At 40.6% G+C, this 117,223-nt stretch overlaps 10 protein-coding genes and 1 pseudogene across 29 annotated transcripts; 5 read left to right on the forward strand and 6 right to left on the reverse strand.

Moving 5' to 3' along the window:
• Window positions 1–4,296: 4,296 nt before the first annotated feature.
• Window positions 4,297–9,469, forward strand: LOC115686961 (U-box domain-containing protein 33-like). Of its 4 annotated transcripts, XM_056304391.1 has the most exons (8): window positions 4,298–4,779; window positions 5,076–5,203; window positions 6,167–6,288; window positions 6,697–6,801; window positions 7,177–7,298; window positions 7,401–7,555; window positions 7,934–8,353; window positions 8,563–9,469. In XM_056304391.1, the coding sequence occupies exons 1-8, from the start codon at window positions 4,539–4,541 to the stop codon at window positions 9,253–9,255; spliced, it is 1,986 nt and encodes a 661-aa protein (XP_056160366.1). In that variant the 5' UTR covers window positions 4,298–4,538; the 3' UTR covers window positions 9,256–9,469. The 4 variants fall into 4 exon arrangements, with proteins under 4 accessions (XP_056160367.1, XP_056160366.1, XP_056160364.1 ...); XM_056304389.1 differs by having other exon boundaries at window positions 4,299–4,779; window positions 7,177–7,555; XM_056304390.1 differs by having other exon boundaries at window positions 4,299–4,779; window positions 7,177–7,555; window positions 7,937–8,353.
• A 19,660-nt stretch (window positions 9,470–29,129) lies between these two features.
• Window positions 29,130–39,240, forward strand: LOC115687010 (U-box domain-containing protein 33-like; annotated as a pseudogene).
• Window positions 39,241–54,473: 15,233 nt separating this feature from the next.
• Window positions 54,474–61,587, forward strand: LOC115687035 (U-box domain-containing protein 33). 2 transcript variants are annotated; one of them, XM_056304490.1, is made up of 10 exons: window positions 54,474–55,359; window positions 55,913–56,040; window positions 56,165–56,286; window positions 57,114–57,218; window positions 57,508–57,967; window positions 58,087–58,224; window positions 58,733–59,260; window positions 60,091–60,855; window positions 61,141–61,370; window positions 61,486–61,587. In XM_056304490.1, exons 1-9 carry the CDS (start codon window positions 55,095–55,097, stop codon window positions 61,321–61,323), a joined length of 2,694 nt encoding a protein of 897 aa, XP_056160465.1. In that variant the 5' UTR covers window positions 54,474–55,094; the 3' UTR covers window positions 61,324–61,370; window positions 61,486–61,587. The 2 variants fall into 2 exon arrangements, with proteins under 2 accessions (XP_056160465.1, XP_030468363.2); XM_030612503.2 differs by having other exon boundaries at window positions 54,475–55,359; window positions 61,141–61,587.
• Window positions 61,588–64,796: 3,209 nt separating this feature from the next.
• Window positions 64,797–69,391, forward strand: LOC115687036 (probable glycerol-3-phosphate acyltransferase 8). The gene is made up of 3 exons (XM_030612504.2): window positions 64,797–65,180; window positions 65,638–65,950; window positions 68,286–69,391. The coding sequence occupies exons 1-3, from the start codon at window positions 64,867–64,869 to the stop codon at window positions 69,165–69,167; spliced, it is 1,509 nt and encodes a 502-aa protein (XP_030468364.2). The 5' UTR covers window positions 64,797–64,866; the 3' UTR covers window positions 69,168–69,391.
• A 305-nt stretch (window positions 69,392–69,696) lies between these two features.
• Window positions 69,697–70,308, reverse strand: LOC130135388 (uncharacterized). The gene has a single exon (XM_056304385.1). It carries the CDS (start codon window positions 70,306–70,308, stop codon window positions 69,697–69,699), a length of 612 nt encoding a protein of 203 aa, XP_056160360.1.
• Window positions 70,309–71,521: 1,213 nt separating this feature from the next.
• On the reverse strand, window positions 71,522–74,489 carry LOC115687037 (ATG8-interacting protein 2-like). Of its 7 annotated transcripts, none has more exons than XR_004006414.2 (4): window positions 74,186–74,487; window positions 72,266–73,101; window positions 71,854–71,949; window positions 71,522–71,767 (listed from the first exon to the last, which is right to left on the reverse strand). XR_004006414.2 is itself a non-coding variant. In XM_056304610.1 (4 exons), the coding sequence occupies exons 3-4, from the start codon at window positions 73,088–73,090 to the stop codon at window positions 71,714–71,716; spliced, it is 879 nt and encodes a 292-aa protein (XP_056160585.1). In that variant the 5' UTR covers window positions 73,091–73,101; window positions 73,205–73,265; window positions 74,186–74,489; the 3' UTR covers window positions 71,522–71,713. The 7 variants fall into 7 exon arrangements, 6 of the variants coding, with proteins under 6 accessions (XP_056160585.1, XP_030468366.1, XP_030468367.1 ...); XM_056304610.1 differs by lacking the exon at window positions 71,854–71,949 and adding an exon at window positions 73,205–73,265 and having other exon boundaries at window positions 74,186–74,489; XM_030612506.2 differs by lacking the exon at window positions 71,854–71,949 and adding an exon at window positions 73,205–73,349 and having other exon boundaries at window positions 74,186–74,489.
• Window positions 74,490–75,253: 764 nt separating this feature from the next.
• Window positions 75,254–77,999, reverse strand: LOC115687039 (uncharacterized). Of its 3 annotated transcripts, none has more exons than XR_008814803.1 (4): window positions 77,618–77,998; window positions 76,450–76,578; window positions 75,776–76,072; window positions 75,254–75,606 (listed from the first exon to the last, which is right to left on the reverse strand). XR_008814803.1 is itself a non-coding variant. In XM_056304539.1 (4 exons), exons 1-3 carry the CDS (start codon window positions 77,954–77,956, stop codon window positions 75,899–75,901), a joined length of 642 nt encoding a protein of 213 aa, XP_056160514.1. In that variant the 5' UTR covers window positions 77,957–77,999; the 3' UTR covers window positions 75,254–75,606; window positions 75,896–75,898. The 3 variants fall into 3 exon arrangements, 2 of the variants coding, with proteins under 2 accessions (XP_056160514.1, XP_030468368.1); XM_056304539.1 differs by having other exon boundaries at window positions 75,896–76,072; window positions 77,618–77,999; XM_030612508.2 differs by lacking the exon at window positions 75,254–75,606 and having other exon boundaries at window positions 75,655–76,072.
• Window positions 78,000–83,410: 5,411 nt separating this feature from the next.
• Window positions 83,411–86,495, forward strand: LOC115687061 (bifunctional L-3-cyanoalanine synthase/cysteine synthase 1, mitochondrial). Its single transcript, XM_030612533.2, has 10 exons — window positions 83,411–83,733; window positions 84,331–84,440; window positions 84,576–84,633; window positions 84,723–84,986; window positions 85,079–85,216; window positions 85,320–85,371; window positions 85,543–85,622; window positions 85,718–85,777; window positions 85,899–85,979; window positions 86,188–86,495. Exons 1-10 carry the CDS (start codon window positions 83,548–83,550, stop codon window positions 86,284–86,286), a joined length of 1,128 nt encoding a protein of 375 aa, XP_030468393.2. The 5' UTR covers window positions 83,411–83,547; the 3' UTR covers window positions 86,287–86,495.
• A 2,842-nt stretch (window positions 86,496–89,337) lies between these two features.
• LOC115687040 (AT-rich interactive domain-containing protein 1) lies at window positions 89,338–95,209 on the reverse strand. Of its 2 annotated transcripts, none has more exons than XM_056304548.1 (2): window positions 94,244–95,209; window positions 89,338–90,868 (listed from the first exon to the last, which is right to left on the reverse strand). In XM_056304548.1, exons 1-2 carry the CDS (start codon window positions 94,859–94,861, stop codon window positions 89,981–89,983), a joined length of 1,506 nt encoding a protein of 501 aa, XP_056160523.1. In that variant the 5' UTR covers window positions 94,862–95,209; the 3' UTR covers window positions 89,338–89,980. The 2 variants fall into 2 exon arrangements, with proteins under 2 accessions (XP_056160523.1, XP_030468371.1); XM_030612511.2 differs by having other exon boundaries at window positions 94,292–95,206.
• A 9,847-nt stretch (window positions 95,210–105,056) lies between these two features.
• LOC115687062 (protein DETOXIFICATION 34) lies at window positions 105,057–108,295 on the reverse strand. The gene is made up of 7 exons (XM_030612534.2): window positions 107,484–108,295; window positions 106,577–107,202; window positions 106,177–106,233; window positions 105,821–106,059; window positions 105,559–105,677; window positions 105,361–105,447; window positions 105,057–105,278 (listed from the first exon to the last, which is right to left on the reverse strand). The coding sequence occupies exons 1-7, from the start codon at window positions 107,859–107,861 to the stop codon at window positions 105,210–105,212; spliced, it is 1,575 nt and encodes a 524-aa protein (XP_030468394.1). The 5' UTR covers window positions 107,862–108,295; the 3' UTR covers window positions 105,057–105,209.
• Window positions 108,296–108,434: 139 nt separating this feature from the next.
• On the reverse strand, window positions 108,435–112,287 carry LOC115686960 (probable E3 ubiquitin-protein ligase RHB1A). 7 transcript variants are annotated; one of them, XR_008814823.1, is made up of 6 exons: window positions 111,457–111,907; window positions 110,901–110,976; window positions 109,854–110,193; window positions 109,601–109,710; window positions 108,910–109,004; window positions 108,435–108,824 (listed from the first exon to the last, which is right to left on the reverse strand). XR_008814823.1 is itself a non-coding variant. In XM_056304663.1 (6 exons), the coding sequence occupies exons 1-5, from the start codon at window positions 111,561–111,563 to the stop codon at window positions 108,972–108,974; spliced, it is 666 nt and encodes a 221-aa protein (XP_056160638.1). In that variant the 5' UTR covers window positions 111,564–111,908; the 3' UTR covers window positions 108,435–108,824; window positions 108,933–108,971. The 7 variants fall into 7 exon arrangements, 6 of the variants coding, with proteins under 6 accessions (XP_056160638.1, XP_056160637.1, XP_030468258.1 ...); XM_056304663.1 differs by having other exon boundaries at window positions 108,933–109,004; window positions 111,457–111,908; XM_056304662.1 differs by having other exon boundaries at window positions 108,435–108,833; window positions 108,933–109,004; window positions 111,457–111,908.
• Between the last annotated feature and the right edge of the window lie 4,936 nt (window positions 112,288–117,223).

Consider the following 117,223-nt stretch of genomic DNA (forward strand, 5'->3'; position numbering starts at 1 on the left):
TCGCCTCGCCCGGGCAAGGGCGTGCCCGGGCGAGGCGAGGTCGGCCTCGCCGGATCCCGACAGGGCCGACCCTCGCCCAGCCACACGGCAGCCTCGCCGAGCGTCACCGGGAAGGCGACCCTGGCAAGGCCGCCGTGGCTCGGACGAGGGCCGGCCTCGCCTCCCGGGCAAGGGCGAGCCCCGGGAGGCGTGGCCGGCCTCGCCCGGGCCACGGTGGCCTCACCGGGCGTCACCCGGGGAAGGCGACCCCAACGCGGGCCGGCCTCGCCTCCCCCGGGCTCGCCCTTGCCCAGCGAGGCGAGGCCGCCGTGGCCTAGGCGAGGGCCGGCCTCGCCTCGCCGAGGCTCGCCCTTGCCCAGGCGAGGCGAGGCCGACCCTCGAAAGGGCTTGCCCGCCCTCGCCCAATCGAAGGTCAGCCAGGTCTCGCCCGTGGCAGGCAACGGCGGCCTCATCCAAGCGAGGCCAGGCGGCTGGCCATGGCCGGTGGCCGGTGTCTAGTCACCGGCCAAACGAAGAAAAAGAAGAAAAAAAGAAAAGAAGGAAAAAACAGAAAAAAATAATTAAAAATTCGAAATTTACACATGAAAATGCCACGTAGGACTGAGAAATTCGAAATATACACTTGAAATGCCACGTAAATTAAAATTTTAATTAAAAAAGTCACGTATTTATTTGGCCAGAATTTTTCGTCGTTGGCACTTAAGTGATCCGAAACAAACTTTTGATACTAAAGTGAGCGCCGTACACAAATTTTGGCACTTCTAGTGTTCTTCACCCTTCAATTCTCCTTGATTGCACCAATTTGATTGAAAGAAGAAGATGATCAGTTCCACGACAAAGGATGAACGATTTGACTTGCACCTCCTTTCAGCCACGGCTGAAAGAAGAAAATGAACCGCGGAAATAAAGAAGAATTTGAACAGTTAAAGGGAAAATGCTCACTAATTGTTTTTCTTTTTTTTTTAAAGCTTTTTGAAACTTTTATTTTAAAATTTTAATTTATTCTAATGTGGCGCTTGGTTGGCGCCACTTGTCTTAAGAAAGTAATAAAAAAAAAAGGCCACACCGGCATTTTTCGTTAGCCAAATTAGACGAAGTTAACAGAATTACTTGATCGCACTAATTTGACAAATTTTAGTACTTAATTGCACTTTTAAAAAAAAATGGGACCCAACTGCACTTTCGCTACCGATGCATTTATCCCTACTATTTATGATATAAATATCCCTGTGTAGATATGGGTTATCATTATCCATTATTATTTAAATATCTCCAACTGTAAATTTTTGTAATAAGAAAGTAGAATTTATTTAATCCCGAAGCTATAAGCCTTCTCACCTTTTTGTTGTTGAGAAAATCTCATAATATATTTTGAAGTTGACAAAACAATCAATGGTTTATCTTGAATCTGATAAATGCACATAAGTGTTTTCTTTCAGAAATACTCATGAAGAGAAGTTCATATCAATCTTGATTATACTCGAACTTTATCTACTATTGTTTAAATACTGCGGCGGCAGCTTAAGACAATTACTTTGTGGATATCATCAATATTATTGCATGGAAATCATCAGAGCAACAGTGTTCATATCAGCAAAGCTTATACGCGGATCTTATTAAATCATTTGATTCAAATTCTATGCTAAAGTTAAATATCATTAGATTACGAAATTTACTTATGTCCATATATATATTTAGACACAAACTCTTTTACTTATATCGTCACAGCTAGTGATATGGCTTAGATTTCCAAAAGAAAAGGCATTGATTGATCTTCAATCTTAAAAATTGTTCTGCAACGAAATTTTTTCACACAAGGCATCTTGATTGATTGGCAATCACTCCAAGGGCAAGCTACCTTCCTTAATGGAAGAACTCTACCTATGGAAACCAACATTTGTTTGTATAGGTGACCAAATCCACGGAGATTTATATCTTATCTTTCAACAGCTACTCAATCTTCTATGTACATTTTTGTCCAACGGGTTGTTTGGAGATTCTCTAAAGACTGTCCAATGGATAGATAGGAAGTTTAGGAGTATAAAAGGAGACCAAAGTGCCAAAGAGCAAAGAGAGATTGAGAATAAAAAGTTTCAAAGTTTAAGAGAACTTCAATCTTACATACTTGTATTTTGTGAGCTATGAACTGTAATCCTTTAAGAGGCATTGAAAGAGTAATTGCATGACATAGTGAGACCTGTAACAAATAAGAGAATTATCACTCACTTGTGTAACCTCTTATTGATTGACTAGTGAAATTTAGCCAGTAGGTTGTCAGTGTAGAAAAGTGAACGTGGGCTTGCTCTAAGCCGAATCATTATAAATTGGGTTAATACCACGAAAAACTCCAAACTCGTATACCTGTGACAATTTTATCTCAAACTATTTTTTTGACCACAAAAAACTCAAAACTAGTATACTTGTGATAAATTTGCCCCAAACTAATATTTTGACCACTAAAAACTCCAAACTGGTGCATTTGTAACAAATTTACCCTCTGTTAGTTTCCGTTAAATTGAATTAATACTACAAAAATCACAAACCGGTATATCTGTGACAAATAAAGGGTAAAACATAAAACTGATACATCAGTTAACTGTCGCGTGTAATTTAACAAAGTAATTTCACAGTAAAATTTAACGGAAACAAACTGAGAGTAAATTTGTCATAAGTGTACCAGTTTGGGATTTTTTATGGTCAAAAAATTAGTTTGAGGTAAAATTATCACAGATGTACCAGTTTGGGATTTTTCGTGGCATTAACCCTTATAAATTATGTGTGCAATTTCTTCTATCTCTCAACTCTTGTTCATTATTTTTAATAGAATTTTGCGCACTGATGAATATCATCATATCACTGTTAGTATTCAAACTCTGACTTCACTCGAATTTGATAATACTCAACTTGACTGTTTACCTTCTGCATTAAATTGTCAAGAGTTCTTACAATTATCCAATTACCCCCTTTAGGTGATATTGGTAGCTATGACATTTGTCCCCTTCCAAATTGAGCTGTTTCGCAGAAGCAAAAAGGCAAGAAGATGAGGCCAACTTCCTTGACTGGAGTAGGAAATTGGTAAGAAAAGAGGGATCAGACATTGGACGACGATCCAACGCCACATGACAATAAGATCTTTCTCTTGTCACGTCAATCAAGTTTCATCTACGGGTGTCAATTACCTAAGACTTGTCTGTTTCGGAAAATTTTATAATTGCTTTCTCTTCTTCGTAAAAACCTAAATGAATGGATCCCACAACATTAATTGATTGATGGATGGATGGATGGAGACACAGAGATCTCTCATTAGCTGTACCCAGAATCGACGAGTACTTTGAAAAGTCCAATATGGCAAACCCTAGCAGCAGCAGTTTGCAAGAAGCTCCTCACTTGAAGCAATTCGGGGTAAACGAATGTGCTCAAGATAACCACCAAAAAGTTTTGGAAAAGCTAAGCATTTGTGATCACTAAAAGCAGAACCAGGCGCAAGCTTATCCGGAGGATGCTAGACCTCATTAGAATCTCATGTGATTCTAATTGACTCATAACTCGTTAGTTTAAGTTTTTAAATGAATGTGGATCTAACTGGAGCAGTTAATATATCCTAGTTGACTCATAATTCATTGGTTTAAGTTTTTGAATGAATGTGGATCTAACTGGATATGTCAACTCGGACTTAGGCTTCCTCTTGACGGTCTCTCCAAGTGAATGTATCAAGCTTCTGTTATGCACTCCCAACAAATGGTATCAAAGCCATGTTGTAGATTGGTGGGCCGAAATCCCAAATCTAAAAATTTATATTAAACTCATAAGACTAACTACAACAAAACGTAATCAGCAAATTCACGGCTTTTGTTGGTCTTGACAAATCAGCTTGATCTACAGTGAAATTCATTGCTGCTCTTCCCGTGAACGTAGGTCACCCAACCAAACCACATAAATCTGGCGTCCGAATTATTTTTCTTGTTCTGTCTATTTTACTGTTTGATCGATTGCTTCCGCAACAATTAGTATTAAAGCTATAGACTGTGTGAGTTATTGAATACAATTGGAAGTTGGGAAACACTAAGAGCGTTTGAGTACTCGTGTGTGATTGTAATCTCCGTTATATTGCTCAATTTATAGTGGAATTCGTTACTACTCTCTTGGAGATATAGGTCACCCAATCAAACCACGAAAATCTGCGATGGTGTAGCAAGCCATCAAACAATGCTAAGAAGGAGCCCACCGAGAAAGTGCTCACTCATTACCCGTGAAAAGAGAGTCCGCGTTGGTCTCATGGTATGTAAGCATTAGGAAAAGCGATCTCTTTATAACCCAGCCATACCCTCCTCAACTGCGACCTCAACACATGACCTCGTTTGAGGGACTCCCCACTTTACTTAGTTTCCGTTTCTTAGAGAGTTCCCATGTATCGCTTTCTGTTCCTCTCTCTCTTGTCTTCTCTCACTAGCGAGCTACCTCCATTGGAGACACTCCTGAGATTGTGCGCTTTCTTTTCTTGTTAAGAGTCGTCATCGTCGTACTTGACTCGTGCCGATATGGCCGTGGTTAATCACATACCCACACTTCCTGGGTTCAGAATCCCAGCGATCATGCCGTGCTTTCACGGGGTCGCACCTGAATTGACAACGCCAGCGTTCGAAGACAAGATTTATGTCGCGCCTGGGAAGGATGTGAAAGAGGGCAAAGTGAAGCTTGTTTGGACAGTGCATCGATCAGGAGGCCACGTCAAGATCTGTATCATTCATGTTCTAGTTCCTTCACAGACGATCCCCATGAGTAAGTCAAACGTTTTTCTCTTTCTTTGCATATTACCAGCCATTGATTGTGGCTATCGTTTTCTTTGTTGTACGAGTTTTTTATTAATAGTGAAAATAAGAGCTTATCAAGCTCTCATGGATATAGTACACGGATCTTCCATGATGGACAATCGTTATGCAATTAGTCAAAATTCCCTTTTGAGGGTTTTGCGATGTTGCACCATATTGGATATCCTATTGCTTTTACCTGTTCTATTATTGTCGATTTTCGTTCTTTTAACATTTTTGTGCTGTTAATTTGCCTTTGGTTTGCAGGAGGCCTGGGTGCCCAAATCCCCGCGAGCTCGGCGAACGAGATAATGTTGAAAGAACACAGAGAAAAAGAGAGGATAAACATGCATAAACTCTTGGATACCTACGTGCGCGTTTGTGAAAAAATGGGGGTAATTTACCTCCTCCTCCTCCTTTTTCTTCTAGATGATTAATTGTCCTGGTCAGTGCTTCTTGAAGTGTCAGCGAATCACACAAATACTAAACCTATTGTACAATGGCCAATTCAGTTATAAACTTTTCAATTGTGCCAATTTAGTCCTAAACCTTTTAACAACTTGACAATTTAGTCTTTAAACTTCTGATGATTTGCTAATTTAGTCCTAAACCTTTTAATGATTGCTAATTTAATCGTTCCTGCTAATTTTGGCCGAAAATCGCTGAATTGAACAATTTTTTTCATTTTTTTCCTTTCCTTTTTTTTCTTTTTCTTTTTTCCTCCGCCGACCATCATCTGGCCTCGTGGATGGCCGCTGGAGAGCCTTAGGAGAGGGCCGTTCTCACCTAGGCTGCGAGGGTCACCCTCACCGGCCTAGGGTGAGGGCCCTCACCGGATCTGGCACAGCGCTAACCCTCGCCCTCGCTCGATTTGGCAAGGGATGCCCTCGCCAACCCAAGCGAGGGTGCCCTTGGCCTTCACCCGAGGCCAGCGACCTCCGCCAACCATTGACGAGGCTTGGCGATGGCCGACGGAGGGAAAAAGAAAAAAGAAAAAGAAAAAGAAAAGGAAAGGAAAGGAAAGGAAAAAACAGAAAAAATTCATAAAATTTTAAAAAAAAAATTGCAAAAAATTGTCGACGTTAACATTGGTCGTGCCGTGTAAGACGACTGACGTTGACTAGACCGCCACGCTAGCAATTTCCAGCCAAATGACTAAATTGGCAAATTGTTAAAAAGTTTAAGACTAAATTGGCAAATCATTAAAAAAAATTTAGAACTAAATTGACACAATTGAAAGATTTATGACTGAATTTGCTTTCGTACAATAGGTTTATGACATTTTGGATAATTTTTCCTATATATACTTCTTCATTTAGACACGATGATAATAATGAAGTAACTTTATTGATTTATAGGTACAGGCAGAGAAAGAGTACATAGAGTCAAAAAGTGTTGAAACGGGCATTGTAGAGCTCATTCGTTTGCATGGGATAAAAAAGCTTGTAATGGGTGCAGCAGCAGACAAGCGCTATTTCAGGTACGTACAAGAACAAAAAGCCACGCCCATATGGTCGGGGACTTATCCATCCAACTCTATCCTCCTCATAACTAAACGGACAGGTTTGTTTGGATCCTAGAATACAACAATAAACCATACACTTATATCTTTATCAATCCTTAAAACGTGTTGTACATGTCCGATATTTGAGGAAACTTGTCGGTGCTTCTCAAACGCGATGTTTCAGTTCGCCCCAAGTCCACTACTCTATTTCACGTAATATGAATCATCTTATTTTCCTATTGAGTGAAAACATAAAATAAAAATCAGTTACATATCGTCCCGGGAATCTAAAAGTCTCTTGTGTTGTGCCTGCAAGTTTATGTTTCGTAGTATCTGCATGTACACCAAATTAATTCACTATCTTCTTTGGTTTCAAATTGTCAGTAAGATGACAGAAATCAAGTCCAAGAAAGCCATCTTCGTTCACAATGAAGCACACATCTCTTGCCAAATTCGGTTTATCTGCAATGGGCACCTCATTCACACAAGGTCCTCCAGCTTGTTTACTTTTAAATTTGTCTCCTTCGAAATTATCAAATGTGATATGAGGGTGATAGTGAAAACAAATTCTACATCAAATAATCGATGTGAAAAAAAATGAGCTGATAGATCTTGTTGAAATAGTTGAATGCCATAGGAAACTTAGAATATTAGGTTGGGAAGAGGCGGGGACATAATTTTATTCATGTTCTCCATTATATCTTCTTCCTTTGGATAATAGGGCTAAAATCAAATTTTCGATTGAAATTCAGTACAAATAGGAACGTTTATAGGCTTGGAGTCTTAGTACAGACGGCTAATTTATAGAGTGATGTGACAAATTTGGCTCCACCATAAAGTGGCTTTGATTCCTTGTCAAAACAGGGAAGCTAGGACGGTTCAAGCTGTTGCAGAAGTTCCTACTGGTGCGCCATTGCCAACGACTCGAACCCATGGAACCGAAAGGTCGATTCTCTCGCAATCACGATCCAACGCACTCCAGAGTGGTACGGCAAATTTGAGCAATCCAATACAAGACTTTTTCAGAAGACCATTCTCTTCCAACGTGGACCGACGTGCAGTGATGCCAACAACTTCTCCTTGCCCAGATAGCACTCCTTCAGTGCAGCCTAATGTGGTGAGCATGCTGGAGAGGCCAGACAATTTCCAGGAACCTGAACCGGTTTCAACGAGTCTTTCCCATCGGCCACAGTTGATTCAGTCAGTCTATCATACCGGCGAGTCATCACTTTCCAACACTCTGGTATGTGCAAAATATGACAACGGATAGTCATTTTCATGTTCTCTAGCCAGGAGGCCATTTCTCTAGCTTTGGTTGTCTTGTTTCATAGCTAAGAAGAAAGTCCTTCAAAGGAATATTGCAAAGTTTAGCACTCCCCAAGGCGAGGCCGCCCTGGCTTGGACAAGGGTTGGCCTCGCCAAATCTGGCATGGGAGCCTCGCCAGCGAGGCTGACCCTCGCCTATGGCCGGTGGCTGGTGACCGATCAAAGCAAAAAGGTTTAGTACTATATTGATCAAATTAAAAGTTTTCGGACTGAATTGATACCAATACAATAAGTCAAGGACTTTTTTTTGTACTTTTCCCATTGATTGAGTGTAGTAATATGGGTAAATTTTCAGCAGAAGTATCCATTATGTGCTGAGAAATTGGAGGAAGAACTTGAGAAGATGAAGGATCAGCTATACAAAGTGATGGAAGAACCTCACACAGCCCAGGAGCAGAAATTGCGACTCGATAGCCAATTCGCAGAGACCTACCAGAGCAGAAAGGAATCGGAGCTATTGCAGACAGACCACGACAAAGCGCGCCAAAAGACCAAGGAAATGAGCAGAAGACAAGGAGATTTCTCGGGCACAAAGTACTTTTCCGAGTTCTCTATGACCGAAATCAAGGAGGCTGCACAAAACTTCGACCCGTCCATGAAAATCGGAGAAGGCAGTTGCGGGAGCGTGTATAAAGGTTTCCTTCGACATACGCCGGTGGCTATAAAGAAGATGAAGTTTTGTAGCTTGCAAGGTGCACAACAATTTCAACAGGAAGTAAGAATTCTTGAGCATCCTCTACTTGTTTTCATGTTTTTTCTGAAACCAAAAGTAGGAATAATAAGAAAATATAAAGACTCGGTTTATCACAATGTCAATTTGTTTTTCTCAATAATATCACTATGGCATCACGAATTCACAATAATAGTACATCAGTCGCATAATATTGTAGTTGATCATCAAATATTTAATTGAATGCATCCCAGGTGGATGTGTTGAGCAGGGTGAGGCATCCTAATCTCATCACGCTCATCGGCGCTTGTCCCGAGCCCTGGACTCTTGTTTATGAGTATTTCCCGAACGGAAGCCTCGAAGACTGGCTCAACAGCAGTAACAGAGCAGAGCAGCTGTCGTGGCGAGCCCGGATACGCATTGCCACGGAGCTGTGTTCCGTCCTGGCCTTCCTCCACTCTTGGAAGCCTTACAGCATCATCCACGGGGATGTCAAACCGGGGAACATTCTTCTGGACACGCACCTCGGGAGCAAGCTCAGCGATTTTGGCATCTGCCGATTTCTGTCCAGTGGTGAGCGGTCAAGCAACAACACCACAGTCCTGTACACAACCGACCTGAGTGGGACGCCCGGGTACATGGACCCCGAGTTCCTCGTCACACAAGAGCTCACAACAAAGTTCGATGTCTACTCTTTCGGAATTATACTGCTGCAGTTGTTGACAAGGAGGCCCGCCTTCAGAATAGCGAAGGAAGTGCAAAGGGCAATTAGCGCAGGGACTTTGGAGGCCATCTTGGATCCATTGGCTGGAGAGTGGCCCTATATGCTGGCCAAGGAATTGACTCATTTGGGTTTGAGGTGCTGCGAGATGAGCAGGAGAAATAGGCCTGATCTCCGGTCAGACGTTTGGATGGTGCTCCAATCTATCGGAGCTTCCTGTCGATAAACCTAGACTTCCAAATACATGTTGTCTATGTGTGCTTTGAACTTCAATTAAAGTTGACTTCACCGGTCATGCCTGGCAGTCGTCGGCGAGTACTGGCCAGTTTGTGTATATGAACATAGATTTTTTGCTACATCATGTGTTAAGCTATCTTGTTGAAAGTTTTTCCTGCGTGTACCCACCATTGCTCTTATGAATAGATCTCCTTTTGCATTAAGTACTTGGACAGTGAGATGGGATTGGTTAGATATCTGCAGAATCAGATCAGCAAATGCAATGCCTTCTTATGCTGTTCAGTCCTATCAAATTCACTTTACTTCCATGAACAATTCTCATGGAATAAATTGGCGGATTATGCAGCATATTTTCCGACACGCCAGTCGCCGCCTCTTTACTCTGAAAGTTTGATAAGTTCCAATTTTCGCTATTCATGTCGGCCACTTTATTGCAAGCACCAGCAGCATGTGAACTTAAAGTATGAAACCCGGGCAAGATCGATCAAATTTACAGATCTCCATATGTTCTTATGGTGACGCAAGAATTTTCGATATTTTTGGAACTGGGAAGCAATGATTGTAGTCTTCATAAGGCCTTGAGCTTCGTATTTTCACCTGTTTCTCATCACTCTTCCTTTCTAAGTAACATCATAAGGTATCAGCACAACCCGAATTTTAGAAAAAGAAAATGTCGAGGTTTGGTATTTGACTCCATCACTGATCGAACTATTAGTCTTTCTTAATCCCCTCCCCTAGCTGTTTAGCCTAACTTATTGACCAATGCCCACAAGCAACCGTCACCCATAATTTTCATTTTTTTCTTAATTCCTTGAGTTACAAATAAACATCACTATGTTTGTTGCCAACTACTTGGCTTTCTTGCTGAAATTGTGTTGGTCGTATATCATACTGTTGACACAAAAAATTATGTCCTTGACCGTCGACTCGGGCTAAATAAGACCAAGCAAGACATGATTGAGGTGAAATCTGCTAAGTCCTTTTGGGCGGCAACTATAGGTAATCAACAAAGGCAATGAAAAATTGCTGATAGGTGATACAAGGGAAAAGTACTAAGTATTGAGCAACAAGTGTCGGTAGATGAGACCTAGTTCAGTCGACTGGTGAACCGAAATCGAAGTGGAGATCGATGGATCAAGAACATGACAAGCATTCAAGTCACGAAGCCAACAATATCGACCGCAATTGTAACAACCCATTTAATCGTGAAGCTAGCACGATCACCAGTTTGAGGATCCGTAAATCTCAAAAGCCACAAATGATAATTGCCGAGAAACATAGGCTATTATATCCGCTAGGAAGAGGAGTTGCAAGCTATGGAAGAAACTGTTGACATGGGGCAAGTGACGAGGCCATAATCGTTAACATGGGGCAAGTGACGAGGTCATAATCGATGAGTAGTGGGTCTTTTGGTAATTGTTTGTAAATACGTGTGAGAAAATTATCCACAAAGTCCTAACCTAGAGTATGGCAATCAACTTGGTCTTAAACTTTTTAATTTAGCAAATTTAGTCATAAACCTTCTGATGATTTGCCAATATAGTCATCTTAGTCAATTTTGGTCGAAGTCACTAATGTAGACAATTTTTGCAATTTTTCTTTAAATTTTCTGAATTTTTTATTTCCGTTTCATTTCTTTTCTTTTTCTCTTTTCTTTTTTCCCCATTTCCCTCCACTAGTCACCGAGCCTCGATGATGGTCAGCAGAGGTTGTCGGCCATAAGCGAGGGCCGGACGAGGGCGTCCTGGAGACCAGCATAGGGAAATAGAAAAAAGAACAAAAGGAAAAAGAAAGAGGAAAGGAAAGGAAAGGAAAAAATGAAAAATGAAAAAAATTATCCTTAAAAAAATTGCAAAAATCGCCCACGTCAGTACGGGTCGTTTCACGTAAGATGGTCGGCATCCACGTTAGTGATTTTTGACCAAAAGGACTATATTGGCAAATCGTCAAAATATTTAGAACTAAATTTGCTAAATTGAAAATTTTAGAAATGAATTAGCTGCCGTATAATAGGTTTATGACTTTTCGGACAATTATTTCACATATTGTTGAATTCTAGGAGTCACATAAAATGTTTTTTGATTTCTTTATAACTATTGTTAACCGTCGCTAGTACCTATAAATATTAGAATTGTAATTCGAGCTAAATGACCGTCGATCAATCAATGAACATCAGCTATTCAATTATATCTTACTGTTATTTTTACATTTCAATACCCTTTTATATGGTTGGCCACGATTGGCTTCAGTCATCGTATCTTTAATTTTCTCATTAATCCCAGTTCATGTCCAAAAATCAACAAAGGACCAATCACATCCTTTGTTGATTTTTATATCGATTTTTATATCGATCCACATTTTGGAAGGTGATTTGTCGATACTTTTTTATGAAACACGATACATCAAAAGTTATTGTACGCACTTTGAGAAAAAAGAGAAAAAAAGAGTGGGCATGTTTGCATCAGTTATCACTGGTCATGACCAGTTACACCATAATATTAATAGGTCGAATCTGTTAATATTAACGTTTGATGACGAAAGGAAAGGGACGTGAACCAAGTGCCTATGACTGTATTCAGTGACTGCGAAAAATTTCCTGACTTAGCCAAGTAAATCCAATTATATACCTATCGAAGAGATTAGAATGGCTATGTTTGATTTAAGGATCTAATTAAGCTCAATGATCACTACGATCTCATCTCCTATTCATGGAGGCTTCATGAAGTAATCTTGATGTTTCTTAGGATGGATGACAATGGTAACAGTGATGTTAAAACTAGAGGCTAATTCCTTAAGCAAATATTTGAATGTACGACTACGTGTGAATTTCGTTGGGAATCATCAGTAACGGGATCATCCATAGAGAATTTTTTCCCAACACAACACCGATTGATCACGTACCATATAAGGTAATTTTTCCTGCGAAGTATGTGCACAGCTTTGTAGTGTTGAGTTTGATGAAACGACCTTATAGTTTCAAGGATTAGCAAGGAATGAGGTGAGAAACATGATTATTGAGGCCTTAAGGGCTGGGGTGGCAATAAATGTTTGTGGGACACGTTCGTGTCGTGTTGACATAAGAGTATATCTTAAAACAGGTCAACTCAAACATGACGCAATCGACATAAGAATATATCCTAAAATTTGTCAAGTTTGTGTAATCAAGTCCTAAAACTTATTAGCATATCCCATTTGTCAAGTTGAACGGAGTTAATGGAAGAACTTGATTATACCAGGTTGACAAGTTTTATGACTTAATTGCATTTTTTGAAAATCTTAGAACTCAATTGCACTTTCGTGACAAGTTTAAAGACTTCCAGTATACTCATCCCGAGATAAAATACTACTAGTGAAAAAAGGGGATCTCTCTTCCATGGATGTTAATTGTCGCGACCGTCTTAGGTGTTAACATTAATAAACCTCTCCTACCTAGCAGTACCAGTGATGGTGTAGCCCTGAGTGAAGCGTCCGCCATAAATGCTTTCAATGTTTGAAGCTCCCTTGCCTTTCACATAAAGGCTGTGTCCGCTAAAATGAAAGGATATGGCGAGCAAACCAATGATGATCGCAAAAGAAAGGCATTAAACAGGTGATTTTGGATGGAAATCATATGACAAACTGCAAGTTCTCTCACAAGTGGTTTTGATCTGATAGAAAATAAGTTTTTACGCAAACAAACCCTGTAGGAACAGGTCAGTAAGCGTGAAAAATCTTTCGATGCATGCCAATGTTGTTAGAACAAAAGGCAGAGGCGGCGGAATATTCCCCACATGGGAAAAACCCCGGCGCTACAATCTGTCTATACAGATTAACCAACCGAGCTGGAAGTCATGGTGGGACCTGCAACTGCAACATAGGCCTGATGTAGCTAGCAAGAATTACCTAGAGGGGGATGAATAGGTGATTTAAACAATTTTGATCAATTTATAGCGGAAATGATTGATCACAGTAGAGTCTGAATAAAATTCAGATTCAAAATAGTTTATATAGACAGTGCTCTTAATGTGCAGTATGTAAAGCAAGAAATAAGGGATAGAAAAATTGCACACAAATTTATAGTGGTTCGGCTTCTAGCAAGCCTACGTCCACTCTTCCACGCTGACAGCCTACTGGCTGGATTTCACTATGTAATCAAGAAGAATTATAGATTCTGAGTGACATCACTCTTGTGTATGATAGAACTCTCTATCTCACACAATCACTCTTACAAAGTATCCATCAAGATCTTAGTGTTTAGCTCAAGAAAGACAAGAGAAAGGATCGGAGTATGCTCAGACTTTGGACTTGTTGATTCTCGATTTCGTTCTGCACCTTCTGCTCCTCGTAGATCTCCTTTTATACTCCTCCACTTCCAAACTAGCCGTTGGACAGTCTTCAGAGGATCATCTTCTAATCTTCATCTTAGACAGATTTGTATAAAACGGATTGAGTAGCCGTTGGTTGACAAAATCTAAATCCCGCTGATTCTGGTCGCCCATACAATCAGAATCTTGGTTTCCATAAGTAGAGTTTTATCCGTTGTAATGCATACTTGTCATAATGTTGGGTTGTCAATCAATTATAACCTTAGATTGAGACAATCAAAACTTTCCTTCTGTGAAATCCATGCCAGATCACTAGCTGTAATGTTTCGTTCTGAAAGAGTTTTGCTTTTGCGTCTGCAAAACTTCTGCGTCTGCATCTGCATAACTTCTGCGTCTACGTTTCTTTCAGAACTAAGATTAGTGGGGTTCTTTTAATGAACCTATTTCTCATAGGGTCTAAAGTTCTTTGAAGACTTAAAATAGAGTCTGAATGACTTTTATGGTAAAGTCTGAACTTTTCATTCTGAGTTTGAACTTTTAGTTCTGAGAACTTGTAAAGTCTGATATTTCCTTCTAAACTTCCAGAATATATTAACTTGAAATAGAATGCATGTCAGATTCACAAGATAAACATAGAAAGTTTTGTCAACTTCAAAATTCATTAGGAGTTTTCCTCAACAGGGCCCACTTCTTCATCAGACGGCGGTGACGACAAAGCAAACGGCCAAAGGCAAAGGTAAGAGTCTAGGACGTCTGGGATTTGCATTTTGAGATTTGACCCGTTGGGGCGACTAGGCGTTTGCTTGTTTAACTGCACTTGGCGTCGAATTCTGTTTGATTAGATTCAGTAGTGGCATGTAGTAGTTCGATCCCGCGAGATTTTTCAATTGATTGATGGGTGGAGATAGAGATCTCTCATTGGCTATGTTTAGAATCTAAGTGTATATTGAAAAGTAGAAAATGGCAAACCCTAGTAGCAATTTTCAAGAAGTTCAAAATAACCACCAAAAGCTTCGCACAAGCCAAGGCATTACCTATATATGAAATCGACACAGGTGGGTAGGTAGAAAATATCTATAGGATGCGAGACGACTCTCTCCAAAGATCTTGCGTCATCGTTGATGGAGGCTCCCTAAAGTTGATCACTAAAAACAGAACAACGGACAGGCTTATTCGGACAAGCTATTAGAGTAACATCACTATTTCTGGTTTCTTCCCCTACTTGGGTTTTTCTTTCTTTCTTTCTTTCAAAAATACTATCTTACTTAATTTTTGTATAACTAATGCGATGAAGTTAGTCAACCATTTTGAATAAGAATGATCAAGTATTAAGGTAAATAAGTGTTGAGGAAAACTCCTAATGAATTTTGAAGCTGACAAAACTTTATATGTGAATCTGACATGCATTCCATTCCAGGTTAATACATTCTGAAAGTTCAGAAGGAAATATCAGACTTTACAAATTTTCAGAAGTAAAAGTTCAGACTCAGATATAAGTTATTCAGACATTACCATTAAAGTCATTCAGACTCTAATTTTGAAAGACTCAGATTTTACTGAAGACCTACGCTGACTCAGGTTCTGAATGTAAAGCAAGAATCAGAAATTCTTCAGACGCAGAAATTATGCAGATGCAGACGCTGAAGTTTTTCAGACGCAGAAGCAAAACTCATTCAGAACGAATTACAACAGCTAGTGATCTGGCATGGATTTCACAAAAGGAAAGTTTTGATTGACTCAATCTTAACCAAATTGATTGACAATCAAATATTATAACAAGTATGCACTACAACGGATAAAGCTCTACTTATGAAAATCAAGATTCTGATTGTATGAGCGACTAGAATTAGCGGGATTCAGATTTTATTAACCAACGGCTACTCAATCCATTTTATACAAATCTGTCCAAGATGAAGATTGGAAGATGATCCTCTGAAGACTGTCCAATGGCTAGTTTGGTGGTGGAGGAGTATAAAAGGAGACCTACGAAGAGCAGAAGAAAATGAACGAAATCGAGAATCAACAAGTCCAAAGTCTGAGCATACTCCGATCCTTTCTCTTGTCTTTCTTGAGCTAAATACTAAGATCTTGAGGGATACTTTGTAAGAGTGATTGTGTGAGATAGACAGTCCTATCATGCACAAGAGTGCTGTCACTCAGAATCTGTAATTCCTCTTGATTACATAGTGAAATCCAGCCAGTAGGCTGTCAGCGTGAGAGAGTGGACATAGGTTTGCTATAAGCCGAACCACTATAAACTTGTGTGCAGTTTTTCTATACCTTATCTCTTACTTTACATATTGCACATCAAGAGCACTGTCTGTATAAACTATTTTGAATCTGAATTTTATTCAGACTCAACTGTGGTCAATCATTTCCACTTAAATTGATCAAAATTGTTTAAGATCACCTATTCACCCCCCCTCTAGGTGATCATTGCTAGCTACATCAATTGGTATCAGAGCAGGTTGCTCGTTTATTGAAGTGTATTACTTCTGAGCTAACGATCTATATGGCTAGCTTGAGTGCCACAGGTCTCATTGAAGGACAAAGCAACAACAAACCACCATATTTCGATGACAAGGAATATAATGTCTGGAAGAATAAGATGAAGGCATTTATAAAGTCAATTGATCACATGCAATGGGATGTCATCATCAGAGGAGTTAAACCAAGACCTTCTGATTCAAAAGAAAAGACAGAAGGAAGCATACCAGCAGATCCTCCATTATCTCAAACTGAGATATCAAAAAGAGAAGCTTTAGATTCCAAAGTAATTTATTCTTTCTATTGTGCCTTAGCACCTATTGAATATGAAAAAATTGCTTCTTGTGAATCAGCTAAGGATATCTGGGATACTCTCTACACTACTTATGAAGGAACTGATCGAGCCAAGGAAACTCAAATCAATCTACTGCTTGGTCAATATGAATCCTTCAAAATGAAGTCTGGAGAATCAGTTGCTGATATGTATGACAGATTTGCTAACATAGTAAACGGTCTTGCATATCAAGGACAACCAGTCTCAGATGCGATGAAAGTCAACAAACTTTTGAGAGGACTGTCAAAACAGTGGGATAATATCAAAACATCTCTTCGAGAGACTCAAAGGATCATGCCTCTATCAGTGAATGAGCTAATCGGAACTCTTCAATCATATGAGACTTAACAACTGAATGAGAAGAATGAATCCAGAGGTAAAAAGTCAATTGCATTAAAGTCTAATATTGATTCTGATGATGCAGATTCTGAAGATGAAGATGTTGACGATGAAGAACTGGCTCTCTTCATAAAGAAGTACAAGAAGATGAAAATCAAAGGAAGAAATCTCAAGGGGAAGAAGCCTTTTGAGAAGAAGAAGGCTCTGGATGAAACAGAAAAATCAAAGGAAGTAATCTGCTTTCATTGTAGGAAACGTGGACATATCAAGCCAAATTGTCCATTTCTGAAAAAGAAGACCAAATTTGAGAAAGCAAAGAAAGCCTTAAAAGCAGAAACCTGGAGTGATACAGAGTGTGAAGACAATGATGAAGATATCTCAAACTTCTGTCTGATGGTCAAGTCAGACTCAGATTCAGATTCTGATACTAAAGTTGAGATTGACGTAAAGTATCCTGAAATGCCAATTGAAGTGTCAAATTATATTGATGAATTATGCTTTGAATTTAATGCCGCTCTTAAAAGAATATCTTCTTTAAAAAAGGAAAATTCATCACTGAGGCAACAGGATGTTTCACAAAAAGAAAAAATCGATTTCCTTCAAAAAGAATTTCATCAAGTCAAGGAAAATCGAGATTTTCTTTCCAAAGAAAATGTTGTTTTGAAAAAGGAATTTTCAGAAATTACTTCCAAGTTTTCAAAAGGTTCAGAAACCTTGAAGCATATTCTTTCTATACAAATTCCTTACTACAACAAATCTGGTCTCGGATTTGTGAAGGAAAGTGACAATTTAATTGATTTTCCAAAAGTCAAGGAGAGATTAAAGCAAAGACCTCCTCGACAAGTTTATAAAAAACATTTTAAAAGGAATTTTGTCAAACCTGTTGGCCGAAGAGCACTCAAGTGCTCAAAATGTGGAGATCCACAGCACTTTGAGAATGAATGTCCTAAGGTCTGGAGACCAATTCAAAGAGACTTTGTTAAGACAGCCTATACTAATTCTCAAGGACCCAAACAAATTTGGGTACCAAAGAAAACTTGAGTTGTTGCGATTTTTGCAGGTTACCACAAAGAGAAAAAGAAAGTGGTACCTAGACAGTGGATGTTCTAGACACATGACAGGAGATCCAAGCATATTTGTTAAACTACAAAGCCTGAATGGTGGAAAAGTTTCATTTAGAGGACACAACAAAGGAAAGATAGTTGGCAAAGGAACAATTGAAATTGGAGGACTCACAATCAATGATGTGTCATTGGTAAAAGGACTCAACTACAACTTGATAAGCATAAGCCAACTATGTGATACAGGTTTCATAATCAACTTTCAAGAAAACACATGCTCAGGAACGAGCAAAGATTCTTCTCAAACATTCACAGGAAGAAGACATGGCAATATTTATCTTCTAGATGTCAATCCAAACTCCACTCATTGCTTGATCTCAATAAAAGATGATGAAGATCTATGGCACAGAAGATTGGGGCATATCAATATAAAACAAATCTCAAAAATCTCATACAAGAAATTGGTTCGAGGTCTGCCAGATTTGAAGTACGAGAAAACAGAATTATGCAATGCATGCACTCTAGGAAAACAAGTAAGAAGTTCTTTTAAGTCTATACATCATGTTTCCACTAATCGTGCTTTGCAGCTTCTTCATATGGATCTATTTGGACCAACCAAAACATAAAGTATTGATGGTAAGAAATATTGTTTAGTTATTGTTGATGACTTCACAAGATTTACTTGGGTGTTCTTCCTTGCTCATAAAAATGAAGCATTTTCATATTTTTCAAGATTTGCAAGAAGAGTTCAGAATGAAAAGGGTTATACCATTTCTTGCATTAAAACTGATCATGGGAGAGAATTTGAAAATCAAAGTTTTTTCAGATTTCTGTGAGGAGAATGGCTTTCAACACAATTTTTCTACTCCTTATACACCAGAACAAAATGGTGTTGTGGAAAGGAAAAATCGTTCTTTGCAAGAAATGGCAAAAACTCTTTCGATTGAAAGCAAGATTCCTTTTCATTTTTGGGCAGATGCAGTTTTTACAGCTTGTTATATCATTAACAGAGCTTTTCTCAGACCCATTCTTGAGAAAACCCCCTTATGAGCTGTACAAAGGTAAAAAACCCAATATTTCATATTTTCGTGTATTTGGTTGTAAATGCTTTATACTCAAAAATCCAAATGACCGCTCTGGTAAGTTTGATGAGAAAGCAGATGAATGATTTTTACTTGGATATTCTACTACAAGTAAAGCATACAGAGTCTTCAACAAGAATTCTCAGATTGTGGAAGAAATAATGAATGTGAGGTTTGATGAAAATATTTAGACTCACAAAGATGAATCTGAACCATCTTCCAATATTCAAGAGTTATCTGTAGCTCAACAAGAATCTCCACAGATCATTGAATCTGTAGAAGAAGGAAAAGAAGGCTCAATCCAAACTCAATCAGAACCTTCAGAATCTAATGATATTCAGAAGGAGAGATTCGACAGAAACTGGAAGCATAAATCCAGTCATCTGAAGAACCTCATTATTGGAGAGATAGAAGATGGCATCAAGACTAGATCTAAACACAAGGAAAATATCAGCAACTTGGCGTTGATATCAGAAATAGAACCAAAAGAAGTTGGTGAAGCATTATCAAATGAAAGCTGAATCGAAGCTATGCAGGAGGAACTTCAGCAATTCAGAATCAATAAAGTATGGGAACTTGTGCGAAGACCCAAAAATCATCCAGTAATTGGAACAAAATGGGTATTCAGAAACAAACTGGATGACAAAGGGAAAGTCACAAGAAACAAAGCAAAACTTATAGCAAAAGGCTATTCACAAGAAGAAGGCATAGATTATGATGAAACCTATGCACCAGTTGCCAGGTTAGAAGCCATCAGGCTACTATTAGCATATGCTTGTTTCCATGACTTTAAATTGTTTCAGATGGACGTGAAAAGTGCTTTCCTGAATGGCTATATCAAAGAAGAAGTATATGTGGAACAACCACCTGGTTTTGAAGAACCAAGGAAGACTGACTATGTCTATAAACTCAAAAAGGCCCTTTATGGTCTAAAACAAGCACCTCGTGCTTGGTATGAGAGGTTAAGTAACTTCCTTCTGCAAAATAACTTCACAAAAGGTAAGGTTGATACAACCTTGTTCATTAAGAGAAAAGGTAAGGATTTTTTACTGATTCAAATTTATGTTGATGATATCATTTTTGGATCTTCTAACGAACTACTTTGCAAAGAATTTTCTAAGAATATGCAGAATGAGTTCGAGATGAGTATGATGGGTGAATTGACATTCTTTCTTGGACTACAAGTCAAACAAACCAAGGGTGGAACCTTCATTTGTCAAGAAAAATATGCAAAGGAGATTGTCAAGAAGTTTGGATTGCAGAACTGCAAGAAAACAGACAATTCTATGTCTCATTCATCCAAACTGGACAAAGATGAAAATGGTAAAAAGTTTGATCATAAGGTATATAGAAGCATGATAGGATCATTGTTATATCTTACTGCATCTAGACCTGACATATTGTTTAGTGTTTGTATGTGTGCAAGATTTCAATCTGACCAAAAAGAATCACATCTCTCTGCAGTTAAAAGAATAATCAAATACATTGGAACCTATCCAATGTTAGGTGTCACATCCCGATTTTTAGGCCTGGGAAGCCGCAGGTAAGTGGTAATGGATTGGGTGAGTGATACGACCTGAGGGTCGGTAATGGGATGGACGGTAAAGTCGGAACATGACAACCGAGAGTCGACCATGAGTTGATCCCGGGGTACCGGACTTTATAAGGCTACATGACAACCGAGAGTCGACCATGAGTCATTGATACTCGAATGTGGACCGGTAGAGAATTGGCCACGGATTGTTGCGTTAAGTCGGGTAGGCCATGTGCCAGGCCACAAGCCTAATGGCTAGGCCGCGGATCGGCCATTGTACCAGCCGCGCCGGCCAGGCCGTGTGTCCGGACATGACCGGCCCTTGTGCTAATCAGCTAGGCCACGGACCGGATACGTGCTCGGCCGTGTGCCGGCCATTGTGCCTGACCTTCGTGCCAAGTGTTGTGCCCATAAGATCCGACTCCGACCAAGTCCCGTGCCCGAGAAACTTGGCCATGAATCGTGCCTTGTGCCCATCCATGAGCCGCGGCATGTGTTAAGCCCATGACCCGACCCCTCGCTCGTGTGGCCCAATGTGATGCTCGGCATGTTGCCCGTGTAGCCGACGTAGTGCCCGGCGCACCGCTCGTGCGACTCGGCCCGGCGGGGCGCTCGTGCGGCCCGGCGCGGCGCCCGTGCGGCCCGCCGTGCGCTCGGCCACGTGTCCTGCCATGTGCCCGGCCGTGTGCCCGTGTGGCCCTGTAGCGTGCTAGGCCATGCGCCTGGTCAGACCAGGCCACGCGCCCAGTTAGCCGGTTGGCTTGAGCTTATCCCATTCAACTTGAATCTTGTCTTGGTCATGTTTGGTGATATTTGAGGACGTTCTCGCGCCGAACCTCGAATTGAATGGGATTATTATGCTTGTTTTACCACGGGAAAACCCTCGGAAAATAGAGGAAATAAGTATGATGCGGGGTTGCGATTTTGGCATCGATTAGTCAATTTTGTGCACCCCGGTTGACCCGAGTTAATTTTAGGTGGAACCAGTATTTTCTGAGGACTTAGATCGGTTTCACGGTTTGGAAAATTGTAGAATGAACTAGAAGATAAGGTTGGACCAAGTCAAATCTTCTTCTCCAAGCCATATTAATTAGCTTGGACTTTGAGGTCTCCCATCATGATGATATGCAATAAATGAATAAAGACTTTGAGGCCCCCTTCATCATGACAAACATTTATTGGCTTAGACTTTGGAGGCCTTGTCATGATGGCCATGTATCTTCTTGAGCAAGTTGGAGAGCAACTTGGTGAGCAAGTTTGGCTTGCCTATAAATAGGCTTGGCCACCCTTAAGCTCTCTCACGCCACTCTCTCCATTCTCACGCCAACACCATCCACCATCTTCCTCTCCCTTTTATTTCTTGTTTTTTCTCACGTTTTGGCCCGAGAAGCCCACGCCCAAGAAGTCCCGAACCGGCCCATGTTTCTTCTCGTTTCTACCCAAGAGCCCATGGTTTGGCCTTTGTGTGCCTAGTATCGGTCGGCCAAGCAAGGAGAAAGCAAGAAGAAAGCCCGAAAATCACACCCGAGTCTCGCCCGAGGCCCCGTTTCTCCCGAAATCAAGCTTGTTCCGTGTTCAAGCCAAGCCACCAGCCACTTCTTCTTCTAGTCTTTCGTGTTCTAGTGGTTTGATGTCTAAGTAAACTTCCTAATATCGGGAAAGGAAGTTGTGATACGTTGTGACACGGTTTGCTTGGACCGTTTCTCGGTCGTTTGGTTGGCTGTAGTTGGTTCATTTCTCGATTTAATCATGTTTCGTGTTTGACGTTTGTTTTGGAGATAGAATCGAGACTTGAATGGCAAGGTGCACATGTTATAGCCATGCTTGATGTTCTCTTGTATGAACTTTACTATTGATCTGCCATCTGTAAGGACCCGGGGTCTACACTGTGTAATATTGTCCGCTTTGGGCCCACTGACCCTCACGGCTTTAAAACAAGTTACACATAGTAGAGAACCCAAGCCTTATAAACTAGCCCAAGACTCCCCCCCTAAGCGATGTGGGACAAGAGACACGCCCCCCTTGCCATCCTAGAAGCCTGCTAGGAGCCGCTCCTTGTCCAGGCCCTCTGGCCCCGGCGACCACTCCCCGCCCTTGTCGGACCGGGTCGTTACATTCTCCCCTCCTTCGAGCACAGCGTCCTCGCTGTGGCCCCACACGCGGTCGGGAGTCGGCTCTGATACCATTTGTAAGGACCCGGGGTCTACACTGTGTAATATTGTCCGCTTTGGGCCCACTGACCCTCACGGCTTTAAAACGCGTTACAAAGAGTAGAGAACCCAAGCCTTATAAACTAGCCCGGGACTCCCCCCTAAGCGATATGGGACAAGAGACATGCCCCCCTTGCCATCCTAGAAGCCTGCCAGGAGCCGCTCCTTGTCCAAGCCCTCTGGCCCCGGCGACCACTCCCCGCCCTCGTCGGACCGGGTCGTTACACCATCGATGCGGGTGCGGTAAGGGCCGACTTGTGCTAACGGCGATCCCCTCGTTCTCGCTTGATATTAGTAGGTTTACTTGCTGAGTCTCTCCGACTCATCCCCCGTTATCTCCCTTTTTCAGGTCCGAAGAATGGCATCTCCCCCGACCCGCGTTGGCAATCCCGTGGAGATGAGAGCCGAAGTGCTCACCGTGATAGATGTTTGAGAAGACTGCGCCTACCGCCGAATCACGACGCTTGTGATGTTCGATGAGGGCCTAATGGACTTGGTGCCTCATCCGTACGTGGTGTGGTATCATTACGCGAACGGAGAATGGGTTGATCCCTATGTGGGTTCAACGATGCTTTGGCGGTGCGGGCGAGCCGGCTCCGGGACAAGGCCACGAGTGGGATGTGAGATGGCCAGGCGGACGAGACCGGGGTGGAGATGAAGAAGCGAGGAGCGAGAAGCCATAGTGGGTATAGGATAACCCAGGTCAAGTTTTGCTATCCTTAGTTGGCCTGTATTTAATATGTTTGCATGCGTTGTAAACATAAGGTTTGCTCATGATGCTGCTTATCTAAATTTCGCTGTGTATATTTATTGTGATTGTCCCGAAATTATGCTTCCGCTTGTGTATAAAGAAAGATAACAATGAACGGGACGTCACATGAATAACCCCGAGGTGGGGGTGTTACATTAGGTCTTTGGTATTCCAAAAAATTAGATTTTACTCTTACTGGTTATTCTAATGCTGATTTAGCTGGATGTAAAGTGGACAGGAAAAGTACTACAGGAACATGTCAACTACTTGGAAATATGTTGGTGTCTTGGTACTCAAAGAAGCAAAACACAGTTGCACTTTCTACAGCAGAAGCAGAATATGTGGCCTTGGGAAGTTGTTGTGCACAGATTTTGTGGATGAAGCAACAGTTGCGAGACTTTGCTATTGAAGATTCAAGTGTTGTAATCAAATGTGACAACACAAGTGCTATCAATTTAACCAAGAACCCAATTCTTCATTCACGAGCTAAGCACATTGAAATCAAGCATCACTTTATTAGAGACCATGTTTATAATGGTGATGTGAATATTCAATTTATTGATTCTAAGAATCAATTAGCTAATATATTCACAAAACCTCTTGATAAGTCTTTATTTGAGTATATTAGAAATAAACTATGCATTACTTATCCATTTTCTTGAAGTATTTGTAAGAGAGGAATTTTTCAGACTCAAATATTCTCCGTCTGAATGTCCATTTCAGACTCAAAAGAAAGGTACGTCTTTAATTCAAATTTTGGCGGGTATATTTTTGGCATTTCTGGCAGGATATTTTCGTACATGTTACCTTTGGAAGCAAATCAGGTATGTATTCTAATTTATCTGATTGATTGTTTGTGCTTAAAATATTTTTTTACCACTCCTATAAAATAGGATCACTTCTTATAACTTCTAAAAGCGGTTTTTTATTTCCAAAAACTGTCCTCTTCTTTTTATAAAACCCTAACAGTACAAGCCCTTTTCACTCCTGGTCATCACGAAACTCAGAGTCTGCTTTTCCTCCTTCTCCAAGATCAAATCTTTTTGTCTCTGTGAATCACAATGCCTTTCAAAAGACGATCTTCGCGTATTCTCAACAAAGATTCAAAGTGTTCAGCACCAGCAGAATTCATGGAGATATCAGACACAGAATCGGACCACCACCAAGATACTTCAGAAGCGACACCACAAGAACCACAACCATCGTCTCCACCAAAAACCACGGGTAAAACTGACTTTCGTTTCAGTAATATCAAACTTGTGTGGAAAGCATACGAAAGGTTGAAACGCAGCAATGCTTCTACATTGGTTCTTTGTCAGTGTCTGAAAGATAACGGCTTTCACACTGAAGACAGTCTTGTGCGAAGTTATTCTCAATTTTCCTCCAGAACTGATCATGATCAGGTTAGTTCTACTCCAAAGGAGACTACATCCAGAAAGGGAAAAGAGAAAGTCGGGGAACCATCCACTCCCTCTAACAAGAAATCCGTTCGCATAAGCCCTAAGTCTACCAGTACATCTAAATTTACGATTCATGATGATGATGCTAGATTTTTTCATAATTTTGAGATGAAGGTTGGAATTGCGTCTGGTGTGCAAGGTAAAGGCGGTTTATTCAGAAATATAGAGCACAATGTATACTATCAGTTGCTACTTGCTAGAAGAATTATGAATCATCGTAGTGTGGATTTCGACTATCTGGAAAAGGCTGGCATTTCTGTGAAACATCTTTTTGAAAGATTGGGCATTTATGAATTCTGTCTGCAATCTGCACATGTATATGCAAAACTGACTGCTTATTTTTACTCAAATCTTTCCATTCTATCACCAAATTGGCTTCAATTCACTGTTGGTGATAAAAAGTATGATTTGAAAGTGGAAGATCTGGCTCTGATTATTGGAGCGAAAAATTACAAGTTTACTCCATTGGAAGTGAGCCTAGAAGATGCTTCCAAAGCGGCTTCAGAGAATCAGAATTTTGCTAAAGGCTCTAAATGCCATATTTCATATTCTGATCTGACCAGAAGAACTGTGATCTTGCATAAGATCATTATCAATTGCTTGAGGCCTAAAGCTGCTTCCAAAACTGACTTGTCCAAGTCTGAAATCAAGCTTATTTGGGCCATTCTGAATGGAAAGTCTTTCTCTCTTTCACACATCATCATCTTCCACATGTACAGAACTCTCCAAAAGGACAAGGGACAACTTCCTTATGGTGCACTCATCTCTAGAATCTTTATCTTTTTAAACATAACTATTCCTGATGACTTGTGCAAAACCTTTATTCCTTTGATGTTTATTAGAGAAAAGATGCTTACCAAGATGAATCTTAAGCATTTCAATGATAAAAAGGAAAGAGCAAGTACAGCCAGAGGAAAGGATGCTCAGCAGTCAGAAGCAAAATCCGTTGGCAGGAAAGATGACAAAGACAAAGAAGAAATAAAAAGCATAGGAAAAGAAAGAAAGCAGACCGTCTCTTCAAGTCCATTCAGGGTGAACAGGAAGAAAAGAAGAATTCTTCTCCGAGATGAAGATGATGAATCAGAACACCTTGAAACAGGATAAAATGTTGGTCCAAAACATATTTCAGAACCTACTAAAAAAGTTTCCGAACCAGCATCTGGGGACTCACATCTGCATCAACAGGATGATATTCCACAGGGGACAGATGTAAGTCAATCTCCAATTAAACCTGAAGAGACTTTGAATGAAAATACTACTGCAGGACATGCAGATTTTCAGGGGGAGATTCCAACAGAAACAGGGGATAAGTTCGAACAGCATGCACTGGAAAATGTTCAGGGACAGACTTCAGAAAATATGGCCATTCTGACCCTTCTGCTAGAAATCAAAGAAAAATAAGCTGCACTTAAAGAGGACGTGAAGAATCTTCATAAAATTGTTGAGGAAAACAATCAGACTCAACGTCTTCAGGCAGAAAAAGATAAAGCAAAAATTGGGGAAGCTATTGCTCTATGTTCAACAAATATGGAGAAAGCTATGGGTCAATGTTCTACCAAGATTGAGGAAGCTGTTTCTATCCTGGAGAACTTTCAACTTGTTCGAACCCCATCAAAGAAATAACCTGCTTTTCATAACCTCTTTTTAAACCATTCTTATTTCAAACTGGTTCTATATTCTTAACATTTGCCTTTATTAGACTATTTGGATGATTTATTATTCTGCTTATTAATTATTCCTTTTGCTGGTGACAAAAAGGGGGGGAGATTATGCAAATATTACCGTACTAACATTCCAATATGCAGGTTATACAAGTTATACTCAAAGGAAGAGAATACACAGATCTTACGAGTTTGCACGTTTATTGTTATATCTGTGTTTTATGCGCTTAATATGATTATTTTCTTCAAATTTATTTAACATTGATTGAATCTGCATGGAAGTTTTGTCACCATCAAAAAGGGGGAGATTGTTGAGGAAAACTCCTAATGAATTTTGAAGCTGACAAAACTTTATATGTGAATCTGACATGCATTCCATTTCAGGTTAATACATTCTGGAAGTTCAGAAAGAAATATCAGACTTTATAAATTTTCAGAAGTAAAAGTTCAGACTCAGAACTAAAAGTTCAGACTCAGATATAAGATATTCAGACTTTACCATTAAAGTCATTCAGACTCTAATTTTGAAAGACTCAAATTTTATTGAAGACCTACGCTGACTCGAGTTCTGAATATAAAGCAAGAATCAGAAATTCTTCAAACGCAGAAATTATGCAGACGCTGAAGTTTTTCAAACGCAAAAGCAAAACTCATTCAGAACGAATTACAACAACTAGTGATCTGGCATGGATTTCATAAAAGGAAAGTTTTGATTGACTCAATATTAACCAAATTGATTGACAATCAAATATTATGATAAGTATGCACTACAACGGATAAAGCTCTACTTATGGAAACTAAGATTCTAATTGTATGGCGACCAGAATCAGCGGAATTCAGATTTTGTCAGCTAACGGCTACTCAATCTATTTTATACAAATCTGTCCAAGATGAAGATTGGAAGATGATCCTCTGAAGACTGTCCAACGGCTAGTTTGGTGGTGGAGGAGTATAAAAGGAGACCTACGAGGAGCAGAAGAAAATGAACGAAATCGAGAATCAACAAGTCCAAAGTCTGAGCATACTCCGATCCTTTCTCTTGTCTTTCTTGAGCTAAATACTAAGATCTTGAGGGATACTTTGTAAAAGTGATTGTGTGAGATAGAGAGTCCTATCATGCACAAGAGTGTTGTCACTCAGAATCTGTAATTCCTCTTGATTATATAGTGAAATCCAGCTAGTAGGCTGTCAGCGTGGGAGAGTGGACGTAGACTTGCTATAAGCCGAACCACTATAAACTTGTTTGCAGTTTTTCTATCCATTATCTCTTACTTTACATACTGCACATCAAGAGCACTATCTATATAAACTGTTTTGAATCTGAATTTTATTCAGACTCAACTGTGGTCAATCATTTCTGCTTAAATTGATCAAAATTGTTTAAGATTACCTATTCACCCCCCTCTAGGTGATCCTTGCTAGCTACATCAATAAGAAAATCGATACTAGAACTTTCAAATTTTGAAACCCTTATTGATGACACATGATGTAACTATTTGATAAAATATTTTTTGATTCTCTTTTTGTCATTATTACAATTTTGACACTCCTCTTCTTTTTCCTTTATTCTCCAGCACGTGCATGTCCCTTCAATTTGGCAAGATCATCATTGTGCATCCACATTCTACAATATTTCTATTCTTATTGTTCATACTATTTCATTATGGCTGAAACTTTTTCCACCACACTTTTGGCTTCTGACACCTCCCTTATCACCTGGATTCACCATATTATCATTGTGAATCCCTTTTTTTTTGTTTGGTTTTAATTCCTTCCTCTTTCCTTCTTCTTACTCAAACTCAAACATTCGCTTAAAAATTTCATTGAACACCCATGCTAGCTAAATAAACAGATAATGATTGAACACTACTCAACTATGAGCAATATTTGTAATTTAAATTTTGAACATAATTATCATGTTATCCTTGTTCCATTCATTGCCTAACTAGCCCCATTTGCATTGTTTGAAATCAAAAGCTTCAATATTTCAAGGTGATAATGGTTCAAGAATTGGTTTAATCCGTTGCTAATGAAATTGAGGCACTTGAAAAGGAGTGCATATTTCCACTTATGCCTTTTATATGACGAATTGTTTTCCTATTATTTTCAATTATCACTAGCGGTGGATGCAGAAATTAAATTAGGGAGATAAGACAACATTTTCTGTAAAACCTCAGTTCCAGGAAAGAGGGTGAGAATGAAATCTGAATAACAACAAATCTATAATAATTCAAATAATTAATAAAATAAAAAAAGAAATATATTATATGGGACCTAACTTTAGTAAGATGGAGCCCACCAAGAAATTGCTCCCTCTTTATGTAAGCATTAGGACAAGCGACCTCTTTATAACCCTACCATATCCCCCTCAACTGCGACCTCAACACAAGACCTCGTTTGAGAGACTCCCCACTGTACTTCCTTTTCGTTTCTCAGAGAGTTCCCATGTCTCACTTTCTGTTACTCTCTCTCTCTCTTGTCTTATCTCACTAGCTAGCTACCTCCATCATAGACTCTCCAAGAGCTTGTTCGCTTTCATTATTTGTTTACAGTCCTCAACGTTGCACTTAATACATGTCGTGGTTGATCGTATAATTACACTTGCTGATTTTGTTCGCATGGTCGAATCTAAAATGGCTGACACCGGTGTTCGAAGACACGATCTATGTTGCGGTCGGGAAGGATGTGAAGGAGAGCATAGCGAAGCTTGTTTGGACGGTGCATCAATCAGGAGGCAACTTCAAGATCTGCATCATTCATGTTCTAGTTCCTTCACTGAGCATCCCCATCAGGAAGTCAACGATTTCTCTTTTTTATTTTATTTGTATATCACCATCCATCGGTTTTCGCTATCATTCTTTTTTGTACAAGTTTTTCTTAATAGTAAACGTAAGAGCTTATCAAGTTCTCATGGATAAAGTACACGGATCTTCCACCATAGACAATCGTTATGCATATGATTAATTATAACCTTAATGACTCGCCATGTTGGGAAAATTATCAAAATAGTTCTAATTCTATTATTGCGACAATTCGATCCTAAAACCTTTAATTTGGCAAATTTAATTCTAAACCTTTTAAAGATTTGTCAATTTTGGCCGGAAATTATTAACGTAGGCAGTGATTGTCTCACATGGCACAGCCAGTTCGCTGCCTCGGCATGGCTGGAGCCCTCATCGAATCTAGGCAAGGGCCGCCATGCGCCACACCCTAATCATGTGAGGCTCGCAGCACCCTCACCTGGGGTGGGCTAGTGTTGCAACGCCCTCACCTGGCCTAGATCTAGCAAGGGCAACGAGCCCTCGCTGAGTCCGGCGACCAAAAATAAAAGTAAAGAACAAAAGAAAAAAAATTCACAAATAATATTAAAAAATTGAAAAAATTATCCACGTCAATACCAGCTGTCCATGCCACGTAGGACACCGGCGTTCATATTAGCAATTTCTGGCCAAAAATAATCAAATTAACTAAATTGGCAAATTGTAAATGGTTTAGGACTAAATTGGCACAAATTACAAGGTTTATGATTGAATTGATACAAATACACTAGGTTAAGGACTTTTTTTATAGTCATCCATGATGTTAGGCCTTATTGAATAACCTATTGCTTGTACTTGTTCTATAATTGTCGATTTTAGTTCTTTTTGCGGCGTTCTTTCTTGCAACGAATTAAAATAATTGTGCTGTTAATTTGCTTTTGGTTTGCAGGAGGCCTAGGTGCTGGAATTCCTGCCCGCTCCGCGAACGAGATAGTGTTGAGAGAACACAGAGAAAACGAGACGATAAACATGCATAAACTCTTGGATAACTATCTACGTGTTTTTGCAGAAATGGGGGGTATATTTGCTTTCTTCTTCTTCTTTCAGGTGATTAGTTGTCCTTGTCAATGACTTCATCACAAAGCGCCGGAAAATTATCCAATAAATCATAAACTTATTGCACTTTTATTGATTCAGTCATAAACCTTTCAATTTTGCCAATCAAGTCTTTAACTTTTTCACATTTTACAAATTGAGTCCTGTAACATCCTGAATTCGACCCACTTTTGTGATCAATGAAATAGATGTGTATTTTTCATTTCGTTTTAGTAAGTCTCGCCCGGAACGGATCCTTCTCGGGATACTGACCATTAGGGAAAGGCTAATTAGGAAAACGGTACGTGGACCCAAGAACTCGACCGCGAATCGAGTCCGATTCCGAGAAACGACGAGGAAATATTTTGGGCCAATGTGGGCCGATCCAAGGAGGGCGACGGAGTTGGTTTAGCCAACGACGTACGATCGGGACGTGGGTGATTCCGCACGACCGAGAGTGCGTGTGGCAAACAATCCCAAACTTATTCCGAACGATCGCGACCCCCGGAACTAGCGATAATCCTCGCGTTCTCTTGTAAATCGAGACCGTCACGACTTGAGTAATCCTAAGTCGATACGCGTAACCCCTAAACAGCCGCCCGTTAGTAAGAGACGCTAAAATCGCATTTGAGCGAAATTGATCGTGGAATTGAGTCTGGACTTGAGTGTCGAATTTCATGGACGTACGCGACTATTTTGCAAGGACAACGTCGTATTAGTGTGGCCAATTATATTTGGGATCGGTATAGTCGAAAAATGGAATTTCGGGCCGGAAATGGAAAATTACCGTTTTGCCCCTAAGCCTATGAATGGGTTCCGAATTTTAGAGGTGTTAATTGGTTTTATTTAGTCTATTAGTGGCTGAAAGTAATGGTCATGAATGCCCCCACTACTCTTGCTCAATTCCCTAAGTGCCCCTAGATATTTTGTGTAAGAATGAATCATGGCCATTGATCTTGATTGGATGTGATTGGCCTTTGAACATTGGCCATTAGATTAAGTCATGAGTGGAGTGGATATCATGGTACTTGCTAGGGTAGTTCACCAACTCCCACCAACCCACTCTTGGATAAAATCTCTCTCTCTCTCCTCTCACTTTCACTCTCACCATCACCAACCGGTCACTCCCTCCTCCTCACGCCTCACTTCTTCCTTCCTTTGGCCGTGAGGAACCGCCGGAGCAGCCCCCAAGCCGCCGCCATCCGCCGGTGCCGAGCGCCGCCGCCGCCGCTCGCCAAGGACGCTCGCCCTTCCCGTCCGCCGACCAGTTCACCCTCACCATCCGACCGTCTCTCTCTCTCTCTTATTCCGTCCCACCACAAGCACCATCTTCCCCATTCACTGCCCAGCTCAGCCGGAGCACCACCGCCCGCCGTTCACCGTCGAGCGCCGCCGCTGAACCGGTTTGATCCAGCTACTGTTCGGCCCGTTTCTCTCCTTGTGCAGCCCACATTTGAAGCTTGAAACCTAGGTAGTTGAAACCATAACCCTTAATTAGGCTTATGTGTACTTTAGACAAGTTTTAGGGGTTATTAGGATATTTTAGGGGTTAATTAGTGTGGGCTGATTAGGGCTGATTTTGTGGCTGTTTTGATGGATTAGTGTGATGATTTAAATGTGTTTTGGTGGCCTAGAAAGGGCTAGTTGATGGCTGTTCAATGTGGACTTAGTTTGGGCTAATATGTGGATTATTGTGAATGCAATTTGTGGGCTGAGTAGTGGCTGATTTGTGGTGATTTTAATAGCCTAATGTGATGATTTGGAGATGGATTAGTGGCCTAGGGTGGACTGATTAAGTGGCTGTCCTTTGGGGTTTTAATTGGGCCTTGTACGGCTAATATGTGGTTTGTTCGTGAATTGCCTTGTGTGATTGGTTGGGCCATGTGGTGACTGATTTGGGTGTGAATTATGCTTGATTATGCAATGTCATGTTGAGTGCTAGTGTGACCGAAAATTGAGGGGCATGGCAAGCCTTGAGTGTGCTCAATTATATTGATTAATCGCATGAATTCGAGTGCCAAGAATGTGTTATGGCTGTTTTGAATTCATTGATTCGTGGGCATGCTAAGAGGTGAATTAAGCATGTCGTGGCATAAATTGAGTTTGTGGCTAATTTAAATTGAGTGCCTGAGTGTGATTGTTATGGCCATGAGTGTGCATATTGAGCATTGGCATAACATGTGCATTATGTAAGTCTGCACTATTGGCATGAGCATGTGATCGCCTAAATCGCCCTGAGGCGTCGTTTACGCGGGGTTCAGATAATAATTGGTGGATTACGCTCGTGTGATCACATAAACCCTGAGGCATCGTTTTCGCGGGGTAATGAACCCGTCCTGAGGCGTTTAACGCGGGACGATGCCCGGATTATCGGAAGATGGCCAACCTGAGGCGTCCCACACGCGAGTTGTGTCATGAGCCTGATGCGTTTACGCGGGCCGGAGATTGATCGAAAAGTGATGGACCTGATGCGTTTTACGTGGGTCGGACCTGATGCGTTTTACGCGAGTCGGTGATAAAATGGAAAGTTGGCATGTGTGCACGTGTGCAGGTGTGCATTGAATTGTGCAAGCATAAGCATGACATTGGCAAGTGTACGAAGAGTGCATGAACGAGTGCAGGCATGTGCGTGGCATGTGATCGTGGCCAATTGATATGTGTATGTGCATTGCTGGACATAGTATTATTATTATTATGTGCCTAACCTGCAGGGTCACTATATGCTTGATTTGGGCCCGAGGGCCTAAGTCGTGTGATTGATCAACTGTGTGTTTAGTTGATGCTTGTCCGGGAGGTGCATGTTAGCCTAGTTTCGGTTTAGGGGGCCTACTCGCTGAGATTTATTCTCATTGTTGTTTAAACCCCACTTTTCAGACCCCCGACCTTGAGATGGTGGATGCGCCACTCCATTTTGGGATCCCGTATCGCATAGAGCGATCGGTGATGGTACACCCCGTAGGGAACGGAGAGTCGTATGTTAGGTACTACAATATAGTATGGGTCGATGAGGGCGGGCCACATTTCCGGGCCCATCCCTATCTTGCGTGGTGTTTTCGGGACGAGTTCGACACCCGTGGACCTCTTAGGACCTTCGACGTCCCATTCGATATATTAGGACAGCCGGATCCGCAGGCCGCCGATGGAGAAGTCGTGAGCCCCGCTGCCACGTCCGAGGAGGATTCCGGCGCCCGGCCAGTCATCATCGAGATGGATACCGAGTCCGAGGGAGAGGAGCCGATGGACTGGGAGTCCGACATTGAGCCGGAGCCCATGGAGCAGGAGCTAGAGCCGGAGGATGATTCCGAGAAGGAGTCAGTGGACACCGAGTCCAAGCCTGATTCGATAGATTCTGAGTCCTCAGGATCCGACTCGGACTGGATGCCCTAGGGTTTATCCCCAACCTTATTAGAGTAGGGCCGACACTTTTTGGATAGGTGCCCTTCTTAGGTTTTGTACCTTGACCCTCAAGCCACATACCCTTTTTTTATGTTAGCGGCTGTTGACCCATTTTGGTTTATTTGTGTAGTCCTTTTGCAATGGATATTGTAAATCCCTGTTGTTAATGCAAGTATATATTTTTTTATGGTTGTTGTTCGATGGCTATCCTTGGTCACGTGTTTTATTGTTCGGGTGTTGTGTTACTTCCGCTGTGCATTGTTCTTTGATTTGGGTTTTGGGTCGGCGACGCGTCCTGGGACGTCGCACTGAATCGACCTCGGTAGGGTTGTCGCGTGCCGTAGGGTTCGGGGCGTGACAAGTCCATTTGACCAATTTTGGCCGGCGCTAACGTGAATAATTTTTAATAGTATTTAAATATTTTCTAAATTTTTATTAATATTTGTATTCTTTTTATTCTTTTTCCTGTTTCCTTCCTTTTTCTCAATAGTGGCCGGCAAGGGTTAGATCAAGGCAAGGCCATCGCAGCCATGGGCGACGCCAGCCTCGCCATGGCCTCACCAGTCAAGGGCGAAGGTGGCCTTCGCCCGCAGCCAACGAGACTGCCTCGCCCACGGTACTCGCTGACCACTGTTGAAAAAAAAGGAAGGAAAATAGGAAAAAAAAGAAAAAAATTCATACAAAATTCGAAAAATATTAAAATATTATTAAAAATTGTCTATGTCAGCGCCGGTTGTGCCACGTTGGATGATCGGTGTCCATGTCAACAATTTTGGGCCAAAATTGGCTGGATGGACTTATTTGACGAAAAGTGAAAAATTTCAGAACTCCATTAGCAAAATTGAAAGGTTTACGACTAAATTGCCAAAAGTACAATAGATTTAAAACTTTTTGGACAATTTTCTCAACAAAGTGCTAGTGAATGACAAAAATATTAATCATTGTTGACCCTCGATGTATATAATTCTCGTGTGGCACAAGTTTACGTTATTATATATGCACTTCTTCATTTAGAGACAAAATAATAAATAAAGCAAATTAATCAATTTATTGGTTATTAGATACAGGCAGAGAAAGCGTACATAGAATGGGACAGTGTCGAAAAGGGAATTGTGGAGCTCATAAATTTACATGGGATAACAAAGCTTGTAATGGGTGCAGCAGCAGACAAGCGCTATTTTTGGTATGTCCAAGAATAAGAAGACATGCCCACATGGGCCGGACTTCTCCGTCCCAAATTATCCTCTTCATTTGTTGGGATCCTTAATCGCAACATTAAACCAAATACTTATTTCTCTATTAATCCTTAAAATGGTGTTGTACACGTCCAATCTTTGAGGGAAACTTGGTAGCGCTTCTCGAACGTGATATCCTTGTTCGCCCTGAGTCCATCACTATACATCATGTATTATGAATCGTCTTATTTTCCTACATAGTGAAAGGAAATAATGATAAAAATTGGTGACATGTCATTCTAAGAATCTCAAAGTCTCTTTTGTTATGTCTACAAGTTTTGCTATTATCTGCATTTACACCAGATTAATTAACTGTCTTCTCTGGTTTCGAATTGGCAGGACGATGACAGAAATCAAGTCTAGGAAAGCCATTTTCGTTTGCAATGAAGCGCACGTTTCTTGTCAAATTAGGTTTATCTACGACGGGCAGCTCATTCACACAAGGTTATAATCCAACTATTTTACTTTTAAATTGGTCTCCTTTGAATCGAATGCGCACGTGAGGGTGTCAGTGAAAACAAATTCTACATCAAAAAATCAATTAAATATAAAAAAGTCAGCTGATAAATCTTGTTGCTATAGTTGAATGCCATGGTAACTACCAGTGTCCCCAGATCCGCTAATGTCTGATTGACTCATAACACAGTAAATTAAATTTTCGGATTAAACTGAGTACAAGTAGGAATGCATATAGGGGCGGAGTCCTAGTACGGACGATTAACTTATGAAGTGACGCCAAAACTTTGGCTTCACCGAGAAGTTGTTTTGATTCCTTGTCAAAATAGGGAAGCCCGGACGGTTCAAGCCGTTGCAGAAGCTCCTACTGCTGCACTACCATCCCCGACGACTCCGACCACACTGCAGAGGAGTGGCATGGCGAAGTTGAGCAATCCAGTTCAAGACATTCTGAGAAGAGCGTTCCCCGCAAGCAACCGTCGCTCGTAATTTTCATTTGCTTGTTTTATCTTGAGTTACAAGTAAACATCACCATGTTTGTTGCCAGCTACTTGCCTTTCTTGCTGAAACTGTCAACCATAACAACCTTATCCAACGTTTTCTTGATTCCTGTATTTGTTGGATGACTGCGATAGCGATTTGAAAATGATTGAATGCGATATCAAATTGAATATCATATATCAAAACTTATGGTATGCACTATGAGAAAAAAGAACAGAAAAAAAAAAGGAGAGGGTATACTTGCATCATCTGTCACTGGTTGACCAGTGACGCCTTAATCTTAATTACGTCGAATCTACTCGTTCTTATTTTCATTAAAGTCGTGATATTAACTTTTTGAGAGTTATCATCTGGTGATGAGGGAAGGAAAGGGACGTGAGCCCAGCACCTAATGACTCTATTCAATGACTGAAATACATTTCCCGACATAACCAAGTAAAACCCAATTATATATCTCTCGCTATGTTTAATTTAAGGTTTTGATTAAGCTCAACGATCACTACGATCTCATCTCATATTCGTGGGGGCTTCATGTTGATGTTTTTAGGATGGATGACGATGGCAAAAGTGATGTTAAAACTAGTGGCTAACTCCTTAAGCAAATATTTGAATGTACAATTGCGTGCAAAGTATGTGCGTTGATTGTAGCGAGTATGATGAATCGACCTTATTGTTTTTTGGGTTAGCAAGGAATTATGGTGAGAAACATGATGATTGAGTCCTCATGAGCACGGGTGGCAATTGATGTTGACGGATCGTATATGTGTTACATGGTACTGTGGCGATATAAGGGTATCCTATAAATCAATATCTGAACAAGACACAATTAATTAATTAACCATGTCAATCCATTTGTTTTCGGAGCGTGTTTTTGTCAAGTAGGTCGACGCAAACACATCCCGAAAATTAATAATTGATATGACACGACTCATGTAACATGATTAAATAACAAGTTGATGAGTCAACATGATTGTATAAACCGCTATTATGTGAAATCTAACCTCCTACATGAACTTGACACAAATATCCTCAATTTTTCATAGAATCTATTTACAAATTGTAATTATCTGTCAAGAAATACCATCAAATCCAATTTAAAAAAGATGTTATTGTATGGCAAATATGGTCTTTCACTAATAGTATCTAAACGGATCACACAAGATTGTCTCAGCATTAACCCATTAATTTATACAGGTTAATATTGTGTCCGGCAGGCTAGACACAAATACGACACAATCATTATTCATGTCTCGCAGTTCACATGAAATTGGCCCGAACACGGTTAGTCTCAACTCTACTCAAGGGTATCATAATTATCTTATGATTGAAGGTTGACAGAGAGGTGCTTCATTTTTCACTATTTTCATTGCTTACAAAAGCTAACAAAATTTCAAATGTTCAAAATCATGCGAAAATAGGTATTGATAAAACGCTATTGGTATGTGTTGACACCCAAAAATGACAAACTTTTTGTTGTTATCAACATTATTATTGACAAGTAGCAAACTCAGTCGGTAACAAGATTTTGGTCAGAGTAGCCGATAACCTGAAGAATTGACAGCCCACCAATGAAGTCATCGACAAAGTAAAAGTTATGCATGAATGCCTTCAGCACTCAACAAGGCTATTACAGATTTTATTAAGTGCTGGAACTCAAAGGTACTAATGATGAATCAACACAAGAACAGAACTACTAGGTATTTATGTCCGTAGGATCTTTATAGGGAAAATTATCCAACAACTAGTAAACCAATTGTGCGAATGCTAATTTACTCCTACACTTTCCAATTTTGCCAATTTAATTTTAAACCTTTGCGCCAAAGTCCAATGTAGTCCGGAGCAGAAAGGATTTGGAGCTGAAAATCATCTCATACGATTAAAATTGCGAACTTATTATATACAAGAGCGAGAGCTGTTGCAGATCAACCTCGACAACGCGCTCCAAAAGGCTGAGGAGGTGAGCAGAAGACAAGGAGATTCCCTGGGTACAAAATACTTCTCCAAGTTCCCCATGACTGAAATGAAGGAAGCTGCATGGAACTTCGACCCATCCTTGAAGATTGGAGAAGGTGGTTGCGGGAGCGTGTATAGAGGTTTCCTTCGTCATACGCTGGCTGCTATAAACATGATGAAATTTCGTAGCTTGCAAGGTTCACAAGAATTTCAACAGGAGGTAAGAGTTCTTGAGTGTCCCCTGCTAGTTTTCATTTTGTCTCTGAAACCAAAACTAAGAATGGTAAGAAGGTATGAAGACTCGGTTCATCGCAACGCAAATTTGTTTTTCACAATAATGTCGCTATGACATCGGGAATTCACAGTAAGAGTACATTAGTCGAAGCGATGGAGAATATCTTTGCTGATCGTCGAATTCTTGATTGAATGTGTCGCAGGTGGAAGTGTTGAGCAAGGTGAAGCATCCTAATCTCATCGGCACTTGTCCTGAGCCCTTGACTCTTGTTGAGCAAGGTGAGGCATTCTAACGGAAGCCTTGAAGACTGCCTCGGCAGCAGCAACAGAGCAAAGCAGCTATCATGGCGAGCCCGGATACGCATCGCCACAGAACTCTGCTCGGTCCTGGCCTTCCTCCACTCTTGCAAGCCTCATAGCATTGTCCATGGGGACGTCAAACCGGGGAACATCCTACTGGTCGCGCACCTTGCGAGCTAGCTGAGCAATTTGCGCATCTGCCGAATGCTGTACTCATGCGGTGAGCGGTCGAGCGACAACGCCACCGTCGTGTACGAGACCAACGTCCCCATGTACCTTTCGGGTACATGGACCGGGAGTTCATCGTCACACGAGAGCTCACAACGAAGTGCGACGTTTATCCTTTCGGTATCGTACTGCTGCAGTTATTAACGAGGAGGTCCGCCTTAGGAATAGCCAAGGTGGTGAGAAAGGCAATTAGTGAAGGGACTTTGAGAGCCATTTTGGATCCTTTGGCTGGAGAGTGGCCCTATATGCTGGCCGAGGAGTTGACTCATTTGGCTTTGACGTGCTGCGAGATGAACAGAATGAATAGGCCGGATCTCCGGTCAGACGAGTGGATGGTGCTCCAGTCCATCGGAGCTTCCGGTGGATAAACCTAGACTTCTGAATACTCGGGAATTCAGAGATATACATGCTGTGAATGTGTACTTTGAACTTCGAGTAGATTGACTTTCCCGGCCATGCGTGGCAATCGTCGGTGAGTGCCGGCCAGTTTGTGTGTGTATATACATAGATCTTTCAGCACTACATCATTTACTAAGCTATCTGTTTTATAGTTCTTCCTGCATGTACCCAGCCAACCGTTGTTCTTATGAATAGATTTTCTTCCGCATTAAGTTCCTGAGAGATTGGTGTAGAAGCTAATCGGAGAGGAAAAAAAAAACTTGTATTTATACAAGTCACTCATCAATCATTGAATAAAGTAGATAGTTCATCATGAAAAACTATAAACTAAGGATCCTAACGTTGATGCAGGTGGCTGTAATTTGCTTTGTCTGCGTGCCATGATGAATCGAGTACATGAAATGTAGTAGCTAGGCGCTTATTCGCCCCGTGTAGTGGGCTTCTATATACCCAAAAAGAAGATTATAGTGGGCTTCTCTTTTAACTCTTTGTTTATCACCTCCACCTTGTGTCTTTCTTCTCTTGACAATAAAAAACAACTGTCTAATTAGTCTTTCGAATTAGCCTAATTTGTTTACCAATGCCCGCAAGCAACCGTCGCTCGTAAGTTTCATTTTCTTATATTATCTCGAGTTACATATAAACATCAGGATGTTTGTTGCCAGCTACTTTGCCTTCCTTGCTGAAACTGTAAACCATTATTAACCTTGTCCAAAAAAAGAACAGAAAAATAATCGACTGATAAGGATTGGACGTGACCATTCGCGTCCCCTCTCTCTCTCTCTCTCTCTCTCTCAACGTTTTCTTGGTTCCTGTGTTTGTTTGGATGACTTGGATAGCGATTTGAAAACGATAGGATGCGATATCAAATTGCGTCGATCTCATATCACACATCAAAACTTATGGTATGAACCATGAGATTAAAAAAAAAGACAAAAGAAAGGATAGGGTATGCTTGCATCATCCATCACTGATGACCGGTGACGCCTTCGTCTTAATTAGGTCAAATCTATTCATTCTTATTTTCACTAAAATCGTTAATAACAGGATCATCGTCCATAGAGGATTTTTTTTCCAACACAACACTGATTGATCTCGTACCATGTCAGATGATTTTTCGTGCAAAGTATGGTGAGAAACATGATTATTGAGCCCTTAAAAGCAAGGGTCGCAATTAATGTTCACGGATCATATATGTGTCATGTGGTGTTGTGCTGATATAAGGGTATCCTATAAAACAACGTTTGAACACGACACAATTAATTAGTTGTGTCAATCCATTTGTTTTCGGGGTTTGTTCTTGTCGAGTAGGTCGATATGAACATGTCCCAAAAATTAATAAATTGACACAACAGGGCCAATATAACATGATTAAATAACAGGTTGACGAATCAACACGACTTCATAAACGGCTATTACATGAAATCGACCCACCAATGAGAACTTGACACAAATATCCTCAATTTTTCATAAAATTTATTTACAAATTTTAATAATATGTCAAGAAAATATCATCAAATCCAATTAAAAAAATGTGACCGTATGGAAAGAATAGTCTTTAGCTAATTGTGTCTAAACGGATCACACAGAGTGTCCCAGCATTAACCCTTTAATTTATACGGGTTAATATTATGTATGGCGGGCTAGACACAAACACGATGCTATCTTTATTCGTGTCTCGCGATTCACCTAAAATTGACCCGATCACGGTCATTCTTTAACTCTACTCAGAGGTGTCATGATAATCTTCTGATTAAAGGTTGATAGAGAGGTGCTTCATTTTACACTATTTTCATTGCTTACAAAAGCTAATGAATTTCAAGTGTTTAAAATCATGTGAAAATAAGTATTGATAAAACGCCATTGGCATGTGTTGATACCAAAAAATGACCAACATTTAATTATTATCGACAGATGGTAAACTCAGTTGATAACAACAGTTTGATCATAATAGTTGACAACTTAAAGAATTAACAACCCACCAATGAAGTCATCAACAAAGTAAAAGTTATCCATGAAAGCCTTCACTAATTGACAAGGCAATTGCAGATCTTATTGAGCGTTGGGACTTGAAGGCACTGATGATGAATCAACATAAGAACATAACTGCTAGGTAGTTATGTCTTTAGGATCTTTATAGGGAAAATTGTCCGACCGCTCCTAAACCAATTGTGCAGGTTCCAATTTAGTCCTAGACTTTTCAATTTTGCTAATTTAGTCCTAATTATTTGCGTCAAAGTCTAATGCAGTCCTTCCGATCAATTTTCGCAACAAAATTGTGACGTGGCGACGTGCCACATAAGACGGCTAGCGATAACTAGACTATCGCGTCAGCAATTTTCGGCGAAAAGTAACTGAAAGAACTCCATTAGAATTTTGTACAAAGATTTAGGACTAAATTGGTAAAATTAAAAAATTTAAACTAAATTGGCATCCATACAATAGACTCAGGATTGAATGGGTACTTTTGTCAATTTTTATAACTTCTTATAGACAAGTGTTGCTAGATATTTGGAAATTGTGTGACCTCTTATAACCACCGGTAGGATTAAGAAGTTATTTCTGGATTCAAATTCAATAACCATTGTATGTAACCATCATATGTAACCGTATGTAGAGGGTTATAAATATCCTAAGTGTGTTCATGGTAAAAGGACCTATAATCAATCAAGAACTTTATGTTCTCGTAAATTTATCTCTTACCTTCATCACTAGCATTGATTGTTCTTGGTGTCATACTTTTGAATTCCTTGTCATTTACTTCCTATCCAAAATCAACAAAAGACCCTTCACAACTTTTGTCCATTCACATCGATCCGTCCACATCTTTTAAGGATATTTCATTATTTTTTTGTAAAACATCTTTGTGGCGCGGCCGGTGGGACACATTTCGTTGATTTAAGGAGACTACGATGGCAAGAATCAGAAATCAACAAGAATCCGACAATATTACTAATAACAGTAATCTAGTATCACAAACTGGAAACGATGTTGCTACACATTCAAAATCCTCTGCCGCTGGAAGGGTAGTAGAAAAAAATCAACATGATGGGGGCAATCTTTCAAGGCATCTTATTCAAGAGCAGTTAAGGGATGTTGCTCCATATTCCAACATGGTGTCTACCATGAGAAGATTGCTCGAAGAACAACAAAATGATATGGCAAAGTACATCGCGAGTCACATGTTGGATGTGATCAAGCCAATTGTCATTAATGATGCTCTATCAAGGCCAAAATCGTCCAATCTACCACCACCATTCCAAGTCAATCCAGTAGTAGCAGGGTATGTTCCTAGTCCATCTCTATATATTGATGCTAATAATGTTGGTCAAAGTAGACAAGCTCCTATAATAATTGTGAAAAGGCCTGAATCTTCTAATTAAGATGATAATCGGGCTAATGTTGGTCGAAGTAATTAAATTGATAACAATGATTTGGCAAATCAAACAGGCTGACAAACCGATCAACTGCCAAATGTTGATAATGTAAGACAGTGGCTCCATTGGTACCACCCAATGTGAATATTCTTATTGGGCCTAACATGCCAATTAACGTAAATCATTCTACAATACTAGCATCATATGTAACCATCTATAGAGAATTATCAATACTTCTGGGTGTTCATTGTAAAAGGATCCATAATCAATCATAAAACTCAACGTTCTCGCAAAATTTATCATTTATCTTTACTTTCATGAACTTTACATCGTTGGCCCACGACTGTTCCAGAGTTCTATTTTTAAATTTTTTGTTATTTACTTTTCTATCCATAGTCAACAAATGACTATTCACAACCTTTGTCGAGTTACAACATTCCATCCATGTTTTTTAAGGGCATTTCATTATTTTTGGGTGAAACATCACAATGCTAACATCATGGTAGACGTAAAATTAGGAGAAGTGTGCAAATTATCTCTTGTTCCCAAGAAGTTCGGTGCTACTGCCCACTTTTTCTTCCTTTTGTTTGGTATGAATACATATTCCTCTTTGACGAGTCGAAAAAGTCTCATGAATTTGGTTCGTACGAATTCGGATATCACTTGACCTTGACCAATGCAATTCAAAAAACAAAAAACGAAAAGAGAGAAAAAGAAGAAGAAGAAGAAGAGAAAGTACAAGCTGTTATGCTGGTATGACAAATTGAATGAGCAATCGAAGTCAGTCAATCCTAAGGTCCGCCGTATGCAACCGAAAAAATCACTTCATCTGAAAGCTATCCTGTGTTCCTCGTTACTAATTCTTTCCTTTTTTTCTTATTTTAAGTTATTTTTTTCTCAGTGCCGATTCACAAAGTCAAAATTGACAGCGCAGAGCATGTTAATATGATAATATCTACTGCATTAAAGAAAGAGCGTGCTGCTATAAATATCTTAATAGAAAATGAAAGGAGATCATTTAAAAATATGCAATACAAAGGAATTGTATAAATATATATATGGAAAGAGAAAAATATCAAAAATATTTCGAGATTTGAATTCTTTTCAGAAAGGTTGTTGTAGGATAAAAAAAACATCAATTTTTTTTTAATATTGAATAAGGTGATAAATAAAATAAGATTGTGAATTTACACATTCGTCTATGGACCCGATATTTACGAAATAAATAATTAAGTCAAAAAGTAGACCTGAATCACACCACAAAGTTGAACAATAGAAACGTTGGCATCTGCGGAGTTTGACTTGACCGTGTGTGGATAGATATTCCCTCTCGTCGGTGCAAATTTTTCTAAACCGGGAACTCGGGTTCGAAATCGATTTGAGTGTAGAATTTGGTCAAATAATGCCTGTTTTTCTTTCTCTTATTTATCAGACTCATGAAACATCTCATTGATATATATTCTTTTTAAAATGCAAGACAGGGTAGAATATGAAATTTATATAAACAAAATGTACCACAAGAAGGGAAAAAAACAAGTTTCTTCCTTTGATTTAAGAGAAATTACCTTCCACGTTATTTAGACAAATGTATCGCACCAAATCTTATGAGAGTACGTAAAAATTCGTTGAGACTTCTAAGCATTCAATGCATGTCTCAGGCAAAATTATGGGAATAACGGGATACGAGTCGTGGAATTTACTAAAATCAAATGAATGAAAAAAGGAAGAGTTCACTCCCAATGAACCCTTTTTGGACAAGCTGTGTTCCTATGTGTTTCTATGAAAATTCAATTTAGAAACAACGAAGGAAGCTGTCAAACTTTCTCCAAACGAATTTGAGAATACAGTCTCTAACCACAAAGGAGGAGAAGAGAAACCCGTGTCTGAATTAGCGTAAAATCTTAAATTTTACCACATATGTCATGGTTGTTGTTAAAGATTTCACGCTTTATAAAATATAAATATCTAGCCGTTGTACCGTAAATTTGAATGATATGCCAATTCTTAACATTTTAAGCGATATAAATATATGGTATGATTTCATTTTCAAAATCCATTCATTTGAAATACTTGAGGAGATCATATGTGTAAGTCATTTTAAGCGATTCTTAATCTTTAAGTGATTCTTAACATTTTAACCTCAAAGGCGTGTTTCATTTTTAAGTGATTCTTTAACATTTTAGGCGTGTTTGATACTTGAGGAGATGTGTACAAATTATCTCTTGTTCCCATGTGGTCGGGCGCCTACTCTCTCCACCTTTTCTTCCTTTTCATTTGGAATAATTACATACTAATTTGGATGAGCACTCGAAGTCAATCATCAGCTCGCCTTTCTGAACCTATCGTGCGTTCCTCGTTACTGATTTCTTTCCTTTTTCCTTATTTTAATCCTAAATATCTGTGGAAAGACAAAAGTATTTCCATATTTGAAATCTTTTTAGGAAAGTTGGTGCAGGAAAAAAAAAGAATATGATTCTTAATATTGAAAAATGTGAGAAATATAATAACATTATGAATCTATGCATTCGTCCATGAACTCAATATTTGCGAAATAAGTAACAAATAATATTTGGAGGAAGAACAAAATTAATTGAGATCCCTTAAAATTGAGATGCTTCCTTTGCGTTATATAATATAACAATCAAAACACAGTTATGTGATAGTTTGGCTTAACCGCGTGGATAGATATTTTCTCCTGTCAGTGCGTCTTTTCCTACGCAGGAACTTAGCTTCGAGATTGATTTGAGTGAAGAATGTGGCCAAATAATGTTTGTTTTTCCTCTTTTTTCAATTCAAACTCTTGAAACTTGTCATGGACATTACGTTTCAGAAGAATGCAAGCCATAATAGAATATGATATTTAGCTACACAAAATCTACCACAAGAAGGGGAAAAACACAAGTTTCCTCCTTTGACTTAAGAGAAATAAAATTCCATGTTTTTTGACCATATAATTGTCCCGCAATCGAAGTACAACCCAATAAGGTTTCCTCACATCAAACCAAACAACCCCTCTTTGAACAAGCTGTGTTTCTATGAGAATTCGATGCAACTTTGCCGACAGTTTTTGGAAATAATGAATTGAAGCGGTCAAAGTCATGGTCCCATGGTCTATACAAAGGAATCTGAGATTGCAGCCTCTAATTCCAAAGGAGGGGAATAGAAAACCGCGTCTTAATTAGCAATCAATTTGATATTGACGTCCAATCCGTATCTTAATACATTTAATAAATGCCTGAACTCGTCAACGTAATTCTAAAAAGATGGGATACATTCTACATATCTTTTCCTCTTGACGTGAAATTCGTTTGTTTGTTTGATTTTCAATACATTTTCTTAAAACACAACAACATTTCAATCCCAAACGGCTTGCACCATGTCTCATGTGAAGGGACTTCATGGCGGTAAACATTTTGGTGGGAGTGCGGTGCAGGCTCACCAAACCAAACCCGTTAACTTTGTGTTAGAAGTTGTCACCCCTACTTATGGGCGTCATAATTATCTTCTAAATTGAAGGTTGCAAGAAAGCGGTTTCATTTTACTCTAGCTTCATTGCTTGCATAAGCTAATGAATTTCGAGTGATTAAATCATGCGAAAACATATAGTAATAAAAATCCTATTGGCATGAAATCACAAACATCATATAACCTTGACATATAGTTAGGAGAAGCGTACGAATTATCTCTAGTTCCCAAGTAGTTTGGTGCCTATTCTCTCCACTTTTTCTTCCTTTTGTTTGGAATTATTACATATTCCTCTTTGCCGGGATTGAAAAACTCTAAATAATTTGGTACATTCTAATTTGGGTATCGCTGGTCCATTACAATTTCAAAAAAATTACAAGTGAAAATAAAAAATACGAGCTGTTATGGTATATAATGCATGAGCAGTCGAAGGTCCGCCATATGCAACCAAAAATCGCTTCATCACTTTCCCATTCTAAAGCTATCATGTGATCCTCGTTACCATTTCTTTCCATTTTCTTATTTATTTCACACGTGCGTCGCCTGTAGGCAAAATTGAGATTTCAAAGATTAAGTTAATCACTTCATTACGAAATATATAAATTATTAACAAAAGGAAAGAAATTATTATTAAAAATATACAATATTAAGGAATGGTAAAAATACCACGGAAAGAGCAAAATGTTCCAAGATTTGAAATATTTTTTAGGAAAGTTGTTGTAGGATAAGAAAATATCCAAATATTAATATTGGAAAAGGTGGGAATAAAATAAGATCATGACTTTAAACATTTGTCCAATGACTCGATATTTGCAAAAAATAAATTAATGAAAACTATATGGGAGAAGAACAAAAACAATCGAGATTCCGTCAAATTAAGAGGCTCATTTTAACGTGGTACAGATTATATAAAAAGTCCACGTAATTAGTCGGAAAATATATTGATAAAAACTTTTGCACCAACTGCATAGATAGGTATTCCCTCTTGTCGGTGCATCTTTTTGTTGCCGAGAAAACTTAGCTTCGAGATTGATTTGAGTGAAGAATGTGGCCAAACAATGTTTGTTTTTTCTCTTGTTTCTATTCAAACTCACGAAACATGCCATTGACATTACGTTTCAGAAGAATGCAAGCCAGAATAGAATATGATATTTAGCTTACACAAAATCTACCACAAGAAGGGAAAAAAGCAAATTTCTTCCTTTGATTCAAGAGAAAATACCTTCCAAGTTTTTTGACCATACCATTGTCCCGCAATTGAAGTACAACCCAATAAGGTTTCCTCACATCAAACCAAACAACCCCTCTTGGGACAAGCCGCGTTTCTATCAGAATTCGATGCAACTTTGCCGACAGTTCTTGGAAATGATGATTGAAGCTGTCAAAAGTCATGCTCCCATGGCTTAGACATAGGAATCTGAGATTACAGCCTCTAATCCCAAAGGAGGGGAACAGAAAAGCGTGTCTTAATTAGCAATTAATTTGATAGGACGTCCAATCCGGTCGGCTTTTTTTGACTTGATATTTCCCATCAGCCGCATATTTTAAATTTTTAAGTTTATATAATCGTTGTTATTGGTAAATTTTTTGTTAGATCAATGACTAGCCATCAACTACAGAGATTAGGGGGATCTACGAGAGATTACTGACATGACATTTGAGATCTCACGTATTTTTAGACGTAAGAATAATAAACATTTTACCACTCGATCAAGTCTTTTTTGCATCGACATTGACTATATAAGTATTTAGCCATTTGACCTCAATTCTTAGCATTTTTTTTGTCGGAATTCTTTGCATACCATATATTTATATCGTTTTTTATATTGTTTTCTCCTCGAAATCCATTCATTGAAATATTCGAGAATTACCAAACATCTAAGTCGATTGTTTGTCTTTGTGCGATCATGGCAATTTTATTTTAAATGCTCTCGCAAAAAAGTTGCATTGTGTGTTTTCATCTTATGTTTAAAACAGAGGAATTTTTCAATTTTTAATGCACCGAGTGCTATCACAATATGTATGCTAGCTGTTTTGAAATGTGGTATTCCAATAAATGCCCGAACTCGTCAACTTTATTTGAAAAGGATGGGATATTTTCTACCTATCCTTTTCTCCTAATGTGAAATCATTTGTTTGTTTGATGTTCAATACATTTTCTTAAAATACAACATCACTTCAATCCTGAACCGCTTGCACTTTATTGCCTACCTGTGGCATGTCTCGTGTGAAGGGACTTCACGGCAGTAAACATTTTGGTGGGGCTGTGGTGCAGGCTCACCAAACTAAATCCGTTAACTCCGTATTAGAAGTTGTCACCCCGTATTTATGGGTGTCATAATTATCTTTTGATTGCAATTTGTGAGAGAGGTGTTTCATTTTACTCAAGTTTCATTGCTTGCATAACCTAATGAATTTCGAGTGATCAAATCATGCAAAAACATGTAGTGATTAAAACCCTATACGGCGATGTTTTTTTTTTTATTTGCTAAAAAAAAGGAACTGTTATGGTAATAATGCATGAGCAGTCAAAGTCAATCCTAAGGTCCACCATATGTAGCCCAAAATCACTTCATCACTTTCCCATTCTAAAGCTATCATGAGATCCTCGTTACCATTTCTTTCCTTTTTCTTATTTATTTCACACTTGCGTCACCTGTAGGCAAAATTGAGATTTCAAAGATTAAGTTAATCACTTTATTATGTAATATATGAATCGTCAATAAAAGGAAAGAAATTATTACTATTAAAAATATATAATGCTAAGGAATGGTAAAAAATATTACGGAAAGAGCAAAATGTTCCGAGATTTGAAATCTTTTTTTAGGAAGATTATCGTAGGATAAGAAAAATATCCAAATTTTAATATTGGAAAAGGTGAGAATAAAATAATATCACGACTTTACGCATTCGTCCATTGACTCGATATTTGCAAAATATAAATTAACGAAGATTATATGGGAGAAGAACAAAAACGGTCGAGATTCATTTTGCCGTGGTATAGATTATATAAAAAGTCGACGTGAATAGCCAGCTAGGAACGTTTGTGCCTATGGCGAGTGACTTAACCGCGTGGAATAATATTCCCTCTCTTTTTCAGCCCAGAAAACTTGGCTTCGAGATTGATTTGAGTGAAGGATGTGGTAGAATAATGTTTGTTTTTTCTCGTCTATTCAAACCCGCGAAACATGTCATCGACATTACATTTTAGAAAAAGAAATAATGCAAGCCACAATAGAATACGATACTTATTTATACAAAATCTACCACGAGAAAGGAAAAAATAAAGAGTGTACTTTTTTTCTTTACTAAAATCAAATAAAATCAAGACGGAAAAAAATAGTTTACTCCAAATAAATCCTCTTAGGACAAGCCCCCTTTTTTTTTTTAATGAAAATTCGATTGGGCATGCCAACAGCTTTCGGGAGTAATGAATGAACGGAGCTGTCGAAGTCGTGTGGTCCTGTGGTTGGTACGAAGGAATCTCAGACTACGGCCTCTAACCCCGAAAAATAAGCCAAGAAAACTGCATTTTAACTATAGTTTGATACCACATGTATGTCATCGGTGTCGGTAAGATTTCGTGTTCTTTCAAAAGTAAAAGTGTAATCGTTTTATCACTCGATCGACTTTTAAGTATGTAACCGTTTTGCACTCAATTTCGAATGTTATCTCAATTCTTAGCATTTGAAGCGATCTAAATATACGGTATACTTTCTCCTCAAAATCTATTCGCCAAAATAATACATGATTATTATGTATCTAAGTCATTTGTTTTGTCCATGATCTTTTCCTTGATCATCGTCAGTTGGGGACATCTTTAGCAAAAAGTTGGATAGAGTGTTTTTAAGTTATGCTTAACGAAATAAAATTTTCGATTTTTGGTGCACCAATTATTATCATGGCTTGCATACTAACCGTTTTTTGAAGTGTGGGGTTGCTACATTTTCTTAAAAATAAAGCAACACTTCAATCCCGAGCGGCTTGGGCCGTGTTACTTAATAACGACATATCTCATTCGAATGGACTTTGTGGCTATAAGCAATCTTTGGATGGGCTCGCCAATTTCGGACTTTCGAATTGTTAAAGTAATTAAATATTAAACTAGGTATTCATCTAACAGTTGACAGTGATACCACAAAATCAGCATAATATCATAACTAAGAGGTCCCGAGTTCAAATCGTTCCGGACCTCATTTGTCTTTCAAATTAATATGTCCACACTCAGAGCGTGAGAGAGAGTATTAGAGTAATTAAATATTGAATCACGCCTTCGTATAATAGTTGATAATGATCCCACAAAATCTCAAGCGAATCATAGGTGAAATAGAGCGATTATGGCTCAAATAAAACAATTCGTATCTAGGGAAATCGATAGATCCGATAGACTCAGTTCCACGCTTTTACCAATAGAAAAGACAAAACAAACGCTCCAATCCCGTGACGCGTTTTTTTGGCATCAATAGAAATTCTGTTCCAAAATTTTCTGCTCAATATTATTATTATTATTATTGTCCTTCTGTTTTGGCGCGAGGTGACAAAGAAAGAACTGTTCTCCGGCTAGACCGGTCTCCTCGGGACAGTGCCTCGCCGTTCGACCGAGAAAAAAATCCAGAGTCGCCGCCGGTGAAACCGATGCCACGCGGAGGGCATTCGCGGCGGTAAAGTACACGGAGATTAGATCAGAAGATTCTCGTTCGGGGGGGGTTCCCTTTTGTCGGGGGAAGGCCCGGCACGTGTTTAAAGCAACGTGCGACGGTCGACGCGCAGAGGGTCTTCGGAATATTCCCTTTTGGGCTGGGCCCCACTTACCGACATCCGTACACGCTTGTTTGACCCGGCCAATCGGACTTTTTCCTAGAAAAATTTTAATTTAATTAAAATAGCCAGCGAATCACACCACACGAACCTCGCACGGGAAATTCCGATCGCTGCAATATTTTTTTCGAATTTAATGCAAGGAGAAATATCTTCGGTCGGCTTTGCCTTTTTCATCCCGCGATTAAAAAAATAGTTTCGCAAAATTTTAGGAAAAAAAATATATCCGAGTCATCCTCGGAATATTCCAAGTCCAATGACGTTATAGAGGACTCGCAAGATGGGTCCCACTTCACCCTCCTTACAAAAATCAAGATAATTTCGTAGTTTAGGACTTTTTGAACAATTTTACCGTTTTTCCCATTATTTCTTCTTCTTCTTCTTCTTTTTCAATCTAGTAAGTTTCATTCCTTAGTTGTCCCTTGGTTTCATTTGGCATGTAAATATCCTAATGCTAGTTCTTGTCGTTGCGCTCTAAGTCTTTTTTTTTTTCTTTTTTCAAATTAAAGATGCATGTTCGAGGGGTTCGATGTTATTTAGAAGTTAATTGTTCGAAAGCTAACAAGTATAAACAACAAAAATATACAACTTCTCGGAAACACATATACAGTAGATGTTGTTGAAATACCGTATTGAAAATATCTCACATACTCTTTACATACAAGTGATCTCCCTCCAATCTCATATGGCAACAAAGCAAGAGGTATGATATCAAAAACCCTTTTAGGCCCGTATTTGCCTTCCCAATTACCCATTTCCACGCTTAGGCCGAAGTTCAACCAATACGACCGCAAGGGAGAGTTACAGTATTTGAATATTAAAACACGCCTTATCGCTAGTCTTTTCCAAAGGGTCGACAATTGTATTAAAAGCGATAAGAACGGACAAAAATATTGAATTTTCGAAGTCTTCAAACTTAAATAACGGATAAGGATAAATTATCTTAATACAACTAGGCTGATGAAATATAGAAAGGAACCCTACTGGTCGAGCTGATCAAAACCCATAATAGTAAAATGACTCGGAAAGGAATCCTTTGACTCTCTCTTAATTGGCAGATTACTTGCCAAACAAGATTTTATATCTTATTTCATTGCATATTAAATAAAATAAGTCAAAACATGCGTTCCCAAGACCAAATCAAGTCCTACTAAAATATATCAAATTACTTATCATCCAATGGCACAAATGACAGCTTCATGTTTCTTCAGACTTGGTGAAGGACAAAGAGCAGCGATAAGATTTCGAAAAATATTGTAATATGAATTCACCATTATAGCAACATTTAGGGTGCATTTATTTCGCGAAAAATGAATAATTTTGAAATATATTTTCCTACTGAAAATGATCGCTTGTATTGCCTATAATAATGAACGAACGAACGAAAAAAAATTCACCATCCATGAAAATGTTTGGGCATAAATTATTGTTCATGATTGAAATTTTTTTTATTAGCTAATTATTTCAAGTGATATAAGCGATCGGTTTTAAAAAAATGCTTTTTAAATCATTCATTTTTCACAAAACAAATAGAATAAAAAAAGTTAAACTTTCGGCCACAAAAGTAAAGAACGATAATATTAGTAAATTACCGCCCGTATCTAATGGACCACTCCCCCGTATTTTACCCCCCCTCTCCTAAAAAAAAATTTAATGTCGAAAGATTTGAAATTCACGCCGTAAGCACAAATAGCATCATTTCACCAAGCGATGAAATTCATGACAAATGTAAATTGATCATTTATGATGCAACGGTCATAGGTAGTGAACGCTCCGCGAACCACGAGATGTAAAGTAAATACATGATCGGCGATTAGTGTGCTAATCTCAAAATCGAATTCTTAAGTGATGTGTCGATCTTCAACTTAATCTAATCTAATCACGCCCGTGGTCTCATATGTCACGATCCGGAACAAGCAATGGAATTACATTGATTATCAGCCAAACACGCGCTCCTTTGCCTCGAGACAATCCGAGATTGCTTGGACCGGAAGCCTTCGTCGATTGAATGAAGAAAACTGAAGCTCGGACGGGACGAGAGAGAAAGCTGCATCGACGTTTTGACCGTGAAGCCTATGGAGTTAACGAGCCGGTTCAACCTTGCCAGACACGACATTGCGTGCGGGACCGCGGAGGCGCCAGTTCACCTTTGCTCGGCGTGGAAACGGAAACGGAAGTCACGGAGTTAATAGCCTTAGATGTCGAGAAAGTTTGTTCCTTTTCTCTTGATTTTGGGGTCCGCTTATTTGATGGAAAACTGTTTCTAGAAATTTGTTTTCCGACTTTCCGGTATTTGGATGACGGAAAACTAATCGATCTATGGAAATCTTTCCTCCTTGGATTGATAGCAACAAGCGTAGATCGGGGGAAATATGACTTCCCCTTCTGACAAGAAGAAAATCATTTTCCCTAAATTACTTTTCTTGAAAATAATTTTCATAGAAAATATTTTCATCTATCATAAAGTTTTTCAGCGTACCAGACTCACCTCGATTCAAATCTTGTTGAAAGTAATTTAGGGGTGAAATGCCAAGTGCAATAAACCAACGTGCGGGAGGGCGGCTTTAAGATCGCCGGGGAGTTGGACCAATCAAGATGTGCGAAAGCTGACTCGAGCCCACCGATACCTTCACATATCCTTTCTTCGAGAAGGAATCTTTCGTGAAAATGGAGGAGGAGAAAAAGCCGCTTACGTATGTGGAATTTTCAACAATCAATGCACCGTTTCTTCTTTGGCTGTTGCTAACTCTTTTAGCGATGATTGATGTGGCCGAGGGGGTCCCTTATAGCGACGTGCGTATGTCGCTTTACGATGGTATTTCGTGCGGACCTATCTTTTGCCTCCGATTCGGGGAAGACCTCTGATTGGTGGGCTCTCAATACGAACATTATGCTCGTACAAAGAAGGCGTATCTGAAGTGATTATTGCTTTTCTGTTCCTAGATCTTAATGAATAGAATCCCCTCGAGAAAAAAAAAAAAATTCCGGCATCACCAATGTGAGGTTTTATGGGATCACTGTCAATCATTCTAAAAATTTAAACTGGTAGATGAAGATGCGATTTATTTTATAAATATTCTAACACACCTCCTCACGCTTAGTCCCATATTTTTGCTGCGTGAATATATTTAATTAAAGAGGTAAATGGTGCCTAAAAAGATTTGAACTCATGACCTCATATTTTGATACCATGTGAGATTTTGTGAGATAAAGGCATGGTTAAACATTTAATTATTCTAACACGCAAATGGAACTCTTAATAAGTTCCGCGAAACTCACATTTTTATTTTTATTTAATACGAAATACTTGAAATCTCTTAAAATATAAGAATTATTGATACGTGCATAGTCTTCTGAATTTAAAATACATAAACCATTTCGTTTCAAATTTTGGAGAAGTCATAGATAGCAGCGGAAAGTAGCTTAAACAGGTTCAGACTGACGTTGCATCGCTTCGAAACTTGCTAGACAATTTGCTAAAAATAGTTGTAAACGGCGTGTTTGTGGGAACGCAGCAGCAGCTGAGAAATATCTTTTTCCTCTCAAACAAGGTTGGGCCGATTTTTGAACAGTAGGATTGAACCGGGCCGAGCTGGACCGCGCGGATCGGTTCGATCCGGTTTCAAGAACACCGGCCTGGGGATTGGGAAAAAGTGGACCTTTTGTGAGAGAGAGAGAGAGAGAGAGTAGAGCCCACCCGGGAGTAGTTTATGCAAATTTCTGAGCTGTTTATAAATGAATTCATTACTCAACGTCATTATTTTGTGCAGCGGATGATGGATTGATGGGGAGTTTCTTTCGTTGGTTTCGATTTTTCTGTAGCGGAGGCGATCAAGAGCTTTAGGACAAGATATCTCTTTTACAGCCCCAACCATAGTATTCATTCGTACCCCCGACCATAATTTCTGCTTGCTTTAGCCATCAGTGTTTGGTTATTTGGTTGGTTGGTTGGGTCGTTCAACGTTGGAAACTTCGATGGTTCGCTCTCCGACACCCTTGTCTTCTCCCTAAATCGTCTCCCATGGAACCATTGGGGGGGTTTCCCAAAAAGAGTGAAAAAAGAAAGATTGTAGTGAGCTGGGACGGCAAATTCGGTCGGGCTAGAGCGAGAAAGATTGAGTTTTGGGAGGTGGGTCGTTCGTGGGTGAGGATGTTGATCGGTGGGCTTGCGCTTGAATCGACCCTCGCGTGAATTTTTCGGTGGCGGAGCTTCTGGGCAAGAGGGGAGGGACGGAGGGAGGAAGGGAGAGAAAGAGGGTGTGTGCTTTTCCTCTGCTGGTGTTTGAGTTGAAGCTGAGTTGCTGAAGTTTGTGGCGCGGAGTAATTTGGGATTGATGGGTGTCGAATTTTGATGGTTAGAGCTGTTGAGCTTGTGCTCGTGCTGTTCCCATGGCTCTGGTGAGTCGTGCGCCAGTGATAACGCGAAGCGTGGATCGGATTCGGATTCATGAAATCGGAGTTTCGGCGATTATGGCGAGCAGAGGGGAAATTGTGGCTGAACCGGTGACGCCGGCGGTCGAGGAGAAGATTTACGTGGCGGTTGGGAGTAATGTGAAAGAGAGCAAATTGACGCTCATTTGGGCTGTGCAGAACTCTGGTGGCAAGAAGATTTGTGTTATTTATGTTTTGGTTCCTGCGCAGAAGATCCGAATGGGTAAGTTGAATTCGAGCTGCAAATGATTATCTGCACAATTGGTTTCTATTAGCTAGACACTGTAAAGTTGTGTATCATGTTCTCTCTTTCTTAAACCTTGATTTATTTGGTTGCTCTTTATATTAGATGGCTTGTGATATCTGGGAGAAGATTGATTGGCCGTGTTGGTAACTTCAGTTATTATTTGTCGTTGGATGAGTTAATGATTTGGTGTTAAAACTGTGAAATTATTTGGTCAAAACCTGCGATTTAAAGCAGCAATACTAGTTTTGTCATCTGTGCAAATCTTAGTCATAGAAATTCTATATATGTCGTGAAATGATTCATAATGAGCTGTATTGAGACTTGGTAGTACTTAGCTTTGCAAGAGCATGAAGTCCAAGTTTTTCTTGTTTTTTTGGTTCTTCTTCCTACTTTTTTTGGGCCGATCAATGGTTGGTTTAAGGATGAAGATAAGTAGAAATTATTGGTATTTTTTACTTGCCTTCTTTTGCTGAACGGTAACTCTTGTAGCTCTTATCTCTCAAAACTAATTTTCCACTCTGGTTTGCAGAGGGACTTGGTGCTGAGATTCCTGTGAGCTCAGCAACAGAGCAGATGGTGAGAGCACACAGGGAAACTGAGAGGCGAAACATGCATACACTTTTGGATGAGTACCTGCGGATTTGTAGCCAAATGGGGGTATTCTTCTTCTTTTGTACTGATTTGCTTTCTTTCTAGAATATTGAATTCAGATTAATCGCTCTGGTAATAGTCTTCTTGCCAAGTATAAGACATGAGGATTCTGAAGCAAATTTATTGGTAGGTACGAGCAGAGAAACAGTTTACAGTAGCAGGCTTTATTGAGAAGGGGATTTTGGAACTTATCCGGGAGCATGGTATCAGAAAACTTGTTATGGGAGCAGCAGCAGACAGGCGCTATTCCAAGTACAAATCTAGAGAAATTTTTTTTCCTCTTTGTTCCTTCTTTTCTTTCTTGCCATAATGAGAATCAACAGGAACGAATCGGATTAGATCCCTCCTCTTTAATGTATTTATCAACAGTGCGCCGTTTTTTTTCTGTCTTTAGTGTGATTGCTCTTTACTTGTGATTTGCCCATTTTGGAAAAATATTTAATTTTTTGGCCAAACAAGTTGGAAAAGGATGTTGTGGCATGCAGTTACTGATAATGATAATAATGTGAGATGCTGTGTATCTTATTTATCCTTGAACTGTTATAGGTAGATGGTGCGGAAACTTTTCCTCCCTGCAAGATTTTACTCAAGTTCATTACGTTAATGAATGACGATACAAGTCGTTTTGTGCATCACATAAATGAACAGTATTAGTTTACTTGATATGGTAGAAGGAAACTTCTTAAGTTTATCGATTTAATGGATGATAGGTCCATGTCAAATAACTATCTACCGGTTTGAGATAAAATCTCACATGATCAGAACCATAAGCACCATCTACCCTCGTGATTTAGGTTCTATTCACGGATTTCGCAAAACTAACTGAAGCGAGTTTTCAGAAGGACCCTTGTTGCTCATGCCAATAATTTGGTCAACACCAACAGCTTGTCATGAAAATCAGCCCAGATGTTCAGTCATCATTCAAATCATTTTATGATGGTGTAGTGATTGAAGTAGATTAATTATGCATAAGCACTTAGCCATGCATGAGTATTAATTCGCAACATTCTTTGGTAGTCCTTTATATCTGTCTTGCATTTATGTCGAAATTGCTTATGATAATTGGTTTGTAATTTCAGGAAAATGATGGAGCTCAAGTCCAAAAAAGCCATTTCTGTCCGAGAAGAGGCACCTCTTTCCTGTCACATTTGGTTCATATGCAGTGGCCACCTCATTCATACAAGGTCATTCTCTAATCCTCATTGCCTTTCTGTCTTGATACAAATCATGTGCGTAATGGCAGTATATGAACCAGCAAAGAAAGAGGTTCTTAACAGCCATACTGACATCTTACATGAGAAAAGAAAAAACATACGAACAGTATGATCATGGATAATAAATTTTCTGCTACTGGTTAATAAGGAAATAATAAGTCTATTTACCAGCTATTTCCTCTTTTGTTGGTTATGAATCATGGGGATGGCAAAGAAAAGCCTCTCCTCTGATACTAATCTTAACACCTCGTGCAAATAGGGAGGCTAGTACAGATCAAGCTGATACAATAGGTTCCTCTTCACCGGTTCCGATTGCCTCTACTCCTGATTCTGGACTGTCAACTCTCTCGAGGTCATCTTCTGGGACACCTCGTAGGAATGATACACCAAAATTGACAAATCCAGTGCAAGATATGTTTAGCAGAGTATTCTCTTCAAATAGCGAGAGGCGTGGAGGGAGGCCAATTGTTTCTTCTTCCCCGGAGAGTCCACCAGAACCATCAACTGCACAAAGCACATTGGAAAGAGAAGGGAGTTACCATGAAATTGAAAGGTTATCAAGGAGGAGTCATTCTCAGAGTTCAGTTGGTTCATCGTTCTCATCCGTTGGTGCGACTGAGATGGTATCCTCTCCACCAGTGAGGCCAGAAATGAGCGAGAGGAGGGTAGAGATAATTCAGTCAAACTGTGATGAGGACTCAGCTCCTTCCAGTGTGCTGGTATGTGCAAAGAGCCATCTTTCTTCTTTTGCAAAAATGCCTGCTAGGATCTATGGCTTTTACCTTTGCAAATCAATTGATAGCCGCTAATATTTGAGAGGTATGATAAAATGTGACAGGATGTGAATATGAATGACAATCTGTGCGATCAACTTGAGCAAGCCCTGACAGAGGTCGAGAATGCAAAGATAGACGCGCTTCAAGAGGCAGTGAGGCGTGCAAAAGCTGAGAAGGTTGTCATTGAGGGCATGAGAAGGGTAAAGTTTTGATAAAAGTGTAAAATAGTGTGTTGTACGTGTGTTGAAGGAATGGACTTAGTTTTTTGATAAATATGTCATTGACTAGTGTGTGTGTTTGCTGATTCGGTTTATTTTTTGTCAATCATATCTAAAGTAGTGGGCTTCTATGTGTGCTTGCATGCGTGTTAATAATAGTTGATTTCTTTACCCATTTCATCATTTGAATATATTAGCTTATTTAATTGACATGTAGATATACTCTTACTTATGTGTTCATTGCTAATAGAATTTAAGTCGCATCACTACAGTTGTACTACTCGCAAGACATTTTTTCCAAAAATGCTCTTGTTTCTTCCCGAGTCATATTGTGATCTTGGTGTGTAAAACGCTTGGTTAATAACTTAATGATCATAGTTGCATCTCGTAACAGCTGAATAGCATTCATGGCTCAATTTGCATAGAAGTGGAAAAAAGAAACAAACGGATGACTTTTCCTTAGTAGTAATCCTTTTTTAAATTAATTCAGGTGAAAGCTTTGGAAAGCTTGTATACCGAGGAGCATAAACTAAGGAGTGAAATCGAGGAAGCTCTCGCAAAAGAAGAAGAAGAACTCGGCAAGATGAAGAATCAGCAAGATGAAGTCTTAGAAGAACTTCGTATTGCTATGGATCAGAAGTCATCATTAGAGAGCCAAATTGCAGAAACAGATCAAATTGTAAAGGAGCTAGAGCAGAAGATCATTTCTGCTGTTGAACTTTTGCAGAGTTATCATCAAGAACGAAGTGAGTTGCAGATTGAGCGTGACAATGCACTCAGAGAAGCTGAGGAGTTGAGGAGAAGACAAGGTGATACCTCGAGTGGGACCTTTCCTCAGTACTTCTCTGAGTTTTCTTTTTCAGAAATTGAGGAAGCAACTCGAAATTTTCATCCATCATTAAAAATTGGAGAAGGCGGCTATGGGAGCATATATAAAGGTTCCCTTCGTCACACACCGGTGGCTATCAAAATGCTGCATTCTCATAGCTTGCAAGGTCCTCAAGAATTTCAACAAGAGGTAGGGTCAAGTATCAATAATTTCTTGAAAATCCTAGGCATCTATTATCTAACATACATCTAGTGGGCCCATTGTCTACTTAAGGCTGCCACTGAAGATTATTGGTTTAAATTATTTCGCCTGCGATGATTTCGGGATGGATATCCAGCTACTTGAATACTAAAAACATTTTCTTTTCATCCCTCTGCATGGATTTTTCATCATTGCATCTGCTGGAGTATGCACTATTTGTAACTTTGACTCTCTCTGCTGCCTCTGGCAGTTTATAGTGGTTTCATGTCATTTTTGAATTTTTTAACAACACCTACATCTATTGGGCTTCTTGACTGCTGCAACTAAAAACTACTCATTTTGAATATCTCACCCTTCAGGGATGTTGGGATGCATGTCCGAGTTATTGAACCTTAAAAATTTTTGCCGACCCGAAGTTCAAAGAACTTGTAATTCGACTCTCTCTGCTACCACTGGCCATCTCATATTTGGAAATACTAAATGGTTTCATGTTGTTTTGATTTTTCAATAACATTCACATCTTGTTAGAAGTACAATGAAATACCTTGCATAGTAGAATCCACTGCTGCTGGTAAAATTCGTGAGGAATTACGTTTAGTACATCCTTCAATAGCACTTAACAAGAGATCTTATTTTGTTATATCACTCTTCTTAGCTCTGAATGCGTGGCTTACTGCAAGTGACTTTTTTACTATGGCCTTGAGCTAATTTTTTCCTACTTTTGTTAGTGGATGTTTTTTGTGCTAAGAATTCATAGTCCAAAAAGTAGCTTCTGCTCAGGAGTTCAGCATTATAATTTACTGCGGATTTGACCTCAGGTGGACGTCTTGAGCAAGGTGAGGCATCCGAATCTAGTCACACTCATCGGAGCTTGTCCAGAGGCTTGGACCCTTGTCTACGAATATCTACCGAATGGAAGCCTTGAAGATCGACTCAGCTGCCATGACAACACGACACCGTTATCATGGCAAACTAGGATACGAATTGCCACTGAGCTCTGCTCGGTCCTCATCTTTCTTCATTCTAGCAAACCTCACAACATTGTGCATGGAGATGTAAAGCCGGCTAATATCCTTCTAGATGCCCACCTTGAGAGCAAACTCAGTGATTTTGGCATCTGCCGCCTGTTATTTCGTGATGAACATTCCAGTAACAGCAACACTCTTTTGTATAGGACTGATCCAAAGGGAACTTTTGCATATATGGACCCGGAGTTCCTCTCTACAGGAGAGCTCACTACCAAGTCCGATGTTTATTCTTTTGGGATTATACTGCTGCGGTTGTTGACAGGGCGACCTGCCTTGGGAATATCAAAGGACGTGCAGTATGCACTTAGTACGGGAAATTTGAAATCCCTCTTGGATCCTTTGGCTGGAGATTGGCCCTATGTGCAAGCTGAGCAGTTGGCCCATTTAGCTCTGAGGTGTTGTGAGATAACCAGAAGGAATAGGCCAGACCTTGAATCGGATGTGTGTAGAGTACTTGAACCGATGAGAGCTTCCTGTGGAGGCTCCTCCTCATTTAGGATGGGTTCTGAAGAACGGTGCCAACCTCCTCCTTATTTCATTTGTCCAATTCTGCAGGTAAGCTAGAGGGACATATTTAGATTCTCTTCGATGCCGCCATCTTCATACTTTGGACAGGTGTTATCATCCTCTTATTGCAAAAGACTTCCATCTTGTTTGGCCCAGTAGAACTTTCCACTGTAGATACTGGAGGATAGCCAAACCATTCTGTAACTGTTGATCTGCCACTATGGTTGGACCATCTCATTTGTGCGGGTCACAATTTGTAGGAAGACATCCCATTTGAATTTCTGGTTTACTATGGGATAATTCCAAGTACATCTCAATTGTTTGATCTTGCAGGAAGTCATGCAAGATCCACAAGTTGCGGCAGATGGATTCACTTATGAAGCAGAGGCCTTGCGAGGATGGCTTGAGAGTGGCCACGATACTTCACCGATGACAAACCTCCAGCTTGCACACAGAAATCTTGTCCCTAACCGCGCACTCCGCTCTGCAATCCAGGAGTGGTTGCAGAACCATTGAGAATTGATATCTGCTCGTGTATTCTTCTCTCATACTTTTTGGCAAAGGTTTATCAATTTCATCCTTTCCCCTTCTTTTTTCTTTTTTTTGGCTTTTCTAGTTTTGCTTGTATTAGAAGGATGTTTTACACACACCTTTACTGTGTCCCTGTAATGAATGCAGGACAGACATGCATCCGTGTGATCATTTTTACACTTGTACAGAAGACAGCACATGTACATTAGCTCTACGTGATACAAAACAGTTTTCCATCTGTCTCTCGGCCCGACGTCTTCTCATTCGTTCGGCTTGCAGATCTTACCGTATCAAAAACAAGTCCTTATGAAAATCGTTCGTGGTTCGAGAAGATTCGGGATTCATTTCATTCATCGAATGTCATGATCTCGCGTCTGTTTCAGCCCTCGGTCATTTCCTCTTAATTGCAAAGGTTATCATGCACGGTGAAGCGGTTGTATTCATTCCACTTCAAGCCACGCGCGACGAGCCCCGGTCGATGCAGTAGGCATGTCAGCTGAATTACATTTTACATGAGGTATGACGCTTCTCGTGTTCTTTTCCCTTGAACACTGCTGACTCGGAGGCTTAAATTCCCGTGGCTGAAGAGATATGTCCGGATTCGGTCGGACAGCTAACACAAATACGACCGCCAACAGCGTATAAATGTTGGTGAGACTTGAAAGTGGTAGGCGTTTCGCCCCCCACCTAACAAGTGTCCCAACGTCCATTTCCTTAGCTATTTCCAAGCTCTTTCATTAAATGAGTGAATGGAAAGGGCCTACTAATCGTGCACCATGATGCCAAAAACTCGGAATTAAAACCCTACTTTGGTCTTTAACCGTATCCTACTAGATAATCTTTCGACCCGGAGGGTCCGGTTTATTTCGGGGAAAAATGCTATCCGCTTATTCGATGCCCGCAATAAATTGCGCACATGTAGATGGCTAATCAAGTTGAATACGTTAACCGGTGAAATCGATTCACCAACGGAAGAAAAGACCCTTCTACCGTCTTATTTGCGCAATTCGCACCCACGCCCAAATCTCTAGACATTACCTTATATAGAGCCTATCGCGACATCATTTGGAGAAGAAATAACATCCTTAACAATCATTCACCATTCTAATCGGGGAAAATCGTCTAAAAAGTCTTAAACTCATTGTACTTTTTCCAATTCGGTCCTATACATTCAATCGAGTTATAAAAATTTTCACGTTTTGCCAATTGAATCCACCCGGCCAATTCTAGCTGGAAATCGTTAATGTGGACTCTGGCTGTGACCGTCCTATATGGCACGGCTAGCGCTAACGAAAATAATTTTTAATAATAATTTAATTTACTTTCGTATTTTTAATTAATTTGTTCTTCTTTTTTCTTTCTTTCTCTTTCTTTTTCGTTTCTTCTTTTTCTTCTTCCAAGCCCGACAAGGGTCGCCGGCCACTGGGGCAAGGGTCACGAGGCACTCACGGGCCGCAGGCAAGGGCTTGACATGCGACGATCGAGGCCCTCACCCGGACCTCGCCTGAGGGCCGCCCTTTTCCCTTTGGCCACTAGATAAGGTTAGATCATTGTAGCTGACCAATCTTTCGGAATTCTAACGTGTTCATCACGTTCTAGGGAACGGCAAGAAACACGCACCCTCCTCCTTCCTTTACGTCAAAATGTAGGAGGACAGGCACATGGGGAATTCAAACCAGACCTCATCGTCCCTTAGGCCTTCCTTCCTTAACTCTCGCAAGATACGATGAAGTCTCCCCACCTCACCCCCGCTCGCTTCCTTTTGATTCTTCCCTATGGTCCGTCCAACAGCTTTTGCCATCTCCCAACTACTTCCAACCAACTCCTCTTAAAAGCCGCTCCCAGAAAATAGATAGGAAAAAACGACACCCACGACAGATCGTGATGATCCCCAACAACAATTAACTTCCAAAAGGGGCCAATTGACTTAAAAGTCATTAGTGAGATTAGGTTCACCATTACTGCACCCCGCACGCCTCCGCAACTGCAAATGTCATAAATTTTTCGTTTCAATTAGTTGGGTTTTCATTTTTATAGATAATTAACCTTATTTTCCTCTTATTTTTTATTTTTTTTTGAAAAAAATGATATAAATGATCCCTGAACTATGACAAAATGTGTAATACGGCTCACGAGCTTTTAATTTGTTCCGTATGGTCCCTGAATTTTAGCCCAATGTGGAATATGATCCATAAATTTTTAATTTGTTCAATATAGTCATCGAATTTTTTTATACATGTTCAATTTAGTCTCTGGACTATATGAAAATACTAAATTTTGTCTCTGAACTCGAATTAATTGAAGGATAATATTTAATATTTTTATGTAGTTTGAGGACTATATTGAATATTTACAAAAAGTTCAGGAAACGCATTAAATAAATTAAAAGTTCATGGATCACATTTGGCCGAAGTTCAAGAATTGTTTTTGTAATTATTCCTTTTTTTTTTTTGTGAGGAACCCTAATATATTTGTTGGCTCCTGTTTGGACGTGGGGTACTGGTTGCATTCAATGGCTAGGCTCATTTATAACCATGTGGGGGTAGAGAGAGGAGCCCATGTGAAAGCCTTTGTTGTATCTGTCGTTTGTACTGACTCTAGCGTCCAATCTGAAGTTGATAATTCAGGCAAATGTGTCGTTACGATGGGGGGAAGTGGCAAAAGTACATTTTTTTTTTCTCTTTTTTCTTTCCTTTTTAAATCATTCGCTAGAACGAAAAATTACACCGAATAGAAGACGCTGAAAGTACAACCGGATCGATAAAGTCGAATCAAATTCATTCGAGCCTGAAGTAGTTAGCCTTGATAAATCAAACCCGGGTTCTTCTTCTTCTTCCTCCTTTCGCTTCAAAAACCTAATTCGCCTTAGATGATATTCCTTATCCAAAATGGCCAGAAAGATTACAAGAATTTCATGCTTGCCATATCCCGCTTTTGCTATAGAGTTCGCAATGCAGAGCATGCGCTCTAACCAAGTTCTTCAATTAACTTAAACTTCGCTTGTTTCGAAAAAAAAAATGAATGATTGGAAAATTATTTTCCTAAAAATGTTTGCTTTTATCTCTTTAAAAAATAAATGAACAAAAAATATTTTCATCATTCATAAAAATATTTAAACATAAATTGTTGTTAATAGTGAATTTTTTTTTATAAAATCACTTATATTTCGCGAAACAAACGGAGCCACGATTTGACAAAACTTTTTTTGTTTAAGCACAGTTTTCATTTTATGCTTTGAGATTTTTAAAGAACGGTGACGTGGAAAGTTAGAAAAATAAAAATTAGAAAACTTGAAATTACAAGCGGCGGAATTTCATACCATCAAACCGTGAAAAAGACGAAAAAAGAAGATAAAATAAAAAAAGAGAAAGAAAGTGGGGGTGAAGCCGAAGCCCAAATCGGTCATTTAATACCGCCCAACCTCCACATTTAAAAACCGACGTTCCCTCTCCTCCATTGCACGAAAGCTCCGCTCGCTCCCTCCGCTCATCCCTCTGCAACATCTCCCGGAGGAAGGCTCTCGAAGAGATGTCGCGGACGAAGGAGAAGCAGGGCAAGTTCCCGCCGATCGGCGAGTGCCGGGGCTCGGGGTACGGGTCCGTCGCCGCCGACCTCGACGGCACCCTCCTCGCCTCCTCCAGCGCCTTCCCTTACTACATGCTGGTGGCGATCGAGGCCGGCAGCCTCCTCCGGGGCCTCGCCCTCCTCCTCTCCCTCCCCCTCGTCATCCTCACCTACTTCTTCGTCTCCGAGGCCCTCGGCATCCAGATCCTCATCTTCATCTCCTTCTCCGGCCTCAAGGTCCGCGACATCGAGCTCGCCTCTCGCGCCGTGCTCCCCAGGTATATATTCCGAAACGAAGAGGCCGCCGCCTCTTTTTGATTGATCCGGCTTTTGGTTTGATTGAACGATGATCGGTTTTGGTGCGGTGCTTTGGCGCTTCGTTGATCTGGAACGAGATTAGGGAGTTGGACTATGAAGGACTTGTGTGTTCAAGCGTCGTCAATTTGTATGCCGCTTTTGTGAAATTGGAAACCCCCGGGCTGCTTTCTGAACGACTTTGTGCAACCGTTACCGAGTTTTATGCTGCTGATGTGTGTGATCGGACGGCCGAAACAGCTTCGTTTGAATCTCAATCTTCTCTGCAGTGTGATGTTACCGTAATCGTATCATATAATATTGATGCTGTTATGGGAGAGGCTGCGAGAGGCTGCAAGTCCATGACAATATTAGTATATTTCTTATGTCATGTGGAAGTTAATGCACTAAACTTGATCGACTCGTGTGGAATGTTATCAGGTTTTATGCCGCTGATGTGCGGTCGGACAGCTACGGAGTGTTCGACAAGTGCAAGAGGAAGGTGGTGGTGACCGCCAACCCGACGGTCATGGTCGAGACGTTCGTGAGGGATTATCTGGGTGGAGACAAGGTTTTAGGTACCGAGATCGAGGTGGACCCGAGGACGAAGAAGGCTACCGGATTCGTGAAGAAACCGGGAGTGCTGGTGGGGGATCTGAAGAGGCTGGCCATTTTGAAGGAGTTCGGAGACGAGGCTCCGGATGTCGGGATCGGAGACCGCGAGACCGACCACGATTTCATGGGGCTTTGCAAGGTCAGTATTTCTCCTATCCCTTAATTCATCGTCCTGATTAATGAATGAATGAATTAGCTCCACTGCCAGGCAGTTATATACGAGGAGATTGATGCATGTTGATTTGCTATTAATTAAACTGTTCCTAACAATGTTCAAGCGGAAAAGGATGTTCTTGCGGATTCACAAGTTGCTCTTAGTTGAAATCAACGACGTCTAACTTCTATTGAAACCCCGATAAGGTCTGCATCAGACATGGTTAGCTAGATAGCTAAAGGTATGGGTGCAACTGGGAAAAATTATGTTTGTTTGTTTAGGGGTTAGTCAACTTTAAGATTGTGCACCACATCTGCAGAATTCAATTATTATGGGGGTGGCAAATTGGTTTTGGGGTCCACGGGCTGGTGATAAAACTCTCGAATCCCTTATCTTGGTGGCGACATTAACGTGCGAGACAATGGGATTGAGCACGATGGGCCTTTAACTTATTGAAGGAGGTGAACTAAACGAGCGAAGAATTTATACTCTGCCAGCAACATCCCACCAACACCATTAAAAATATACATAGTTTATGGACACTGTCGCTGGTGCCGTTGAGCCAAAAAGTAAAGTAAAGACCAGAAAGATGTGGGAGATTTGGGCCTTCGAAGTCAAAGCTACAGAGGGAATTGGCGGAGCCATGGAAATATAAATTTCTGTTCATCCCTCCGCAGAACGATGAGCTTTGATCTCGAAGGACCCACCGTCTTGAACCATCCTCAACGGCCAACCAACTAAACTTTCGGTGGTCCAAGTTTACTAATATTTAATGCGTGCACAGGGTGCAGCTGTTCTTGGTTTTGGCTTATTGACTAATATAAATTCGTATATATCTCTCTTGCAATATCATCAAGGAGGACTTTACTAGAAATGAATAGTTAGGTAAGGAAATATTGCAATCTTAGTGCACTGACTGCGATTGGTATTTTGAAAATTCGATGTTTCAAATGCTCCGGGGTGCGTTTGTTTCATTGTAAACGTAACGTTTTTAGAAAATATTTTCCAGAAAATAGTTAGTTTTCCTTTATTTGGTGATATGTGATCGAAAATATTTTCCAGTGTTTAGATCTCATTTAGAAAATGATTTCAATCCTATAATTTTATCTCGGGCGAAAAAAAATCTGATTTTTTAATATTTTATTTTTAAAAATAAAAAAATAAAAAAGAAAAAATATTAAAATATTAAAAAAGGTCAAAAGAAGCAATGCTGAAAAGTGTTTTACATAAATATGGGCCACATAAACAATTGAGAAAGTGAGTACAGTGTACCATAAAGATGCAACAGACTCTGAGCTGTCGTATTTTATGGTAGAAGAAAGTCGCGACTTTACTGGGGTGGAGAAACGTATATATGATATGATCTGTTGAAAGATGATCACGGCATGTATAGTATTTTGGTACACGGAGAAGGGAGCCTGTATGGAGTTGACATGTGGCCCTCTGCAACTATTGACACCTGACCCACTTTGCTTTTGTCATTTCTCTCCTCGTTCTTTTGATTTCTAGACCATTTCTTTTTTTGTTTTTACTTGCTTCCTCTTCAAAAATCGCAAAATTCTATCTAGCAGAATGATATTTTAAAGGTTTGTCGTCGCACAATCTAAAAGATTGCGAAACCAGTAGTACTTAGAACGTTTGGGCAAAATATTGTAGAAAAGAAGGAACAATATGAGAATCCCATAATTAAATTTATCATTTTTTGTTCTTTATCATAAGTTAATAAGAAGCATAATTTCTTAGAGCTTAGAATTATGCTTATAAAATCCAATATATCACTATGTGGAGTGCTTATTCATTGCGGTCATCTGAATCAGTAGGCGCAATTAGTTTCTGGGTCCCCATGAAACTAGACGGTGATATTTTCTGAATCCTTCAATAATTTCGAGTTGATTGATTTGATTTGTTCACTCCGATCCGGGGCAAGTTAAGGGCAGTGGTGGGGTCACTGGATTGCCTCTATTTTCCTTCCCAAGTTGAAACTAGCACGGTCGGGTCATTAATTTGGAAGCTACTTTTTGCATGTTTAGGTACAGTCTTCATTAATAAGACAGGCTAGGCTTCCCAATCAACTGCCCAAAGATGAACACTTCACCATTCAATTTGCTAGAAACGAGGCTACGCTCATGCTGAGCATTGATTGCGCTGAATCCTAGAGTGCAAAAGGGAAAATAGAGCAAATCCAATTGCTGTCCGAACGAAAGCTTAACTTATGATTCACCGCCAAAATAGATGAGCACAAGAATTGCACTGCATGCATACAGCACAGTGGTGAATGTTCAAGTGTAATAACTCGTATTCAATGCAATCCCAACATCAGGAAGGTTACATGGTGCACCGCAGCAAATCGGCAGCGCTCGTCCCACCTGAACGCCTGAAGAGCCGGATCATCTTCCACGACGGCCGCCTCGTCCAGCGCCCCGACCCGCTCAACGCCATCATCACCTACCTCTGGCTCCCCTTGGGATTCATCCTCTCCATCATCCGCGTCTACTTCAACCTCCCCCTCCCCGAGCGCATCGTCCGCTACACCTACGAGATGCTCGGCATCAAGCTCGTGATTCGCGGCAAGCTCCCTCCCCGGCCCTCCCCCGGGACCCCCGGGAACCTCTACGTCTGCAACCACCGCACCGCCCTCGACCCCATCATCATCTCCATCGCGCTCGGGCGCAAGGTCTCGTGCGTCACCTACAGCGTCAGCAAGCTCTCCCGCTTCCTGTCCCCGATCCCCGCCGTCGCCCTGACCCGCGACCGCGCCGCCGACGCGGCCATGATCTCCACCCTCCTCCAGAAGGGCGACCTCGTGGTCTGCCCCGAGGGCACCACGTGCCGCGAGCCCTTCCTGCTCCGGTTCAGCGCGCTGTTCGCGGAGCTGAGCGACCGGATCGTCCCCGTCGCGGTCAACTGCAAGCAGAACATGTTCAACGGGACCACCGTGCGCGGGGTGAAGTTCTGGGACGCCTACTTCTTCTTCATGAACCCGAGGCCGATGTACGAAGCCACGTTCCTCGACCGGCTGCCGGAGGAGATGACGTGTAAGGCGGGCGGGAAGTCGGCGATCGAGGTGGCGAATTACGTGCAGAAGGTGCTGGGCGACGTGCTGGGGTTCGAGTGCACCGGGTTGACGAGGAAGGACAAGTACATGCTGTTGGGCGGGAACGATGGGAAGGTCGAGTCCATCTCTAATGCCAAGAAAGTGTGATTCCAACCATTCCTAGACGATCGTGGGAGTAGAATTATATTCAGAGAGAGGTGTAATTTCCAAGAAGAAGAAGAATGCATGCGTTAGATCAATATGTGGACCGTCAAAACGAAGACTCTTAAGTTATTGTGGGGGTTGACTCAGTCTCGACTGTGGTAGGGGTCGGTATTTCGATTGATTAAGTTGGGTTATTTTCCGCAGTAACAATGATTCGGTTTGTTGTACCCATATGTACTTTAAATTTTAAAAGTAGCGGATACAAAATAATTTCTGGAAAAAATAGAATTCATCCGGGGGGCTCACCTAGCTATGTATAAGAATACAACTTTCTCTCAAAAAACGTATATTGAAGTTCAAGAAATATTGGATTCCAATTTGTTGCTATGGAAAAGCAAGAGAAACAAGCAATGGGAAAAGAAAACTTCAATGATTTGAATAACAACTTTCTAATCCACGATTTAGCAACATCTTCACCGAACACTAGGGCTGTGCATGGCTAAAGTTCTGGGCTTTTCCCGACGTCACGTTACTAAGGCAACTCGCACATACATATGGGACATCCCGTGCTGTTCTCGAGCCACTCGACGATGCAATCTCCGTGGTAAACGTGGGAGCAATGCATGCGAGCTCCTTTCGAACCGGCGCCGATCTCCCTTGTGCAAATTGCGCAATCCATTGGCTTCCCCGCGATCACCACCTTCTCCAGTCCCTCCACCATCGCCCACCACTCCTCGTCATTGTTCGGATCCACGCACGAGATAAAGACGCCCATCGGCAGGACCTTCAAGTCCCCGTTGCTCGCCATGGCTATCGCGTGGCTCAATATCTTTTCCACCATGAACTCGTGATCTCCTTCGGAAGGTACTCCCATCTCACCGAGTACGCCCCGCACGACGTGCTTCGCCATAGGATCATGCAGCAAAGCATCCGCATCTATAAGGAACACCCTCTTCTCCTGCCTGGAAGTTTGGGCGATGGCCCGAGCGGCGAACCGAGACGCGGCATCGGGGAGCAGGTACACAAACTCGACTTCAACTTCCAAGTGGTAGAAGCGAAATCCCCCCCGCACGACTCTGGGTTGATCAAAGTCTGGTATTTGAAACGTTTCGCAAATGGGTTCTGGCAACTCATTACCTTCCATGGCTTCTTTTGGGGATCAAAAGGCGAATGCCAGAGAGATGAGCCGGTAGTTTCTGCTGGTATCTGATGCGAGTTCTTGTATCTAGTTTTTCTTGAAACTGAGTATGGGCTTTGCTTATATAGTGCGGTGAGTTCGTAGATGTTAGATAGGTGTAGTTAAATTAGGAAGTCGAATCCTGCTGCGACTTGGAGTTCTGGTTTCGTTAGGATATTATAGGAAAGTTTTTAGTAGTAATTAGGACCGATGCAAAGAGCTTTAATTGAAACGTGTGATTTGAAACGTGTGAGAAAAGGAAAGTTTCCAGCTACCATACGAGATCGAAAAAGGAAATATACGAAGAGAGAGATGCAGAAGTTGTGCATATCCGGTGACAATCACACGTCAACACGATAAAAAGAAAAAACATATCAAATAGGGATAAGTGTACCGAAATCCTAAAACTTATTACGAAAATGTAATTAAATACTTATTCCCATTTTGCCCTTCGTGACAAGTTTTATGTGTATTTTTTAAAAATTTTTACTTTTTAATGTAATGTAATTTAATTAAGATTTGAATTAAAAAAATTAAAATTTGGACCAAAACGAAATGCTTTAATTAAGTAAATGACGAAATGTAAGAGTTTGAATATAATTTAAAAAAATCATATCAGTATTATCAATTAACCATATTAGACGGAGCTAACCGAATGACTTAATTGCACTAATTTAACAAATTTTAAAACTCGATTGTACTTCTTAAAAGTTTTAACGCCCGTTATTCTTTTGTCATAGATTTTAATATGTTTAGTGCACTTACTCCAAAAGAATAAGTACTCCGACCCTAAAAACAAAAGAAGAGTTGAGTACAAACGTACAATCGTAAGCCAGTTTGAGGCAGTCAAATACTAAATCCCACCACCCAAAACTGGTCTCTTCTCTTTAGATTCTACCAACGTTAATTGGCCCGAAGAACAGGTAAAAAGAAAGGAAAAACAGCGAATACTGGAAACATGTTCTCCTGATTATTCATACGGCTTCAGATGTTTCAGCACAATGACTAATCATACGGTTTTCATATAGCCACATGACTTGGCTAAACTACCCGGAGAAGAATTAGTTCAGCAAATATTGGTTCTTGAATCATAAACATGAAAACGCCCTTCCCACCGCCTCTATCTCGAGGTGGGTTTATAGAGCGTAAGACATTAATTAGCCTTCAACGGGCAGCAAAATGAAAACAGGAGCACCACAAGTCTTAAATTACCAAACTTTTATAACACAGTGAGATTGCTTCATCACAGATGTACTTACACAGTAGTAACACTTGAACAACACCGGACAGATTCTACAGTCAAACTCCCTCCCTCTCTCGCCTATCCAGGGGAGCTGGAGCTGCCCTTGACAAAGAAGTACCGCGTCCGTCGTCACAGGCTAACAACTTTAATCTGAGATATAGGGCCAAACATCCTACTCTTTTTCTGCCAAAAGTGATCAGAGATAACTATGGTGAGCAACAAAATGCGGCGACTTTACAATAAAATGATGCGAAAGCACCGAAACATACCGTCATAATCATTCCGAATCATCAACACCGTCACTAGAGAGCAGAAAGTAACAATAATCAGAGTGTTAACAGAAAGGCTTGAGCTTCATTTGTATTCTAAGAACCAAAACAATCAAAGCAGTAGTTAAAGCAACCGCCACATTGATATCTTGAAAGAACTTCACTAGTGCTCTTTGGATAGAAAAATTACAGTAGAAAATATTAAACCTTTGTCCGGTTACTTTTCCTACTTTGCATTAACCTAATCCAGCGATACGATGAAGATGCGAGTCTCTTTCCAACAAGAATGATTTACAGTTTCCTATATAAGTTTCTCCTTGTGCACCCACACCAATGCACAAACGCACACACGCACACATAGTTTGTGTATTCAAGTGAGTGTCTAATCGTATGCAATGGCAAAATGAAATACCTCATTGCTGATGTTTACGTGCCATTTAAGTTGCAAAGCTTGCCATCTCTCATGCCGCCACCTGTGACCCATAATTACAAAACCCATCACAGCTGCAGCAATGAAGACGGACCAGAAGGCATTTGCCTCTTTGGCTTGGGCATACAAAGAAGCAGCTCTTCTCTTCCACCAAGCACCGCAAGGAAGGCTAGACCCGTGTGAATTATCATCTTTAATTGCTTTCGGTGAGTGTAATGCATCTGATGAGGAATCTGGGTGGTCTTCAGAAGTTCCAACCACGTCAGAAGTGATTGTATCCTTCCCAAGAGCGGTCGGAAGACCAAAAGCTGGATCTCCATGCAAAGAACTGAAGGTGGCATCGTATAAGCTCTGCTCTTTGTCAGTCAAACCAAAATCTTGTACACTTTTGCCTTCTTCAAATTCTGTATTATGAACTGGAAGTATGTTATCCTTCTCCGAAATGAATTGCATTCCTGGAAATTCATCTGACAGAGTCTTCTCCTTGAAAGCCCACTCAGTTTCATCCTTGACCCTGTATCGACTTACTTCTGCATCAAGTTGAGCAAAACCATCTTCGCCTTTCTGTTTTTCAGCGATATTAAGACTTGAAAGTTCTGGGGAAGAATTGTTATCTCGATTGGGTAGAAAGACGAAGTGACGAGACATGAACAAACCATTAGAGGTTTCTGGTTCATCCTCACCAGGGACAGTACTCTTGTCATCATCAGTCAGCTCAATTTCTTTTGGACCCGGAGAAGCTGCATATGTTGAAGCAGTAAGTGATACGACTTCCCAATCATTTCCGCTCTCCTTACAGTCCGCCATAGTAATGCAACCTTGTACACCATTAAGCAAGTACAAAGGTCAATAAAGAACTAAGAAGAATGAGTGATTTGGAGTCCTTCCGTACGACTGCAAAAATGGATACCAATCTATTACCAGAGAACTTTAACAATGAACTCGTACAGGTAAACACCGGTCCTACTTCTACAGCCAAACTCTGCGTCAGATGTCAAGATTCAAAGTTCTGCAGATATTTCACCTATCTTCTTACAAGACGTCAGGCTCGCTAAAACCTCTGGACCTAACATTCAGAATCACACAAATAAGAAACCGCAGGCGAAGGAGAAAAGCTACTGTGCATGGTATGCGGAAGCACAGGTGGATGACCATGCCATCATCAATGATGTCGGGTTGATCCATTAACTCGATATAATCCATGTTCAATATTAAAAAATTACCGCAAGAGAAATCTAGTAATGCAAAGATAGATGAAATCAACTGAAAGCAGAACCCACGATGAACCAGCATATTATTCCAAAGAAACAATTGTCTAAGTTCCAATATCCGAAAACAGGTCGACTAATCCCATTTAGCACAAAGAGCGCTTCCAACAACGGCAAAGTAAAGATTCCTCCTAAGCCCAAAAAGTAATTTTTCAGGCAAATTAGAAAAACAAATTTCAATCATTGGTACCTCAACTACACAAACTGCAGAAACGAAGCGGAATCAAATCAAATCACGCGATGATTGCCTTGTTACTCATCTCATCCCGAAACATCAGTACTCCCTTCCTCACAAGCAACTTTTTCCTTTTCACACGAGCGTTTGAGACCTTATCCACGAGGCAAGAGACACAATTCTCTCAAAAAGAACCATCACGAAGCAAGTCCAGATTATTCCAATCGTAAGATCAAAGCAAAAGAAAGTAAAACCCCTTTTCATGTCATGTCATAGGCAATCAGAAGGACCATCAAAACAACAGTACGAGAGTCAGACCAAGCAAAATCAACGTGCACTCAAAGCTACAAGAAAGAACAAAAAAAACCATAAACACCCCAAAAATGACTCGCTCATATCAAGACCAAGCCACAAAAGAAAAAAAAAAGATCTTGTGAGACAAGACGACGAGGATCTTACAGGAGACTGATCGGACAAGAATCTGCTGCGGGAGAAGCGTCGGAGAGATGGGGAGAAACCCTCTTTTTTTCCTTATCGAACTTCCCAAATTTTGCTTTGGATGAGTTGATGATGATGAGGAATAAACCGGAACAAGAAGAAGAGAGGCAGTAGGGGGGAGGAGATTTTATACTCGGTTTTTTTAAGGAGAAGGAGACGTGGGAGTTGGGAACCGGGAGGTCCGGTGGAAGCAGCGAGGCGGCGTGGATGTGACCGGGCACGGCAGGTCAACGCGGACACCAATAGAATAGATAAGACCGGTGAGTTTTTGTACGAGCAGCTAGCTAATGATGCTTCGCGTGCTCGGGGAGGAAAGAATGTCCTGCACTCCAAAACCTCCGGCGAAAATAAACAAACCCATAAAGCTCAGAAGAAACTTGGCTTGGAAACCCTTTTGACTCGGACACCAATGGCACGGCAGGATTTGCGGGATCCTAGTTGTCGCGTGGCCGGGGTCGCGCGTCTCAAGCTAGGATTCGGCGCTGGCCACAGGTTCGAGGAGTCACTGGCGGCGCCTCGCCTCATCTTTGAATCGAAAAATTCGAAAATGTTTGAATCTTTGATGTCTTTTATCTCTAAAGAATAATGTTGTTTTCACGACAGAGGGTGCGCGCTTTATCTTTTATCACTTATCAGCTTTTTTGTTAAATTCGTAATAATGAACACTTCTCTGGGGAAATGAATAAGATGACTCGCAACCTTATATTGGGATGATAAAGAGAGTTCAAGAGAGAGTGTTCGTGATGTAATCCAGAGATTCAATATCAAAGAATTTCACATCTTCGTGATTATTCATGACAAGAGGGATAAAGACACGTACCTTGATATGAGAAATGAAGAATTCCCATTTCTCTCCCTTGACTCACTTTTTCTTGATACAACTTTCGTTGTTTTTGTGAATGGAGAGAGGATCAGACTCTTTATATAGGCTTATCAATAGATATCCTCAGTAAATGTCTTCCAACAAAGCACATTGAATGTTCTAATTTCATAAATCTTCATAAAAGCTGTAATTTTTCATACTCTATCTTCATAAAAATTGCAACTTATCATAGCCAATGCGTTTCTTTGACAGTTAAATAATTATCAAACCATTAATAATATCATGTGGGCCACAATTATTTTTACATAAGGGCCATTAGAAATCGAAAAGGTTATTGCATCTAATCTGCTTTTCTTCTTGTGAAATTTCTTGACTACCACATGCAACTTTACCTCAGCAGACTGGCATCATGTCTGATCTAAAACTCATTCGAATATGGGGGTTTCATCCTGCAGATAGAATTGTAGTTTCGTAGCTGATACTGCTGGGCATGATTCAGTAGTTACACGTGAAGTTTCCTGCTTCAGCTGGAAACATTTCTTTGAAAACTGGAAATTCTCTGCAACACCAGCAAACCGATTGAGAGTAGAATGATGCTAGAAAGCCGTAACAGATAAAAGGAACATTAAGAATCGATTATTGGCGAGGTAATATGGACAAATAATTTGTGCAAAGAATCGAAGGGACTACAAAGGATGCATCAATCAACAAGAATAAATTGCCCATACAGCAAGTTAAAAGCTGGGTTTATCTTTCTTTCTATTCGCTTTTTTTCCTTTTCTGGTCCTTGACAAGCACAGAGCATTTTACTGTTCATCTGTTAGAAGCATCATTGAGGTGATTTCTACCATCTACAATTCTTCCTTCGACCGCCCTTCATTTTCTCCAGGGATTCTACTGGGTTTCTTCTCTTTGTGGAGCATCTCTAAAACTTCTTCCAGAGGTGGATCTCCGGGTCGCCGGAATGCTTGATCTCCAATCTTTATCTCATATGCTTCTGGTTGGTCCAGCAAAAACTCCTTCAACTGCAACGAGAGTGGAAATATAATTAACCACTGTGACACGAAAAGGCAAGGAGTAATCATGCAGTCCACCAATGTTCACAAATTGAGCGAGTATAGAGCAGAGCAGGGAATGCACAATAAAGAGACGATTGGGGGGGCGGGGCGGGGGAGTGTTTTTTTTTTTCCCTGAAAATATGTTCCATGACTTGAGGCTTGACATAATGTTTTACCTAACATAACTCAAGATGCATCATGCCAAGAGTGTGAGCTATCTACTTAAGATCACTTTAGAAACAAATTAAATCGAGACCAAATTGCCACCTCTCAGTTATCAAATTAATGGCTAGCCTCTGTGGTGTGGTGAAACCCGATTTGTCAAGTGAAAAAGAAAGAGGTACCTCTAGTGTGTCTTGGCCTTTGACCATGGTGAACATGATTGTGTTAAGATCAATGCCCATGAACTTCACCTCAACAGCTCCTGTCTTTAAAACTTTGGTCCACTTCATAGCGATCTCAGACACCATATCCTGGAAAGAGATGGAAAAGGACTTTTAAAATTCACTAAGATTCTGACTAGTTTTCTATTCGCGAGGATATTTCAAAATATTTCTAGCACCGAAAGTGAGGATATTTCAGAAGCACAATGATATTTCAAGTACCGCAAGTGTAACGAAGTAGCAAATCAGCTGAATTATTCACAAGTAAATACATTGTCAATCGCTTGCCATACAAATCAACTTTGTTTGACTAAAGCTGCAAATTACTTCTTCAACAGGGCATCTGGAGTGCTCTAGCTGTAAGGAAAAGGAGAAAGCAGTTTGTTTTGCAGAAAATGAACAATTTGGAAAACATTTTCCTAAAATGAGCAACAAAAATGTTTTCGTTATTGACAACAACTTATATCTAAAAATTTTCGAAGACAATGAAAACATTTTTCCTTCATTTATTTTTGTAGGTGATACAAGCTATCGATTATAGGAAAATATTCTTCAAAATGTCGATTTTCCACGAAAAAAACGGACCCTAAAGCATAATAACCCCCATATTCAATGTCCTCTTAGGATAAATAATACCCAGATCAGTAATAAACAGCCCATATTCTGGAACTAGAGATCGATCTTCAATGTCGGGGACGGCCAAATGTTACCTGGATCACAAAGTCTAGTCCTAGTTCAGCTGAAGAAATGAATCTTCCACTGACGTTGATGTCTAGCCTCCTCTTGTTAAGCTGAGGAAATCATTCTGCCATGAAGTTATCTTTCTGGGTTGAATAGAGCTTAACCAAAAAGTTATTTCCGAATTCGGATACGATGAATGATTTCCCAACTGAGTTAACGTATTAAAGCTATTCCAAATGTTGCCATCAATGTCACCCAATTGATCTGGAACCTCAGCTAAACCTCACCTCAAAACGTCAAGAAGCTAACTACGTGCGAAGCAACTCAAGCCACATATAGTAATCATATTTACAAGCTCAAAACCATCCTAAAAGAAACAGGAAAACCGATACCGTACAACAAAATCACAGCAAGAGAATCAGGAATTGGAAATCGCATCTGCAGTTACCCGGGTCCGAGGAACGCCCAGTCGGAGCTTCACGAACCCGAAGGCGGGCCCGGAGTGACGCCTCATCATCTCCTCCTGAAACCGGCCCAAATCCACGCTCGACAGATCCGGAGGAGGGTCGAACTCATCGTCGGGAGGCGGAGGCGGCGTCGACTTCCGTCCCCATTGCCGCCAGGACTCGTCCTCCTCGTCGTCGATCACGCCGTCGAGGTCGTCGTCGATGTGGATCCTCCTCCGGGGCGCGGCGTCGGCGGGCCGGAGGAACTTCACCGTGAGGAGGAGGAGGAGGAGGAAGAAGAAGAGACGTGGAAGCGGAAGCGGAGCGGTTTGGTTCGCCATTGCTTTGCGGAACGAAGAGAGATGGAATGAAATGGAATTTAGAAAGGCGGTGGTGAAGACGACAGTTTGGAGATCAGGTGGTGAACGACCGGCGTGTGCGCTCGAAGCTTGAAGGAGACGGATTCTGGTAATTTGGCGGGCCGGGCCCGCTTGTTCACTCATGGGCCCAAGACACGAAGGTTGTCTTCGGGCTTCGAGCCCATCCGTCCAGGGCCCGAACAGCATACGGTGATTCGGGCCGGGCCGTGACTATCGATGCTGATAAAATGAGGCCCAAAACATACCGCCGAGCCATTTTGTTAACGCACCCTTTCTTGAGAAAGTATTTGTATGGACCAGTTGGGTGATCGGTCCCGAGGGTGCGTCGGTTCTCGTCTCGGAAGCTGGAACCTGTCCGGTTAGGGTCAGTTCCTAGTTTGTAAAACTGGGAACCGACCTTGTCGACCATGGAATTGGCCTAGATCCGAGAAACCGATCGGGTGTTTTCTTTTCTTCTTTTTTTGCCGTTTATTTGAACTTGACCGACGTGTGATTCTTCCTATGCCACGCATTTTATTGAGCATGTGATTATGGCAAGCCTAGACTGTGATATTGCACGTGCAGCTTCATCAGGTATGAAGAGACATTTTGTACATTCCTACTGTCTACATTTCACCAGCTTTCTCAATTTTCATCATCAACCACGCATTTTGTTTCGTTTCGACCCAAAAAAGGAAAAAACACTGACTTTCGTTAATTGACAAGATTCCTTTTAATAAGCATCGTTCTTTGCCATGTTATGTACCGAGACCAGTGCTCCCCTCTATGGATCATGATATATAGACCTTACAAAATTACAACAATGTGGACCCGATGCGAACCCGATTCGAGACGACGCTGGCCCAAGTCTCGAGCCATTGAATCCCGACACAAGTTCGCAAGCGCGTACGTAAGTAACAGTAATACGCACCTTTGCCGAATGTCGCAGAGGTAAAAAAGCAAGAATCGGGACAAGCATGCGGGCGACATTATTATGTTAGCAATATGCCTGTGGGCACTCTTTCCATTGGCTGATGGCAGCAAGAGGCTGCTATCCTGACTATTTCTCACGTATTAATTATTATGTTCTTTTAATGTGTATTCACGGACGGATCTTTCTAAATATCCGAATCTTTTAAGCTGCGCATGTCGATTTTCACGATAAATTGCGTTTGTGCAAGTAAAAAAAAGGGACCAGATAAATTCACGGGCCTTAGTTTCCTAGCTCTTCCAGCATTGCTTTCTTGTTCGTGCAATGGAATTTGCTGCTGAGGAAGTGAGTTTTCTCCCTGAATGTATGAACATTTTAAAAAGAAAAACTATTCGCACCGGTCATGATTAGCCTAACGGCAGACATTATATTCCTCCCTATTCCAAGAAAATAAATGATCTGTAGCTACCTAACCCGAGGCTGCTTTACAGGTCCAAATGAAAGAAAAGAAGAAGAAGAGAGATTGCTGAAGTCCAAGTGCATCGACCAAAAAAGCAAGTCCAAGTGCAGTGGATGTGCCATGCCACAGAAAACCACGTGCAGCGCCTCTTTCGCGTGCATTGCATCGCGCCAATATGATATCAAGTCGGAGGAAGCCCTACGGCGCCCGCTTCTTTTGGCTATTATATTCTTCTCATGATGTTGGGTCGACCATCCACAGCCAAATTCAATTAATAACTCCTCGAATTTCATGTTTTGTTTAAGAATTCACATGGCGAATATCATGTTTCGAGTTTTTTTTTTTTTAACTTCGAAAGCCCGCTTTGCTTTCTGTTAAATGCGATCGGATCAATTTCGAAGTGGACCCAAAAGGCCAAAAGAGGAAATATGTTGCGGGAACGCAACGTAACATCACACGGGTTCTCATCGAGACAACCTTACCCTAACGTCGTCTCCATCTCATCCTTGCTCGGACTTTATGGAATCATTGACCGAGGATGTTGGACCAGAAAATGAACCTATGAAAGCTGCCAACTTTTTCGTCCCGATGGCTGTCCTGACAACACCATTTGCGGGTGAGCTCTGTTGTTCCTGATGTGAGACGGAAGGACGAATCAGGATCAGCTTACGATCTTCGCCTGCCCCAACAAAAACAAAGTAAGGTCTGTCGAGTAATATTTTATGTAATTGGTCATTAAGAAGAGGAGTCTTCACCGTGTGCAAAGGAGGAACAAACATATCTCTCACAAACTGCACCGGTCCATGCAAATATTACCTCCCAAGTAGCACCAAAACGGTATCCATTGCACACCCGAGTGTATAGGTGCAATTCCTATTTCCCAGAGCAGCGTTTGCATAAATTCACTGATAAAGGAGAAAAGTTTCTCGTTCGGAAAGTACAATCAATTGGGTCTATAAGGAAATCGCAAATTATTCTGGTAGGATGATGGGTCCAAAGTTTTTCCCCGGCTTTTCGATATGGAAAGTCAAATGACGCTTGTTAAGTCTCATTAATTGTGCCTCGAAAGCATAGATGTTTTTATTTGAAGTGAATGACCTTTTTCAAGATGTGTCCGTATGTGTTCTTAGCCATCTCAATTAGCGTCTCGAACACCAGTTAACATGACCTTTTCTATATCGTGAACGAGTCTACACTCCTCGAATTACCAACTACCCCGTTTTCCTTCGTTGGGATATTTAAATAATAAATCACGCCTTTATCTAACAGCTTAAACTTTTAGAACGGTTGGCAGTAGTCCCATAAAATCTTTCATGGTATCAAAGCAGGAGATTTCTGAGTTCGAATCTTCCAAGCCCCTATCTGCCTCCCCAATTAAATATTTCCACACTCAGTACCGGTAAAAAATACCAGACTAAGCGTGAGAAGGAGTATTGAAATATTTAAATAATAAATCATATCTGAACAACTGGCAGTGATCCCATAGAATCTTTCATTCTCGTTTGGCTCATTTTTTTGACTGCTTGCGCGCTTGGCCGAATCAAACTTCCAGTCCCAAGCTTCTGTTTTCCTTGTGGTGATTGACCTTTGGCGCTGCCAAGAGCCAACTCCTTTTGCTCCCTTTGTATTTTCGAGGGATTCCACCCAAATTTTTTGGCTATTGACGTTGGAATGGACATGTGATTACGATCCGGCCCTACAGGTTCGAGCATCTTATCCTTTCGTCTCTGCATCCGTGGCTTGTTTGGTTTAGAATTTTCTCCCTAGCTGCCGGAACACTAAAGAATCTAAAATAGAAAAAAAGTGAAAAATTGGAGAAATCTTGTGTTCGGGATAAGACAATGCGAACTTAACATTCAAATGACATCATTTCTTGGAGCAAATCTTCAATTGAAATGACAGAAAAGAAGGAACAACTCTTTGCATTGCGTGGTTAAAAAGGGTCGTGAATCTCTCTCCTTAGTAAAATTGCCTTTCCACTGAATTGAAAGATGGACTCGTTCTCATTGAAAAGATCAACCATCCCAACAACCTCAAAGAAAAGCTGATTACATGAGTGACGTGTGCACACGCGATTGGTCCTCGACCCGACAAAGACCTTTCCAAAAGGGGCCTTGAGATCGGTACATTGAACCCCTCCGAGCCAATCGAATCTTGTGCGGAAGATGAAGTCTCCGTCCATCTTTAGTTTTTGCACGGCAAATCGATCCATCATCAACGTCTGCAGATCCAATGTCTCGGTTGGATCAAACATTGTACTTGTTGATTTTGCAATTGTTGTTGGGATTGGCTTTCATTCATCTCATCAATCCATCCATCTCATCTAAATATATACTAATTCCCGGTCAATTGCGGTAATCGTAGTTATTGTAATTGTAATTGTTTTGCTCTTGTTACGGTTATTAGAAATTTTTTTTTATTTTTTTTTTGTAACCGAGGATCCGCCACCATTTCCCGGGGACGAGCCCGCACGGGTAATCAGGGCGCCTATACCTCGGGGGAGATTAGCCCAGCAACCCACTGCCAGAGCCCTCCACTTAAATTACGGAGCCGAGCGGGGATTCGAACCCAGAACCTCTAGGAGGGAAGGAAAGCGCCCACCAACTCGGCCATGCGCAGGTGGGTCGGTTATTAGAATTATTGGCCATTGATTAAATCAAGAAACCTGCATGAGCGGGTGCCGTTGCCTTTACGAACACCGCATAATGCCATTGTCTATGGGGAATCCTGGGGCCATGGCCATAAATATCACTTTCGAGCTTCGAATCTTAGTTACTCCTAGTGCTTCCCCCAAGTGATGCAACAGACAGTACCACCAATCCTAGACTAATTACGTATGTTCAGGTTTATATTACTTTTGCTAACAACCTCTACTTTCACGAACTGAAGTAGCAAGCACAGTTTCACCAAATTCTCTTTTACGGATATCCTCATTTATAATCAAATCACAAACCCCATCAAAAGTCAAGCTTGTTGACTTAGAGAAATTATTAATAGCAGTAACAGTACTATTCTAACTATCAAGCAATGATAACATAATTAAAGCACGTACCTCATATTTAAAGTGAATCTCAATTGAACTTAATTGACTAATGACTACATTAAATTTATTGATATGATTAGCACCCGACACACCGTCACATATCTTTAATTAAACAGATGCTGCATTAAATAGACCTTGTTGATCACAAAGGGCTTCTCGTACATGTTCGACAGGGCCTTCAGCAAACCCGCGATGGTCTCATTCACGATGTTAAACGCAACATTACGAGCTAACGTCAGCTGAATAACACTTGACGCCTGTCTATCCAACAATTTCCATTCAACTTGCTTCATCGAGTTTGATTTCTTCCTAGATAGGAGTAAGTGCAAATTCATCTGATACAAATAATCTCCAATCTGCATCTTCAAGAAATCAAAATCATTCACATCAACTATGTCGATTCCCACTTTTCCTTCTTCTGTCACCATCGGATCGCTTCAACTCAGCCAAGCCTAATTCCGATACCAATTGTTGTGGAAAACAAGCGATCAAATAGTAAATTAGACAGGACTAGAATAAATCGAACACCAGATTTACGTGGTTCGATCGATATGACTTATGTCCAGAGGGAGAGCAGTTTCGTTATAGATCAAATAATACAATGAAGATTACAACACACTCAAATCACTCAAACACTCTCAGAGTTTCCCAACCATAATTGCATCCAATAACGCACACGGTGTTTAGCCATAATAATCTCTCAATTTCACAATGGAATTACACAAAATCCTAACACAAGATTTTCACGGATTCAAACACTAGGGATGTTAGTCACAAGCAAAAGCTCTCTTTAATGCTCTTCGCAAAGAACATCAACTTCTTATTTATAAGCAAGAATTTAGATTTAAAATAGAAAATCTCTTTTTAGGAAACTTCCTATTTAATGAATCATCGAACTAAGAAGTCTAATTTTACTTGAGTTAGGACAGTTTCCTTTATGGGCTCAAACCGCATTTTTCTACACATTTTTCACTTTGTCCTTGATCAGCATATTTCTGACCACTAGGCAGTATATAAAGGGAGGCATCACCTTCACCCTCTTTATCTATCTCTCTCCCAAACTCTCTCCTAGCATCCACAGACGAGTAGGAAGAGACCACCGTGCGTGGGGAGAGAGAAGTGGACGCTTTCCATCATCAATGGCTGCTCTCAGGAGTTGCTTGAAGAGAAGCTCCCAGACCCGCCACAGTCATGAGCTCCTGATGCCGCTCCGATCGCTCTTCTCGACGGAAGCCGTCGCGTCGGGCTCCCCTTCCTTCGCGCAGCGTCTCCGAGACCTCCCCAAGGACCTCCCGGGGACCAAAATCAAGACCCACGTCTCTCAGGTCGTCTCCTTTTTCAGATTCCCTTTGCTTGAGCAGGCCAATCTTTGCAGCTCAAAAACGGAGATTGCTTTACCGGCCGTTTGCTTGTCATTTCAGTTCTTTGTCCCGTTCTCTGTTCTCTCTCGCCAGTTATGCATCGCCACGTGTCAGTTTGGGGGGGTGGGGGGGGGGGGGGGAACCGGACAAGTACGGCGTTTTTTCCTCTTCCGTCGGATAATTTTCGTAGAGGGTCAATCGACAAATTTTCAACCTTTTGTAAAAAAAAAGAAAATTTTGAATTTGAAGCATTTTTCACTCTCTTTTTTTTATTTTTTCCCTTAGCCGTGTGATGAGATCAGGGTCTTAATTAAGTTTGGTCGAGGGGATAAAAAGGGCCATGTACTTTTGGTAGCTGTCTGGAAAAAGACTATTGACGATGGACAGATGGAATCGAATCAAGGATCTTGGTACCGTTTCTTGAATCAGTATCCCCCGTGCCATGTGAGCAATTGGGTCTAGATGTGCTTGATAATTAATGTATAATCATGTACTCTTTTATAATAATCAAGTGTATTCTTTTCATAATTGAAAGTGTGCTGACACAATGCTTGATATCAGCTGATTGGAAGAACTCCCCTGGTATTTCTGAACAAAGTCACCGAAGGATGCGGGGCTTATGTTGCAGTCAAGCAAGAGATGATGCAGCCTACGGCCAGCGTCAAAGACAGGTTCGTCCTTCGCTTTCGTCGCGATAAAAAAATTGTATTTCGTGCCGTTCTTCGGAAAAGACCGCTTCACACTCGATATTAGGTACGTTTATCGCACTCAAAGAGAGGAATATGTGATTTTATATTCATTGCCAGGCCCGCACTTGCGATGATCGAAGATGCCGAAAAGAAGAACTTGATCAGTCCCGGGAAGGTTAATTGGCTCCTCCTTTGTGCTCGTTATTTTGCTCCGCCGATCTCGGTTTTTCTCGGACTGACTCGTGTGGTTTTTTACCGAAATAGACGACTTTGATAGAGCCGACTTCGGGGAACATGGGGATCAGCCTGGCTTTCATGGCGGCCATGAAAGGGTATAAGATGGTCCTAACGATGCCCTCTTACACAAGCTTGGAGAGGAGGGTCACCATGAGGGCGTTCGGCGCCGAGTTGATCCTCACCGATCCCACCAAGGGAATGGGCGGGACGGTCAAGAAGGCTTATGAACTCTTAGAATCCACTCCAAATGCTCATATGCTGCAACAGTTTGCGAATCCGGCCAATACTCAGGTCGCGGCAAGCTTCATTTTTGGTGGTCTCTTGAATTGGTTGAACAAAGACACTTTGCTCGACTCATCTTATTTAAATGATCTGGAAAACAGGTGCATTTTGAGACTACTGGTCCTGAGATATGGGAGGATACGAATGGACAAGTAGACATTTTCGTGATGGGGATTGGCAGCGGCGGCACCGTGTCGGGTGTCGGGCAATATCTCAAGTCCAAAAATCCTAATGTCAAGGTCGGTAACCCATTATCTGATTTTAACTCACCTCTCGATCGCAATACTAAAGCTACTCGCCATATATTCTTTGCTAATGCTACTTTTTACTTTGGAATGGCAGATATATGGACTTGAGCCTACTGAAAGTAATGTCCTTAATGGCGGCAAACCTGGTAAACACTGCGACGCTCACCCTCTCTTCATGGATACATTGCCTTTTCCTTTCACAATATTCTGAAATGGAAGACCTCGTAAACAATATATGTCGTTTTGGTTGTTTCCTGCACTACATTAATTTTCTCAAAGAGAGATGTTTCGAGCATTGAGCTCCTTATGTCATACAGGACCCCATCATATCACCGGCAATGGTGTCGGATTCAAGCCGGATATCTTGGACATGGATGTAATGGAGGAAGTTCTCATGGTGAGTTTGTCACTTGATATACTGTTTTGCTAGTGCCGTAATTAGAGAGAAGGGGGGGCTGACCGCGCTTAACTCTTTCTTATGTGAGGCGGCAGGTTTCCAGTGAAGACGCGGTGAATATGGCGAGGCAATTGGCATTAAAGGAGGGATTGATGGTATTCTTTTTACCCTGATAGTTGCCGTATGCTTAGTAATTGCCTTTTTCAATCGTCCTAGTTTAAAGACGATTGATATCTGGTTGCTGGGATAATTTAGGAAGCAATCTACATGATGCAGGTTGGAATATCTTCTGGAGCTAACACTGTCGCTGCTCTCAGACTCGCGCAAAGGCCAGAGAACAAAGGCAAGCTTATTGTGGTAAGCATGATGCACTTCCCAGAATTGTTGAACCTATTATCATTCATTGTCTTCTCGCACGAGCATGTTTTTTTCTTCTTCTTTTTTTACAAAACATGCGCTCCCATTGCCAAAAACAAATTAGTTCCCTCTGTGACGCGCTTTCTCGCTACGCATTATCGTGACTCGCGAGTTCTAATCACAGATTCTTCGTTGCTTTTCATTTCAGACCATTCATCCAAGTTTTGGGGAAAGATATTTGTCGTCGGTCCTGTTCCAGGAGTTGAGGGATGAGGCCGAGAAGATGCAACCGGTTTCGGTCGACTGAGGCGGGTTCTTCACTAGGAGAGTCGCACAGCATTTTGATTAACAAACCTAGATGAAGAAAATGCTTGCGCGAACTGCCGTTCGTGCAGCTAAACATGGGTCTCTTGTCACTCTTGCCTCTGTGTACTTGGTGATTTTATGTTTTTATTTGGACTAAGTGTCGAATCTTCCTCAATAATAATACGCGCGAGGTCGAAATTACACATGCCATGTTGTCGTTTTCGCTCGCATCCTTGGGAACTCACCTTCTTGATCGGAAATCAGTGTCGGGTTAGGACAAGTTGTGCTAATGTGACAGCAATGAGGATTGGCTTCGACTTTCTAATGCTGTTTATCCTCGGGATGTCTCAATCTGGTGGATCACGAACGGGAAAGAGGCCAATTGAGTGGAATGTGTTTCAACTTTTGAATCTTTGAAACACCTTTACGCCATCAAGCTGTGTTTGGTAAATCGGATATAAGGCCTGGATAGCATATGCCTTATCCCATGTGGGATTTGGGACAGTCCTCCGGATGTGATAAGCCTAGATTAGTCTAGATTTAGCCAATATAAAATCAGCCCAAATCCTCATTAGGTACAAGAATTTGAGATCCTGAAAAAAGGCAAAACAAAATCAAGAAAGAACAAAGAAAGCGAGGAAAGATCGAGGGGGCTTCTTGTCCGTCCCCGGCGACCACTACCCGTCATTGTCAATAACCTATCGCGATGGTAACAGTGACCATCGCGATGGTGGTTGCCTTTGCCAAGGCCCAAGTTAAACACCAAGCCTCTCTCTCTCTCTCTTCACACTGCTACCACCTCAAGGTGGTGACGATTCCCAAGCGATGACTTTCTCCCTCTCCATTTGAATTCAAGAGGACAATAAGCACTGCCAGGTGACACCTCAAGGGCACGATTCCGAAGCAACGCTGACCACCCTGTGATGATTTGTCCTCTCTCTCTAGATCTAAGGATAGTAGAAGTGACTGGCCCGGTCCCACTCCCACCTAGAAACTAAGAACCGGATCAAAAGGACCGATTCCCATCCAGCAACCAGGAACCGGACCAGAGAAACTAGTTTTTTGTTTTTGGAACCAGACCAGTTCCGGAGTAAGACAACGGAACCGGTGGCATGTTCTTTTTTTTTTTTTGATTTGTCGTTAATGATCAAAGACGAAATTGAAGACGCGTAACATTTGTAGCTTTCATGAGATTTTTCCAACTTGTGACAAAATTTAATTGGAATGAACAATTACTGTTATCTTTTAATTTGTTCTTGTCATCTTACTCACGTGCATAAGTAAACGAAGTTGCTCCAATCTCGAAAGGCCTTCCTTTGTGAAATAGGAGATAGATTAGGTTTTTTTACAGATTTTTAAGAAAATTAGTCCGGGTGGGCAGCCCCACACTTGAAATCGGGAACTGGATCGAAATTCATCAGAAACCGGACCGATGACCACGGGAACCGCCCTGAACCGACCGATCCGATCCGATTTAGACCACCGCCTCATGGTGGTCCTATGAGGTGGTCGTCATCCTCAGCGACCAACATATGGCCGCATGGCATAAACATATCAAATATCCTATCTTAGTTAGCCTTCCAATTCTAGTTTCTAAAACAAGAGAAAAGATCTGATCTACAACCCATAGACGACAGTGAAGAGTTCGAATAATATATCGGCAGGAGTGACCCATAGCTAATGGTGCACTTCACCCGTCATCCAAGAAATGAAAATCAGCCCTCAGACGCAACGAATCTGTTAAAAAGCAACAAAGAAAATGGCATTGCATCGTCAACCAACACCAACACACACCTACAGAGACCCCGTTTGGACATTTGGCAAGCATTCCCAATGCTGGCTTTCAGAGCTCTAAGTTAATCCGGACTAGTTTTGGGCTTTCAACATTTGCCAAATACTGAAACCAATTTTTTTCTTCCCAAACTACCCTCACTAATTCTTTAATATTTTGATTTTGCCCCTTGTTATTACTGTTCATCTTCTTTGCGCGAGGGCGGCCGGCTAGAGCCAACGACGCCAGATGAGGACGACGAAGGATCAACAAGGTCATACGACCCCGGTGATGGCCGCCGGCGGTAGATCTGACTCGCCGGCGGCCATAGCCCTTTGCCGGAGCCTGCAAAGGGTAAGCTTTTTTTTAATTAAAAAAAAATCCCGAAACCCTTTGCTAAAAAAGATTATCAAACACTACTTAGGCCAAAATAGCTTTACAAAAACTTTTTTACCAAACGCAATTTGCCTTTCCCCAAAAGGTTTTAACCTAAAAATATTTACATTTCCCCAAAGCTCATTTGCAAAGTTGAATCAAACGGGTGCAAAATCCGACTATCTAGACAAATAGTCTTTCATGTATTTCAAAATCTCACAATGGGCTGTTCACAATAACGTTTGAGAAGGTATTGCCTCTTGGTTTCATGTAAAACAGAAAATACAACTAATCCAGAAGATTTTCATCCCATCCCATCGTACCTGTTATCAACATTAGGGATTACTGCAGCAACTGTTGACCGTAGCATTAAGTAGATATTGACTTTCCAGTATTAAACCCGAAAAAACGAGTGCTCTTTCATAAATCATTTCCAAAAGACATGTTCCCTTCAATTGAAGCATAAAACGAAATCTCTCTGAAGTTCACAGTAAGTGGCCATAATTGCAAAAGGCAAAATGTCTCCACCTGCTCGTATACACACCACTGGAGCAATGACGTTCACGGCACCTTCCTCCACTAGACTATTACTTTCACTTAAAACATACAATTGGATCGATCCCATATAAGAACATCACCAATTGATAACTCACTTTATGAACCAGCTAACAAAGAAGTTCTCATATGATTTATAGATCTTATGGACCAAAACGTTTTGAACTACTAAGGATGTTGGTTCCTCCATATAAGCCCACGTGATTGATAGTCCAACCGAACTTGGATTACATGGTCTATAAGCCATAAAATATTTTTGTTATCAGCTACTAAGCATTTAAATATCCAACCGTTCATTCACAAGAGAGCCGACAGTCAAGTTTGTGGAGGAAAAGAACAAATGGCTCCACATTAGAAGACAATAACTAGCAGTAATTTCAAATTTTCATAGTCCAATCAATTTTGTCTTTCACAAGTGAGTATTTGCACTGACATGCCCAAACATACCAACAAATGTGTAAGCAGTCCTAAGATTATATCACAAAATTGATGAAGCCATTTCAATGGTCAAACAATCTCAACAAGTTTCTCTAGTTGCTAAATTGTGCTGCAAAATCAGCATCCATTTCATCGCCTGGCTTTACTATGGACTCTGGCAACTCGCTAAATCAGGTGACTAGAAAGGAAAAGTTGAGGTACCACGGCTAACCGAAAAACAAAATACCTGTCTTAGATGTTGGTTGTCAACATAAAGCAACTTGGTGTGTATCTCAAAAACTGAAGGTACATGGGCCAAAAGCACTTGGACAGTACTGCAGCTTCTACAGCCAAAAGCTACCTTCTGATGGCAACATCTACCATAGCCGATGATCCAATCCATCAAATATCCAAAACAGTGCTCACTTATGAACACCAAGACATTTCACTTTCTAAGCAAATTCCATGCTGATCAGCTAAGAATTCTTTTGGAAACACGGATTTGAGAGAGGCACCAACAGAGGATACTCCCAGAATTTACATTTCTTGGCATATCACCTACTCGCGTTCTATCAAGTCACTTTTTGCTATTAGCATGTGACTTTGTGGGAGAATAAAATATGGAGCTTGTGGATTTAGTTTCGTGACGACCACCCCATTTAACTGCTAGATTAGTTTCTGCCTCATCATCATCACTGTTAATGTCATTTGGAGAAACCCTGTTCTGGCATCCTCGTCGTTGCAGAAGAAAGACATTAAAGTAGTAGCTTACCAACTCCTCCCTGCTTTTTCTTGGAAAAACTCTAAATATCTGGTCCCAGAAACACTTATCCTGTGATAGGGAATTCATCTTCATAATGGTTGCAAACTTATTCCGTTCTTCTTCTGTCCAAGAAAGTCTTACTTCCTCTCCCATTTTATGAAATTTCCACCGGTAAAATGCTGAGCCCAGTTCAATTTTCAATTTTAACCTTTTCTCAGCGATGTGAAATCTGACGCACTCTGTGGAACCCAGAACCGGGCAGCCGCATGTATTTTGTCTTCCCTTTCCAATAGGATCCCTTTCAATAATAATTCTTTTCTCTGCTTCATTGAGTGGCCAAACCTTGGTCCCCAACCATTTAGAGTCAATTTCAGAGGAAATCCCATTCCAGACAGGTACTGCAGCCTGATATTGAGAACCCAATGGAACTTTTTGAAGATTATAATCCCGAAACAATAAATCTACAGTCGAAGAATTAGATGTAACATCTTCACCGGCATTATTTCCCATCCTTGCCATGCATGTACTAGGACTTTTGTCCACGTTACTTTGACCACTGGAGGAGAATGACTCAGAAAAGGCTTGACCGTGCGTTAACTGTTCTCCAGGCGAAACCTTCTGGTTGCTTTTTGATCTCTCCCTGAGATTGTAGCTGGATCCAATATTATCATCATACATGCGTAGATCCGTCTTCTGATTTTTCTACAAGATGAGTCATGACCTCACTCAAACATTGCATTGAATGGACACATCTAATTTAAAACTTAGTCATAAAAATATTACAACGAAATATTAGAATATAACATCATGAGTTGAAATACCGAGACAAAATCTCCAAGGAGAAATTAAAGGTGCATTTAGTTCCGGAGAATATTTACCAATTTTTCATTCACTCAACATTTTGATGAAACTGTTTTAATACTCAACATTTCAGCTTCCTGAAAACGTGTTCCGTCCATTGGATACAATTTGCAACTTTTTGTATCCAATTATTGGTTTCAATCAAGAAAGTTTCATAATGGTCACTAAAACAAAATTCAGCACTTCCAGTTAATGAAGTGGAGTTCAACGAGCTCCACGAAACAAGCCTATGTTCAATAACCACATAAGAAGATAAACCTTTTAAAATCAATGAAATTTGGCAATGCTTCATATTAGAGTTTCCTTATTTCGCTATGCAAAAAAAGTGAAAACGCACTATAGCTTTCTCGTTTTCATGAAAACTGTTTTCTGGTTTCAGAAAATTTTAAAACAAAGCGGGCTACTGTTGTTTTTACAGAAGATCGAAAATAAAGGGCTAGAAAACTAATAACCAAATGCACCTCTTGGCTGTAGTCACTTTTCACTCAATGAAGCCAACTGACACTATTACCCAATAAGGTGATACAATCTCTGAGGTAAACTCCGTGGTCAAAGAAATATACTTATTTCATCGGTTTTGATTTGTTTTTCTGCTAAGTATCTTATTCTCTACCCATAATTAGGTCAGACAAATTTTGACACAAATTGACACAACCAAACATATTCATGGAAGCAAATGTTTGTAAACTAAACAATGACACGTTCAACAAGAATGATAACTAGTTGCAATCACACAATTTCTCAAATTTGACACTTGAACAGGAATTGCAAGCCCCACCCCTAAGCAACATTTACCAAAAGGAACTTCTGCACTTTACAAATAATAAGCATCTTTCACCCTTTTGTATATCCCCCTTGGGCCATCTATCACTTATGAAGCTCTCAGCAAAATATCCAACATGAATGTGTACGGCTAATAATGATTTTGTGTTGGAGGAATGTTAGTAACAGACATGGGAAATACCAGAATACCGTATTAGAAAGATAGAAGAGAAGGAGCAGGTAATACTACTGAGTAACCAGTGAATAAGGAAGAGAACCGGGTACAGAAAACATAGCTCATGAGAATTTGTAGCAGCAACCATATTCAGCAATTGTTAGTTAAATGGCATTATGGAGTAAATGAAATATGCATAGTAGAATTGATAGCACTTTCTGGCATGAAAGTGGGGAGAAAGAATGGGCAGTGCTATTTCCACTCCATTTTGACTACGACACCCTTTTTTTACTTAAGTGACCGAAATACCCTTTTCTCTTCAATTAATTCTTTCTTTGTTTATCAGGTTAACTAACAAAACTGACTTTATTTTTATCATCTCTCATCAATTTCACAATATAAATGCCCCTAACACCCAACAAGATATCATCTTATCCTGCCTCATGTTATCACTTGGCCTAGAGAAGGCTGTTAATTTTAAATTATGGTCTCATATTTTTAATCACAAAAGCTACATAGAAGATTAGGAATTTCTATTTATGACGGCTTATGAACACACAATTAATTGACTATTTTTTATCAAATAGTTTGAGCGAAACTACATTTCAAAGTTAAAATTAAATTTCAATCTAATTATCTAGTCGATCTTGATCAAAATGGAAAAAAAATGATGTAAATATGGAAAAGGTTGATTTGTTAGAAATATGATCAAAAATTTAATATGTTTATATTTAGATCGTTTCAAAACAAAAGATAAGCACACAAAAGGAAAAAAAGAAAACTTCTTGCTCATCAACTTCTACCGTGAAGGAAGTAATTAATACCGATTGTAGATGCAATCTCAGAACAAGTGGATCAAAACTTTAAAATATGCTTAAAACTTCCCTTTTAAATATTTTGATGTGAATTTGAAAATGAATAAGTTGTAACTAAATTTTCAACCCCCATCTTGCAATTCAGATTAAAATGTGAAAAGCTCAAAATAAAGTACAAAATAACTTTAGAAACCTACAGACTTATTCCAGAAAAACACCCATAGTCAAGATTGGCTTTAAATTAGATTGAAAATTTATTTTCAACTTTAAAATATAGATTTGCTCAAATTATTTGAATGAAAAATAGGCAATTAATTGTGTATTCACAAGCCATCATAATTAGAACTTTCTAATCTTCTATATAACTTTTGTGATTAAAAATATGAGACCATAAATTAAAAATTAACTTCATTAGGCAAAGTGATAACAGGGTGTAGGATAAAACGATATCTTCGAATTTATGTTGTAAGCCGATGAGAGAGATAACAGAAATAAAGTGAGTTTTGTTGGTTAGCCTACTGTGTATTCAAAAGCCATCATAAATAGTGCTTTCTAATCTTCTAAATAACTTTTGTGATTAAAAATATGAGACTATAAATTAAAAATTAACAACTCCTCTAGGTAAAGTGGTAAAATGATATATTCACATTTATATTGTGAAACTGATTAGAGAGAAGATAAAAAATACAGTTAATTACCTTACCAAAAAAAAAATAATAAAGTTAATTTTGTTAGTTAGCCTGATAAACAAAAAACATTACATTGAAGAAAGAGAGAGAGAAAAGGGTTTTTCTATCTAAAACCCCAAAAAAAAAAATGCCTTAGCCAGAATAGGGGGGGGGGATATAGCACCAATCCAAGAAATCTTCAAAACATCGTCGGATGGAGTCATGAATTACATGCATCGGTCATTCACCTCCATTTAAATATAAAACATCGGCTATAGCATTGATTAACATGCTATTATTTGACCTTCGCTTCTATTCATGAGTAGATTCTCTTTTAAGACTTTAAACTGTAGAGAAACCCACCAAATTTATCACAAAAAGAGTACTCATACTAGGACAGACACGAGTGCAAAATTGGAGGTGAGCATGATCTTTCAACATCGATAGACAAAATTATCTGCAAAAGCACACTTAGAGGAGTTTTGACCAAAAAAAGGACTAAAGAATAGTTAAAACTGATGAAGAATCCCCTTAGTTGAATCAGGGTCATTCACCCTAAAGAAAAAGCCCCAAAACATGACTTAAATCATGAATCTGCATCCAAGACTCAGCAATAAACTCCATTGAATAAACCCAATGCAACACTCAATGGAAGATTGCAAAACACACTTACAGTCAGATAGCATATTGAGATCCAACAAACCGTGCAACGGAAGATTTCATCCAAGAATCAGCAATAAACTCCAATGAATGAACCCAGTGCAACACTCAATGGAAGATTTCAAAACATACTTACAGTCGAATAGCTTATCGAGATCAAACAAACCGTGGGATGATAGTCTACCTGCCAAGTTACAGGTCCCATGTCCTTGCCACCGTCTTGTCTATGGATCATAGCTTCACGTGCCAACAACACCTGCTTCCACAATACTTCATTCCCATAAGACTTCCATTTTGACTTCTCTGGCAAAGCACCTAATCCTGAAGCGCATGGATCTTTGGCAAATTTAGTCAACCATTTAAGCATACCCAAAAATGGCGAGTGTTTCCTCTTAAAACGAGACAACACCTCTTCATTAAACACCTTTCTATCCAGAATCATTACATTGTCGTCGTCATCATTAAACGATGTCTGAGAACCCGATTGAGCAACCACACATCCCTTCTCATCATCGGCTGAACTTACAGTTCTCTCGTCCTTCTTTTGGTCCAAGTTTACCGAGTCTTGATCAACAATCTCATAATGCTTTCTCTTCTTAGTACCGTCCCGTTGCTTACCACCCGTCGACGCCAGCAAATCACTTCTACTGTTCAAATCCCCATTGTCATGCAGCAGCTTCCCACGGTTCACCGAAGTTAACTCGCTCTCTTTGGAGTCCATATGCATAAATCCCTCATCCTCAACACACATCATCAACTCGAAAAAAAACAAACAAACGGCGCTCTCGCACTAACCCGCCGAGGCAGCCGAGCCAAATCTCACACAGACAGCACACCTCCTAGCTCAAACGAAGAACGGCATTACAAGCAGACAAAGGCACCGGCGCATTCCGATTCGGCTTCCGCGAGGCTCAGGCGCTCTACGCCGGGCCACCACCCGCCGCCCCTGCGACGAAACACCTCAGTTCAAGACACGTAAGCAAAGCGAAAAACAAGACACGGGCACACCGCATTTCTCTCGGACCCGAAAACATTCAGCTCAAAGCAGAGGTCGGAAAACGAGTGACCCAGGAATCACGGGATCAAGCGGATCGCGACGGACCGTACAGATTCGGCAACTGGCGGGGTGGGGGGTCGGGGGGAAAAGCGAGCGGTTTCGAGCCTCGGGTTTTTGGCGGGAAGAGGGGGGACGATCTAGGGCTCCTTCGGAGGGCTTCCGCTTTTGGACCCGCCGCGCTCGCTCCACCCTCTTAGCTGCGCATGTTTTGGAAGCGAAAGGGAAACAGAGAGAGGGAGAGGGACAGGAACGCGAAAAGAGCAAAATTCAAACTTCAATTCTCTCAACAGATGCAGACCCACCCTCCCATCGCAAAGCGAGAACCCAAAAGACCAAAACCCCTCTTTAAAAAACAAGGGAGGAGGGCGTGATGAGGGGAGGTGGCGAGGGGGAGCGAGAGACCATTTTCCTTTTTACCTTTGTGGAAGTTTTCTCCGGAGAACCTGGGCCTTCTTTCGGCGTTGTTTCGGCCTCTTCGCAAAGAGCTCTCTGTCTACTCCACGGAAGCCCTCTTTCGTGCGTCTCCTTTTTGGCGATCGAGGAAAATGGGAAAGGGGACAACTTACGAAAAACACCGAAGGCCGCTCTTCGAGAGAGGGGGCCCCTTTTTATAGTCCGATGAGTGTGGGGTTTGATGATTGACTAAACCTTGGTTAGTAATTAACCGTGGTTGGTTTTTGTATGTAGGGTACGTATCGCTTTGTGTAGGGTGTGTTGAATGTGGAAGGTTAAAGGGTCAAAAAGCGATTTTCGAGGAGACGGTGGGGGGGAGAAGATGGGAAGATATTTTGTGTATCGGTTACCGCGCATGCCGTCGGTGACCTGTGGTGGCAGGTGATGACGTGCAGCGACATGTCCTGTTATCTCGCACGAGTTTATGTATTCTCTCATCCCCTAAGCGGTATAACTTAATTTGCGTCTGATCGTCCGAATTCGGATCGAGACGGGACAAGATAAATTGAGATTAGAAATTCTCCCAGTATCCTCCGAACCGGAGAAGATCTCATCATATGTTCGGTGTAATTTAGGATTGGATAGAAAATTTTTGAAAATACTCCGCCGTGTCGAGAAGCCTCCACCTCTCCACTTCCGACACTCCCCGTAGTGCCTCGGGTCTGTTGCCCTCTTGTCTATACGAGAGGGTCGCGACCCCCTGTCCACATCACAGAGATGGGGAGTTAAATCTCGACGGGATTGATTCGGGTTGCCTTTTAGTTGTTCCACTTGGGTTGTCGTTGAATTGCTCAGTCGAGGACCTGCGAAAGAGCATCGTTCACTCACCTGATGCAGATTGACCCAAAAACAAGAGTTCCCATAAAGAAATGCTCAAAAAAGAAGTTGCAGTTGAAAATGGATGGCTTTGCTATCTTTTGATGGGCTTATGGCTATGGAGGCTGTAATTATTGCTGGTTAATATGCGTAACACCTTCCGAAATAAACTCTCACAAGCAACTTTTTCTCTTAACTTTTTATTCTCTTAGTTTGCATTTTAACCACATATTGTTACAATGTTTTCTCAACCAAACCATTTAGATGATTTGCCTTAAGGTAAATGGATCACCTGTCTTTTACGAGATCGCGAGTTCGATTCACAAAGACGCCTTTTGACGTAATGACAAATCACTATCGGGATGGGTGACCTCCTTGGAAAGTGCATGCATATACGCTAAATGACAAAACCGCGAGACTCAGTATGAAAATGGCTAAAGCAAACAATACCCCAAGTAAGTTAATTCAGGAATATCACAATATCATATCAGAGCGGGACCTCCTCTAGTAGGTGTGTGGTTCGAGGACGAACTATACAGAAGCTGGTGGGCCCACAATGACCCGGTCAGAAGAAGGCGGAGAGTGATCGCGAGGTGATAGGGTTTGGACAAGGAGCGACTTCTGACAGACTTCTAGGATGGTGAAGGGGACAGAAATGAACAAAATTGTGAACCAAACAGGGAGAGAGCATGCTTGGAATATATATGAGAAAACTAGAATTATCCTTTTGATATAACCTAAGTAGCACCGACATGCGACACGACACGACACGACACGCGACACGTCATTTCTCAAAAAATAGAGAATTCCGACACGTTAAGATACGTTATATATTAAATATATATTTTTATATATACATGATAAATTATCATTTTTAAATTTGATTCAAATAAGTAAATAAATAATAATAAAAAGCCTAGAATGAATTTACCCTAAAAAAATTATGCACATAAATTTTCAAAAAATAATTATGTATAAGTAAATATGTTAGTTAAAAAATTAAAAGCAAATAATCAAATTTGAAAAAAAAAAAAGGAAAGTACAAGATAAAAAAAAAAAAAAAACAGCCCATTGAAAGCCCAGCCCACTTTCGACCCTAATAACATCTTCTCTATCCCATCACCTCCTCCTCTCTGCCGCTTCTCCTCCGCACGACCCGCAGCTCCTCCCACCTCTTCCTTCTCCTCCGTCACCGGCGAAGCGCGAGGCAAAGGAGATTATGGCGTGAAGGGCGTCGTCCTTGGCGCCAGAGAAGCGGGTGGCGAAGGAGATGACGGCGTGGAGGGCGTTGTCCTCGGCGCCGGATCTGCACCTTCTTCCTCATCTCTCGACTGCACCTTCTTTTTCATCTCTCTCAACAACGAAGGGACACGTGTGTCGCCGGCGTGTCCGGCACGTTGACCGCGTGTCGGATCTCCGACACGCAGTCAACGCGTGTCCGAGTGTGTCGGAGCGTGTCGGACACGCGACACGTGTCCGACACCGACTCGGACGCCTCCCCAGCATGTCGGTGCTACTTAGGATATAACGGCAAGCTTTGTTTTGGAACTCCAAAATTTAGCGTGCTCATGTTAGAGCACTACCTGGATGAATGACCTCTAGGAAAGTTCCTGTCAAAGTACAAAACCGTAAGATTTGGTATGAGACGGATCAAAGCGAACAGTACCTTGAGCGAGTTAGGGGGCGTTTGGCAACTTGCCAAATAGTAAAAATTTCTGTTCTTTTGTTTCCAGAATCAGTTTCGGAACAGAAATTCGTTTGTTAAAATTTTTGTGCCCAGGCACAAATTTGCAAAAAAATGTTCCCAGAATCAGTTTTGGAACAGAATCAAGAAGCAAAAAAAAGTAACTTCTTGATTCTGGAACAATTTTTTCATTTCTGATTCTTCTTGATTTTTTTCTTTCTTTTTTATTTGTTCTTCATCTTCTTCCTGGCCCGCCGCCGGCAACCGGCCACCGGCGCCCGGCCACCGACCAGGGCCGGTGAGGGTGGCCCTCGCCGCCCCGGCGACAGTGAGGTCGGCCTTGCCCAAATCTGGCGAGGTCGGCCTCGCCAGATCTGGGCGAGGTCGAGCCTCGCCTGGCCAAGGCGAGGCCGACCTCGCCGTCGCGGGGGGTGGCGACGGCGAGGTCGGCCTCGCCATGGCCGGGCGAGGCTCGACCTCGCCGTGATCTGGCGAGGCCGACCTCGCCATCGCCGGGGGTGGCGACGGCAAGGTCGACCTTGCCTTGGCCAGGTGAGGCTTGACCTCGCCGTCGCCGAGGGTGGCGACAGTGAGGTCGGCCTCGCCCGGCCATGGCGAGGCCGGCGGCGAGGGCCGCGACGTCCTCGCCGGCCATGGCCAAGGAAGGGAAGGAAAAAAAGAAAAAAATATTAAAAAATTCAAAATATTATTAATAAAAAGAAATTTTGTGTAGTTACCAAACTCATTTCTATTCTTTTTCTATTCTAAGAATAGAAATTTTGGACAGTTACCAAACGCCTTCAAATGCTTAGAAATTGTTCCCGGGCACGGAATAAAAAAGAATCATTTCTGAACAGAATCTATTTTCGGGCACAGAATGGTTGCCATACGCAGCCTTAATCCAGAATCATCACATTTACTTTCTAAAGGAACCAAAATCTTGAAATGTTTTTTTTTTCCTTTTGTGTAAATATTTATAAAAAAAAAATTCAACTTTATTTACATGCATAAGTGTGTTTTATTTGCCTAGTTGTTTGATTATACGTTATCATTTTCTTTCTAAATCATAATAATGCTTCACAAGGGGTGATGGGTTGGGTTTAACCAAACATCGTACTTCGGAAGCCCCTACTTATTTATCCCCACGGGTGGGTGGCAAAATGGATTTAGAACCCATATTTTTACCCATATTTAATGATGTGGGTCATAAATAAGTTTAGTATTTCGGGTTTAGGGTTTAGAGTTTTCGAGTTTGGTTTTGGGTTTTTGGGATTTAAGGCTAGGGTTTTAGGGATTCAGTTTTTGGGGTTTTGGGTTTTAGGGTTTTGGGTTTAGATTTCGGATTTTGGGTTTAGGATTTGGGTATTGAGGTGGGATTTGGGGTTTTGGGATTTTGGGGTTTAACATAGGAATGTCTTGTGAGAGAGAGCTAATATTGTTTCTCTTTTTGTTCCCTGGAACAAAAGAGTAGATTTTTTTTTACTTCTTATTTCTGTTCCAATTCCATTTCCTGACGTTACTAAATGGACTTCTGTTCTTTTTCTATTTCGGTGAACAAAAGAAAAGAAAAATAGAAAAAATAGAAACATTACCAAACGAACCCTCATTCTCTCAACTAAACCATTCAATTTGCCCGATGGTAAATTGGTCACCTATTTTTCACAAATCACAAGTTCAAGTCACATCATGAACGAACCTTTGAATGGCTCATGCTGTGTTGCTTGGCCCTGACATACCTCGTGTGATGAGACTTCTTGACCGTTAAAGTCTTGGCTGCAGTGACATACTCACCAACTGTGAACCTTCGAACTATGGGTGATTGAGAGTAGGTATGGCTCAAGTAGAGGAATATGGAAGCCTTATGGTATCATCAGAATGGATTGTCAGCAAGTCGCCCCTCCCGCTCTATTGCTAATAAAAAAAGGGACAAATGCACCACAAGTCCTAAAACTTATAACAAAAGTGCATTTGAGTCCTAAAACTTGCAAAAAGTTCATTTGAGTCCTAAAGTTAACACCGTTAGATTTACTAACGGAAAACGCTGACGTGTCATTTTTAATTATTTTTCTTGAGACACGTGGTGCCACGTCAGCAAAAATAAAAATAGAAATAGAAAAAGCTGTAAAAAAACCAAAAAAAGGAAAAAAAAAAAAAACAGAACCGGCGGAGGCCGCCGCCACAGCCACCGGGAAGGATCGGCGGAGGTCGCCTGGGCCTTCCCGAAGCCCGGCGACCCTCGCCGGCCCCGGGCGAGTCCCCGGTGAGGGCCGACAACCCTCGCTCAGATCTGGGGGAGGGTCGGGAAGGCCCAGGCGACCTCCGCCGGCCCCGTGCGAGTCCCCGGCGAGGACCGGCGACCCTCGCTCAGATCTGGGGTGAGGGTCCCGAAGCCCGGCGACCTCCGCCGGCCCCGTGCGAGTCCCCGGCGAGGGCCAGCGACCCTCGATCTGGGGGAGGGCGCGACCCTCACCCAAAATCTGAGCAAGGGTCACCAGCCCTCGCTGGGGACTCGCATGGGGCCGGCGGAGGTCGCCTGGGCCTTCCCGACCCTCCCCCAGATCTGAGTAAGGGTCGCCGGCCCTCGTCGGAGGGGCCGGCAAGGGTCGCCGGGCTTCGGGAAGGCCCAGGCAACCTCTGCCGATCCTTCCCGATGGCTGTGGCGGTGGCCGCCGAGCTTGGCCACCGCCGGTTCTATTTTTTTTTCCTTTTTTGGCTTTTTTTTGTTTTTTTATAGCTTTTTCTATTTTTATTTTTATTTTTGCTGACGTGGCGCCACGTGTCTCAAGAAAAATAATTAAAAATGACACGTCAGCGTTTTCCGTTAGTAAATCTAACGGTGTTAACTTTAGGACTCAAATAAACCATTTTGACAAGTTTTAGGACTCAAATGAACTTTTTGCAAGTTTTAGGACTCAAATGCACTTTTTGTGACAAGTTTTGGACTGTAGGCACTTATCCCAATAAAAATGCATATTATCCTTAAATCTCGAACCATTTGGGTTAGTTTTAGGAAATATTGAAAATATTTTCCGTTTCCGGTCGGGCAAACGCCGTAAAATATCCCAATAAAAAAATGCATATTATCCTTAAATGTCGAACCATTTGGGTTAGTTTTAAATCTTTCCATCCTATATACTTCCTAAAAAAACAAAAATCTTAAAATATTTTTCCCTTAGTGTAAACACTTATTAATTGTTTTTTTACTTTGTTTACATTCGTAAGTGTGTTTTATTTGCCTAGTTTTATTTTATTTTTTTGTCAAAAGAAAGTTGTATTCATTGCTGAAAAGAATACATGAGAGGTACATAGAGCAAAGCCCTAAATACTGCAAAACAAAGCCAAATCCAAAAAACAATGAGGATCAACGGTGCAATAGTAGTGTTTAAACACACACTATTCCACAAGAATGATTCTGTTAAGCAAAATAATTGATGGTTGATTACTTGATCTCGTATCTTCGTCAATGAAGAGCAAACACAGGAATTCTTTTTATAATAACTAGGGCATTGCCAGATGGCCGTGCGCGCCTAGATTCGGCTTCCTCTACACCATCGCTGTAAGGAGACAATCAAAATAGGTTGAACAAATATAGATCTAACATTTGAAAAAATAAATTTTCGTGATTTAGCGAGACGCCAAAACTGTTATGATCACCATTGAAGCTGGAGGCCCTGTACAGGGGTATCGAATCACCAAAAACATATTTATTAAACTCCCAAATTTAGATCGGAAGAAGATAGCTTCCAAAGCTAAAACTAAATTAGGAAAGTTCAAACTTTTAGATCTAGAACTAGAATTGGGAGAAGAGAGCTCCTAAATCTAAACCGAAAGACAAAAAGAAGGAAAACAATAATAAAACACAAACAAAATCAACAAGAGAGGAAGGGGAGGGTGAAACTAGCTCAAACCCTCCCATGGCGGAAGGTTGAAAAAGACGATGAAGAGTGAACAAAATCATAATAAGGTGACTAATAAGTATCACCCAAAAGGGGGTTGAATAGATTATTCGAGCACTTTTTAATCAATTTAAAGCAGAAATAATTGATCAAGAGTAAAGTTTGAACAACGTTTAGATTTTGAACAATCCTTGACTACCAAATGAGTAAATAAAAGGAGTTTTAAGGGATGGGAAAATTTACACACAAGACGTATAGTGGTTCGGCTTATATCAAGCCTACGTCTACTCTCCCACACTGACAGCCTACTGGCTGGATTCCACTAGATGATCAATCAAGAGATTATAGAATTTGAGTGATAGCACTCCATGTAAAATAGGTCACTCTATCTCACTTAGTCACTCTTACACAAGGTCTCTCAAGATTGCAAATTTTAGCTTAAGAAAGACAAGTGTCGCTGATCGAAGTATGCTCAGACTTTGGAATGGATGATTCTGGATATAATCTCTTCTTTTGCTCCTCAAAGCTTCGTCTCTTTATATACTACTCCACTTCCAAACTAGCCGTTGGACAGTCTCTAGAGGATCATCTTTCAGTCTTCATCTTGACAAATTTGTATAAAAGAAATTGAGTAGCCGTTGAATAACAAAATCTGAATTCCGCTGAGTCTGATCACCCATACAACCAAAACTTCGATTTTCATAAGAAAAGCCTCTCCATTTAAAAATAAAGTTGTCTCAATGGTTGATTATCAATCAATTATGGATATTTTGTGATATAAATAATCCTTACAAAATAGCCTTTTAAGATCAAGACTTTCCATTTGTGAAATCCAAGCCAGATTACTAGCCATTGTAATCATTTTGTAATAAAGTCTGGATCTTGTCTCGCATTCAAAACTTAAGTCAGGATGAGTTGTACTATAAAGCCTGAATCTTCTGATTCTGAAATTCTTCATCTGTCGTATGTAAAGTCTGAACTTCATGTTTTGCGATAGAGAATCTAAACTTCTCATTCTAATTCCAATAAAGTCTGGTCTTCTTGAAGTAATAGTTTGATTTCTTCATAAGCTTCCTGTACTTAAAATACTTCAAAAGCATTTGTCAGACTTATAAAATCTCATGGACAGTTTTGTCGACTTTAAAATCTATTAAGAGGTTTTTCCACCACATAATGCTTCACAAGGGTTGATTGGGTGGGGTTAGCCAAACATTGTGCTTCGGAAGCACCCATAATTTTGTACCAAGGGATGGGCAAGGGGTGAGGCACATGCTTGCGGGGATGCAACGCTCCTCAAGAGAAAAAAGTCTTTAATCCTTTTATTTTATATATTGAAAGTATATAATTGTTAAAGTTTGCATAATAGTTATGAACTATTCTACTTTAAATTGATTCATATTCTGTACTCATTAAAAGTATCACAATTTCATGAGTTTCCATTAATATGACTATTATGTATCAAAAATATAAATGTAAAATATATAATAACAATTATGAATTATTCTACTTTATACTTATTCATATTCTATACTTATTATAAGAATCACAATCTCATGAGCTTTCGTTGATATTGTCAAAATTATAAATCAAAAGTATATCATTGTCAAAGTTTTCTTAATAATTGTGAATTATTCTACTTTAAACGTATTCATACTCTATACTTATTAAAAGAATCGCAACCTCGTGACTTTTACTCTACTTATTCCGGTTAATACATTCATTTTACTCACATAATAATTTTTTTTTGTTAATTTTAATTTAAGTGGGTAATAAGTTATACATGTTGTTATACTATAACATTTGAGTTTTAATATATCACTTGGAATCAATAAATATATTTCAAACTATACAATGGGGTGGGGCTAATACCGGCCCTGCGCCTCACCAATTGCCTCGTCGGGCACTTTTCACATGTTTGCCCCATTCAAGGGGAGGCATCGCAGGGCGCAAATTCTTCACGATCCATGTCCATCCCTATGTGTTCTTACCTCATATGCATGTATTTTCGTTGTCTCGAATCGATGATTTCTTTTTCTAGTCAAATTGGTAAAGCGCCGGATCAAATTAATCTAGTACATATGTTTGATTGAATAAAAACACTGTATATGACGGGGCTCACGATGAGTTCTTACGATTTTCAGTATCCCAAATGTAATTTAGAACATATCCTAAGTTCATGCAATAATTTCTCAATAAACTACCAATTTTATTTGGCCAAAAAGAAAATAGCCAATTCGGATTAATGGTCTCTGCCTTTGAAAATGACCATTTCCTACGGAAAAAGGAATATGGCCCGTGGAAAAATCAATTAAACCTTTCGATGCTAGTAGTATGAACCGTTTTCTCACACCCCAGGAAAAATGGCGCGCATATATGCATGTGGTAAAAAAAGGAAAAGGGTTTTGATAAAGAAAGAAAAATTCAGATTTGAGTCATTTTAAGAATATATAATGTATTTTTTGTCCAAAATGAAGATAATTAATGAAAATTCATTAGCTATTTATGAGATACATGATTGTATTGTCGATCGATTTATAATGTTACGCATTGCATGGCATTATACAGTCACTATTTATTTTAAAGCAAGCATTAACTTTTTATAAAATTCTTAGGTAAAAATTTGAGGTTTACAAAGAGAAATTTTTTTTTCTTTACGCTTAAACAAATGCCAATGGTATACTCTAGCGCTCCGGTATGTATATCATCAACTATATTGATAATTGTAGATTATTGTGAAATATGGAAATGCACAATGATCAACAACTTCAGTTGACTCCGCTATTAAAGACAGAAATACTTCAAAAAAACAATATTTTTTTTATTAATAGGTAATAGAAAAAGAATATGGCAATGTCATATCACTAAATGTATAGTGGCAGTTTGGTAAGAGCAACTTATTGCACTCTTACTAGTAATTGTGTGACCATTTATTTTTACATTAGCTTTTTTTTTATAATGAACAGATAATCACGGTAAAAATATCAAAATACGACTTCGCTTTACAATATATTATATTCTACATGCAATGTTTATCCAGGTAATGGTGTATTTGCACACCAATTGCATTGAACAACCAACTAAACACCCCCATCTTCTGAGGTTTAATATAATTGTTCTAATTAATTGAATACATTGCTTTACATTTACCTAAACCTCTACAAGACAAAGCACTCACGACCCCATGTTTTTTCTTTGCCTACGTCAGTTCAGAATCTTCCTCGGATCCGCCACCCCATTTACGCATCCTCTCCGATGCTTGCTCAACCTGCAATCGAAGGGCCACAATCAGGAGATCATAATCACATCAATGAACAAAACCCTAGTGTACATATAGATCATGCGCGAACCTCTTTGTTCCAGTCGGTCTTGTAGATGATGATGAGGAGGATGATCGTCTGCAGCAGTGTCCCAAATATCATTCCCAACCAAATTCCCTGCAACCCCATTTGTATATGCATACAAATTTTTTACATATTCAACTGTCATTAGAAGAAGGAAAATTTTTCGCGGGGAATATAATTTTGAAGAGGGAAAGTTGTTCTTACCTGCACTCGTAAGTTCGTCTTGTAACCGAGAAGAAACCCAAGAGGGAGCCCGACTACATAATAACAAAACAAGTTGATATAAGCCACTAGGGCTTGCCACCCTCCTCCGACGGCGACGCCTGCAAAATGAAATGATATGCTAAATACTAAGAAAATTTGTGCACACTATATATGTCTCCATCATGCTAAGAAAATGGAAAGTTAGGGCCAAATTGAAGCAAAGAAGACTATCTCAAAAGAAACAAGAGTACATTCTGGTGACCTGATATAACTGGCTGTATACTGTTGAGCAACATGGTGATTCCGAGGAGGTAAGCTAGCTTAGCGACGGCCCCTCGCATCTCGCGGTCGCTGGTGAAGATGATGGCGAAGTAATCTTTCGTCGCCAAGATTAGGATCGCGAAAAACAGACCTATGATGAAAGACTCTATGACCGTGACAACCACGGAGTACTTGGCAGCTCTGGGATGCTTTGATCCAAGCTCATTGGAGATTCTAACACTGATCATGGAGTAGACGTCAATGCTTGGCTTTTTTTTGTTCTTTTTTTTTTGGAGGAAGATTAGAATCATTTTTAGAAACATTAATCGAGAATTAAGCAGAATTTCGGGAATTTACCTTATGGCTGCATTGATTCCTATGAACAACATGCCTTCCCATCCATTGATGTTCATGCTGGGGAACGCAACATAGTAAACGACTTCAGGTCAATGACTCCTAATTATTGGTGAGACGAAAAAAAAAGTTTGGGATAATGGCGTTCACACGGGGCAAAGTTCAAGACTTTTCGTGAGATTTTCTTTTTTATAAGAGTGGCAAATCGCGTCATATCATCATATTCGTATCGATTATTCGTATTCCAACACATTCTTTCAACGCGGTTAGAAAGTACTTTTTTATGTTGAAAATGGGTATATCTCGGCAAATAGGTGTCATATTCTCATGAATTATGCCGCAACACAGTAAGCTTCTCCAAAGGAAAGAAATCATGCAGACTAATAGTAACAAAGAGACCCACCAGATTGAGAGTGAGCCAACTGCTAGAACGGGGTCGTCAAGTTGGCCAGTGAGCACAATAATGGTCATGAAGTACCAAATCTCCAAGCACAGCATCACAGCTGAAGCCACCGAGAGCTTCACAAACTCCCACAGATCCTTGAAAGCCAACCAAGACAGCCCTTTCCAACCATCCTTGCACCACCCCACCACGTACACCACCTGCGCCACCGAAATCCCCCATGCCGACACGTCGTACGCCGCTGCCGCCCCCGCCAGCCCCCACCGGAACACCCTGATGAACAGGTACAGGAATAGCACGTGGGTGAGGAGCGCCACAAACCCGATCCAAGCGAGCACGTTGACCTTGCTTTGTGCTTGGAGGAACTTTTGGGTAGGGAAGTTGATGGCCAGGGAGAACATCTGGGGGATGACCTGGAGGGTGAACTTGCCGGCAAGGTCAGCAATGTCGTCCCGCTGGCCGAGGAACTTCAGGATCGGGGTTGCATAGACATAGAGGGGCAGGATGGCGAAGCATGCTGCCGTCAGGATGATCCATGACCGCTGCATGTACACGCCGAGCATGCTGATTTGCCCGGCCCCAAACGCCTGCCCACACAGCGTCTCTAGCGCGCTTCCCATGCCAAACTGCACAGATTTCGCATTCAAATCAGGAAATCAAAATGAAATGAGATCAAACAAAGGTCTCACATCATAGAATGCAATGAATAATAAAATCAGAGATGTATCAGCATGTATTGGGTTCTCCAATTCTAGGCTGATGTTATTCAGCATATGCTGATTGACCGAAAGCTAGAATTATCGAAGAGTGCCTCGTCGATTTCACGACGAGCACCGAAAATATGTGGGTGAAAAATGTAGGAAGAGAACACAAATAAATACGAATGCAAGAAAAATCGACAGCTTACTAAGAAACCGAAAGAGAAGTTGGCGATGACGGACAAGGAAATGGCCACGGCCGAGAGCTCCACATTCCCAATATGACCAACAAAAATGTTCGTGAAAGAATTGACCCCATAGTTACACAGAATGTTGAAGGCAATTGGACCCGCAATCACCCAGAGCTTGGTGCTTTCCACGCGACACACGTACTTGGCATCCTCGAAGGTCTCTACAGGCGCGTAGTCCCCTTCGCTGGGACCGAGGATGGTGGTCGGTGCGTGGTGGAGGTCGGCGGTTTCGATCACCGACTCACCAGCACTGGGATTCAACGGCAACTCGCTGCGGGACTCTGGTTCTCTTGGAGGGTTCGTTCCGCCGGAGTAGTCAGTGCCACCGACTGCCATCAATGACACATTTTCTTTATTATTCGCGATTTCGCGACGCCCTTTAGAATGTTGTACTCCTTTTTCTTTTTGGTTCTTTTGCCAACTCTTGCTGGAAGTTAGGGACAGAATTGAAATGAAATGCAAAAGGGTGTTTGTTCAGGGGAAAGAAAAATGAAACATCCAATTTGATGGCTTTCAGTTCCTGGAGAGGGTGGCTCGGATGTCTTTAGCCTGTTTTTGTTGGAAACGACCTACAAAGGAGATGGAGTTGCCAGGTGGTACAATTTGTAACAACTATGTATGCATTACCCTGGCCATTGAAATATCTCCAGTTAGAGAGAGAGAGAGAGAGAGACAGAAACAGAGAGAGGGGGTGCTGACTTGGTCTGTAGGGGGAGATCATTAGGTGGTAATGGTTTGTTCCTGAAAATCTCTCCTGTTTAGGTCGGAAGGTCAATGCAGCTTATGGTCAAAATATTGACTGAAACGATTCGATGTGCTACGTCAGTCCAAGATGGATATTCTGCCATGTCGTGGCAAAAAATGGACAAGCAAATTGTTGATGCAAAGAAAATTGGACAGGCAATTAAATTTTCCGAACATTTCACATGCTTTTTCCACCGAAGATCCTTTGTCTCCCCATACATTACAACCCCCAATTCGTCAGAAACATAACGAATTTCTTTAATACCCCAGAAAAAATTTAAAGAAAGAGCCACCATATAAGTAGCTTAGATACCTTCAGGAGTCGAAACAGAAGCAAAAGAAACAAAGACTGTACAAGATGAATCTTGCTGAAGGACAATCAAAACAGCTGAACCGGCAATTCCAGATCTCCTTTTCCTCAGGGATTATTATTCGCCTCAATCAAAAAATAGGGCAAAATTATAGATGCAGATCCATGTGAGGCCGGAGACTGGAGTTATAACAAAGAATTGAGACAATGGAAACCGAGCTTTTTCTTTACCCCCCCTGAATTTCCTGTATAACCTTCAAACAGCTAAACCAGACAGATTATGTACAAGAAGCCACCATCAACAGAACCATTGAAAACGAGAAAATTTGCCTCGGCAATGCAAAGTCGACCACCTCCGCCGAACGCACTCAGACTTCAGCTGGCAAGAAGAGCTACAAATCGAAGGAATTGTCGAATTCCATGATCTGCCACAAAAAAAATATATAAGCAAACAATTCCATAGTAAGCAAATACAAGAGCAACAATCGAGTAACGCGTGCATAAACGAATGAGTTGGGTAAGCGCACACTAAATCCTAAAACCTATTTACAAAGTGTGATTCAAATCTAAAACTTTTCCATTGAGCAATAAAATTCTTTCAAGTTTTTTACTCAAGAATTTGATGTAAATCCTGTACACGTGCCAGTGCCAGTGCCAGTGCCAGTGCCACATGTTACTATCACGTAGGGTTTCTGACAAATTTATCTTGCCGAGTAAACATAAGAACTTGATTGAAACTTTTGAAAGTTTACAAAATTTATTGCTCCATTCAAAAAGTTTCAGAACCGAATTGCACTATAAAATTTTCTTAGGACTTCTAGTGCACATATCCCACAAATTCATGATGATAGCAACGTGCTAAGTACTGCCAAAGGTCCGTTTCGTGAAGATAATACTGCAGCAAGGTGGGTCGTTTGCACATGATTTTGAAATGAATCTAAATAGGAGATTGTTAGGTCAATAAGTACTCTTATTCACAATTTGACTCCACAATATTCTGCAACGAGAGGAGAATGTGAACCTTATCACAGATGGGACAGATGTCACTTCTTTCCATCCACTCCAGGATGCACGAGAGATGAAAATGGTGTTCACATTTAGTGATGAATCTTGGGTTATCCTCGTCATACACTGCATTGAAGTCAAGTTGCACAATCACTTATTGCTGCTAATGCAACTATTTAAATCCACAAGAATTTTATTTTTATCACCCCCAAAACTTAGAAAAACAGATAATAATTCATAACGCAATTACAAATAGAAAAGGGAAGCACCTTCAAGACAAATGGGACAAACATCCTCCTCATCCGCTACCGAAACATTGAGGTCATTTGATTTAGAAACTTCAATTGCTTTTGGCGAGCCTAATGGAGCAGTGGACTGAGCTTTATAGTCTGGCTCCATGTGTTCTAGGCAAACTGGTTCCCTAACAGAGTCAGTGCCTATTGGTAGTGATCTCGACACTGTGTCATAGGGTAAAGGCAGCGGTGGAGGACGAAAATTATCGGGCATTGATGCCTCTAACTGCAAATCAACTAAAAACCCTGACGTGATGGCAGCAGCAGTAGCATCATGCGATGTGAGGGACTCATGCTCTTCCAAAGATGGAGGATACTGCACAGAAAGGCCGGAATTCTAGCAATGATAATATTCACCAAACTTGCAAATTATCTTTTAAAGAGAGAAACCTAGATATCGATAATCCGATCACGAACTCTATGCGCCAGACAATTTCAAAGACAGTACCAAATAACCACACCATTTACCAATCGTTAGACTAGAAAGTACTAACCTAAATCCCACACCTTGAAAATGGATTTCCATGTGTTGACCCATGAAGAATACACTTAGAGGTCGTAACGAGTTAAACCATTGTAAAGATACAATACACAGTAAACCAAGTTAAGGCATAAGATTTTGCTGACATTTCTCGATCAAACTCATTATGACTGCAAGATGTGACGCAGGCAGAGAGTATTGGTAGATCAGATGTAGAATTCTTTGATGCCATAAGAACTCTGTTGTCTCTTGACTCTTAAGTTCACAATGGCCTACACGGGCATCAAGTTCCCAGGTCAAATTCACTTAAATTTCGTATTATCTATTTAAATAAGTCAAAGGCCCCAAGAATGGTGGCCTACTTTGCAGGGGTACCCGGAGATACCCCTTTCGAGGAGTATTGCCCGTGTAGTCATCATGGGCTATGACCTCCACTGCTTAGCAAGATACTCGTACATGCATCACAGCTAAAAAAGAATAAGACACAGATGCACCCAAATAACGACAGTGTTAAAATATTGCTCCATAAAATAATTACTAACATAATAATATACAGGTGCCCCATTCAGATGAGCTTTCCGAGTCGAACAACAGCAGCCTCCCATTACAAGCAGTATCCTGTCCATACAATCACAACAAACAGCGCATGCATATTCAGGTATGTAGAGTGAGAGGATAGTCAAATGTGTGAAAATGGTGAACACATGCCAGTCAATCAAATGAGCTAGAAAGCATGGTAAACATAGAATCCATTGCACGCTAGACAAATAGAAGTACGAACTCTCGCAAAAATCTTTCTGAAGCTCACTAACCAGAGATGCAGATAACTACCGTGAAATATGTGATTAACAATCCTATCAATGACTTTCGGATTGTGGAGTCATAGCCAAAACATAGCAGTATGCATGATCACAATCATCAATGATAATCAAATTAGCAAAGTGCCTTGCTGGCAAGTGGATACTAAAAAAGCTTGTTCTAGCTACTAACCCAGAAGCATCGTAAAAGAAGAATCTGAATTGTCCCGGAAGAAAGAAAAGCTATTGGTTACAAAAACAATCCGGTGTCCAATGAACTAGAGTAGGAATTTAACAATACCATAGTATATTTATTGGAAGATCAAACTGTAGTTGCGCGAACATCGCGGATATATTCAGAGAGAACTCAATGTCTCCAGTTCTGTGCTTAACAGAGTAGAGTAACATGATTGTCCTAGAAATCACTACAGACTGCCACGACCAGAAAAAAACACATTCTTCTTTCACGACCTGTTTCACGATATCCAGAACTTAATAGCTCAATTACGGCTCTTTCCACTAGGGGAAAAACAATCGCAACACCAAAAGCTGCTACATAGAACAAAACATGCACAACCCAACTGAAGTCTGGCTCGGCAACTCAATTTTACAGAAACCATCCACCAACACGAGGAGCCAATGAACACCCCGAAACCACTACGGGAAAACCAACCCTTTTCGCCTCGCACACTCAAGTCTACCGGGTAAGGGATCATCGAGACCGGATGAAACCACAAACATGGCCAGCTTATTCAAACCCACAATTCCAAATCCACTCACCGCCCCTTACAGAAGGAGGACAAGAGGCAATCACAAGCAAAACTAGAGCCCGGTTCATCCGATCCGTTCAGCTCAACGCCAAAGCGAATTCTACGCAGAAATTCATCAATTCACGGCGCTCTGAGACACCGGTGCACATGAATTGCACGCGAGAACCGCTGATAACCAAGATTCGAGAGAAAAGCAGTTACCTTTACGAGAGATAGAGGGGGGGGGGAGGCTGCGCTGCGATTTCCCGAGGTAGCAGAAGCGGAGGTTTTTGTCCTCTGGTAGTTGTGCTTTCGTTCGGTTTCGTGAGGTTTCCACTTTCGCGCATGGTCCGCGCTTCTTCAGTAGTTTTTTACTCTTCTGTTTTTAAAAGAAACTGTTTGTTTATAACATTGGCCTTTGCTTCCTTATTTGTCCTGTTCAGATATAGGGGGAATTAATTATCCCACATGGTTTTTGTGACTTGCTTGACTTGACTAGCGCTAAGAAATAGGACAAAAATCAAACGAGAGATTAGTTGCGGTCTCGTGGATAGGATTAATTTAGATCTCTTCGATAGTACCCGTTTTATGAGCTTATGGCGAAAGTGGAAAGCCGTCGCGTTATTTGTTAATATCAAATTAAACCAATCCATCGGGCACTACATTTCTCGTCCTATCATGCACTTCTATGCTATTGAAAAATTAAGAGAAAAATTGTCATTGTTTTGTTATTAATAATTGCCAAAACGAATTCAGAACAAAGAAAAAGAATGTTACCGTATAAGTTTTTGGATAACTATCGGCGTGAATCTGTGCACACGGGAGAGTTTGTAAAAATAAAATCCAAAGTGAGTCGGAAAAGGAGAACCGTCTTTTTTTTTTTTATCTAACTTTTACGTGGTAACTTAAAAAATCCAATAGTGAATTATCACGTATTAAGTATGACTGTATGAGAAAGATATTGGTGAAATGGGTTGGCAGCTTAGCACGTGTGAGGGGAGATTTTCACCTCGAGGCCTGCACGTGCGATGTGGATATGACGCGAGGAATCTTACCCAAATGAATTCGGACAGATTCTATTGTATTGTTTATTTGATCTTATATTATAAACCCATTGCGTGGCCTCCGCAATCTCCCCCTTCCGACCAATTAGATTCTGCCATTGCTTCTTCTTCTTGTTTTTTTCTGTCGAAATAGATAAGCTCGTTCATTAAGTTCACATATTAATAAAACAAGGATAACGACATAAAATGGTATAAATGATCCATGAACTTTGGTCCAATCTGCAATGTAATCCCCGAACATTTAATTCGTTCGATATAGTTCTTGAACTTTAATCCAATGTGCAAGTGATCCCTGAAATTTTAATATGTTCAATGTGTTCCCTAAATTTTTTGTACATGTTCAATATAGTTCATGAACTATTTAATTCAAAATTAGCGACAACATTGAACATTTTAATATAGTTTATGAACTATATTGAACATGTACCAAAATTTCGGGGACTAGGGACAACATTGCACGCTGTGTTAAAGTTCAAGGATCTCGTCGAACAAATTAAAATTTCAAAAGAACCGTTCGTGTCGTTTTCCCTAATAAATAATTTAAGTTGTTTAATCATATGGGCCTTGCCCGTTCGGACCGTAGGAAAAGCCCAAAGTCCGAGGTGGGCCCGGATCATCTTCTTTCATCGCCCGATGAAGCGAACCGAGATTCCGGATTCCGCGTGGGGCATCGATCCAATCGGGACCGTCCATTTCAAACGACGGTTACCGTCCGTGTGTAGGGAACCGCCTACTTCTCTCTTCCCTCCAAAACCAGCCTTTGCCTTACGCCGCTAATGCTACCCAAAAATTAAAAAATTCAAAAAAGAAACCACAAAAATTGAATTTCGCATTATTTATTCCGGCTTTTTACATGCACGCGGAACTCTCTTTTTCTCGTTACATGTGATAATTTCATTCGGTTAAAACTTTTTTGAGTACGAATTTCCAATGTACGCTATCTCTCTTGGTTGATAATTGTTGCCACTCGACCAATCTTTTCGTATGTTTTGAATCAATTTTGGTCAAATGAGACGTAGAGTGTCGATGTTAGACGGTGATGGGCATGACCATACTTCTCCATTCGCTTTTACACAACTTTTGCGAGTCTTAAGAAATTGGAGGCATCTATGGTGTAAAACCAATAGTTAGTCTATTTTTTTTTTGGTAAGGACCAATAGTTAGTCTATTTGAGGTTTCCTTTGTGTGAAATGATCGAATTCGAACGTGCCAATTGTCGAGTATGCTAATCGAGACGATTAAGAGTCCACGACCTTGGAAACATGCAAAAAACTAGCGAGGAGACCGTCTGTCTTCTACTCGAATATGAGCAAAAGTTTTAATCAAGACCAAAAGTTCACGATTTGTCCGACCGATGTGGTCCAAGACCTAATTATGCGAGGACAATTTAGCAAGATAGATTTTGGTCAAATGAGACGTAGAGTGTCGATGTTAGACGGTGATGGGCATGGCCATACTTCTCCATTCGCTTCTACACAACTTTTGCGAGTCTTAAAAAATTGGAGGCATCTATGGTTTAAAATCGATAGTTAGTCTATTTGAGGTTTCCTTTGCGTGAAATGATCGAATTCAAACGTGCCAATTGTCAAGTACGCTAATCGAGATGATTAAGAGTCAATGACCTTGGAAACATGCGAAAAACTAGCGAGGAGACCGTCTGTCTTCTACACGAATATGAGCAAAAGTTTTAATCAAGACCAAAAGTTCACGATTTGTCCGACCAATGTGGTCCAAGACCTAATTATGCGAGGACAATTTAGCAAGGTCCAAAGCTGGGCTGGGGTGATCTGATCGTTGATCTTGACTCTGCGTTGGATCCATGTCCATGGAAAAAGTTCATTGATGGTCCATTGGGGTCTCTTTCTTGAATCAACATTCACGAGTGATCCATTCAGCTTCTTTGACTAGTCTCCGAAGAGCAACGTCAAAATTTCATCTCATGGTCCAAATCATTTGGGTAGTCCAAAAAGTAAACACCTTCTCGAGTTTTAAGTTTGGTCAATATCGTCCCCGGACAAACGCGTCGATTAGGGAATTCATCTCCTTTTCGGGTTTAACCAATTGATGAAATAAAACCTTTCTTTTTCTTTGTAGGAATTGATGTCATCGGCGGGAATCTAATTAAAAAATTAGTCTCTACCCTTTTTCTTCGGAAGTAGTTATAAGATGCTATCTTCCGCCATATATCCAACTAAGTTCACCTTCCCGATCTGACGAAAACTATATACTCTCCTACTTTTGCCTTTGAAAATAATGTCTTTTTCATCGACTATATACTTTTCCTGTATAATCCAATGCTTGATTTCTGTCCACGACGTTCTTTATAAGTTAGTTGGAGGGGATCTGGATTGAATGGTTTTTGTCTTTACGAAACTTGGTGTCTAATCAAATGGTTTAGAGAACCTGTCAATTTCCCCTTCCGAATGTTGTCTCTTATCTCACTCGATTACCACTCTTGACACTCATCCTAACCCCCTTCGGTTGATTCACTTCTAATCTAAGACCAACTGCCCCTGCCTCCATCAAGTTAGGAGTCATGCCCCTATTTGTAAGTTCGAAATGTACTTGTACCCACCTGCTTTAAAATTTGGCATACTTCGACCAAGATCGTCTAACAGCATCTCTAGAAATGTACTTCCTCTTGAACCCGACCCGAGAAAAGTTCGCGCCGAGATGAAAGGCACGCGCGCGCAATTTGATGCTCGATAGTCCTCGAAAAACTAAAAGGGCCGATGCCATCGACTGCTAATAATTGGCAATAATGGGCCCATGCCGCAAGGACAGCTTCGGTCCTCAAATGGGAAGCAGCATTGGATTCTGCTACACATGTAATCAACGAAACTTGTCGTAGCTGTTCTTTCGAATGTTGGTGAAACTTGGGCGCTCTTAATTATGTCTGTCGCCCATTCATATCGTCATCTCCAAACTCCCGAAGAGCGTGATGTTTTAGCCGATGATGGCGGATTAGAAATTTTGCTCATCATGTATGTCCTCGAACAGCTCAAATGCCTACTTGAAAAATGCAATTGTACTGTAAAATGTGCCGTAGGTTTGACTTTTTGCGTTAGAAACAAAGATGGGTCACCTTAAAAATTCTTGCTCTTTTGGTGATAAAAATCAAAAGGGTAGCTGGGGAAGATGTCCGTGCCTACTCCTGCATTTATTGGTTTCTTGGTCAAACAGTGACGACGTGCGAAACTCAAGCTGGCCATTTTTAATGTCCAGCAGCTATTTTTGTCTAGTGGTGCCGCATTGTGAACACCCTATGCTGTCTCTACCAAATTCACGACTTGATCTGTCATAAACAGTTCGTGAAACTAAACATTTCATGCGGTAGACCTTGTCTTCTCTGCCTAAGTAATAACAAAGTAATAACGGTAAGAGTAGGGAAAGCTAATGTAACGAGTCACATCGTCTCGATCGTGCCTATTCAAAAGAAACTTATGATCTAATTATGCTCGATGGTTTTAATAAGAAATAATGACATAAGTGGTTCATAAACTTTGACTTACTGTGTAATATAGTCATTTAATTTTTAATTTATTCAACGTGGTCCTTCAACTTTTGGTACATGTTCGATGTAGTCCCTGAATTATATGAAAATGTTCAATATTGTTCTTTTATTAATTCAAGATCGAGGACAACATATAATCTCGGGACTAAATCAAACATGTACAAAAAGTTCAAGGACCATATTAAACAAATTAAAAGTTCATGGACCATATTGAACAAATCAAAAGTTCACGGATGCATTGCATATTGGGCCAAAACTTAGTGACCATTTGTATCATTTTCCCCTCTGATATAATGTCGTGTTCCTCCGAGACAAGCTAATCACATATACGTGCCTTATGAGCAATGCCTCGCAAACATGCGCCACGATCGAGCAAAATTCTTTCTCTTCCCGGAACAAAAATTCGTTTGGGGTGCGAATGACAACATTTCTCTTCCTCGGCCCTATTTTTGGCTAGAAATCTATTTCTCTTTCTCGAATAAGTTTTTAAGCAAAAAGTAGCGTTTGATAACGATACAAAATTTCTGTTCCCGCCTGTCGGTGAGCGACAAGCGGCGGATGGCCGGCAAACAGCAGCTGCGGGCGGCGAACGGCTGCGGCAGTGGACGGAACGGCGACGGTGGGTGGCGAATGGCGATAGTGGGTGGTGAGCAGTAGCGGGCGGGAGGCGAGCGGCGGCCACCGAGTGGGTGGCAAGAGTGAGCAATAAAAGAGAGTTGTTATTTTTGTTTTTGTTCCAAA

Source organism: Syzygium oleosum, unplaced genomic scaffold (genome assembly GCF_021117445.2).
Source record: "Syzygium oleosum isolate NSW1041296 unplaced genomic scaffold, Sole_v2.1 Sole_v2.32, whole genome shotgun sequence".
NCBI lineage: Eukaryota > Viridiplantae > Streptophyta > Magnoliopsida > Myrtales > Myrtaceae > Syzygium > Syzygium oleosum.

Bases quoted from the DNA above. Each gene is read 5' to 3' on its own strand.
- LOC115686961 (XM_056304389.1), top strand. From the start codon at position 4,539: ATGGCCGTGGTTAATCACATACCCACACTTCCTGGGTTCAGAATCCCA. The intron at 6,289-6,696 runs GTACGTACAAGA...TCAAATTGTCAG, and splicing joins GCAGACAAGCGCTATTTCAG to TAAGATGACAGAAATCAAGT. The intron at 8,354-8,562 runs GTAAGAATTCTT...AATGCATCCCAG, and splicing joins CACAACAATTTCAACAGGAA to GTGGATGTGTTGAGCAGGGT.
- LOC115687035 (XM_056304490.1), top strand. From the start codon at position 55,095: ATGGCTCTGGTGAGTCGTGCGCCAGTGATAACGCGAAGCGTGGATCGG. The intron at 57,219-57,507 runs GTCATTCTCTAA...TCGTGCAAATAG, and splicing joins GGCCACCTCATTCATACAAG to GGAGGCTAGTACAGATCAAG. The intron at 57,968-58,086 runs GTATGTGCAAAG...AAAATGTGACAG, and splicing joins CAGCTCCTTCCAGTGTGCTG to GATGTGAATATGAATGACAA.
- LOC115687036 (XM_030612504.2), top strand. From the start codon at position 64,867: ATGTCGCGGACGAAGGAGAAGCAGGGCAAGTTCCCGCCGATCGGCGAG. The intron at 65,181-65,637 runs GTATATATTCCG...GAATGTTATCAG, and splicing joins TCTCGCGCCGTGCTCCCCAG to GTTTTATGCCGCTGATGTGC. The intron at 65,951-68,285 runs GTCAGTATTTCT...TCCCAACATCAG, and splicing joins ATTTCATGGGGCTTTGCAAG to GAAGGTTACATGGTGCACCG.
- LOC130135388 (XM_056304385.1), bottom strand. From the start codon at position 70,308: ATGGAAGGTAATGAGTTGCCAGAACCCATTTGCGAAACGTTTCAAATA.
- LOC115687037 (XM_056304610.1), bottom strand. From the start codon at position 73,090: ATGGCGGACTGTAAGGAGAGCGGAAATGATTGGGAAGTCGTATCACTT. The intron at 71,768-72,265 runs GTATTTCATTTT...CACTTTTGGCAG, and splicing joins ACGTAAACATCAGCAATGAG to AAAAAGAGTAGGATGTTTGG.
- LOC115687039 (XM_056304539.1), bottom strand. From the start codon at position 77,956: ATGGCGAACCAAACCGCTCCGCTTCCGCTTCCACGTCTCTTCTTCTTC. The intron at 76,579-77,617 runs GTAACTGCAGAT...ATCTCTTTCCAG, and splicing joins TGGGCGTTCCTCGGACCCGG to GATATGGTGTCTGAGATCGC. The intron at 76,073-76,449 runs GTACCTCTTTCT...CTCTCGTTGCAG, and splicing joins AAGGCCAAGACACACTAGAG to TTGAAGGAGTTTTTGCTGGA.
- LOC115687061 (XM_030612533.2), top strand. From the start codon at position 83,548: ATGGCTGCTCTCAGGAGTTGCTTGAAGAGAAGCTCCCAGACCCGCCAC. The intron at 84,634-84,722 runs GTTAATTGGCTC...TTACCGAAATAG, and splicing joins ACTTGATCAGTCCCGGGAAG to ACGACTTTGATAGAGCCGAC. The intron at 85,623-85,717 runs GTGAGTTTGTCA...GTGAGGCGGCAG, and splicing joins TAATGGAGGAAGTTCTCATG to GTTTCCAGTGAAGACGCGGT.
- LOC115687040 (XM_056304548.1), bottom strand. From the start codon at position 94,861: ATGATGTGTGTTGAGGATGAGGGATTTATGCATATGGACTCCAAAGAG. The intron at 90,869-94,243 runs GTAAGTATGTTT...CTCATCTTGTAG, and splicing joins TCTCGATAAGCTATTCGACT to AAAAATCAGAAGACGGATCT.
- LOC115687062 (XM_030612534.2), bottom strand. From the start codon at position 107,861: ATGGCAGTCGGTGGCACTGACTACTCCGGCGGAACGAACCCTCCAAGA. The intron at 107,203-107,483 runs GTAAGCTGTCGA...AAATCTGTGCAG, and splicing joins ACTTCTCTTTCGGTTTCTTA to TTTGGCATGGGAAGCGCGCT. The intron at 105,279-105,360 runs GTTCGCGCATGA...CTTCGATTGCAG, and splicing joins AGACCGACTGGAACAAAGAG to GTTGAGCAAGCATCGGAGAG.
- LOC115686960 (XM_056304663.1), bottom strand. From the start codon at position 111,563: ATGTTACTCTACTCTGTTAAGCACAGAACTGGAGACATTGAGTTCTCT. The intron at 110,977-111,456 runs GTATTGTTAAAT...TTGTATGGACAG, and splicing joins CTTCCAATAAATATACTATG to GATACTGCTTGTAATGGGAG. The intron at 110,194-110,900 runs GTTAGTAATTAT...CTTTCTGTGCAG, and splicing joins GGGCACCTGTATATTATTAT to TATCCTCCATCTTTGGAAGA.